Source organism: Electrophorus electricus, chromosome 10 (assembly GCF_013358815.1).
Source record: "Electrophorus electricus isolate fEleEle1 chromosome 10, fEleEle1.pri, whole genome shotgun sequence".
Lineage (NCBI taxonomy): Eukaryota > Metazoa > Chordata > Actinopteri > Gymnotiformes > Gymnotidae > Electrophorus > Electrophorus electricus.
The window spans coordinates 15,067,691-15,211,869 of NC_049544.1; the positions used below are offsets into that span (position 1 = coordinate 15,067,691).

The 144,179-nt window shown below is 39.7% G+C and overlaps 3 protein-coding genes across 10 annotated transcripts in view; 1 reads left to right on the forward strand and 2 right to left on the reverse strand.

The window, feature by feature from the left end:
* Nucleotides 1–5,912, forward strand: part of LOC113572973 (myosin-7-like) — a 10,852-nt gene extending 4,940 nt beyond the window's left edge. For both annotated transcript variants that reach the window (XM_035530606.1, XM_035530605.1), the window contains exons 21-37: nucleotides 40–216; nucleotides 314–459; nucleotides 548–638; nucleotides 723–1,112; nucleotides 1,195–1,321; nucleotides 2,329–2,447; nucleotides 2,555–2,751; nucleotides 2,934–3,117; nucleotides 3,447–3,612; nucleotides 3,696–3,820; nucleotides 3,978–4,286; nucleotides 4,388–4,591; nucleotides 4,683–4,979; nucleotides 5,102–5,206; nucleotides 5,439–5,534; nucleotides 5,632–5,766; nucleotides 5,892–5,912. In XM_035530606.1, coding sequence (XP_035386499.1) covers nucleotides 40–216; nucleotides 314–459; nucleotides 548–638; nucleotides 723–1,112; nucleotides 1,195–1,321; nucleotides 2,329–2,447; nucleotides 2,555–2,751; nucleotides 2,934–3,117; nucleotides 3,447–3,612; nucleotides 3,696–3,820; nucleotides 3,978–4,286; nucleotides 4,388–4,591; nucleotides 4,683–4,979; nucleotides 5,102–5,206; nucleotides 5,439–5,534; nucleotides 5,632–5,766; nucleotides 5,892–5,912 — 2,889 coding nt within the window. The remainder of the gene's footprint in view (nucleotides 1–39; nucleotides 217–313; nucleotides 460–547; nucleotides 639–722; nucleotides 1,113–1,194; nucleotides 1,322–2,328; nucleotides 2,448–2,554; nucleotides 2,752–2,933; nucleotides 3,118–3,446; nucleotides 3,613–3,695; nucleotides 3,821–3,977; nucleotides 4,287–4,387; nucleotides 4,592–4,682; nucleotides 4,980–5,101; nucleotides 5,207–5,438; nucleotides 5,535–5,631; nucleotides 5,767–5,891) is intronic.
* A 9,985-nt stretch (nucleotides 5,913–15,897) lies between these two features.
* On the reverse strand, nucleotides 15,898–81,103 carry LOC113572988 (microtubule-associated protein 4). 7 transcript variants are annotated; one of them, XM_027002981.2, is made up of 19 exons: nucleotides 81,018–81,103; nucleotides 80,508–80,685; nucleotides 66,232–66,427; nucleotides 64,376–64,432; nucleotides 52,875–52,994; nucleotides 52,264–52,356; nucleotides 50,701–50,859; nucleotides 47,815–49,167; nucleotides 30,881–31,716; nucleotides 30,170–30,418; nucleotides 28,684–28,756; nucleotides 27,955–28,008; nucleotides 27,456–27,748; nucleotides 26,171–26,242; nucleotides 21,304–21,396; nucleotides 20,595–20,676; nucleotides 20,337–20,449; nucleotides 17,301–17,472; nucleotides 15,898–16,018 (listed from the first exon to the last, which is right to left on the reverse strand). In XM_027002981.2, the coding sequence occupies exons 3-19, from the start codon at nucleotides 66,404–66,406 to the stop codon at nucleotides 16,014–16,016; spliced, it is 3,999 nt and encodes a 1,332-aa protein (XP_026858782.2). In that variant the 5' UTR covers nucleotides 66,407–66,427; nucleotides 80,508–80,685; nucleotides 81,018–81,103; the 3' UTR covers nucleotides 15,898–16,013. The 7 variants fall into 7 exon arrangements, with proteins under 7 accessions (XP_026858782.2, XP_026858777.2, XP_026858778.2 ...); XM_027002976.2 differs by having other exon boundaries at nucleotides 28,582–28,756; XM_027002977.2 differs by lacking the exon at nucleotides 64,376–64,432 and having other exon boundaries at nucleotides 28,582–28,756.
* A 4,055-nt stretch (nucleotides 81,104–85,158) lies between these two features.
* The window catches only part of kcnh2b (potassium voltage-gated channel, subfamily H (eag-related), member 2b), a 146,200-nt gene continuing 87,179 nt past the window's right edge, over nucleotides 85,159–144,179 (reverse strand). Inside the window, exons 6-15 of the mRNA XM_027002951.2 lie at nucleotides 98,568–98,975; nucleotides 95,548–95,938; nucleotides 94,138–94,337; nucleotides 92,097–92,349; nucleotides 91,385–91,578; nucleotides 91,166–91,268; nucleotides 90,668–90,958; nucleotides 89,699–89,888; nucleotides 88,701–88,902; nucleotides 85,159–88,417 (exon numbers count right to left, since the gene is read on the reverse strand). Of these exons, the coding sequence (XP_026858752.1) occupies nucleotides 88,166–88,417; nucleotides 88,701–88,902; nucleotides 89,699–89,888; nucleotides 90,668–90,958; nucleotides 91,166–91,268; nucleotides 91,385–91,578; nucleotides 92,097–92,349; nucleotides 94,138–94,337; nucleotides 95,548–95,938; nucleotides 98,568–98,975 (2,484 nt within the window). The 3' untranslated portion in view covers nucleotides 85,159–88,165. The remainder of the gene's footprint in view (nucleotides 88,418–88,700; nucleotides 88,903–89,698; nucleotides 89,889–90,667; nucleotides 90,959–91,165; nucleotides 91,269–91,384; nucleotides 91,579–92,096; nucleotides 92,350–94,137; nucleotides 94,338–95,547; nucleotides 95,939–98,567; nucleotides 98,976–144,179) is intronic.

A 144,179-nucleotide genomic window follows, 5' to 3' on the forward strand; every position in this document is an offset into this window, starting at 1 on the left:
TATTTTGTCAAAGTTTCTAAACAGTGGTATCATTCCCAGGTTAAAAACCTGACAGAGGAGATGGCAGCCCTGGATGAAATAATTGCTAAGCTGACCAAAGAGAAAAAAGCTCTGCAGGAAGCTCACCAACAAACACTTGATGACCTCCAGAGTGAAGAGGACAAAGTCAACACCCTGACCAAGGCCAAAGCTAAATTGGAGCAGCAAGTTGATGATGTGGGCACCTCAATTGGTAAAGCTAAAACAATTTTAGGTGATGAAGCAGTTTACTCAATTGTTTTGGTTTTTTTTGGGGGTTTTTTATATGCTTCAGCTTGAGGGCTCCCTTGAACAAGAGAAAAAAATACGAATGGATCTTGAGCGAGCTAAGAGAAAGCTTGAGGGTGACTTGAAGTTGACCCAAGAAAATGTCATGGACTTGGAAAATGATAAGCAGCAGCTGGAAGAGAGGCTGAAGAAGTGAGAATTCAGATAATGAATATGATTAAATAATCCCCACTCCCAATAACATAGTAATAGTAACTGGACTATATTTTTCAACTTGCAGAAAAGACTTTGAGATCAGCCAGCTTAATAGCAAGATTGAGGATGAACAAGCATTGGGAGCCCAACTTCAGAAGAAACTAAAGGAGTTGCAGGTAATTTGCTGTCTCATTTGATTTACACACATTTGAATGACTTATTTAGGCTTTCCACATTTCATTTAGTACCTTAAATTCTAGGCCCGTATTGAGGAGCTTGAGGAAGAACTGGAGGCTGAGAGAGCTGCACGTGCTAAGGTTGAAAAACAGAGGGCAGATTTGGCCAGAGAACTGGAAGAGATCAGTGAGAGACTGGAGGAGGCTGGTGGTGCCACTTCTGCACAGATAGAAATGAACAAGAAGAGAGAAGCTGAATTCCAGAAACTGCGCAGAGATCTTGAAGAGGCCACCTTGCAACATGAGGCTACTGCTGCAACTCTGAGGAAGAAACATGCTGACAGTGTGGCTGACCTTGGAGAGCAGATAGACAATCTACAGAGAGTGAAGCAAAAGCTTGAAAAAGAGAAAAGTGAATTTAGACTGGAGCTTGATGATGTGGTCTCCAACATGGAGCACATTGTCAAGGCCAAGGTAGGATAATCATGTACTATGGATACAGATCTCGACATCACATCTTAAAGGCCAATACGTAATGATGCATTAAATCTTTTAGGCAAATTTGGAAAAAATGTGTAGAACCCTGGAGGATCAGATGAGTGAATTCAGAACCAAAGCTGAAGAAGGACAACGCACAATCAATGATTTTTCAATGCAGAAAGCCAAGCTTCAGACTGAAAATGGTAAGTCTATTGCCAACCTATAAATATGTGATTTCTTTGAATGATGGTATTTCTGGCTAGACTGGCATAGTCTGTGTTTTTCTTTGGCTTTACCAATTGTCTTTTGCCAAACAACTTTGTAAAACATCAACTCCACACAGTACCTGGGAGAAGGGGAAGAAATTCAGTTAGAAACTGAGGCAATTAAAGGAGTGATTATAATAGCGCATATATATATATATATATATATATATATATATATATATATATATATATATATATATATATATATATATATATATATATATATATATATATCTGCAGTGTACTGTAGTAAGAGATGTAGATATTTAAAATTGTAGTGAAGTACACAAGGTTTCCAGAGAAACATGATGCTGTTTCGGACAGAGGTCCTTCATCAAAGTGCTTCTGAATTAGTAGTAGGAGTATCCAGTTTATATATGAAAAAGTGGAACAGACCTCTTCTGCTCTTTGTCCATCATGACCATGACCAATTGGTTAGCCGTTACCATCTTATCAGTATGGATCTGGAATTCTCATAAGATCTTGGCTCAGTCACTCTTCACCACATTCTGGGGTGTGTCTCACTTTGACCTTAGAACTTCCAGCCCATACTTGGCACAGATGATTCTGTATACTATGCCACCCACCTGGTTATAGCATTCCATGTATGCGCTGGCTGCTAGCATTTTGCATCCTGCTGTTATGTGTTGGATTGTCTCAGGGGCATCTTTGCACAGAAATATTTTTTACCTTAATTATCTTTTTTTCTTAATTTATTTCATAATTTTTTTCATATGTCTACTCTAAAAGCACTTTGTAAACCTATTTTCAAAAAGTGTTATAGAAATATAAGTAAAGCTGATGTTTTTTCACCAAAACACATTAACAATAAATAAGATCACTTTATGTTGTCGACCATCTGCAACCACAGTTTGACTATACACAATGTTTGATGTTCAGTATAGCTTTTCTGCTAGTTGTTGATTACCCCGTAACACTTTTAGGTGAGCTTGCCAGGCAGCTAGAAGAGAAAGATTCATTGGTCTCTCAGCTAACTAGAGGGAAGCAGTCCTATACTCAGCAGATTGAAGACCTTAAGAGGCAACTGGAGGAGGAAGTCAAGGTGTTTCTCAAAGCAAACTCATCAATACTTTTATAAGTATTTGACAAATATGTGTTAAAAATACTTTATCAGTTATTTTATTAATAGGTAACCAACTTTTCTTCCAGGCTAAAAATGCCTTAGCCCACGCAGTGCAGTCTGCTCGCCATGATGCTGACCTGCTAAGAGAGCAGTTTGAGGAGGAGCAGGAAGCCAAGGCTGAGCTACAGCGCAGTCTGTCCAAGGCGAATTCTGAGGTGGCTCAGTGGAGGACCAAGTATGAAACTGATGCCATCCAGAGGACAGAAGAACTGGAGGATGCAAAGTAAGGACCATGAATAATAAATACATTTCATGACTGCTTGAAAAAGTTATTTACATTTTCAGAAAATACAGTTCTGATAGATAAGCTTTCTTCTTACAGGCCAACGTATGCATTGCTAGTCTATAAATAAATAAAAAGTAATATTCATTCTTTATATGTCTTGTATGTTTCCTTCTATGCAGGAAGAAACTTGCTCAGCGACTGCAAGATGCAGAGGAAGCTGTGGAAGCCGTCAATGCCAAATGCTCTTCCCTGGAGAAAACCAAGCACAGACTCCAGAATGAGATTGAAGATCTTATGGTTGATGTGGAAAGATCCAATGCTGCTGCTGCTGCTCTGGACAAGAAACAAAAAAACTTTGACAAGGTAGATATTAAAGGGCTACATACTAATTTAAACACTTGTTACATTGTTAGTTTATTGTTTTTAAAGCAAGATAATTAATTAGGTCATTTTTCAACCACAAATTCAAATGACCATTTTTATATTCTGTAAGGCAGTAAACACTGTATATCTGCATGTAATATAACATCATGTGGATCTGAAATAATAAGCCTACATGTTCTACTGTAAATGAAGCTTTGTCTACTTAGCAAAAAGCATGCGAGATTTATATTGTACCAGTATTACTCGTCCAAAAAAATGTTGCTTTACAAAAATGTACCAAGAACCTTTTGTTATAAAAAAATCAACAGGTTTTAGCTGAGTGGAAACAAAAGTATGAGGAGTCCCAAACTGAGCTAGAAGGCTCCCAGAAAGAAGCAAGATGTCAAAGCACTGAACTTTTTAAACTGAAGAACTCCTATGAAGAATCTCTAGACCATTTGGAGACCATGAAAAGGGAGAACAAAAACCTCCAAGGTTGCTAAAATTCATTATAATATTAGAATATACAATTACATTCTGTGACCTTTGTTCCTCAACATTTTCTTTCTATTAAACAGAGGAAATTTCTGACCTCACTGAACAGCTTGGTGAGAGTAGGAAGAGCATTCATGAGCTGGAAAAAGCAAGAAAACAACTGGACCAGGAGAAGGCTGAGATCCAAGCTGCTCTAGAGGAAGCTGAGGTAAGACTTTTAAACACAGTTTAAAGATTTTGTAAATAATGCATAGCTTTCAACATAACCAGTCTGTGATAATTATTTTTTATATTACTACTACTACCATCGCTCCCCATGAATCTGTATGTACTACATATTTTTGTTTAATCTTTAATTATTTAAGGGTTCTCTTGAGCATGAAGAAGGCAAAATCCTTAGAGCTCAGCTTGAGTTCAATCAAGTGAAGGCTGATATAGAGCGTAAACTGGCTGAGAAGGATGAGGAAATGGAGCAGGCCAAGAGAAACCAACAAAGAGTGGTGGACACCCTGCAAAGCTCTCTAGAGTCTGAGACTCGCAGCAGAAATGAAGCCCTTAGACTGAAAAAGAAGATGGAAGGAGACCTAAATGAGATGGAGATCCAACTCAGCCAGGCTAACAGGCAGGCTGCAGAGGCCCAGAAGCAACTCAAGAGTCTCCATGGACATATGAAAGTATGCTCAAGAAGTCTTTGTCCATTGCAATCTAGGTTTAGTACCTGTTTTTAAGGAAAACCATTTTACAAACATTTAATTGTAAAATCTGTACTTTGTAGGATTCTCAGCTGCAGCTGGATGATGCTCTCCGTGGTAATGATGACCTTAAAGAGAACATTGCCATTGTGGAGAGACGCAACAATCTTCTGCAGGCTGAACTGGATGAACTGAGGTCCCTGGTGGAGCAGACAGAGAGAGGCCGGAAACTGGCTGAGCAAGAACTGCTGGATGTGACTGAAAGGGTTCAGCTATTGCACTCTCAGGTAATATATAAATGTATCCTGTTGTGAACATGAAACAATTCTGAATTTATTATAAACATGGCATAATATATTAAATCTCCACTATTTATAGAACACCAGCCTGTTAAACCAGAAGAAGAAACTAGAGGGAGACACTTCCCAGCTTCAGACAGAGGTTGAGGAGGCTCTTCAAGAGTGCAGAAATGCTGAAGAAAAAGCCAAAAAAGCCATCACTGATGCTGCTATGATGGCAGAAGAGCTGAAGAAGGAGCAAGACACTAGTGCTCACCTGGAACGCATGAAGAAGAACATGGAGCAGACTATAAAGGATCTGCAGCACCGTCTGGATGAGGCTGAGCAAATTGCCATGAAGGGTGGCAAGAAGCAGGTCCAGAAACTAGAGGCCAGGGTAACTACAATAGTTTTACAAATATGATAACACTTTAAAATAGTTCAGAAATACATCATCTAAAATGCTATCATAGGTTGGACTTGAGTAAGTCCAGCATAGTAATTTTTTTTTTCTTCCAGGTGAGAGAGCTTGAAAATGAGGTGGAGCTGGAGCAGAGAAAGGCCAGTGACTCTGTGAAGGGTATTCGTAAATATGAGAGACGCATCAAGGAACTCACTTACCAGGTAGGCCAATCTTTTCATGGTTAAAAACAGACAATAAAATCACTAAGCCACTAAGCTGCAATTAAATATTTTTGTTGAAAATATGTACAGATTGTTGAGTTTGTGTCTATTAGAGAGAAAAAAAATTCAGAAATAATTTAGATTGCTAAGCAAAAAAAGTGACTATAAATAAAAGAACAAAAAAAACAAAGTTAATTGCTTTATATGTTAACTTAAATTTTGTCTCTCATAGACTGAGGAGGACCGTAAGAATCTCACACGTCTGCAAGACTTGGTAGACAAATTGCAGCTGAAAGTCAAATCTTACAAGAGATCTGCAGAGGAAGCTGTAAGTAACAATTTAATCATTCTATAACCCTGTTAGACTTTTCCTTGATTTTTTGCTGTCCTCCTGCTTTCTCAAATATTCATTCTTTATTTTTCAGGAGGAGCAGTCCAATGCCAATCTGGGCAAGTTCCGCAAGCTGCAGCATGAGCTGGATGAGGCAGAGGAGAGGGCTGATATTGCTGAGTCTCAAGTCAACAAACTGAGGGCCAAGAGTCGTGACACTGGCTCCAAGGTGAGTATCATAAGCAACAAAAATTCATGTTCAAGAGAATGGGCTTCCGCAAAACTGAAAGATTTCCTAACCATCATTTACTGACTATTGTGATGAAGGTGGATATTTTTTCTTCTTTGTTACAGAAAGGACATGATGAAGAGTAAGGTTTCCTGCTGAAGTCTCTGAAACCTTCTTGATCACCTTTTACTGCCTATCTTTGAAGTCAAATAAATAATAATATGAAAGTGAAAAATGCAGCCACATTCCTTTAAATATAATAACAATCGTGCTATCACACACACACACACACACACACACACACACACATATATATATATATATATATATATGTAAACATATTTAGATTCTATCTACATTATCCAACTTTGTTAAATTACTAATGCTAAAAAGCACGAGAGCATGCTGAGAGCACTTAACCACACTGGTTTACACTAGCCCAACTCTTCATTTCCCTAGCAAGTCAAATGCAGTAGTACCAATTTCAAGGCATTAGAGTCCTGTGGTCGTGCTGCCACAGCACAGGGGCATTAGATGCAGGAGAAAATCACATTGAGCTCGGGGCGTAAGACAGTTAACTTCAAAAAAGTTCCAAAAACAAAAGGAGGAGAGTACATGAGTTCAGAGAGTATGTCACCCTATTAATATAATTTGAAATTGACCTTATTATGTGAGAGCAATTAGGTTAAAAATAATGTTACTGAATGTTACTGTATTTTGCCCAAATTATTTCATTTGTTATATTTGTAAGTAATTCATTTTATATTTCCCAAGTTTTTCATTGTTTCAGTAAATTCACTGTCAGCTTATGAGGGGTAAAATAAAAATCAACTGATGAAAAAGGGGTTACTAAACATGTACGTGAATTGAAATTCTGAGTGATAACTATTTAATAAAAAGCATATGAATTGAAACCTTGAGAACTAATTATTTGATTTAAAAAAACAAACAAAAAAAACAACCAAAATACATACAATAAAAGCTGCTATGATAATCTTGAACTACCTAGGAAAATATGCTTGTCTATGAGAAAGTCCTGAATGTCATGGCCCCCTCAACTCTTCCCCTCAAGCCCACAGTCTCTTGGCATGTGGCTTTCGTGTGTGTATGTGTGCGTGTCTGTGTGCCTCTCTTCTGTTAGTCTGTCACTTGTCCCTGGTTACAGTCCTTGATAATGTGTATATTTAAGTCCCTGTGTTGTAGTTGGTCTTTGTCGGTATTACAGTACAGTTGGTGCCTTGTCTGATTATGTTTTGTTGGTGTTCTTTGTGTTTTTGTTTTGTTACACGTTTTATAAGAAGTCTGAGACTCACCTCAGCATCCTGCCTCCTTACTGCATCACACAATATATAATGGACAGTAACAGACATAATGACAAACCATTGTGTTTTAATCCGATTTAATTGGACAGTTCTATGGTCATTTCTATTTTGTCCCCAACTACACTATAGGTTATGCTGTTATTAACACCAATTCCAAACAATGCCTATAACGTAACTTCTCTTTTTCCTTCTTTCTGTAGAATTCATTGGGACACAGAGTTCATTTTGTGTGTATTTGTCAATTTGTGTGTATGGGTGCAGAAGTATCTGAGTAGTATGTTGTGTATTCATAGTATTTCTTCTTTGTACCAACATACTAGCTATACTAGCTAGTACATGAGGGAAACAAATCTATTACCACTATACAACATTGCATATCTAGGCCTGAGCCAATTTTGACAGTGAAGACAAAAGATGAGACGGCCTTAAATCAGCCAGACTGCAAGTAAGTCATTTTGTCCTCAGAAGACAATAGAAACAGGTAACAGCTGAATTGGAGCAATGCTTGGCACTAGACATGCTGAATAATTAAAGAGCGTATTGGTAAGACTGTGTATGGGGATCATGTCATATGTCACCTTTAGCTTTAGATCTACTGCATTATGTTTGTGGACACACACACACATTCAATTTGACCATCATAGGTAATGGTGAGATAGAACTTTACAAACAGAAAATAAAAAACTAAAATAAAAAAAGAGCAAAACTGTAATGGTGTGTATGCGTGGCAGCCACAACGTTTTTTATAACAGAATATAATAGAAAACTATTTTATAACAGAAAGAATGTTTTATTCCCACGTGTACAGCTCTCCCAGCTATATATATATATATATATATATATATATATATATATATATATATATATATATATATATATATATATATATATATAAAAGGGGGAAAAAGTCTTTAAAACGTTTAAAAAAGAAGAAGACAAAAACAGCAAGACAGACCAGAGTAATTCTGTGGGTTACTCCACTTCTAACACGACCTGACGCTGCAGTCTCTGTTTTGGTTCCTCACACCAGTATCCGTGTTAAAGTGTCCGTTTTCCTTTTTCTAAGTCCGAACCCTTTTTAAGCGGCGCCGTGCACTCTCTTGCTGGTCATCTCTACCGTTCAAATTAGCCACCTCGCAGAATTTATTGTCCTCACCACCGTCATGTTGGTATTCCTTGTTTTTGTTTTGTCCTGGCTGGCTAGTTGCCTGGCTTTTATATGTTGGTTCTCTGGTTGATTGTTGTCTGGTTGAACCAATAACAATTGTACATACATTAGAAACTCTCCGTCATAATGATACATTTAAACGGTATTCTGCAACATAGGTGATACACCGCAATATAAAATCGCGTAATATTAAGCACGTAACAGTTTTCCCGGTTTTAGTTTCATTTTCTATTCGGTGTTTTTGTGTCCACGTCTAATGCCTCTTCCCCTCCTTTGTAGTAAGAGAGGGTTCGATTAGAGAGCTGACGTGGGCGCGCTACTGTTTTGGAGCCCCTTCTCTGTCGGTCGTTGTCATATGTGGTGTCGTGTTATGTCACGTCCCGGGACATCGTGAGGTAGGTATATTTTCTTTTCTTTGTTTCGTGTCGCTATATAAGTTAGGGTGAGGTGCAGGTGATGGCGACTTGATCAGGGTCGTCATCACAAAAACCCTAAAGGCTTTTAATGCTGTAAACCTTTTTTAAATATGAAAATGGAAAAGGCTGATACCTTAGTAAAATTTAGGTGTATGTCTAAGTAGTATGTACACAAAGCATCAGTGACATGTCTAAGAGATTCTACAGAAACCTTCTTTGATTTTAGGAACAGATCAGGACTTTACATTGAACCAACAGAGCGCTGAGGTACGAGGCATTCAGTCTGGATTTCCAGGTGACTACATCAGCTCAGCAGGCAGTGATACTGCAATAGAATTTGGGGAACAACAAAATCAAATATTCAGAGTGACATGATGATTTAGCAACTTCTCCCTTAACATGTTTGCATGTGACTAATGACAATCTGCTTTGTTTCACAGTAAACCTTTTTTTTTTTTTTAAACACCATATCCAGTCATCACTGCAAAACTTGGAACATATGGGGTTTTGAACAGGTTGCAGTGCTTACAGTACAGACCAGTAATTTCCTAAAAGTGAAATAGGAGTGTTCTTCTTTAAGAATTCCCTGCAAACAATAGTGTGTTTTGTTTGTATGTTCTATAGATTAAGCCCAGTCAAGCATTTAAATCAGACCTTTCCAAATAAAACCAAAATTTGACCAAATAAGTGTACAATAGGATATATTCCGATCTTTTCAAATGTAATAGGAGCCTCATATATACTGATGCATTAATTCTACCAATTTATATAAGTTGGTTTCAAAGACAAGCAGATAAGGAACAGGGGGGGAAAGGTTGTGAGCTTGGTACCTCAGTTTCCCAAAATCACATAGCTTGGTACCTCAGTTTCCCAAAATCAGACTCTAAAAGGGTAGGAATGGATGTTCAAGTAACCTGTAAAGAACTTTCAGCATGTTATGCCATATAAATATGAGCAATTTTGAGGCACCAACTCAGGTCCCTTCCAATATGTTTATTCTCTTTGTTGGCCCGCTACATTGCCATGATGTGAGGTGTCAAACCTTTGAACATATAGCTAGCAAGGTAGCAAACGTTGGCACTGTAAAAGAGACTAAGACCAATTTAATTGTTGGGATAAGTAGCTAGCTAGGTTAACATAGTTTTATTAACTATAAATAGCCAGGTAACCTACATGTATAAAATGCTGTTTGTTTGGCAAATATCTGGCTTTGTCTATTTATTTATTTATCTATTTAATTATTTAATTATTTATTCCTCCCTCCCCCCTGATTTACATGGTTTATTTGGAGATTTGCTTGCCATACTGATCTTGTAAAGCTTTAAATGCAACTAGGAAGATAGTTATATATGTAACTAGGAAGATATATATAGTTCAGCTTGAAGTTCTAAGTTATTGGTTTTATAATTTTGTTTAGATATATGCTCTTAAGACAACTATGAAACTATAGAAATAGTGAGTCATGTTATTTTAGAGGGAATGTAAAGCAAGTTTTAATGTAAGCCCAAATAATTAGTGCTTTTCATATGTGTCTATAGTACCAAACAAGCCACAATAACATCTCAAACCTTCGCCGGTATGACAGTCTATTCAGGCACTGGCCTACCTTTGTTTCTATTGTGATTCTGGCTCCAGGCCTGCAGTGGACTATAGCAGGGTCAGGATATAGAAACATAAGAGACAGTAGGCAGGGGTACCCTCTGTCTCCAAGAAGGAAACCATCTGTTTTAATCACTTTTTGGAATATATAGACATGCCAGAAAAAAACGTTGTCCAATGTACTGTAGACTCAAATAAAATATTTAGATATCCAATATCCTTATGATATTTTCATGCATGTTTGTATGAAAAGGATGCATGAAAAGCAGTAATTATTTGGTCTTACATTAAAACTTGCTTTACATGCCCTCTAAAATAGCATGAGTCGCTATTTCTATGCGAGGCATCCAGTGCATCTAGTGAGAATTTCTTCATAGTCGTCTTAAGAGCATATCTCTAAACAAAATTATAAAACACAGAACTTAAAACATCAAGCTGAACTATATGGTCATTATCTCTTCCTAGTTGCATTTAAAGCTTTACAAGATCAGGCTGGCAAGCAAATCTCCAAATAAACCATGTAAATCTTCAACAACAAAAAAATCAATTAATCAAATAAATAAATAGATAAATAAACAAATAGACAAAGCCAGAAATTTACCTTTAAAAGAAAAAGACAAGGCTAGAAATTTGCAAAAGTTTTACAAGATCAGCATGGCAAGCACATTTCCAGATAAACCACATTGATCTTCAAAAGAACAAGCCAAAGCTAGATGTTTTCAAAAGGTCTACAAACCTAAACAAACAAACAAAAACATGTTATATATAATATTTCAAAAATAAATGTGGAAGTATATACATTTCCTAATAAAATTTGCATTTCCTTAAGATGCATAATATTTCATAACATTTTTACATGTGCCTAAATGTGCCTAAATCTGTAAGTGCATGCAAGTCATCAGGTTATTGTATAAAAAAGGAGCCACAGCTATGTTGCATAATTATGTTTCATGATGACATCATTGTGATCAGATTTTTATACCTTTTGCAAACTGGTATGGCATTTTAATATACACATGAAATGAAACAACTCTGAAAAACCTTAGTAAAGCTTTTACTGCCTTTTTGAAACATACATGCAGAGAGAGGGAGAGGTTTTAGTGAGAAGTCTTTTTATGCTAGTGGGAGGGAGAGGTTTTAGTGAGAAGTCTTTTTATGCTAGTGGTGTCTCTTAAGGATTCCATCTTCACCATCTTTACCATCTCTGTGATGGTTGTATTTCTTCATATGCATTACTGTGTGCTATGGCAGGGTGTCTGTAGTACCAAGCAAGCCACAATAACATCTCAAACCTTCTCAGGTATGATGTAGTCCATTCAAACACTGGCCTGACCTTTGTGTCTATCTTAATCCTGGCTCCAGGCCTGCAGTGGACCAGACTGTAGCAGGGACAGTGACAGAAGAGACAGTAGGCAGGGGTACCCTCTGTGTCCAAGAAGGAAACCATCCATTTTTATCACTTTTTGGAATATATAGATCTGCCAAAAAGGAACACCACACAGTATGACATTATAGGGTTAGGTGCTGATCCCTGCTTTGAAAACAAATTATAAACTCCATTTTTAGTAAGATCAAATCCTTAATAGAAATAACAGGTTTTAATTTGGTAATAGTATGGAGTTGGAAGTAACTAGCTGTCACAATAGTTTTTCAATGTCAAATTTTAAAGTGGACTCAAAGATAAAACCTAGGTTTTTTTTATGTGTTTGTAATTTATTTTCCAATTTTTTTATGTAGCCAGGAGGGCCAAACACTCAATTTTGTTATTTCATTGAAAGAAATGTTTTGCAAAAAGCATCCCTCAGAGAGCAGCCATGCTATCATCATAGCAATGGTCTGGAGATTTTGGAATTCTGGAAAATAGACCTAGAATGGAACCTTGGGGTACCCCACAGTCAATAGATCACAAAATCCAAGGGATTTATATGGATTTGGACAATAGTGCATTAATGTTTCAGAAGGGCTCAAGCCCACTAAATATGGTTTATAATCAGGTCAAGACTGAATATATCTTAAGAGTACTGGATTGCCAGTACATTGTTTAAACCTAAGGTATATTTAAGTTATTTAGTGTTCAAGCTCTCTCTCATTTCCTCACAGTGAGTGGTTGTAATAATTAGCTATAAGTACATTTACATTTTTATTCATTGCTGCATCATTTTTTTGATTCAAGGATGCTGTTGGTATAGACAAATTCACTTAAAATTCTACATAAAGACCCTGATCATTCCTACTAAATACTTGAGATTACATTGAGCCAGTCCTGAACATTTGCAGGGTTACTCTGCTCTTTCTCCTATGTCCAAAATGGTTCAAAGGTTTTTAGTCCTGAAAACAATCAAAAAGTGTGTCTTATGCTGTTGCAGTTATCTGTCAAAATACACTTAAAACATATTTCACAATGCTTTTATACATATTTTATTTAATGTTTAATAATCACATCACTAACAATTGACCACAATAAACACTTCTTTCAAACCAGAAAATAAATTTAAAAATGAATGAAAAGAAATTTGCAAAGGACAATGCCTGCAAATGACAACTCTATTAAACACATCTTACTTGTTCTGCGTGCTTTTAGTATGCTTTATTAGTATGCTCATATTAGCAGAAGCATGCCCATGGGGCTTCTCACTGTATTATATGGGCAAGCTAAAAATATATTTTGTGCATGAGTGTAAATAATCTTCTTAAGCCTCAATATGACTCAATTAAGGATGTTAAGCTTTATATTTGTCTCTGTGATAAGCACTTAACTGTCCCATAGTGGCATGACCAATTGCACACAGTGGACCTCTCTTCTCAGTCCTTGCCTCAGCAGGCAACCTGGTCCTTCATAGCAGAATAAAAACAGTGCAAATCAAAGACATTTAATTCGATATTCACCGTAATATCTGGACAGTTTCATTATGGACATCCTACCTGCATACTTGACAGTGTGATTTTAAGACTAGCAGTAGAAAATGGGCAAGGAGCTATGGGAGACTCATTGAGATTTGTACATATTTTGTAGATGTAAGTTGCATGCTTATAAGCCCCTCAGCATAAGCTGGACTTTCTCCACATGGCATTTTGTTTGCAGGAGTCCTCACTACTACCCACAGCCACAACCAGCACACCAAAGCAATGGCAATACAGAACAGAAACATGTGTCTTGCATGTTAAGTATATTATGTTTCAAAAACATTCTTTTCACAACTTGCCCTTATTTCAGGACAAAAACGGCAGACAAATAATAATAATAATAATAATAATAATAATTTTGATAACAGTAATGTTGACAAGCGCACTCCCTAAAAACCTTTAAAGGTACATCAAAGCTGCACTTAACACCCTTTTAAAACATGATTATTTTTTAATTATTTCCATCTTTTTTCCTTTCAGCTGCAATATTGAATGTATAAACCGCAAATATATATTTACATAAAACCAAGTGCTAGTAACTGAGAAGGACTAAAAGCTGTTAAATGGGGATAAAAGCAGAATATGCTGCATTTGACAGTAATATGGCTGCAGTTGGACAAAGGGAATTGAGTTTAAAAATGACCACAACTCCACTCGCAAAAGCATGAGGTTTGTAAATAAAGCCAGACCTCAAAGAAAAATATGCCTAAAGCATTTCAAAGCTGAACAACCCAGCTCAAAAATCAAATATCTACAAACCTTTCATTTTTCAAAAATACTCCTACATAACATTTATTTAGGCAGGATACAAAATAAAATTTAGGATAAATGTATCCTCCTTAGTTCAATACTGAGTAAATTATTTCTCATTAGTACCAGTTTCCTTAAACAAGCATTAGAGATATAGCTGATTAGAGATTTGAATGATAATTTGTTATGCTTATTTAAAATTCAATCAATTTTTAAAACTTTCAAAAATAATTAATAGCAGATGGGTAGGTGATTAATAATTGGATTTCTTTGATTTCAATTAATTTATAAGTTAATCTTTATTGCAAAAAGATGAGTTTAAAAAGCCAAGACTGCAAAAGCATTTCTAACCAAAGAACTATTCATTTTTAATGCTGTCTTAATGCAAAATTATATTTTCTTGTTATCCCTAGCTTTTCTGGCATCGTTAATCTCCCTTCTCCACTGTAGAATCGAAGCTGAACTATGTCACATGCACAGTTTGCTGAACAATGCATTGACAGCAGAAGGCTATTTAAATGTGACAAAGACCAAATGCTACAAGAGAAATAAGCTACAATGTAATGGTCTGCTGCTGTTCATATCCTGTTGGAACATATACATGACCGTCAAATCACTGATCCTTCAATAAAGGCAATGCCAATTATACTTTCACTCTCCAAAAACACCTTCAATAGATCAACAAGCACATCTAGGTATAGGTACATGTGCAATCGAAATAATTCTTTGAAATGCAACAACCAATCAAGCTAAAGTAAAGGTTTTCCCCCCAGATGGTGTCATTCAGTGTCTCTGAATCTTCCAAAGGCAAAAGCTTATGCATGCTACTTCCAGTTTCAGGTAATTATGGTAAGAGGCACAAAACTTGAATGACAAGGCTTCATTTTCCCTTCCATGTCAAACATGCTTAAGCCATTACACCAAGTCCACCCAACCGGGGTGAACAGCATGAACAGCATGTCATCAACAGGTTCATGATGTGGATCAACTCACCTTCAATCAAAATCCTTCATCTAGTGTTCAATTACATCCCAACACTTTTCTTCCCATGTTCACTGTTCTAACAAGTCTGCATAACCTTTAACAAATCTCACCCACCGTCTGAAGACCATGCACACTTTCAGAGACCAATGTGGAACTGTATCCAAGAGTGACAGCTTCACTTTCTGTGTGTTTTAAGTACTTAATGTCCTGTAGGCAGAGACCACTGTATTGCTTTACAAGAAGGAAACCAATATAAGTATCAAACATTCGAGCATAACTGAAAATTAAATGTCAAATGAACGCAACACAGCTCATAGTCACAGAGTTCACGCAAACACACCATCACAAAAACACAGAATTTCAAGATACTGCTGAAACAGACTACTTGTTTTAACTATGGGTTCACATGGAGGCCAAGGAAGGGAATGAGAGTGAGCTTGGAGGATACTGAAGCAGGGCAGTCAATGAAGCAGTGTCATGACAACCCCACATGCTGATAAAGAAGTGCAACAAAAAACAATGGTCTGACGTGCCTATGATGAGCGTTTGCGTCAACTTGACAAACACAGGAGTACAGGTCATGTTGTACAGGTCATATCCAGTTGATTACACCATGAGAAATCATAACAGATTTTCTAAGACTGCAGTACTGAATAAGACGAAACTTGCCAGAATACAACCAGAAAACCTGGCCTATATCATGCTCTAAGGGAAGGCGCTCTGACTGAATAACATGATCTGTATAGCTGAGGAAGGGCAGGGGAAGAGATTCTGCTAAATTAATTTCACCTATTCATCACCAGATTAAATACTCAGATGTAAATACCCAGGGAACAAGGTTTCAAGAGTATGAGTAGAGAAAGTCATGTCCAGAGCATGGTGAGTGAGCCAGGGTTGCAGCCCTGCCCCTGAGATTCTAAGAAGAGGGCAGGGGTTGTGGATGAGCGAGGGAAGCCGGCAGTCGCCAAGGAGTCGTTGAATGAGACGCTGCTGCGGAGTGGATGTGGGTGAGCAGGGCTGTCACCCAGGGTGGGCCAGGTTATGATGTCGGCTCCGTGGTCCGTGCGAGAGCGGGCGTTCTCGCGGAAGTTTAACTTGAAAGACTCAATCTGCAGCGAAAGGGTATTGGAAAACAGAAAAAATAGAACAGGAAACAGGACAGAGGGAGAAAAAAGGGAGAGGACAGGGGGTGTAAGGGTAATTGAAATGAAAAGGGTAAAGTGACAGCAAAAAGAAGAATTAGATGCCTGAAAAATAAGAAGTCAAGATGATATGGTCATCAAGGGAAAAGAACATCAAGTCTTCTTTTTTTTTTTTGCTGTTGTTTCAAAGAACAGAAAAACTACAATGAATAAACACAAAATATGTTTGTAAAAATGTATATAATCATGGATATTATGAAATGAATACACATGTATAATAGTAAAAACTAAAATGTTTATGAGTATTATAGATCGAATTTTGATATGAAGTACTCTTCTTCTTTATTACATTTATATTTATGGCATATAGCAGATGGTCTTCTCCAGTACAAATACGTCTATTCCAAATTTTGGTGAGACTGGTTTACACCACAGTAAGTCAAACTAAGCTTTTTTTCTGTTCTGAACTGAAGAAAGTTTAATTCCTAACAAAACATCCATGAAGATAATTTATTTTACATTGTGAAGAATTTAAGCTTACACATTGCAATGAGTCCAATGAAAACTTTTGCTATCCTCATCTATTATTAATCACTGACAATAAAGGTCCTTACTATCTATGAATGGATGGTCACCAATGACAAACAATCTACCTGAAAACAATAATTCACATGAATAAGCAAGTTTTAGAAAATGCCCCCTTTATCAGATCACTTAAAAACTACAAAAGCAAATATAGAAGTTCCAATCAAGAACCACTTCCAGTTCTTCATACAATAATAAAACTGCTTTTCAACCATGGCCATTCTAATATACCACATGTACTCTATATATATATATATATATATATATATATGTATGTACTCTCTCTCTCTCTCTCTCTCTCTCTCTCTCTCTCTCTCTCTCTCTATATATATATATATATATATGTACTCTATATATCTATATATCTATCTATATATATATATCTATATATATATATATATCTATATATATATATATATATATATATATATATATATATACACACACACACACACACACACACACACACACACACACACACACACACACACACACTCCAAACACTCCAGAAGTAAAATCATATCTAGCCCTGAGACAGGGCACAGCTCCTAATTAAAGATAATTGATTCAGTGGGAACTGTGCTAATCTAATACATAACGGGGAATCCGAGAGAGGGGTTTGGAGTAGGTCTTGGCACTGGAGCAGGGTGCAACACAAACTTACTTGTCTCAGGGATGAGCGAGTCCAGACCCTGGGGGTCCCGGAGAGCCTCGCCCCCACACGGAGTGCCCTCCTTCAGCCCATTCTCCTGGGCAGGGCCAGCTGCCGGCTGGGCTGCCAAGGAACCACTAGAGGGAGCCCCACTCCCCTCAACTGTCTCCTGTTCCCCCTCAGCCTAGAAACACATAGCAGTGTGTCAATACAAAAGATGCCGATGAAATGGCAATGGATATGCCCTGGCAGTGGTGGGATGGGTTGAGGTAATGGTTGAGCATAAATGTTTGAAGTGCTGTTCATGGCTAATGCCATGCCTCAATGATGATGCACATGAGAAAAAAAAGGAAAACCCCCAAAACAAATAAAGCAAAATAAATAAAAATTTATATTATATATATATATATATATATATATATATAAATAAAACCAAATATAACCCACAATATTTAAATGAGAAAACTTAACATGCACATGGAATCAGCCAGTTCTGAATGAAATTAAGTGTTTTTGTGATTACCCTCCATTTGTGAGTGCAGACCACGTCAATTAAAGGTATGAGACACAATCTCAATGTGCAATGCAACAATTCGATAACTGAACTTTACCGGAGTTTTTAAATGGTGTTATGATACGATGCGGGAAAAATTCCTCTCATTGATATACAATCACAATGTGCTTAGAGATATACCAAACATATTTTAATTTTAGGTCAGCAGCAAACAAACATTAAGCTCTGCTTGAATGCAAATCACAACATGGTTAATATGGAGATACCATTTGAATAATTCTCAGTACTTTTATTATATGGATAGATGTACACTGGATATACCCCATTGAGATTTGATGTGATTGTGGAACTGGAGGAAGTGAAGAACCCAAAATGAGGCTGACATACTGGGCAGTTAAATCTTTCAGAAGAACTCTCATATCATACCTTACATTTGGAAAAAAAAAAGGTTTAACTTGTTTTACAGTAAATTATGGAAGTGACATCAAATGTAAAATATGCCACTAATCTTATCCCCATTATTATTATATTACTATTGTTAATAGTTATTATTCATTTCTACTATGATATACAATACCTGGAATTATAAAATAAATAAATAATGCTTCATGCAACATTCCAACATTTTGCCACCTCAGGCTACAAGTAACATATGAAACAAATCATTAGATTTTATCATTATGATGCCCTGGTCAATGGGCATCTGTTTTGTTCTGTTTTAAGGACTGAAAGTACAATATGATGTTTAAAGGTGATTGTGTGGATGAATATGTGCAGATGGACAGCACAGCCATGGAAATTTTCATGCAGAAATGAATGGCTATAGGCTGAGGGGAAAGGTGACATCACAACCAATAAAATAGGCTGACAGGTTCTTTCTGAATGCACCCAAGAGATTAAAGTCTTGCTCCTGAATTTCAGTCCTGGAAGGCCACAACCTCACACATTTAGAGTTTTCCCTACTTTAAGACACTTGATTAATCACGTTAAGGCTTTTATCATCAGAATCAGCGAATATATTAACCTGTGCAGCATAGTGAGCCAGCTGGACTACACCTGGATAAATGAAATGAAATGGTAAGGAAAGATGAGTGCTTTAAGACACTCCTTCTTTGATCTCAAGTGAACAGAGTTTCCCTTAATTTTCCACCCTAGACTTTTCCTTTCAAAAACTACAAAAAACCACTACGAGCTATCTTTGGTTCTCAGCTGCTATACAACAACCACCCGGAAGATGCCCATGTCAATCTTTGTGGGCAAATCCTAAAGACAGTTAGAGAGATTAAAGGTCATCAGATTCAGTAAATAGACAACTTAAAAAAAACAGCAGCAAACAAACAAACAAAAAATACCAGAATGAAGAACTTAAAGTGGATCTTGAATTATAAGGGTATCAAAACATGAAAACAGAACCAGGAAATAAATGATGAAACAATACAATTTTCATATTCACATGTTTTAAAGATGACTTCATAGAACAGACAGAAATTGTGTATGGCCTTTTAACAGGAAAGGGACGTGATAAATGATGCACTGTTCAATAATATTGCAAGACAATACAACACTTTACCTCATAATTACCACTGAGTTTATTTACCTAGTTACTGTTCTTTTAATTTTCTTTTTCTCCATTTTTGGTTTTGCAGAACATCTCATAATAATACAACAGTGCTTAGAACTGGTGACTGGGGCCCCAAGGAATTTTTATCACTTCATCCAGGTGTTCATGGAACAATCCTTGAACTTATTTAGCAATGTGTATCTTTATCATCTTAGGATATTCCAAATATTCTGTATCCACATAACATGACAACAGACATTCAACTACTGGGAAGACATCTTTTGGCATTCTCCACACAGTGTGATGTAGGGAAAAACACAAAAGACAACACATAAGACTAATACTTTTTCCATTGTGCAGGGGTCCAGGTTGCAGGTTCTTTACACCAGGTTGCTAGCACTAGATACAAGCAATTTCCCAGCAATAAATAAATTCCAGTAAATTCCAGTTTGTATACAGTTTGACACCAAAATGTTGATTCAGTGCTATGTTTTTTGAGGCTGGATTTTTGTTCTGTTTAGCGTCTTGCTGTTTCAGATTTCTTTAAAAATTGTCACTTTGATATTTGAGTTATCTGACCCCCTTTATAATTGACATATACTGTTAATTTTCATTTAAATTAATTTGTATAAGTGTAATTGTAAATTAGTTACTTCAAAGTACTTTTTGATGTGGGGCTATCATTATTTTATGCACCCTCTGAGTGTAGAGGACCTTAAAACTTCATATTTAATTTGCATATAGTATAGTTTCAGCAAGATATTCAATTAAAAAAAAAGATCTAGCTACAGTTACAGGGATTATTAATAAGTTAACAGCCAAAATGTACATACTTTCATTTAGTTATAACACAGACTTATGAAGTATAAAAAGGGATCTGAAAGATTAGGAATCTAATAAAAGTAATTGTGTAAATGAAACTGTAGGGAAAATGGTTATGAAAAGTACAATGTTTTCTTTCCCCCAAACTCACCTTAACATTCCCCCCACCAGGTGCATGGCTGACGTTGTCCAAAGAACCCACCTTGGGCTGGGCTTTCTCTTTGAAGTTCACCTTATGAGACTCAATCTTTATATCTCCACCTCCTACAAGAAACATTAAAACCACAGTAACATCCAACAGTTCCTGCATTCTTCTGCTTTCATCTAACCCAAAGTGCAACTTGGTAAGGCATGTGAGGTATAGAACCTGAGGTGTGAGGTACAGGACCTAAGCCATCTTTGGCCTTACCTGGTTTGTGCTTAATGTTGATCTTTGAGCCACATTTTGAGGTCACTTTACTGACGTCAACCTTCTTACTGTGAATGTGGACCTGTGAACATATCAAATAGGCTCCTATAAAAATGTTAAAAGTGTTTTACTGTTTTATACTAGTGATGCAGGAGCTCATCGAACATCTGTTGCTTTGTTTGTACCAAAAAAATCCACAGGCAGTGCAGGAAATTCAACGCATGCCACTCAATGGAATACACATAAGATTCAAAAGATACAAAAGGGAAGCTGAATAATTGATATAGCTTAGACAAATTATTTAGTATGAATATGTTAACTACTGGCAGTACTATTTAACAGTGGTCACTGGTACACTGGAAGGGAATTACCGTCTAAAAAGGAGGGCTCAAGAGAATAAAGTAGTAGCGGTAGCCATGAAGAGAAATTAAAATTCAAACTGCTGTTAGTGAATAGTAAAGGTTTGATCTTCAGCAAATCTGATCTGAGAAGGTTTGATCTTCAGCAAAATGAAGTTTAATAAAAGCAAGGCTTCGCCCACTAATAGCACTATTACACCCTATGCTTCACTCTAAATGAATTTATTCACAAATAAAACTGGAATTTAATGCTGCTTCACCCTGTTCTGAAAAGAAGCACCGAGGTCTTTGATAAAAAGACTGCTCTGGCCTGATTTTGCTGATAGCGGTTTTTCACATGCAGTACTTACGTTCCCTCCACCAGGGACATGCTTCATATTGTCCTTAGAACCCAAGCGAGATGTAACATGGCTGTAGTCCACCTTTTTGGAGACTATCTGAACCTATAACACAGCATGGCAGGCAGAGAGCAGAAGGACACCAGGGATCACCAGGTCAGAGGAAGACAGGACAAAGAGGGAAAGCTGAAGCATCTAGAAGCTCAAGCAGACTCCTTGATAGGTACTACTCTGTTTACAACTGGTTAGGCACTTTAATGGACTAGAAACTACAGTTAACTGGCATGTATGTGCCATGCTATGTTTAAAATAGCATTTCTAGTTAGGAACAACAAAATGACATCAGTAAATAAAAGCCCTTTTCCACTGTAAAGAGAAGCCTTTGTGGTATTAATATCATGGGGAAATGAGGCTAAATGCTCGAGTATGTCCAGAAAAGTGAATCTGAATGCACAGTTATATATTTATTGCCAGTAAGCAAAGGATATAAAATCAATATAAACGACATCATAAATAGATATATTGTCATACACTGGACATAAAACAGAACATTTGGACTCATTATTGTTGAAAAGAACAAAATAAATTGGTTTCACATGCATCAAAGTTAGATTAAACTATTGTGGTTCAAAGCCCCAATCATTAATTCCTGAAAGAGCACTAGTGCACCCCAGTGACTGAGATATAGGAACAGATCATGTGGCCAAATCCTGGTCCACAGAGTACAAGGTTTTGTAGGAAATCTTTGTGTATGAATGATTTTATTGCCAGCTATGTTCCGTTTTAGTATTTTGATTACTGATTATATTGCCAGATATGTTCTCTTTTAGTATTTTGATTGCAGTGAAGCATGGCCTTCAGATGACAAATCATATCTACTGAACAGTGATCACATATATTCAGCCATACTGATTTCTGGGCAAAACTTGAAAGGGTAATCAAAAGAAAAATAAATGCACGCAGGTGCCGAGCAGGTCTTGCCATGCATCTTTAATATTTCTAGAAATGATGATCCAAACACTAGAAATTCCTGGGACATGCCAGTCTCATGAATGGGCAGGTGCCCAGTCCAGATAAAGCTACCCCCAGAAGCTGGCAACTACTGCCTTTTTTCTCCCTCCATATTTATTGTTTTGGCATAAGCAACTAAACAGAGCATATGACGATGCAATGCAGTTTCACCCTAGAGCTGAATATTTGTGCAAGTTAATTCTAAAGACAAATGACAAGCCAACTACTTCCTGTAATTCAAGACACTTGCATTTATATATGCAGTTTCTGTACATTAAATCACACAAGGTTTTGAATGGACGTTTTTAGCATAATGATCTGCATTTTCGGTGTGCACAATACACATTTCATACCTGTCAAAAGAACTAAATGCTGCAATGCCTACAAATAAACTAGCTTCAAAAGCACCCTAGCTGTTTTTACCATATCTGGTAATGTTACATTTTAGCACCATAAGGAAGAAAGATGAGTAATGTTGTGTAATGTTTTGCAACTATGGTCAAAATAATAAATCCCCACATTACATAAATTAGTCAGAATTTAAAAATAATATATTCTTCCTATGTGATTGCACCTGTTTGGCTGTTTGGTTCAAAAATAAATGAAAAAAAGGGTCAGGATTCACAAAACAAGAATTCATACACATCATTATTTCAATTCAGTCCTGCCCAGAAGAAGCATCAGGATTCACTTACAGATGATTTTGAGCTCCTCAGATCCATGAAAATTCTGACTGGGGCGTCAGCATACGAGAGATGCTTACCAAACTGACATTTTGATTTAGTTTCTAGGCTAAACTATAAAATAGGGAGAATACACTTGTGAACATGCACATTCACAGAAGTATGCCCACCCAACACACACGCACACACATGCCTAGAGTGTCAGCATGTCAGTCAAGTGTAAGTGCCAAGTTTCTGTGGGATTATTATATCATTACAACATTGAAATTATCTTGAGTGATAGGCAAATAAGATGCAAGAAGAGTGAAACATGACAGGGACATACAGAGACAGTAGTTCAGTTAGTGTAAGCTCCAGGACAAAGCTCAGCATTGTCATTCTACAGTTTAGCCACGACATCCAGTGTCATAATAATTCATAATGCATAATGATTCTGTGCTCAGCCAATAATATGTATACAATCATTTCCCAACTTTTTAAAAAAACCTACCTAGCAGCTACAATCTGTGTCCACTTTACTAGATGCAACAACTTCACTATATAGGTGACATTTCCTTTAGAATCAACTATAAACATTTTACTATACTCGTAGCCAAAAGTTTTGCGACTGACAAATTTTGGTTTTCACAAAGTTTACTGCCTCGGTATTTTTTTTAGATCCTTTTGTCAGATATTAATAGCATATAGTGAAGTACAATTCTAAGCATTTTATAAGTTGTTTTTTTTTTTTAAACCTTTTTATTGACAAATACCTCCAGTTTAAGCAAAGCCTTAATATTTGCAGTGTTGACCCTTCTTTTTAAGACTTATGCAATTTGCCTTGGCATGCTGGATATCAGCTTCTGGGCAAAATCTTGACTGATGGCAACCCATTCTTGCCTAATCAGTGCTTGGAATTGATCACAGTTTCTGTGTTTTTGTTTGTCCACCCTCTTTTTGAGGATTGACCACAGGTTCTCAGTGGGATTGAGATCTGGGAAGTTTCCTGTCCATGGACCAAACCTTTCAATGTTTTGTTCACCGAGCCACTTGGTTATCACTTTTGCCTTGTGACATGGTGCTCCGTCATGCTAGAAAAAGCATTGTTCATCACCAAATTGCTCCTGGATTGTTGGAAGAAGTTGCTCTTGGAGGATGTTTTGATACTATTCCTTATTCATGGAAGTGTTATGCAAAATATTGAGCAAACCCACTCCCTTGGATGTGAAGCAACCCTATATATGAACGGTTTCAGGATACCTCACTGTTGGCATGACAGGACTCATGGTAGTGTTCATCTTTTCTTCTCCGGACAATCATTTGTCCAGATGTCCCAAACAGCCTGAAGGGGGCTTCATCAGAGTAAATAACTTTACCCCAGTCCTCTGCAGTCCAATCCTATACTTCCTATAGAATGTCAGTCTGCCCTTGATGTTTTTCTTGGAGAGAAGTGGCTTCTTTGCTGCCCTTATTGACACCAAGTCATCCTGTAAAATTCTTTGCCTCACTGTGTGTACAGATGCACTGACACCTGCCTTCTGCCATTCCTGAGCAAGTTCTGCACTGGTGGTGTCCTGATCCCATAGCTGCATCCTCTTTAGGAGATGGACCTGGTGCTTGCTTGACTTTCTTGGGTGCTTGACTTTCTTGGGTACTTTCAAGCACCACCACCCTTTTAAAGCAACCAGACTGCTCTTATAATCAGCATGACAGAGAGATATCAGATGCCTTGTCTTCGTTAACATGAGCTAACGAGACGATCACTGAAATGATGTTAGCAGGCCATTTTGTGGCAGGGCTGGAATGCAGTGGCTGGAATGCAGTAATTTTTGTGAGTGAGTTAATTTTCTTGGCAAGGAATCACTTTGCAATTAATTGCAATTCATCTGATCACTCTGCACAATCTAGAGTTAATGCAAATTGGCCCCATAAAAACTGAAGCAGCAAAATTTTTGAAAACCAAATTTTGTGCTAGTCTCAAAACTTTTAAAAATTTAGTTTTCAAATCTCTTGAAAGATTAATACATCTCAGAGTCCCTAGATTATAATGTCATTATAATGTTAAAGTGTCAATGTCATCTAGTGCTAGCTGTCTCGATAATCTACATTTGAAACTTAAGAAGAGTAGGAGGCTGCATTTTGTTTTTAGGTACCAAAGATATGGAACACATTACCAATAAACATTCATCAATCAAGAAAAAAACACCTAAAAAGATTATATTACTTTGATATTAATTTTTGTTATGTTTTTGTTTTATATATATATATATATATATATATTTGTGTGTGTGTGTGTGTGTGTATATTGCACATTAGAACTATTATTATATTCACATTTTTTATATTTGTCTTCCTTATTTCTTGATTACCTTTCTCTTCATGCTTGTTTATATTTTGTACTGTAAAGTTTATTATTATTATTATTGTTTCAGCCACATTCCATCGTCATCATCATCATCACTCCACCATTCATCATTGGTCAGTCTTTGTCTACAGTATCAATGCTGTTTGAACATTATTTGGGTCTTGCAGTGACAATGACCGGGTGGTGTACGTTTGCAAAGCGTTTATGGGTGAAAATGCATAAGGCATAACAAAATTTTCATGTTTGTGGGCAATGTTTCTTTAGCAGACAAGCTTTCAGACAGGCCTCATATAGAGAATTTCTCGTAGCCATAACTAAACAAAGATAGGGGTTAAACCTAAAAAGTGTTAAAATCATCCTATATTTCTGTATATTAGATTATTAACAGACAGATCCAGTTAACAAATACAAAAAGAACATTGTCTTACATGTTTTATGAATGCAAAGGATTTGTTTTATAAAAAAAGACTAAAGTATGATTCATTTATGGTGGTATTAAAGACTAAAAAAATTTATTTGAATCATTTGAAATCAAAGGAAAGAGTCCAACAACTTCCGTACCACATTTTAACTGTGGATAGAGTATGTGTGTGCAGAAGGCATGAAAAACAGTACTAAGGAAACCAAGCAGGAGCAGAGAAAAGCAGGAGGAGAGGAAAAGGAAGAGAGGACAGAGAGAGAGAGAGAGGTAGACTGACTGAAAGACAGATAGAGAGAGAGAGAGAGAGAGAGAGAGAGAAATAAGAAAAGTCACAGGCAGAAACAAGTAGAGACCAAAGAGACTAAGGAGAAGATAAGAGCAGACAGCTGGAATGGGGTGTAGGTGATGGGATGAACTCACTTTGCCCTGGCTGGTCTCCTTGGAGACGGAGCCCTGAGCCAGAGTGTCTGTCCTGCTTTGAGAAAGAGTGACCTAGAGAGACAACCCCAAATCCCCCTGGGTCAGACAGCCACACCAGAACATTTATTCCTTTAACACTAGTCTACCAAATGGTAAAAATGGGAAAAGAATAAAACAACCATCATAGAGAGCATGTAAGAGAAATGTGGTTTGCTCTCATGTTGCTTAGTAGAATTCAGCAGATCTCTCCTCCATCCTAATCACAAAGCCATGCACCTTACTGCTTCATATGACATGCTGTGAAGTAAGAGATTAATTATACAGCTGTACTGTATGAATCAAAATGAATCATGCCCTCATAGAACACTGTGTTGGTATTACCAATGACAGAAGACATTTCTTTGGCAAACGGTAAAGGTGGCAAACAATGTCTAGTTAGGTCCAAGGAGGAAATTCAGCCAGGAAAAAGATTAATGGGAAGAAAGATAAGAATATGAAATGGTAGAATGGCATTCCAGGTGGAAAAAGGTGATATTAGGGTACAAACACTGATTATTTTCAGGTTAAACGTGCGCTTATAGTGAGAACAATCTATTAGACTTAATGAGAAGTGCAACAAGAAAGTAAAGGTACAGATTAATGTTTTACAATGACTAGGTAAGGATAGTTGGAGGAACAGCCACAATTGGGCCATGCATTACAACAAATCACTGTTTTGCTTTTTACAAAAACAAGATTTGTCATTAGGAGAAGAAAGATTTGCATGACTAGAAGTTTATTTTTTGGAACTCTACAGAACATATGAAAAAAAAAGACTGATGTAAGAAAACAATTATTTTGTGTATCACAGCACTTATGAATATGTATTATGGGTGTGTACTGTCACATTTATATTTTTTTACTTGTATAAGTCTGCTAATATGTTCCAGTGCCATCCTGTTGCCAAAAGCATCATAACATGGATCATTATAAAATGGAAGCAAAAGTATCTCTTGGAACTCAAATTCAAATTTGGAGACAGTCTTAACTTTTCAAATGTTTTAGGAAACTGGGTGCTGTTTAGGTTTTAATAAATCATCTGGCATCAGACAGAAACAACTTGACATTTCAAAATCAATTAGTATTTGTGATTATCTTGTTTTGCCTGACTCACCTGGTTTTCTAACTATAAAAAAGCAAGTGCCTCCATATAATAAAAAGCATGTAATTCTTAAAAGGACAAGAACCAGGCCGAATACTACCATGTGTGATGCTGACATCAAATCTACGAGCTGCATCCTCCTACCTTGCCTCCTCCAGGCTGGTGTTTGATGTTGTCTGTGGATCCAATCTTGGAGCGCACATTTTTAATATCAGGGCCTGTGGCAGTTGCAGGCCGAGGGTTGGTCCGGGTGGTGGTGCTGGTTGTAGTAGCGGTGGAACTAGCTCTGGGGGCACGTGGCACAGGGGGCTTTCTCTCTGGCACCATGGTGGTTGAGGTGCTAGTGGAGGTGACAGACTTAGTGGTACGGGGGCGAGGTGTGGTGTTGCCAGTAAAGGCGGAGGGTTTTGGAGTTGTAGTTTTGGACCTGGTTAACTCTGTATTAGAGGTGAAAGAAAAGATAGAAAGTAAGTGAAGATGAGTAACCGTGAAGATTTACATTAGTTATAATGCAGTGTAGGCTGAGGAGAATATACTATTGTTCAGTAGCATATCAATATTTTATTATGATTTATCTAATACAGAGCCCCCAACCTTTTTTTTCCCTAAATGCCTGAGCCACTATACCTTGGCCACATCATACCTGCAGTTTTCGGCTTCTTCTCTTCACCCACTTTGTTCTCAGTTTTTGTTGTTGCTAGATATAGAAAAATAGATATTTCAGTTATAACTCTTTGAATAATATGAAGTTCAAGTTTTATTGTCAGTTTTTAAGGATGCACAACTCAATATTTACAAGTGCCAGCATCATGAACAATTATCAATATGCTACATGATATTCATGATCAATGTGCCAAATGTAGCAATGTTGATTTGGGTACACCTAGTTTATCCATCTTATTTATAATGGCCTCTTTTATTGGCACTATTTTAGTCCTCATTTTGAAAGACAACAGCCCCAGACAAGTATATACCAAATCAGAATGAGATGTAACCTTTTGTTATCTTTGTAGATGGATGATTCCAAGATCAAGAATATATCTACACCTTTAATGTCTGAATCTATGAAACACTGTATAGTCATTAGAGCAATCTGTTAATAAATAATCTACTTGTGGACCATGTGGAGTCTACCTGGCTCTTCAAGCCCTGAACACTACTTCCCTGATTTACATTTACAAGTCCACCCTGTTAGCTGTTTACTAGACAAAATCTGAAGGCAGGCACTCCCTGTGAGTGATAAGGGAGTGCATGTGTGTGGCAAACTCACCAAGAGAGCGGCGTGCGTTGGGGACAGGGGCGCTGGCTGTGGTGCGGGAGGTGAGTGATGTACGGCTGGTTGTGGCGGGTTTGCTTGACGTAGCAGACGTACCGTTTTTAGGGGTCGCGGACCGGGCCAGAGCAGTGGTGGCCCTTGGCACTGGGGGGCGACTCTCTGCAGTCATCTGAAAGAGATGTAAACACAACACAGCTATGCTGGAGGAACTTAGGACAAGTGAGGAGGCACATTTAACCCATATTGTAAACAACAATGAGGAACCGCAAGTGCTCCTCTATGTCATCTGTAAGAGCAGGCACAGCATCGTGTTAGTGCCACCAGAGTCATGGGCTCCATTCCCAGGGAGCACACGTACAGTCATACTGATAAATATGTAAGTTGCTCTGATTTAAAATATCTGCCGAATGTTGAAAATATAAGTGTACTAAACTATGAATCCAGACATCAATAATGCTCAATTTTTCATCAGCAATTGTTGTTCCATAGATGATGACCACAGTTTTGAAAAGGGTTCCAATGACACTATAGAGGTTGCTAGAGGTGACATTTGCTTCATTACACCAAATGTATAATAATAGGTAATAATAATTTTGTATTTATTAACGATAGAAAAGGTGTCCATATCACCTTTAAGCCAAAAGTCTATTTCCATTAACTCTGTTTATTATATATTACTGGTGTACCACAGTGGTATATAATGACCAGAAATTGCCTTGTTGGAAAATGGGCCCCCTTGCCTTATTTGTTTATCCTAGTCTTGGCTTTTTTCTAGATATGTTCTAGATAAATCAACACCAACACTCAGTAAATGCTCTGCCTGCACCCTATGATTTAATTCCCAGCCATCAAAACTGCATGGGAAGACCCATCAGAGAAATAAGTATACTACAACACCCAAACAGCTATCAGACTTGACAAGAGAATACTCAATGTAACTGGAGATTTTATCTCTAGTTACTCTGTTTAAATCTACTCTTTTACTAACCCTTCCTATGGGAGATGGAGGCCATCCATTCAGAAAGAATAATACACTAAGGAGAGTCACGATTTAGCAAGTCCCTGTGGCTAAATATTCTTGTTTAAATAAAAACAAACAAAAACTCTTGCAGCCTTGGAGTTTGAGGGTCCTGCATAGTATCTTAGCTACTTTCCATGACTGCACACTTCTTGATGGAGACCTTGGATGTGTGTGTGTGTGTGTGTGTGTGTGTGTGTGTGTGTGTGTGTGTGTGTGTGTGTGTGTGTGTGTCTTTTTTATTTATATTTATATATATATATATATATATATATATATATATATATATATATATATATATATATATATATATATATATATATAAATAAAAAAAACACAGACACACACACACACACACACACACACACCAAGTGCACAGCATAAATACAATGTGGTGTAGCAGGCGTTCGATGTGGTCGAGCATTGACACCATCACAGATGGATCACAGAGACGGCATCCATGTAAGCAGGTTTTGCATTATGTCTGGACCAAAAGTTCAGGGTTGTTTCTGGGTTTCAGAAGTGGGAAGCTTCCCATCCCCATAGCAGGGCAAAGGGACTCACCTTAGGCTTAACCTCGTTGGGTGCTGAGGTTGTGGTAGAGGGCCGGCTGGCAGCCGAAGCAGGCCGCTTAGTGCCAGCCGGGGGTGCAGATGCCTTGTGCATGGGTGCTTTTTTGCTGAGTGTGGCAGAGGAGGTGGTTGTGGAGGTAGGGGTTGGGGTCGGGGTTGGACGCTTGGGAGCAGCTGCAGCATTAGATACCGTGCTTGGCCGGGGCTTGGCCAAGCTAGGTTTGGTTGCCCCGGCAACAGGCTGCATGGATGGATGGACAGACCCAACAAATGGAGAGCAAACGAGTAACGAAAGAATAAAAGGACAAATGATAACAGGGCAGGATACCAGCAGAAGAAGCAGCACTAAATATGAAACACATACTCAATCATTAGATTGACTAGCACTATAATATTTAATATTCAGGCTGTTTTGTAACACAAGTAAGCAAAGAAGAAGGACATAGGACAAGAGAAGACAGACAGAGCTTCTGTTTACTTGATGCATGAAATGAAATATATAATGTATGCATAATAAAGCTGATGTCATTTCCTATTGATTTCTGTGTGAGTTGTGTGTATACATGCTCATGCGCTTCTCTCTGTATGTGTGTGTGTGTGTGTGTGTGTGTGTGTGTGTGTGTGTGTGTAATAACATACAAAAAACCCCTACATTGGCATTACCAGCAGAGAAAGAGAATAAGGATAAAAGTATCTAACTTACCTTGGTTTTCTTCTCTGGACTGGGCAGGTCTTTCCCTGGTGTAGCGCAGACACCATTGGTTGTCACAGGCCTAGCTGCTGTTTTTTTGGCCTTCTCAGTTTTGTCCTCCTTCTGCCCTTTGGTAGTTGTGTCTTTTTTCTCCTGCTTGTCTGGTTCCTTGCATGTCTTTACATCCATTTTTAGGGTCTCATCTAGGCCTAACTCCATTTGATTCTTGACTGTGTTCTGTTCTACTGTCTCTTGTTCAACTTTGCCAGTTTCTTGTTTCTGATCAAGCTTATCTTTCTCAGGTTTTTCTTTCTCTGCTTTGTCATCTGCCTCCTGATCAAGTTTTTCTTTTTCACCTTTGTCCTTGCCTGGTTTGCAATCTAACTCCTCTTTCTCAGGTTTGATGGTTTCTGCCTTCTGCTCTACCTTCTCCACCTTCTCTTCTTTGTCCATCTTTGAAGGCTGATCCATTTCAACTCCAATAGCCTTTAGTTCTGGCATCTTCTCAACCTTTTCAGATCTTTCAACCTTTTCACTGAAAGCTGTTTGTTCTGGTTTATCCTTGCTTTCTATTTTTTCAAGTTGCTCAGCTGTGGCTGCTTTATCTGACTTTTGAACTATGTCTGTCTTTTCAAATTGGCTCACCTTGTCAAATGCATTAATATCTATTTTTTCTTTTTTGTCTAATATGATAGTCTTTTCTTCTTTGCCCAGTTTGGTTGTCTGATCAATCTTCTCAGTCTTCTCAATCTTGTCCATCTTCTGTACTTCACCTATCTGGTCAAACACGTCAGATTTCTGGATGTTCTCAATTTTTTCCAGCTCTGGCTTGTTTTGCTCCATTTTAACTGCGTGGAAGAGGGAACAAACTTAAAAATTCTATTTTCTAGAATATGAGTAAGCTCCTGCCTCATTCAATTTTCCAATTAGCAATTTTTAAAATGATATTAACATAAAAGCCAAAACTGTTTATTCCATATCCTTCAAGTACAACAACTTGCAAAATGATACAGCAAACCTTGCTGAGAGTGAATAACCTTTTATAATAGATGTACTAGATAAGAAAATTAAACAGATAATCAGGTTATAAAACACTTGTCACTTATCAACTACATGTACAAGTAGATTTTTCTTTCCTAAATGAACAAAAATCTCCAATGATGTAAATGATCTTTGATGTCAGAACAACTCCATACACTTTGCCTGTTGCTTAACTAATGAATATAATTGAGTAGTAACAGGAAGCCAAAAAGTTTCATAATGTTGCAATACATGCTGTATTTCATAAATCAAAGCAACAATTGAAAAATGCTGATGGATAAAAAAAGTTTAAAACCTAAAATAAACACATACAAAGTTAAAGTAAGTAAATACTGGATTCCTTTAATAATACGAAAGCTCAATCAGTGTGCAAAAGCAATGAGTTTACGCCAGATTAGGCCACATTGCAGAGAATAGGATGGTTTGGTCAAAGTCTTAAAAACAAACAAGCTGTCTTTGGCCAAGGTCTCGGTGAAGAACAACATTTTTGTGTTGATCCAGGACAAATGTTCTCATTCATATCAGACTTTAATTTCATTTACAAAACACACCAAAACTGACTTCCAGTCAGCACAAATGGGAAACATCACTGACTGTTTCAGTTTCATATGCTACAGTACTTAACCTGCCAGAAAAATATTATGAAGCATATTATATGAAGTACTGCCATGAACAAGGACTGCTAGAGACTGCTCTAAGTATGATATACAGCCACTAATGTTATGTCTCAAGCTCTGACCCCCAAAGCTTAATCTATAAACCACGACAGTAATACCTGAAACACACACGAACACAAATCGACAGCTCCATGAAGCCATTCTTTATGGCTCACATGCTGCTGATGATAATACTACATAATTGAGATAAGTGAACATTCAATAAAAATGCAAGCTGAATATATATATATATATATATATATATATATATATATATATATATATAAATAAAAATACAGACAAAAATGATCTGACCTATAATGCCCAGAATCCTGATGCAGTAGGCATTGTGGTAAACAATGACTCTGCATTTTGCAAATCCTTTTTAGGGAATCTGGTTAGAAACAAGATTCACTGCCTGTCTGTCTTTTACTTAACAAAGTACTTTACTCTCTTTTTGTGAACAGAGAAATTAAAGACTAATTTCTTTGTTTAATAACGACAAGGCTGCTGTATAATTGTGTATAATTTTCAAATTAGGGATGTGAATGCAGTTAAAAATAAAGCGCAGGAAACAGTTGCAGTTTCTCGAAGGTATCGTTAACAAGTATTAAAACATGAAAGCAAAAAACGGGAGTTGTGGAAACAATGGAATCTACATGAAACGTTGAATGTAACTGCCATCTCAGTAGATCACACTGATGGAACTGTTGTGAGAAAGAGCAATGTAGGTGCCTTTAACACTGAAAGTGGTTAGTAATCGCATATAAGGATTGCACTGTTAAACCACAGATGTTATTAGATTTAAAAATCACAGGTATGCTGTTCATGGTCACATGAGACATTCAATAAAGAGGTCCAAAAAGATTCAGCTACGTTTCTGAGGTACTGACATTTGCTCAACAGCAAGCAGCTCTAAATCAAAAGCCTAGTTTACGTGTAAAGAATAAAATGAACTACACGTTTTTTCTTCCAAAAAAGAGAACCTGACTTCTTTGAAGGTTTGTATAGATATGGATTTATGTCCAAAATACTAACACTTTACTCATCTACATGCTCAGTTAAAATCTTTAGTAGAAAGTAATTCTTCAAAGCCATGACATCTAGACTATGCTCGGTATGATTCAGTAATTGAAATACATCTTAAAATCTTATAAAGAACATTAGATTTTCTTATTATGCTGTGACTCAAACCAGATGGAGTAAATCAAAAAGGCCTGGCAAATATATATATATATATATATATATATATATATATATATATATATATATATATATATATATATATATATATATATATATCAATCATCTTTCACCATCTGGAAAAAAGCTCTTTTAAGAAAATGTATTTATTTCTTAAGACACATGCATGTTTCATCCCAGAACCTTTATGCAACATTCAAATTGAGAACTATTAAACTGTTAAAGTTCTAGGCCCATAGTTTGCTGACAAGAACTGCTTTTTAAAATGGGCTGCTTCCTGGTACATGTCAATAAAAGTGCTTCCCTATTTTAGAAGGCTTCCCACAAATGTAGCCTCTGTTATCTTTCACATGATTAGCTCATTCAATGAACTGATACTGCTAGATATGCAGCAACTAATTGATGAAAACATTTGGCAACACTTGGTTACTACTGGTGTTGTCAATGTCTTCACCTAGATATTGCAGCCCAACAATGAAACATGTAAGGAAGACAGTTGGCAGCTGAAGTTGATTGATTCTATTTTCTATCTTAACAAGACCAATCAAGAATTGACAACTGTTTGACCAGAATTCACTATGGTAACAATAAAGGTTTTCAAATATCAACACTAATACTGTATGTCCTGATATATGTACAACTACAAATCTCCCTCAGCTTAGTGCCTGTCCAACAGCATCTGTGCCACTGCTCTAGAAATTTCTGATTGGGGCTTTACGCATAAGGTGTCAGATAATTACTATACCATCTATCCCAGCTCAGTGCTTTTGTGCTGTCCATTGTTCTTCACCTGTTTAATTGACAGCATATGATGTACAAAAGAAGTACAAAAGAAGCAGCACATTTTTTATTAGTTTTCGGTAAATTCAACATCAGCTAAACCACATCTTTTAGAGGGCAAGATTCAGTGTTAGCTAAGCAGAGATAGCAATATATAACTGTGTCGTCGCTAGAGTATGATGGGTGTTTCATTGTTGTGCTTACATAGTAAAGAAAAATACATACTGATTAACTGTGGAACAAATGTTGGCTTCACTCCAGACAACAAAGAGTTTTGTACATGTGCATTCACAGAATTTAGTCTAGCTTATAGCACAATGGCAACCACTGAAGCAGTGCCATAGACAAGCAGTGCCTCTAGACAAGCCAAGCTCTGGGAATTGTGGTTTTGGTTTAATTTTTTAATAGCAGGCATGATGAGAATAGTAATTGCATGCTCTTCTAGAACTCCTGCTGTTGTCATCGTTATTTTTGCTAATATGTGAACGACTGTGTTGCAATAGAGAAAAAAAAAAAAACCCTGCCAGATTCAAGTCCAAATTGAGACTTGAAACACAAATCAATAAAGTAAGTTGGAGTTGCTTTCTGAAATCTTGATTCACTGAAAGAAAATATAAAAGTATAAAAAAGTAAAAAAATTATGCAGGCTCTTCCAAAATAATCTGTCTCTTTCAACTGCACCCATTTGTAGCCAAGTATTTCAGACATGCTCTATAAGAGCTAAAACTGGCTAGGAATGGCAAACATAAAATTAACACTTCAGTATTATACTACAAATAATATTTAGTGTATTCCTTCTTTTTTAAAACAAATCCCCCTTTTCAGTATCAGCCAAGCTGGCAACAATGAATGAAGAGCCAAATCTGACAGGTATACACCGATAGTGATGATTCATATTCACACATGCTGCAGTTAGAGTGCTCAGTCCTCACTCACTGACCTTGCAGAACAGGAGGAAAAAAACAAGCTGCTGCAAATAAGCTCTCCAGTACATTTGCTACTATTCCACTGCACATGATACAAAGGGACTGTCCTGAACATGGTGATATCACATCATGACAAGAGGTGGGGACATTTATAAGGCAAACAAACAGAATCTGAGAAATGTGCAGACAGAGTGCAGAGGCGGAGGTGGGGGGGATGGGGGGGGGGGTGATGGAAAAGGATTTGGCAGAGTGGCGTGATGCCGCTGTGCCGTAAGCTCGGCTGAAGCACGCAGAGAGACGCCATGAGACCGTCTGGCTCGAGACTCTAAACTGCTGTTAGGCCAACCTATTAGCATAATCTAGCAGTGTGACTCATGTTCTATAACCCCAGTGTCATTCACCAGTTGCTAATGTGCAATGAAACTTTTGCTCATATGCAACGATACATGTATTCACACACACACATGCAGACATATGTGCACCTGCAGACATGTGCACACACACACCAACACAGGCGCACAGACAAACACACAAGCACATACAAACGCCAAGGTACGCTCACAGACTGCCAGGTATATATTAGGCAATAAGAAAAAATTCTAAATATTCATTTCAAAAAGCCAACAATCCTTTTGTTTGCTGCTGTTAAACTCAATGTTTACCTAAACCTGGATTAGGTATTGCTACTTAAAATGCCATCATCCACTATCAATACATGCCCTAAAAATATGTAAAAAAAAGATAACATGTTTATCATTATCCCTTCATGCAGTGCATTTCATTTACAGCCTAAACAATAAGATGGTGTAAGCTTGTGATACTGGTAACATCACCTACCCTCAGGTACAATGAATGAATCAGTGGTGCGATCAGTACCACCAGGGGAGCCATTCAAAGCTCGAAGAGCAAGGTCTGGCACCGGCAACAGCACACCTTGGTCCTTGTCTACAATTGAACCTTCCGGAACATTCTCCATGGGTGAGCGTGGGAAGCCTCCATTGCGCTTAAGCGGTGGGAAGGGGGAGAGGTGAAGGGGGCCATCAGAGTCAGGCTGCAGGTCAGTGCGTGTGGCCCCGTAGCCATATAGGCTTGGTGGAGGAGTCGGGGGCTGATCGTCAGCCACGGTGAGGGAGCGCTTCATGGCAGCAGAGTGAGGCCGGCGTGGCCCACCTCCCGAGGAGGTGAACTCGTCCAGCACACCACCGCCGGGGTACTTGTCCGGGAGCTCTAGACTGGCTGGCACAGAGAGGTGTGAACACTCGGACATGGCTCTCCTCATGGCCTTGCGCTGCTGCTCAGCCCGGCCCATGAAGCACGGCGCCAGGTCCTCCGCTTCTCCCTCGCTGTCCTCGGATGAGCCCTCGGCCCTCTGTCTGCTGCCAGGACCTCCGCCCTCGAGGTAACTGTCATTAATGATGCCTATGACACAGTAGTTAGGGGGTGTCTGAGGGGGGTTCGCTTTGGGTTCAGTCTCTGGCCTGAGGGAAGAGGTCCATCCTCCTCCACTGTCTGGATTCGTAGACTCTAGAGAAGAAGAGACATCTGTATGCTGGGCAGGTGATCCTGTTACTCCCACTACTGAAGGAAGAGTCATTCCACTGTTACCTGTACATCCCAAAGGTGCTGTGTATTTCCCAGGGGATGCAGGTGAGGGAGATGAAGACAGAGGGCTGTCTGGGCTATCACCTGCACTGCCTAGTGACATGCTTCCAGGAATCACCCCTCTTCCAGGCACCTTCAGCTCATACTCCACGCCTGCCCCTGCTGGAGGGTCAAAGAAACACAACTTGTCTTCATCTGTCAGTCCTGGAGCTCTCGGAGCACCTGCGAAGCTCCTTGGCGTTGCCATGTCACCATGCTGCCAATCCCATCCCTGGGGTTCAGGGGGTGTGGACATGGAAGGAACCTTGCACAGTTCACTGTACTCCGGGAATGGAGATGCAGGCTGCTGGTTGGAGAGAGAGGACATTCTTTTCCTCCTCTCAGTGTCACTATCTGCTCCTTATCTGATCTTCTTTGTCTTCTCTTATTGTTTCCTTTTCTTCCTCTTTATTACAAAAAAAAAAAAAAATGTGGAATTCTCTCTTCTGGTTGCGATTTGGCCGGCAGTGGTTGGCAGTGTGTGACGCTATTGCTCTCCCTGTCTCTGCACTCCACAATTGAGCAAGAAGCTGTGAGACTGAGACTGAGCTTAACGCGCTGCTCTCTCTTCCTCACTCTGACACACATTCACTCACCCTCCCTCCCTGCCTCCTCATCTGACAGCCATTTCCTTGGCTCAGGCCATGTGAGTCCTTCTGTGAGAGCTTATTTGCTGCTAGAGAAAAATGACTCCCTCCCGTTCAGATGAGCCCGCCCCCTTTGCCTCACTGGTTTCCTCCACGTTGTCCACTTTACACCCCTCCCCAACCCCCCGCATCTTTCTTCCCTCTTCTCTTCCACTCCCTCCAAATTCTGAAAAACCACCACCTTTCCTTAAGCATCCTGCTTTGGGTGTAATCAGAGAGTACATGTAGCTAATGACTTTTGCCCAAGGGAGACTTACGTGACATATAACCAGAGCAAGTGCTCACAGGCTCACAACATGGAAATTGCTGCACCAGTCTACTCACACTGCCTGATTTTAGACCAAATATTCACAGCTTCGCATTCATGTCAGTGTAATATCATTCTCTGTTTCAACGCATTGTAATGTCCTACTTTAGACATCCAGTATATTTTCACTCTCATTCTGTTCCACCTTCATCTATCCACTACACGTTCTCAGGCTACCTGCTGGGGGCTCCCTCCATCACTACCCTGAAGTCCCACCACAACCCTAAATATGATAATGCTATTTTAATGCTATATATTGCTCCCTTAACAGTGATGTGTGTGTGTGTGTATGTGTGTGTGTGTGTGTGTGTAAGCAAGCATGCCTAAGCTAAAGCAACTCTCAGTGGAATGGCACACTACTGTCATGCTAGACAGGGGGAAAACTAGAAGATGAACAGGGAGGGAGAAAAACAAAACTGGAAGCATGCCAGATTTGGTGGAAAATGGTGCCCCTTGACAAAGCTGAACTGTAGCCTATAGTCTATGATCTCAACACATAGGTGGCCTGTGTCTAAACTCACAGTGGGTAACTTGGTGGACAGCACAGCAGATGCCTAACCACCATAAACTCTGACAAAACACAACAGTGAAATAATCTTGAAAAACAACAAGAACTTTACCCCGTGTGTACTACATTCTCAAAAAATGGGAACATTGGGACCAAAAAAATCTTTCTTTTTTTTTTAAGTCTAACCCAATCCTTGTATTTTATGTTTATGTTTAACATGATAATATATAAGTATTCATGTAAAATGTGTTTTCAGAACAAAGTAACCAAAACAACAGAAAAAAAAGACACATAAATCCTATATTGTAAAAACACATTCTGACAAGAGACTGAGGCTGACTGTAAAAAAAAACATTTCAAGACTCTCATTCATGAAGACACCTTTGGCACCAAGTACCAATCACCTGCATGCTGACAGACTGACAAAGACACAGAGCAGCACAAAGAATGAAAGCAAATCAAAAAGATGAGATTTTACTTGCTGTCTCAAGGTCAATTCAAGAGCAAACACCCACTGTCTGTAGGCATTCAGCTAGCATATCCTCTTAATCTAGCTCACAAAAGGTTGACAGTCACATTCACAACTTGTGGTTGTTTTTTCCCCCCAAATCCACTTTTTCCTCACCATTTTTTTTATTTAGCAAGTTGAAACTATTAAAAAAAAATCATTCATTTTTCCATTCATGATGAGTATTATAAAATTATTACTGCATTAAATCTGACTTCTTCATGCACATGTCTACATTACCTTCAGCATTTGCACAACATGAACAGCAAGCCAATGAGTGGCTGGCATACTTGTGGCTGCAGTACTATTAAGCCTGGCACCACAGGGCCAGTGTTCCAGGGGCATCAGATGTGTGTCGCTTATTCTAAAGAGTGCTGCCTTAGGCCCTTAGAGACATCTAATGTCATTCTCCAGCAATGACCCCACTCACCTGGCAATTAAAATTATTAGGGCTTACTGCATAAGCACAATAAATAAATAAAAATAAATAAACACACACACAGGAAAATAAAATGGCTGCCTGTGTCTGTATTTTGTCTGTGAGCCCAAAATGTGGAACACTGTACTCTAGCCAGTCTATAGATTGTCCAGAATTAAAAAAAAAAAGAAAAAAAAAAGAAAAGTTGTAGCTCATATTGAAAAATTAAGTTACAAGTCAGTGGCAATTAAAAACACTAAGCTTACCTGGATATGTCTACTATATGTATGTGGTTCAATTCACTGCAGTAAACTATTAATAGGATATACTATATTTAGGTGAATTCAGAAGAGAGGATGTCTTAACTGAAGAGCAAAAGAAATCTCATTCCCTGATCCTCAAAGCTGTGTGGAGTCGTTGGCATAGCTACGGCATTAATCATAGTGACGGTAGCAGCACAGGTGACTACATGGAAAAATGAGTTGGAACGCTAATACAGAGAAGACAAAGCAGTTGAGGGCAGGAGGGACTTAAACTGGCTGCCGCGTTTCTATGTTTAGCTCAATAACCCACCTCCCCCAGGCCCTCTAGTGAACAGCAATTGTTTCCTTGGTAGCCCCGTTTCCTTAAGTCTCCAAAGCAACTGCCTCCCATTACCATGGCAACAGGAGCCTTGTCACCGTGACGGCTGCTGGTGGGGGAGTGGGTGCATGGGGCCATTTGCACTCACAGACATATTGATCTCAGGAACAGGGTGGATGAGTAAGGGGATGACGACTGTGCAAGAGGAAGGAGTGGTAGAAGACAGGAAACAGACGCAAACAACTGAACTGAACAGATAAAATTAGACTTCTGTCATTTAGAATCTTTTTATTTGCATTTATATTTAACAGAACGGCCAAATGTCTGAAACTCATGCCTGGTGAATTCTAAAAGGAGAAAGAATGAGCGCAGATAAGCAAGTGCTGGCAGTGGGCACTTAAGGTGCAAACTGAGGCAGAAACAGATTTCTGAAGTGGAAATATGGAGCCATGGGCTCTTCTGTTAAATCAGACTGGACATACATCCAGTGAAATCAATTTTGTTTCTAAACTTTACAATTAGAGACCTATGTGACTTGACACAGTCATGATTATTGCTACCTTTGAATGTTCATATACTTTATATATGTGCTAAAATACAAGAGATTCACCTCTACAGTCAACCTCCTGTAATTATGATTTAAAAGTGGCACAGAAATGTTTAAAACAGTAAAAGAGCCCCATCAGTATATTATTATTGTCATACATGGTGATCAACAGAAATGTTTTAATAGCCTGGAGCAAACCACCAACCTCAGCTGACCTGGCAACAACATAACCCAGGGCAAAAACTGGCAATGACAGGGCTGTACTGACAGATTTTAGAGCAATTGCAATTAAATATGTATGAGCTACAAGTGTGTAGAACAGTCAGTTAAAAATAAGATTTATTTCCATTTGGGACATGCACACCCCATGTGCAACAGCCCTGCCTGTTGCACCCAATGCCTAAAATGGTTTTAAAGGAACATTCTACCCAGTGTCCCAAATCCAAATTAATTTCTCACTAAAATGATGATTTGGAAAAATCAAGTTCACAGTAGTATGATTCAACAAAGCTCCCAGCATGGGCATTTCCTTATCCTGTACTTGGAAAATTGAGTGGATTTTTCTGAATGTATAAGTGCATACTCAGAAATGCAGACTGATGTATATACACTATTAAGCCTTCATAGTAGAATGAGAACCTTCCCGGGTGCAGTTAGGTTCCTCATGCCAGTGGCTTGCTCACAAAGGTTATGCAACATTGTCGGAGATCCTGGGTGTCTCGGATTAGCATTCATATGACGCAGTGATTTGTGTTATTACAATTATGGATTCAATTTATTCATTTTGAGGGGAATGCTTCTTTGGTTAGACATTTAGGTTAAACGGGATTATTTGGGCAGAATATCAAATGTGAGTAAATAATCCCAGAATAAAACCTGTACTTTCCCTGGAATAAAGATGATTGTTCAACTAATGTAACTTAGTTAAAGAGTTTGAATAAACTGTGGAATTCATTGTGATTTAATTGTCCATACTACATGCCTTTTGACTGCACTGCTTAGAGAATTATCTTAAGCATCAGTACAGAGTGAATGTTTCTGAAAAATAATCCCATCATACAGACTAGACTATGCCACCTGTGTCAAAAAAGCCAGACATTATATAAGTACTGCCCATTCCAGTTTCCTGCATCTTGAAGCAACCCGTGATTATTCTTTGAACGCAGTCTGTTCTCTCGCTTATTCCACCCACCTTTTTTGGAAGCCAATGAGTTCCAGAGCCTGTTATAGAACCAAGCCTAAGGCTGCCTGATTTCCATATCTCAATAATTAACATACTGTTACAAAGTGCTGCTAAACATTTGTTTAATGTATCCATCATCAATATTTTTGGCAGGGCTGTAAAACTACAGTATCTGGTATATTTGTAAAACATGTATATAAAAAAGCATTATTATGTTTCTTTTACATTAAAAAATACAATGGATTAATTCAGAACAGAATTATTATTATTTCTAGGCAAAAGGGTACACTGATATGTGTGTTTTATGACATCTTATCATAAAATATTTTGTATCTTTTCATTTGTTATCTGCACAAGGATGAACTAGAGCCATGCTTAGCTTTCCCTAAGCCTACTTAAGCATCTGTCCCCATTACCATGGAAACATCAGCTGTCCTTTAGTCACCATAGCAACTGGTTGGTCCCACCCCTTTCTGTCTGCCAATGGGTAACACAGAAAAAGTCAATGGGCTGACCTTTTTGGCTATTTTTTCTAAATGCATTTTTTCCCTCTAATTTACATAGCTTTTCGCTTACTCACCACCAATTCAATGTCTCACAATAGCTAAATAAATAACAAACCACTTAAATAACCTACATTCACAGATCTTGCAATGATGCCCCAGTTTATTATGAATACAAAAATATGCTCAAAAGTGTTGAAGCATTCTTACAAAAACAACCATTTGCATATGAAATTGATATAAACTCTTGTGTACAGCATAGCTGCTGTGGAGAAGGTGTTTCTGTACTGACCTATTCGGTATGTGGGTAAAAATAGCTTTGCTGAGACACACCTGAGAATCTTTGCACAACAGGGGGCTTGAAAAAACTCACTGACATTCGCACAGCCAGTCCTAATTAGGTTCTTCAAGCCAATAACCCTACCTTATTACATTAGTCAAAGTGATACTAAGCCATCCAAAAAGGGAGAAAAAAAAAAACAAAAAACAAAACAAAAAAAAACTTTCAATGACATAAAAGCACATTACCAGAGAGTACATTTGAAAAAGTAGAACCAAATTGAAAATGTGTACTTTATTCTTCAAAGTTAAAAGAAAAAGATAAATAATTTTCATTCAGAAATACAGAGGAGGATAAATTATATAAAAATTAATATTACAACTGAAATGTTATTAAAAAAAGTCCTTAATCTGTGACTAAATCTAAAATGGTATTATACTACCAGGACTCTGGAAGAGTGTTGGGGGGGGGGGGGGGGGTGCCCATCATTCCAGACAGTCTGACATCACAGCTCTGCATGATCAGAAAATGTTTAGAAAATCTGCAAAGAGAGGTTCGTGGGCTCCAGGCCCTTTCCTCCCTGCCACCTCTCTGACAGCCAGTGACCTTACTGGCTTGGCATTACGTAAGTTGTATGACATGGCTCCTGAGATTGGAAGAGTAACTCGCCGGCCTTCTACTCAACAACCCTTGTACAGATGACCTCATTAAACCCATGGCTTCTAAAATTAAAGCCTCTGTCCTCATAACAGCATGTTAGCCAAACAGCTGTGCTCAGTGGCACTGCAACATTTCTTGTCTTGCTGCTGAAAGCTCAAGTACTTTGGCTAGTCTTAGTAATGTACATCAGTGAATTTGTTTACTGTCTTAACCTTTGAAAAAGGATTGAAATTAAAAATTGCTTGTGCTTAAGACAAGAAGTAGACGAGAGTCTACTAGGCATGGGAATTTCTGTTCTCTACTTGAACATAGACATTTTTATGAATTATATTTAAATATGCAATTGAGGAATTAATCCTGGTAAAGGAATAAAAATATAACTAATTTCTTCAATTAAAAAAAAAAACGTGTCAACTGTCATGGGCTGTAAACTGCAAATTAAGAGCTACAATTTGCCTAGAGAGGCAGTTAGAAGTGCCAATCACAGGATCGCATGACAGCAAACATTATTCATGCTGTTTCAAGCTGTCTCCTATATATAAATAAAGGACATGGTGCAATAAATTAAAACACCATGTGCATGGGGCCATAAGCTCAAGTCTTTAAAAACATCTTTCTATCTATAATCATACAAGATATATAAATGCACTGGCTTCCCAGAAAGTTTGACACTATTCAATATTGCATTCACAATTTAAACTTAAAATATGTCCATTAATTGAAAGATGATAATCAAACATGCAAACACAGACCAGACCTATTCACAGATGCATACAAAAACACCATACAAAGTATATATACCGTCAGTTTGAGAAGTCTGACACCACACCCTGGTGTCTTCCCTCCCACTTTGAATTAAATAGTAGCCTCAGTGACAGAGACCCACCCCACTGAAAAGAGAACTGAAAATTACCGAACCACCCGAGACAGCTGTGTCATACTGCCGCATGCGCATGCGCGCTTACGCGCGCACACACGCACGCACGCAGCGAGCGAGCGAGATGCCGACAGGAATATACACACTCTGACCCCAAATAACTCTAAACCTCAATTTCGTCGTTAGTGTTGTCAAAATTGGCCAAAATTATGTCGTATTTCGTTAAAAAAAAGAATGAACCATTTGAATTTCTTTTTAATTATGTGCATAACAGTGCAAACTAGTACAGCAAGAGACTACTTGTAGAAATATTTTTGTCAACATAAACATGAGTTTATCTCTTACGTGTCAGGAAACGGAATAAAAAACCACTGAGGACTTTCAGTGCATGATGCTTCTGTCTCTAGGCTTCGATATCTATTGAGTCAGTACAGTACCCTACACATTTGTATTTTTGTTTAAATAAATTTAAGGCACATAATTCCAAGAAATGTGACAACAAAGATGTTTTACCCCGATGGATAATTTAAAATAAAGTACTATTAAAACTGAAAGTAGGCTACTTACATTATTAACACTAGAACTTCCCAAACCCTAGCAAGCTAGCTAGCATAAAAAAGGCTAACAAACATTAGGCCATACTAACAAACATTAGTCATTTTTTAGATGCTGCCTCGGATTGCTAGTGGATGGTAGGCTAACTGTAGGCAAGGTTTCAGTTTCACCATCTGCTAACCCAAATTGCAAATCACTCTTCGAGTTGTGAACTATCTACCACAGTTACCACATGGTTACCACATCTACCACAGTTACCACATGGTTGTTGTGGATTTATTCGCTAATTTCTGCGTTACCTGCTGAGCACTGCAAGTGGTGTGACTCCTGTCAGTCATGCAGCGCATTCAGTGCAGCGGCCGAGGCCTACACAAGAAGTCGCGAGGCAGACAGCCACTGTAATGCTGCTTTTCCCCCACAATTTAATATTTTCACAGTCAGATTTCTGGGTGTGTAAACAATTCAATGATATAATTAATTTAGAATATTCATTGATATCAGTAACTAGCAGTGGTAGCTCAGTGGTTAAAATATTTGTCTTGTAATCAGAAGAGTGCCAGTTCAAGACCTGTTGCCACTGTTGAGTGCCTAAGCAAGGCCCTTAACCCCCAATTGCTCATATTGTATTTAGTCATAATTGTAAGCTGGTTTGTATAAAAAGTGTCAGATAAATGTGTCTGCATATTTCATAATCAAACCAATGAGCATTAGTTGATGAACCATATCAAAGTTGTCATCTTACATTTACTCTTGTATTTGTATTTGACTTGTAATCAGAAGGTTGCTGGTTCAAGCCCCACCACTGCCAAGCTGCCACTGTTGGGCCCCTGAGCAAGGCCCTTAACGCTCAATTGCTCAAGCTGTACTCAGTCATAATTGTAAGTCGCTTTGGATAAAAGTGTCAGCTAAATACTGTAAATGTAAACTAGACATGTACCCACTCATCATGCAGTCTGCCTTTTCAGCATCATATCAATCCCCATAATTAACTACTCTAAACAAACAAGAGAACACACCACTTTTTTATTTTCAACATTTAAAAATAAAGGAATAATAATAATAATAATAATAATAATAATAATAATAATAATAATAATAATAAATACATAAAATAAGATTGGTCAAATAGTTTCAGACCAGTAATGTAGTTATTTCTTTTATGACATGGACTACAAAATATGTGACTGTATAATTTATGACATATTGCCTTTTAGGAGTCACACCATTTCATGTGTGTGTGTCATAAGCAGCCTGAAACAAACAAACAAAAAACCTCTATAAACCACTTAAATCAATAAATATTAAGAGTCACTTGTTTCCTGTTTAAGAGTCTACTGTTTACTAAAGAGAACCATACAGTTCATGACCCATGTCGATGTAAATTTGCAGAATGGAAAGGAAATGTAGGAAGATATTCAGAGTGATTATAAACTGTCTTCCTCTTCTCTATTCATTAATCATAACGCCATGCCTACTGGGTGGGAGTGTGTCACTGTACTATTTATAGGAGCTACTTGTTCACCCAATGTGGCCTAGATGTAAATATGGATAATTTCCCCCCGCCTCATTACAGTCAATAGCTCACAGCCTCATGTACCAGCAGATGGACATCAACGTACCTTATCATTCAGAAATATTATGTAACCCGAATGTCCCACATATCCTAATGTCACTGTCATGTCAGCATATAAGGTGTTGTTAATTTCAGTTATGAGTTACTTATTCATGCTATGTATATACATGCTTGTTACATGTGTTGAATTATTCACTTATACATACATTTGTATAGGGCTTCCTATATAAATGTCTCAAATAGATTTTCAATCAGACTTGATTTTGTTTGCTCATTGGAACTGTACCAGAAATTGTATAACACTGCTGAATGCAAGACCTGGTCCCTCTGCCCTATAGCACTGCATAAAGTAGTAATATGGCTATACAGCTGAAAATATGAGGTCTAATTATAGAAATCTTCCATATTTCATGTGAAAGCATACATAATGATTGAAATAAGTTTACCAAAAGTGTTTGGTTCACAAAAGGAGTGAAATATATTAATAAAATAGTAAAGAAATGGGTAATAAATGTCTAAAATGACAGTTTGTACAATTGTTTACTGAGTAAAAATGTGGGAGGTGTCTGGAAAAAAAAGTGTCTGGAGGTAAATCTACAAAATTATTAAACAAACGCACTAAAAATCTCAACCTTCATAGAAAAGAGCATTCTTAGTATCATTAGCCTGTATAATAACACATGTGATGTTGCTGTTGATATGTGACAGCAATCAAACCTTCATGCCCTTTGTCTTGTGTCATGGCACATTTTAACTTATGAAATGATTTGATATGCCCATCAGTATGTTTCAAAAGCACTGCTCCTTTCACCTTGTCACTCAGCCCATTTAAATGGGTCCCATTTAAATCACAACAGAGTTAACTTTAACACTACTGCAACATAAATCAAACAAAAATCCAATTAGCCAAATGTTAACTTACCTACAGACACACGTCAGTCAGCAAAAAGGATGACATGAACAGGACATGGAAGGAGAAAAGAGAGAGAGAAAGAGAATATGACATTTTACTAATCAAAAGTTCAAAGAGCTTAAACTGACATTTTGCTGGCCATGTAAGTGGTCAGACTGTATTCTTTCTGTGCAGCACAGCGAATGGGTTCTACAAGAGAAATACAGACGTTATGAAGACTCAAAGTTCAGAGTAAAAGGAAACCATGTTAAGCATGTCCAGTGCACCCTGGCAGCAAGAAAATTAAGCAGCAGAGTGGATTGTGGTGAGTGAACAAGGATGCAGCCCTGAAACACTGCAAACCAAGAGTTAGTAGTATACACACTGGATCACACATGGTTAATGGGGAGAGTCCTTCCCTATGCATAGCCACAGTGCTCCGTTTGGTAGTGATGCCCCATTTGAAACACCCAAGCCAGCCAGCTTTGAATGGACCCTGATAATGGGACATCAATTTGAGGAATAAACATGTTAGTGATTGGAGGTAAAGAGTCTAGTCACCCAAGCCCAGTGCAACAATTCCCTAGCAGGGGATCCACACAGTCATGCAATGAGTGGATCAATATCCCACACTCCCAAAAAAAACCAAACAAACAAACCTTCCCGCATGACAGGCAGAGCTGCGACATGCTCCTGGGGTTCAGCAAAACTAGGGAAGAATGGCGGGGCGGCAGGGTTCAGCACAGAACTTTGAGGAGAAGGTAGCTTCTCTTCAGGTAACGTGGGGCTCTTTGATGAGGATGAACAGAATTTCTTGCCCTGTTTTGATTTGGACTCTTTTGGACTTTTGCCTCTTGGTGACGATAAAGGAGCCGGTACAGAAGTCTCACAGGCAACACCCTCCATGCCTGTTATGCCAATGGGATCTTTGCTATTGTTCAGGTGTGAGTCGTTGAGAGACCAGGCTGTTCCAGATGGTGAGAATGGTGGAGCTGAGATCAAAGCTTCCATAGAGGATCCAAAAGCACCACTACCAGGAGTGGACATCAAAGGGTCAACCACATGGGTATCAGCCAAAACATGGGCATCAAGAGCAGAGCCAATGAAAGAGGGTTGTTGCTCAAACATGGCCTCCTCAATGGGTCCCCCCCCAGACACAAAGCCTGGGGCATCATTCAAAGTGGAAGTGAGAGGGTCGTTTTTACCTTTCATTGCAGGAAGTTTAAAGCCATCTTTGGTTTTATCTTTGTTAACACTTTCTGTTTCCATAAACACATCTGTGAAGCCTGAGGAGACTGACAAGGAACCTGTGGGTGAAATGCATGATTCCTGACTAGGAGACAATGCTGTGTGAGCTGCAGGCTCATGCTCCACTGGTGGAGAAGTTGCTGTTAGCGACAGCAGATCCTGGGTGAGCGACGATGGCATAAGGACCTCATCAGCATAATCCTTGGCAAGTGAGACCATGCCCTGATTACAGGCTCGTATGTCTCCAACCAGTGGTGAAGTTGTTAGCTTTTCCCCAAAGCCCTCAGACAATGAGACTGAGGCAGGGACAAATGGCTCTGCATGGATTGCCCACTCTTCTGGAATCTTCTTGCGGCTTTTTCCCTTCTTGATCCTTCCACCACCCCGGCTGAGATCCTCGCGTTCCCAGCTCTCATTTCTGTCCCGGTCCTTGCGTGGTGATGCCTGACGTTGTTGGTTCTCAGGGAGAGAGATGCTCTCGCTCTGAGTTTCTAAGTGCCTCTTATTCTCCAGCAGGTCCCAGACCTCTTCCCTTGGCCTCCGTTTCTTCTTCTTCTTCTCTTTTTTGCGATCAAAACCCTCATGTTCTCTTTCTTCTCTATCCCCTGCGCCATCATCTCTGACAGCCCACTGGTGGTCAGGGGCTTCCTGTGGGCTGTCTGCCAAATGGCTTCCATGGAGACTGACCACCGTGGAAACACTGGGCGTGAAGGGCAGGTCAGAGGGAAGGCCAGCATCATGTGGCCAGTGGTCAGCAAAGACACCTCATATGCAAAGAGGGAACAAAAGTTAGCAGCACATAATCTCCTTTTTCTGTTTTCTCTAATGAGTAATGCTCTATGTTTTAAAGTAATCACAAGTGTCATATATGGTCAGTGAGATCAAATATATTGATCAAATACCTTTAAGTGAAAAAAAATCTGAATGATGTCCAAACAACTTAATTGCAACATAGCAAAAAAAAGGTACCCACTGACAGAGTAATAGAATAGTAATGTTCAACAAAAACATCACCTCAGTCAAGTTCAACCATAGCTCATTTGTGCAGTACTCTTTGACAGCTGTCTTGTACTCAGTCTCTTTAATGTGTATTTTTAGTATTTTATTCTGCAATATAGACATAGAAGAAGCAACTCCATATTACAGACATAATGCAGTGGTTTTGCAGTGCTCTGTGCACTAAATAACACTAGCCACTGGATGCCATGCTAAAATGACCTAGTTATTTTCATCCTGAAAATGTCAAATGCTTTCCAAAATTCAAACATATGTGGAGAGAACATGTTTTCCTGCGGGAAGGTCTTTTTGATGAATGATGCTCAGAAAAATTATATTTCTGCTTTAATACCAGTGAATAAGGGAGAGAAGACATCAGCTTGTTGGAATGACAATGTGGGATATACCGATACATGACCAATTAATGATCATGGTTCTGAATTACAGTAACTAAAACACTACAACTGTTTGATACTGGCTTGTGTGCTTACTTCTTCTGTGCATGTTAACAAACATCATTGAAAACCGAACAAACTGCTTTAGGTCTTATTAAACCAAATGAGAGTTTCAGTTATGTCAAACTGAATTATGCTGTGCAAATTCAGGAGGTAATTTTGAGCTTTTCAGCATCTATAAACCAATCCTTATTTGTAGACCTGTGTTTATCAGGCATACAATCTCTATTTAGACCTCAGCACCCCCACCCCCACCATCCCAAGTAGGTTGGTTCACTTGTACTGGCTGGCAGGCCAAGTTTGTGTTATTCATGCCATCCGTCATGGCAGAACACTGGGTCCAAGCTGTATTGTACCACTCCATACACCTGCAGCCATTAATGACCCTTAGGGGTTTAAGATGGAAGATATGTTAGAACAGCTCTGACATTGAAAATTCATACATGTATGAAGCATGAAGCTTGACTCTTTGTATCTGGTTATAACACCCCATGGTGGCAAAAGGAGGGACTTTAGGTGGACTTTGATATAGCTGGGTTTGTTGAAATGATAAGTCTCAGCAGTGCTCTCCAGCTGTATCCCATAATCCTCTGTAAAACCCAAACCTCACCAGTGCAGCTGGGGAGTGTTGGAAGGCAATTACTGAACATTGGGCCTAGAGAATCTGCCATAAACCTTATTTGGCAGATGGTGTGGATATAATATTGACTTGCCATATTAGCACAACAACATTGGGATGAAATTCTTTGCATCAGTAAAACAAGAGACTTGGCTGTGATTGTGCAGCAGATGAAAGTAAGCAATGTTTTGTGGGGTGTGTGTGTGTCTGAATTTTTCATCCTCTACCTGCAGACAAGTCTCCAAGGTTCTTAGTGGTGGTAGGTGCCTCTGTGGCCAGCAATGTTGGTTTCTGGGTGTCTGCAATGCTTGGAGGCTTTTCTGTCTGGAGTGGTACAACCCCAACATCAATATTCATACCCAAACCCATCATAGGCTGAGAGAAACCTGGGGATACACAAAAGGTTCAGTGCTATTCCAACAATTGGTAATTTGGAGCATCTATAACTCACTGAGAAAACAGCAACAATTTACTTACAAGATTTCTTCTGAATTTGGCTGATAACTTTAGTTCCTAGCTACCAATCATGCAATTTGCCATCTGACACAGATTTAACATTTAAATCTAATTTCAGGTCACACTGTGTGGACATCCAATTATGAGAACAGATTTCTGACAAATGTATAAATGTTTCTAAGTACATAATTTAGTGGACAAGAATATGCTAACATTTATGACAAAAACACTACTGGTAAATTACACATCATATTACAAAGAATTTATTCTGGGAATTTATCATTAGTATACAATGCTTTATTGTATTATTGATCAATCAATCAATCAGCCAGCCAATCAGTAATTACCAGCACTCGCCTCAAATAGCAGAGGATAACTTTGCAGATAGCAGATTGGGATTCTATTCTTGCCAATGCATCAGGAGTCACATTTGAGGTGAGATTTAGCAACAGACAGCCTCTCTCAGAGCAGCATGTGGAGATACAGAGTCATTTAAAGGTGCACTCATTAGACTTAGGCACACTAATGGCCTTCCTTAATGTGCGAGTGAACTAGTTTCAGGGAAAAGTGCTTTTCTAAATGTCAAGATAAAATCAACATGCTCTCTCTGTTCTATCACTGAAGGAATATCTCAGGTAGGCCTAAATCTACAAGAACAATGATAATAAAAATTGCGTGTGTGAGATTTCAGACGTTTATTTCAGTTTCCTATCCAATCAATTCTGTTTTATCTCTATAGAAACACTACAAAAACTGGTTGAACGGTATATTCAGATGCAGGCTTGTATTTTTGTGTCTTTAAAATTCCACATTTGCTTTTCTTTCACTCAGTGGATCCAAATGGCAAACTTGACTAGTCCCCTGATTGGTAAATCTACAGATAATGACAGTGGTCTCATGCAACAAGATAATTACTGTTTCTGCTTGTACCCAACACCCGATCCAACCAGTGACTGTTTTGGGAAGGTGCTGTTTAAGAGGATCACACAAGTTAGATAGGACATATCTGGTGTTGGGATATCTAGTAGTGAGCCTGGAAGTCTAGAGTACTGTCCTAGAGTAATATATAGATACAGCATATAGATACAGCAAATTCACCTAACCCAGCAAAAACAGCATTCAGACAGTACACACACTAACCAATTAAAGACATCCTAATGCTAAAAATGTTAGGAGTCACACACGGTGCTCAGGATATGACAGCATTTTTGTTAGACTGACTTACACTAACTTTAAGACTAATATCTTGGGTCACTGTAGTACAAGTACTAACCAAAGTTTGTTTAACAAGTCTGATAGCAAGAACGTGCCATTAGTTGGGTAAAGACATTAACCTGAAAAAGGTCCCATCAAGTCAGTGTCCATCATCTGGGAGGGGTGGGACGAAGCAACCCACTGATCAGAAAAAGCAGCTACAGAGCCTAGGGCTGGCAGGAGGCAGAGCCAGGGAGAGACAGGCGAAAACAGAGACAGTGTCACAAAGAGAAAGATTGTTTTTGCACTTCAGAGATGCTGAGGAAAAGATGTCGGGGGGTGGGGGTGGGGGTGGGGGGGTTGGAAAACAGAGAGAGAGAGAGAGAAAGACAAAGACAAGAACAGAGATAGAAACAGAGATGGCACAAGCAGCCACAAGCATCAACCACACCCAAAATCAAAACATGAAGGACAATTTAGCAATCAGTTTTATTTATTTAATTATTTGGAGGACACTGATATGTGAAATGTGATTTCAAACATAATTAATAATAATATTTAATATTAATAATGATTCATAAGAATACATTTTAATCAGCCTGTGAGATACATTATGTCTAAAAATATTTTTAACTCATCATCACTCAGCAACAACACAGATTAACGTACCATTTATATAATTCATACAGCCTGCCATTAGTTAGCATGACTTAATTACACAGCACACTTTTTAGCAAAGATTAACTCTCACCTGGTAGTATGTCCGATGCTAAGGCGTGCTGACCTATTAGATGTGGCCGCACCTCCCCTCGTGTCTCTGCAGGCGATGCTAAAATCTGTCCTCCTGGTGTTACTGACGAACCTAAAATGCCTGCAAAAAAGAAGAAAGATCAGTTCCTATCTCTGCTTAGGAGGCAAAAACACATTTAGACAGGTATTTGCATTTTCCACTGCAACAGCCATTCCCCCAAACTCACCTTCATGCCAGTCACAGAGAGCAGTATAATCCCTTGCACATATCAGTTTAAAAACCTCATGAGGGTCGATAAGCTCTGGTGATAAGACGTCTGATGAGCTCTGTTTAGCACTCCCGAGCCCATGCACAGCCTGAGCAGCAGAAAAGGCCTGAGATGTGGCCCTGTGTGTGTGTGTGACTGGCAGTGTGCACCCTTGCCCTCCTGTCTCAAAGAACTACCATCCAATGTGGAGTGGCTCTTGTAGCCCCAGCAGGGAGAAGACATGCCCACCCACTGACCCAACACCACCACCACCACCATCCCCCACACTAGCCCTCCCCCTCCCTCGAGTTCTTGGGGCTTATAAGGGTGATGTTGAGAGGGGTTCACAGGGCGGCATCCAGAATCACTGGAGCACCACGGGAACTGAAAAAGGCAGACAGTGCTCCCAGGACCTCTGCTCAGGCTTGCTGCTGGTGATCACATGGATCTGCTTTTAATTTGAGTACGATGGTCATTGCATATACAGCACACCTAGCGGGAGTGGCCTGTGTCTTGGAAATTGATAGAAACGTAAAGTTCTCTTTTATTTAAGGGTGTCAGTTGTTTAAGAACATCTATTCATTTTACACTCGTATATAGAAAAACAGCTGCAGTCCCAACACTACTTAACAAAGAACATGAAACAGGAGAACCTGGCACGTGCGGCACATCGAAAGAGGAAAAAAATCTCAGAATTTCATGTCTTAGACAGAGAATCCAATCAGTGTGTGAGGCATATGAAGAAGGCAGAAAGATGACAGGGGGTAATGTGATGGTGACATGAATTACGGTGATACACACAAGTGCATTAAAGTCTGCAAGGCTGGACATAAAAGGAAGTGAGACAGCTGGTCCATGTAGAGACAAGGACACCAGATAGGTCAGTCTGAGGATTATGACACCTGCAGCACCAACTACACTCAGCCTTGGTAATAGAGTGCTGTAATCTGCTAGTCTGGGAGCAACAACAACAACAACAAAAAAGAAAAAAAAAACACAGAGGAGCTAAATTTCCACAGATGTCAGGTAGAGGCAAGCAGCCCAGTCGGATTTATTTTCCATATCTGATCCTTAGTTAACCTTGTACAATTAACTGGATAATAATCTATAACACATTCGTGGGCTTCTATGAGAAGCTGCCTGCAGTACACCAGATGAAATGCTCTGCAAGTATTTGGAAGCTTCACAGAGGTTCATACAGCATGGAAATTAAATGTTTTTCTGAAAAGTGCACTGAACAAACAACTGTGTAGTCAAATCAAGGTTAATCACATTATCTCATGAGACACAATCATCCAGATTTATGAGAAATGGCACATTATCAAATTATGGAATTGGAACCCTATTCTATCTCATCTGATCAAGGATAAAGGACAATTTCACCAGCATTAAATGTAACTCCTGTAGTGGTTATGCAAGTGGAAGTTAATTCAACTCAACAGGCACTGTAAGTTATTTCAGTTGTGAAAGTCCTGTGAAAGGGACCTGAGGAAAAACAGCACCCCAGTGAACAAGTGGCAGACACAAAAACTGTAAGAGGAACAGAACTAAAGAACAGAATCCATGGTTAATAAGGGGGTGGAAAGGCATAAGACTCTGAGCTCTGCAGACAGTGTAAATAGAGAAATTGAATGTTTTATTAAAAACTGAAGACAAAGTGAGAGAGAGTGCATGGGACAGATAAGTAAACTATGTGTAAAATATGTAGCATTAAAAATAGACAAATCTATGCTACTGTGCCAGGATTTGTAGTGGCTCCAAGAGTGAAATCTCAGAAAACCTGGGTAACCTCCCCAAGGTTGATCAACTGTCAAACCATAAAATTGTCAATCCATTTGGGGGGGTTTGGGGGTGAATGAAGGGCAACTAGTGGTGCAGGGCCAGGAGTGATGTTGGTGAGGACAGGGAGTGCTGGGGAAAGCCCTTTGGGGGTTTCAAGTTTGGCTGTTCGGCTGAGCTTTGCTTGCAGGAACTTTGAGTGTCCGGGAGGCAGATGGGAGATTTCTCATGGAGTCGGAGCAATACCCTTCTGCCCCAGCCTCCCTCTGTTCATCACTACTTGTCTATATACCACCCCCCTATTGGCTTTGTCTGACCTAGTTTCTTTGTACTGCTGCTAGACGTTTGCCAACAGTGATTCTCCCCCTTTCCCGCTAAACTCCAGTTATTTTTACCTCAGTCACTTTGTTGTTGAGGACATGCGCCACACTGCAAAGCTTGCCTGACATATTTGGGTGGTGAGCTGCCGGCACACTGCCAACATGACTGGCCGTCTGTCTCTGCTTTTCCACTGCCTTGTTATATAATCAAGACCAACAGGACAATGCCATAACCAGATTAATGCAGAAACCACTCCATCACATGGCTCTTCTCCGCAACACAGACAGTTACGCAAGGAACTCTACTAGACTGAACGATAACATAATTGAGGACAAATCATAATGGAGGAGAGGGAGAGTAAATCACTGCTGGACGCAGGGAGAGGAGGAGGAAGAGTCGTCCTCTGTCTGACCCCATACCCACCCTGGACACTCATAGGCAGGCCAAGCTCGATATCAGGCCATGAACACACAGCATGCAGAACGTTCTAGGAGTTTAAATAAAGGCTACATGTGAAACAGCCTCTTGGGCTCAACATACCATGAGATAAACATCATCTTCATGAGTAAACTGTTACTTTAACAGGATGCTAATTCAGGACAGGAAAACCTTTTATATTGTGTTATTCCAGTTTTAGCAGCAAAAGTGCCACTGGGGAAATCTAGCTATAATGCATTGCACTTCATGAAAAAGGTGAACTGAGAGTATTAACTTGCAAAGCAGAGGTTTCACAGCACTAAAAGTAAATAAAATGGAATGGTAATGACTGAATTACTCTTTAGAAGTAAGAGTTTATGTGATAAGGACATAAACGTTAGCCTGCCATGATAAAATAATATGGTCTCCAATTTTATAACTGCGCTGGAGCGTTAAAACCTATCACCATATAAATTTTTTTTTTTAGGTCATTACGTATAGAAAATTATATAAATTAAATCATTCGTCACATAACAGTTATGTAAATATTAATTTTATTCTCATCGAAGGAAAAATAATAATAATAATGCTTTGAGTGGCATATATTTTGGTATGGCGACTGATGACCATGTACTTCCCTGACAAGTTTACTCATCCATAAATCTTTGTTAACACCTGCTGATCAGGTGCTCAGTTTAACCCAACTTCTTTATGTAATTGCATCGCACAGCGCCAGATTTGTCTGCACCAGTCATAAAAATAGCAAACACACCCACACGCTCCTGCACCATGGTATTATGTCTTATTTCTGTGCTTGTGCAGCATACAAAAATAGAGCCCTACAACATATATAATATAATGTATTATAGAATGTATATCAAAATAAAACTTGATGGGTATAATTCACATCTACCCACCAACAGGCCATACTCATTTCCCTGGCGCTTTAGACAAAGAAAATTTCCCTGACTGAAAAGCTCTGTGATGACACTAGGCAAATAAAGTTAACCTATGAACAAATTAAACAAGTTGATGAGAGAAAAGGACAGATGCAATGAATGAATATCATTCAGTATTCATACATTGTGCCACCCCTGTGGAATTACATATATTTGCACATATTCCTCCACATAAAAAACATGTTGTTGAAGTGAGAGCTCTATATAATTTACAATGGCAATATTGTTATACCACAAAAAAGCTTATTTTGCAACAATCAATCAATTATAAATTAACACCTTTCACTACAAACATGTTTAGTTTTATTTATATTTATTCTTCACAAAGAGACTGAGCAGCAGTTTCCATCAGATGATTCAGCTTCTAGAACAGAGCTTTATTTGTTCAAAACTAAATGGAAATTCGTCTTTTGCATATTCCAGTTACCCTTGTGACACAAGCACTCCCCCCGCACCCCTCAGATACAATTATCGCAAACATTTCTTACAGGTTACGTCTGCACAATAGATTACTTGTTAATCATTATAGCAATATTCACTTTTTAAAACCCGATACTGCAGAAACCTGCAGAAATATGCATATGCCCATTCAGCGTTACCATGTCATGTCTTTGTCCAGATGGCTAGATGATTAGTGTGCAGTTATCCTAAATTAGTGAGAATTTCCAGGACTGGAAAAAGGAGATCACTAAATATAGTGAAATGAAAAACAAACAAAAGAACTTCAAAGCTGCTTGTTTAACACAAAAAGTTAAATAGCCAAACTGTGCTAATATATAGCAATAAGATTTTTATTGTATAAGCTTGAGTTGAATTTTATACCTTTCTGATCTTACATCATGCTTTAAAATTACCCCTCATTTTCTCAAACACAACAACGGTGCCCTTTACACAAATCCAGTTGGCCTGCTGCTGAACCAATATCAACCTCCTTCTTCATTGCCTGAGCTGCCTCATACCCCAGATTCAGAGCAGGAGCGGACACACGCATACACGTGCCTGTGCGTGTGCGCACGCACGCACGCGCACACACACACACACACACACAAAAACATGCACACAAGTCAATATAAGGAACAAGCAAGACTATTACTGCTCCTGCACTACATTTCTAAACATTTTCAAGAGGAGCTTATGCATTTGAACTGTTTTTGTCTAATTTCAGGAAAACCTCATGGTCTTAAGAGTTGTGGAATGTCTTTAAAGACTTTTATCAAAATCTATTACTTTTCTAGGAATGCTAGATTTGCTGCAGATTTTTATGTTTTGACAAGGGTCAGGTGCATTATGTATATGTATTATGAATTACACTGTGAACAGTTTACAGAACAAATCGAGCTGATTGAGAACTAAATGACATTCACTGAGCAACATCAACCTGTGCAATCGACCCACTGTCAGAAAATGGATTATAGATGTCAATCAGCGCTTTGAAAAAATAATGACAGTGTAGAAATGAGTTCCTCATTCACTGGGTACTTTACCTAAATGCCCTCCAGCATTCCATTCTGCACAACACACGGCACGCAGCTCCTATGTGTGTGTTCCTTGTGAAACAGACAGCCGTCGGCCAGGTGGCAAATGCAGCTGGTGGGAGGGCGGGACCTAGTGAAAGGGCGTGGCCTGGCATGGCTCCTTGCCAATAAAGGAACTGTATGTGCAGGAGGAGAAGCAGGCAAACAGACACACACGATTATAGGGGGGTTGTAAGTAGGCCGGCCTGACACCCCCGCCCCTCCCCCTCGATCCCCTGAGACAGCACAGCAGAGAAGTGTGGTCCTGCCCCGCCCAGCGCTGCACTTCCCTACTGGAGCACACGCTCACCCCATCGCCGTGACGAGAATGAGACATTGTTAAGGGCAGCAGCAGTAATGATGGGTGTGCCAAGTGTCACAAGTGGAACATGAAAGTCTGCAGAATCGATGTCAGGAAAAGCATTTTCATAAGAGAATGCTGGATTCTAAATTTGTGATACTGCAGTGATAACAGAATTTGTAAGTTCACTGAAACTGAAAATGTGTCAGTATATAAGGGCTTGAACAGCAGCATGAAGGGGATCTCTCTGAGGCTCTGGCACACCACCACTACTACTGGTGTGCATGCAGAAAATCTGGGCTACATTTTACAACAAGGTGAAAGGCATGGCAGCTGTGTTAATCCCCTAGATGGTTCTGAGCACCATGGAAATTTCCACAGAGCTTTTAAATAAATAGAAAAATGGCTCTACAACATTACACAAAGAGTAAATGTTTTCAAAGAGAAGTCAAGCCAGAACAATCTAGTAACCTGTTTCCTATTTCCAATACAATATTTATTTGTAACCTACAATATTTATTTAATAAATATTTCACATAAATATTTAAAGAAGCCAAGAACAGAATAGCAAGTCTTAGACATAGCCAGTTACAATTAGGCAAAGACTTTATTGGTGATATGCAGAACAGAAGAACAAAGAGCATTGTGTAGTCTATGCAGTCTTACTATAAAACAGCAGCAGATCTGCGTGTTGCACTGTAAAATCCAAATAAAGGTACTCAAATGTGTTAAAAGCTGCCTTGTTTCAATTAATAATGTAATGCTACTAAATATATATTACACTAATAATAATAAAAAAACATTATTAAGCATATAACAACAATAACACAAATAAAGTCTGTGTAACTCAAATGGTTGCAGGAATTTTCTGTGTGTGGACCAAGTGTCAAGAACCACAACTACCAATGTAACATAGAGAGTGTATAAGACAGGCTTCCCAGAGTCCAGTCCAGAAAACCCCTCTGCACTCCACAGCTTTGGGTTATCCTCATTCTAAAACAGCCATATCATATTATTAACTACTCATTAAGCCATGTGTGTGTCAGGAGCTTTCAAGAAGGAAATACATGAAACTGCACACGGATCACCTCGACTAGAGGTAGGAAACACAGATGAAAAGTAAAAAGAAAAAGTACACATGCATCAAATTCAAAACACAAATTCAAACAAATTCAAAAAGTGAAAATACAAATTAGGCTATTAGATGGCAAGCATTGCTTAGAGAACAGTAAATCACACTTTACTTCACACAGTGTCTTCTCAAGGATAACACCAGGATATGTGTAACAGAAAAAAATGTGTCAATCAAGAGAATAATTAGGAGTTAAGCTTCTCAAACCACACAACCAGTTGTGAACAGGAATAGGAAACAATAGAAACTACATATAAAGCATATAACTAGAAAACACTGCTGTACATCTAAAATCAATCTACTTTGTTAGACAAAAAGCCTAAAAGCAGTGGTTATGTAAAAGCTGAGACGGAGCAGATTAGGAGCAGGGCTGAAAGTATTACTAAGGTGCGGGTATGTGTCCCCAATAAGAATAGCCGAAGACTCTGCAGCCTAGTGAGTCTTGACATAGTTAGACATTATAATGGAGGGATGCAGGACAATAACTAAATTTAACAGCCCATTGTTTATATGGTTTTTCACTGTGCATTTGTGTTAAATAGAATAAAATACCATTTTCCAAGCCAACATGCAAAGCCTCTCCTGATAATGTGCTATATCTTGGTTTGCCAATTACTTGAGAAACTAAGATGCTGTGTGGGGGGGGGAGGGGGGGTGCGCTTATGGGAGAAGTGAAGAAGTGAAGAAGCTAAATTTGTGGCCAGAGTGAGGTTATGAGAAAACAGAAGCAGCAGCAGTGGTGCAGATGCATGAGCATACTCAAGTCACACACCACCATGTGTATGTGTGGGTTTGTGATGAGGATGTACACGGGGACAGTCGTGTGTCACACTAGTATGTCACTAGAAGACATATCTCAGCTGCCCATGAGCTATGAAACCCTGGAAGAATCCTGTGTTCTGTGTGCCCTACATACTGCTCCATCCCAAAGGGACATGGTAGCAAGGAACTGATCGAATAGTTCTATCTGCAGTCACTATGCTTATTTTTTTTTTAAATTGGTTTTGTGGGTTTTTCATTCGTTAATCTGTGGTAAGTACTATGAAGAGGTTAGCATTATACATTTCTGAGGACCAAAGTATGTGTATGTGTATGTGTGTGCATCTTTGAGATTTGCGATATCCATGTTGTAACTTGATATGCATGTTGCTTGTCTCTTCCCCCAGCAAGCAAGACCCTGGGGCAGACACTGCCCAGCCCAGAAGGCTGGGTAGAGGGGAGTGGTAGTGCTTATCCCCACAGGGCTCCGACAAGTCCTTTGGTATGGTGCAGCTGCAGATTGGTGGCCTGGTGAGACGGCTGTGTGTGCTGAAGACAGGGAAGGAGGCGCTGGGAGGCAGACGCAGGTCTAAGCCATGGACAGCAGCGGCAAAGCTAGACCTCTGCAGCACAGAAGAGGGCAGGAGGGTGGAGCAGGATGGAGAGGTGGTGTTGGAAGACAGTGACAAGCCAGAAAATGAAGCAAAAGAGGAGAGGAGTGATGGTGATGTGTGGGTCATGGGTGTGGAGAACAGTGAATAAAATAAATTGGCAAAATGAGGATGAAAAACAGAAGGAAGGTTTGAGAATGGCATTGTGGGGCAGTAGGTCCAGTGAGGGGGGCAGTTGGGAGAGAATAAAAGTGCTGGTTAGTACTTGATCATAACAGGATCAGGTGTGTCAAGCAATCCAACCAATCAGTCCCTCTCGCCCTTCCCCTCCATTTGCTTTTCATGCGCATGCACAGAAAACCTCCCCACGATAACATGCACAGAAGCCCACCCGTGATGGCATGCACAGCAAAGCTCTAATCCAGCACTAAGGAAATGTTGTGCTACCAATGATTAACCAAACATTTCTAGCACTTATTGTTTGGTAATGTTTGGTATTGAACTGTTATTGTTGTTTGATATGGTACTTATACTCATTTCTTCAGGGTATCAGCACTGACTCCTGTATTTAGCAGTATTCTAGTTCAACAGTATCATTGACCCTAACCTACTGTACTGGCTAGAATACATTCTATGAGTAGATGGCAAAACACTTTTATAAGTCGCTCTGGATAAGAGTGTCTGCTAAATACTGAAAATGTAAATGTTCAATATGGAGTCGCTTATAGAGTGCTCTAAATTCCCTGTCCTAGATATGGAATGCCTAGCAAAATGCAAGTTCTCATAATGATAAATGGAGTCTTTACTCAAAAAATAAGATATCGCATCTGGGGTCAGTGTGGTGAAAGTGAAATGGTGCAAGAGCGGCACCACCAGGACACAGAGTGTAAAACCTAGAGTGACCTCTCCATCAGCACAGCCGACCAACGCTGAGGTCGATTTGACTTGACTGTCTTCTGCACATCCAGAAGCAGATGCTGGCCTGAAGGCTGCAGAGAGGGCAAGGTCACACGGCGTGCCTGGTGAACCCAGAGAATGGCAGACTGGCACCAAGCCATCCCATGTACCATCATCCTCATAATAGGCCACTAGCAGGGAAAGGGCATGCTGGCAGAGGGACTCCCAGAATGCTCCATTCACCCTGCCCCCTACCCTGTGCAAAGCTTTTTGCTCCAGCATGTCAAGCTGGACCACATTTACATTTATGGCATTTAGCTGACACTCTTATCCAAAGCGACTTATAATTATGACTTTTCACAATTTTTTTGACTGAGTACAAGTTGAGCAATTGAGGGTTGAGGGCCTTGTTCAGGGGCCCAACAGTGGCAATTTGGCAGTGGTAGGGCTTGAACCAGCAACCTTCCAATTACAAGTCAAGTACCTTAAGCACTGAGCTAGCATCAGACTGGGCTTAGAGAGGACATGAGCTATTGTTGTATCGGTCAGAGAATAGAAGTATTACAGTACCCTTTAAGCCCACTTTAATACTACTACTACTATTACAGACAACACTCATATATATACATAGACTGAAAAACAAACAAACAAAAACATTCTCAATACATGGTTAATTGTATTGTACACTGAATTGCAGACAAAGTTTAAGATCTTTATTTATTAATTTTTCTCAGAAATGAAAGTAGGCCTATAATGCATAATGGGCTTAAAGAGTACACTTATCCAAGGACTTCAACAAAAAGCTTTAAAAGGGCAGAGCTTGAAAGCTGAACTCACAAACAATTACACATAGTTACACACTGCACAGCATGCAACAACTTATGTTTCAGCATGACAAAACTAAATGGGAAAAAAATCAAATAAGAATGTCAACATGGATAAAATTTTGACCCTAGACTTCATTAAGATGAAGTAAACTTCTCTCTCACAAAGACTGACCTGCATAACAAAAAACCTGCAACAAACTACACTGCTGAGTCCAATGAGGTGTTGGAACAAACCAAAAAACTATTGTCAACTAGTAATACACAGGAATGAGACTAATTTGAAATGTCTAAAATATTAAGCCACTTTAGAGTGCTTGAAATGAGGGCAATTTTTTTTCTCTCACCCACTATTGTAGCGGAAATGAAAACAGTAAGTGTCTGGGAGCAATTACCCATGGAAGATCTAGGCACAGTGAAAGATGTGGAGATAAAATTTCAAATTTAAAATCACCTCAGTACTCATGCTTTTAATGCAGTATTGTGAGAGGCTCACATCTAAGTGAATCAGTCTAATTTTCATCTACATCACAACCTAGACCAGTAATCACACAATAAATGTGGGCCATGTGAGAAGGAGCCCAGAGCATGAAACACAAAGCATGTCAGACAACTGAGAAAACAGAGGGTTATCTCCTCATCCAGAAGGTAAGCAGGAACGGAAAAACTTAAACTATGCCAGACTACACTTCAGCTCATAAGATTTTGTAAACAATGCACATGAACTGAAATTAGTGCCAAGTGATACAAATAACTGGGCTTTTACTTCGTTGTTGATATTCTGAGTTACTTACTCGGGTTATATGAGCTGTTAAGACACTCCAAGAGGATTGCATGGATTATTAGAAGCAATATAATCTGTTTGAAACTATGTGTATCTTCCATAAATGTAGACAGCTGATGCCAGTTCAGTGGTGGGTTCAGTGACTGTGCAGGAACAGACAGTGCTGGGCCAACACCCTGACCAAAGAACTGCTCAGCACATAACTGTTAAAGCATTTGGTCATTTTATTTAGTCATAGAAAATTAAGACTGATGTACCCAAAGAGACATACTAAAATGGAAATCAGACACAGTAGCCCCCTCAATCACAGCAATAAATGTGATGAGTGAAATGAAAAATATTTAAACCCTTTCAGTACTGGTAATACAAGTTATTTCTGATGCCTTTAATCCTAGCAGATTACCAGCCACGTGGATGATAGGTCATCATACATGTTTACATGTTTTGAGCGCAGAGTTACCTCCTCTAAAACCATAATCTCAACCAAGACCATGATTTTTAATCTCTAATCATAATTAGTCTATTTTTCAATATGATGATCATCTCTTACATTCAATAAATAAATAAATAAATATATAGAAATAAAAATATTGTTTACTAAATTTCAACAAATGAACAACAATGACTACACATTGCTGCAAATACAATGGGAATAAGTCCAAGGCGACAATAAGTACATATGACGGACGCTAACATTAGCATAAATACAACAGAAAGAGACAAAACACAAACCAGTGGAGCTGGGCACACATCCCACCACTATTTGTTTGTCATCATATTTTTAACTCTGGATTGCAATGCTTGCTCCTAAAACTTGGGGGAATGACAAAAGGAAGAAAAATGATAATGGGGGAAAAAAAAAAAAATAAAAAAAAAAAAAAAAAAAAAGAATCAAGGTAAAAAGAAATAAAAATGGTGTGTGACCAGGAGTCCAAGGATATTACGGTACATCTTACCAGGTTTCTGTGCCCCTTGGGCATCCTTATCTCCATTCTCCAACACTGCATCTGTTTCTGCACACACACACACACACACACACACACACACACACGCACGCACGCACGCACACGCACATCACTGCAGGACTGAATGGAATGCCCTTAAATGTACTAAGTGAACACATTCCCATCAAACCAATGCCCTGCCCAGTACTCACAAAAGGTCTGCCACAGCCGATTCAAAATGCACAGCAACATAGCCAAAGAAGCATGGTGCTAGATGAATCACTTTGGTATAGCAAGTTAGGCAGTTTCACAGAGATATACCACATCTGTGTTGTAAGCCATTGCTACTATGCCCCTCACTGCTATGCCAATACTGCTAAAGTGAATGGGGCTCATTTTCAGACATGAGCAAACTCTGGGGCCATCCAGATAGCATTCATTCAGACAGAGACCAGTATTGTTTTGATGGATATACCCCTCTCCTCTGTTTTTGATGTACAACAAACTAATTTAAAACCAGTAAATCCCTCTGGCATTTCAAGCTACTGGTTCAATGCTTCATAAAAAAAAATGAAATCTGATAACAGACAACGTATCTAAAAACTGGAAAAGCTGAAAATAAGTATACAATATAGGCTCAGTACACAACTAGCAGTTAGGCCTATTTATACCTACTCAGTTTTGAAATGAATAAGTAAGCCTCGGTTCAGTTACACAGAGGCCTTGTTTCGACTCATTGCCCTGTAGGTGCGTCTACTGCTAACAACATCAAAGCCATATTATTTTTCCAAATAAAGGAGGACAAAACAAAACCAATAAATACACAGGAAAAGGGTGAAATATGCCAGCTTCATATTTTTCACTGCCAGTCTGACAGAACTGTATTCTCAGATACACATATCTTCTCATGCTAAAACGAGATGAAGAAGTCACGCAGAAGGAGAAATCCGCATATGAATCACACGCACCATGTGAACACAGACGCCGAGCGAGTGCCACAAGCATCAGGCCGAGATTATATCTGTAACAAGGTCACACAGGTCTCCTTGAGAAGAAAAGATTACTTTAATTTAACTCTTTTTGATAGGCAGAAATGTGAATTCTGTGGTAAATGTGATTCTCCTCATATAAAATTTTCATTCTTTGGTGAGACTATCAACAGAGTTCAGTGCATGTCTAGTGAGAGAGAGATCTAAATGGGTAAATTCATTTTCATTTTAAAACATCTGCCAAGCACTGTGAGTAATGTATGGACTTGCCCTCTGGACACATATGTTCTGAAACATAAGAGTGAGCTGCCATTTGCATCCTTACTGAAGGTTTCTGAAGAGAAACACTGTATACCTAATTTACATTGAAACAACTTTATTTTACTCAGATTGCTATCCACTTTCTCCACTAAAAAGGAAGCTTTGTGAAGACATCCCAGCTCCCACCTACCAACAGCATGGACCTATGTACAAGAAAAAAAAATAAAAATAAAAATTTAGATCAACTCCAACATATCCAAGCATGCCTTTGCCACGCATTCCAAAATACTCAAGCAAGGTTCTGCCATTAGCTCCAACCAGAGGGTTGGGGGAATACTCTGCCCTCCCTCACTCCTGAAAGAGCACCTTTATTCATGTCAACCCAGACAAAAACCTGAAGCATTCTCTTTTAAAGAGTAATAGTCTTCTGTAGGACATATTTAAAGTCCCAATCAACTATTTTAACAAGGCTGGCAAAGTGTGGACAAGATGTGATTATGCTGCCATAACAATGTTATGATAAAACATGTCCAGGAACATCTAACATTTCCATGTGATCAAAAACACCTGCTTTGTTTTGTTGTTTTCTTGCAATATATTACAAAGATCTGGACTCACCCTTGTCATCGTTGTCCAACAGTGGGATGTAGTCGGTCTTGCCCACTGTCTCGCCAACCTTGTCCTCAAAGGTCTCGGCCTCCAGCGATGCTATAAAATCCTTCTGCACCATGTTCTCCTTCACATCCGGTGCCACACTGTCACTCAGAGCATCACTCAGCCTCAGGTCTGCCATCACTCCGCTGCCACACACAGGCTACAATATAAGTGAATACATTAGCAAAAGGGAATAATTGGAAGTTTAAAATCCTTGAAGCAATAGGTATAATGACTTGAACTGTCAATACAGCATTGTGTTATATTATGGATTTTTAAAACTCTTCTAGAACTTACAACCACTAGAGGACAGTGTAGGAGGGCTGAAATGGATGAAATTAACTGCAACCATAAAAAAATACAATATAATAATCAATAGTAGTTTTTTGTGCCATTTATCACCATTGTCTTTCAATTTATTAAAATGTATATTCTCAATCTTTATGTCAATATCTTTTCTTCACCATCTCAGTCAGAGAGGTAAAAGTTTACACAGTTGAGCACACAAACCAGTTTTATAAAGCTCACACATCATGCCCATCCCAGAATCTGTCTGTCGCTCACTCACTCTCTCCTCTCTACTGAGCAGGAATAGAAACAAGGCTAACATTTTATTCTGATATTTTTATCTGATGCATTATTAAGACTTCACAAAACAGAGGACTGAATTAATTACTGAAGAGTTCCACTCTTCTCTCCAAAGAGCAAATTAGACTACCATTTCTGAACCCTCACTGGCAGATGATACTATTCGGTCCTATATCTGCAGAAATGTTCTACAACTGAACATTTATCAACATGACAAAAAAAACCTGATGAATCACAGAACTGGGTAGCTCAGCAGTCTTACTCTGCAGACTAGCTCATTGTTCATGTCAGAAAGGCTCTATTACCCATTAGCCTCTCCATGCACCTCAGCTAAAATAAATCACTTTGGAAAAAAGTTTTCCTGAAGCTTTCCTGGTAGAGCAGGTAGAGTAGATTCCTAACAACAAGAATGTGTGTTTGATTCCCCTGGAGCACATATACTAATAAAAATATAAGTTGACTGGATAAGAGTGTCTGCCAAATACCATAACATGTTTTAAAAAGCCTCAGATATATGGCAAATAATAATCTAAAGTTACAGAAAACCAAAAAAAAAATTCAGAAAACAATAATTGTCGGTTGCATGTACATGTACAGTTACATGTAAAGACTTGCTGCATGTATGCCATGACAGGTTCCCTTATCTAGTCCTCTCTTGATGATGGGGAACTGGCTGATTGGAGGCTCGCCCATGACAAATTCGGCTGGTTTGAGATCTGGTATGTGAGTGGGCAAATGGTTTATACCATTTTCATGGCAAGCAAAACATGCATTTCCCATTCATACCAAGCTACAGAGGAGAGGCAATGGTTGCTATTCTAGAAAACAGCCTTTCATAAGAACAGAGGGAAGAAAGGACACAGAACACTAAACCGCATGGCACACTAATCAGGTGTTTAGTTCAACCCTAAAGTAGTAAATCTTTGGGTATCTTCTGTGGTAGATAAAAAAAAAAGCCTTTATGACTTTTTATTGCGATTCAGCAAAACTGTTTCAGATCGTCTTCTAAAAGCCTATGACAAAACGCCAAGCAGGCAAAGTTATGAAAAGCAATATAAAGTGAGTTAGGCCACAGGTGACAATATATCACCTAGTGCCATACCCACTTCTAAATTAAGATTTAATCTCACCAGTTAATCTTTGATTAAATACCTGGCACTATTTCTAAAGAGCAGTAAGTTGATGCACTGAATGGGCAAATATCAATAAAAGTAATATTTTTTTGTCTACATCATAGCCAGCCTTGCTTAGGAAATGCCCTGGTCTCTAGATGTAAGGGCCGGATAACCACTGCATCTGAAACCTTACTGCATAGCTGTTTTTGTCACTGTCTTGTGAGGTGTTTACTACAACTGATGCCAAGAGATGAATACCCAAAAGAGCCACCCTTATGAGGTTATAAGTGCTCACAGTTTTTAAAAACATCTGTAGCTAGCCCCATAACAGTCAGGTGTGTGGTATGTGATGACAGATCTAGTCTTTTCTCTGGTAATAATTAGCCTGTTCCAAATCCAAGACCTGCACTGGTGAGATTCAGGATCTAGCGGTTAAGTTAAATAATAAGTACATTTAATTAATGGACTGCCTTCCAGGGATTCTGTTTTAAGCCATGAGCAGTCCTAGTTATCTTGAATGGCTGTTTTACCCTAATAAAATGTGGTGGGGGTATACTGGAAGCCATTATGTTTTAACAAAGGAAGGATGCTGGGGAAAATCATGGATTTCCACAGCATGGTTTGATTTGACATGACTTACAGCTAGCACTATAGACTAAAACTTGTAGCTAGTTCTGTAGACATTATTCATTGTGTCTTTTGACAGTGACAAGGCCATTAATGGAGCTAACCCTAGTAAATGTTTTTATAAACAGGCTTGCATGTGTGCATACACACACCATCCACAAACATACCTAGGTAACACTCACTATAATCTTCTGTACATAAGATGTGTTTGATTTCCACACATACTGGAAGCTGAAGTCTGATGGGTGTGTCAGGAAAAGCTAAGTAGTTAGTGTACAAATTTGGACAGGACAGCCAGCAGTGGTATTTCCGAGTTGTCTTTCAATCTAAATGCAGTTCATTAGCGATTCGTCTGATGATGCACCTGAGTTGCAGATTAAGACCTGCCCATGGATCAGTCAGAAGAGAGGAAACAGGCACTGCATGGCATCTCACAGCTGCAGACTTGTCTGCCAAGGCCTGCATGTGTTCACTTCAAACAGAAGAAGCCCTACTCCTAACACCATCGGCACAGGCAGTCCACTCAGACTCTTCTAGGGAACATTTCCCATACCTTTTGCCTTGCCTGTACTGTAATAAGACAGGAGATGTTCAACAGAATGGTTTAAATTCTCTCTGATGTTAAACTAGTGGTTAGACAAATAAAACAGTCATCAGGTTAAGGTTGGTTACCCCAGCATTTCATCCATCATCTGAAAACAAATTTAAAGAAACAATAATTAACTCAAATAAAAATAACTGTCATATTTGCTAAAACATTCACTATGTCCTGACAGTATGTGAGAGAAAATCTGGATACATTTAAAAAAAAAACAACTTTTATTTTTAAATCAAGCTCTTCTAATGCAAGAATACACCATTCCTGAATCAAAACCATCAATCACAGCCAGGAGGAGTGGCTGACTCAGTGTCAATCACTGCTAGTGCACACCCATGCTCTTGTTCAGTCAATTGCAATCAGTGAGCAGCTTCAGAACCTTTTCAAAAGCAATGGTGGATAAACAACCATTGGTGAAAAACTGCCCATAACTCCTTTACCAACAACAGTTACATGACAAAGACAAGTAAACAAAAGATGACAAATGAAGAAAACCAAGCACAAAAACCCCCAAACAAACAAAAAAAACCCCCCAAAGACTGAGCCCAAAATAAAACAAGGATAAACAGATTGGAGAAGCTGATCAGAGGTGAAAAAAGCCAACATTCGCTAGCTATGAGACCTGAAAGGATATAAAACTGATACATTTCTGCTTAACATGTAGCAAATAACATTGCTGGATTTATTTTTTTATTTGATTTTCGAAAAACATTAAGCACAAATCTATGATAATAATCATTACAGTAACACTCGTACTACTCAATTTACTGTGATGTTGCAGTCAGGATAATGTTGTTGATAATTGTTTTATTTGGATGTCCCTAAAAACTCTCACATCGGTTTGGTGTTTCCACGTGTGTGTGTGTGTGTGTGTGTGTGTGTGTGTGTGTGTGTGTGTGTGTGTGTGCCTCTGCCCTTGCACTTAATGCCCTCATAAGTGGTTTACTGCTTATTCAGCAATACTGATGGCAGTTCCTTTATCAGTCATCAAAGCAGTGAAATATGAGTGCTAGTTCTTTTACTGAATAGATATTGCTGTAGATTACTTTTCAGGTCTAAAATATTTATTTCCTTTTTTTTTTTGCCCAGCAATGTTGACATTTCACAAAGTGAAAGCAGCAGAGGGGCTTTAAAGGCAGGGCTAAAACACAGCATCAGAGAGGAGCCTTAAGACAAGGCCTGTGTCAGATGCATGAAGTCACTCCTCCTTCATCTACTATGCTAATAGATAATGCCACTTTCAAAAAAGAAAAAAAAAAAAAGCTCACCCAATAAACAATCTTTAAATGCCAGACAACTGTGGAGCAGACTTGGAGCATGACACCTTGACAAACTACGCATCCAAAAGGTCCAGGCCCATTTTCTCTTATAGTGCTTAGCTGCTCTTGTTGCTGCCGATTTCAGCATTGCACTTTGGAGAAAGCCGCCCTGTCAGCCGTACGGTGGCGATAAAAGTGAAGTGCTGGTGGCCAGCTCCCTAGCATTTATTTTAGCATAAGTAACCTATAATTTAGCAAGCTCAGTGTTTGGAGGCTCTGAGCAACTCCCCCCACAGTTCCCAGTGACACCACTAGCTGGTTTAGGATCTGAAATGAACATGGCAAAAATAGGGTGCAAAATGAGACCTCAAATGCTAAGTTAGACACAAGACACTTCAACAGTATGAAGTCACGTCTGTATTCCTAGGGGTTTAACAACTAATAATTTACACCGTGACCATTTACAGTGGTCAATGAATATAACATTTTATCAAACGCACTAGTAAATTAGCAACTTCCTCATTTCGGCTGTTTCCTAACCACAGACACAATGCTGATGCCATCCTCTCCTCTTTTCGTCGTTATTCTCTGTCTCACTTCTGTTTCCATGTATGCCAAAATGCTCTGATAACACTTGTTCTTACACACACAAACAAACTTTTCAAAGGCTTGTCCACTCAAACAGAAAGAAAATAATGACTTCCTACTGGAGCTTATCCATAAGCAAATAATTAGGCACAAGATGCAAGAACATAAGTGGATGGCTTGCTAGTCTACTGCATTGGCCACATTCCAGAAAATCACCGAAGTCAGTTGATTCAGTAGAATCTAGATTCTGATAACTTGAATTCTGGGTTTTTCCCAGCCACTTCATGTCCACTGAGTAGGGCTGGGGTTTTCGAAGCTTTTTGAAGTGTGCATGTGAACCCATGGCCGAGATGCCTGGGATTCCCTGCACTCCCAGCTTTGGGGTGATGACTCAGACATGACTCACTGTCACACTGTTACAAAGAGCACACCACTACACTCTTCCCTCACTGCATACACTGCAGTGTCCTCTCAGTTCATAGCTTCATGAAACTGACATGGCTTAAAAGAAAAGTGCCACTTTGAGGTTTTTGACTAGAGACTACAATTCATGAAGCAGAATCAATACTGTCAATACTAATTACAGACCTATTAGTGACTACAATGGACCCTCTTTTCACTTTATAATATGTATGCTTCAATAGAGAACAGAACTTAAGTTAAATAAAACTCAAAAGAACTCAGAATATTTGCTGATTTTTATATAACTACAGAATTAAGCATTTTATATAATAAAATCTCAGAATTTTGCACCTCAGAATTTTGTGGCAAAGATAATGGAAACACTATTATAGCTAAATGCATTGCAGTATGAAACAATGCACACCTTATAAAAAAATATATATATTTTTACTGTGGTAAACACTACTAAGGACAGAAGAAAGTTCTGGCCCCTGTTACGTAAGGCTGTAAGGTATGTGTCCAATCAGGCCCTGGGGCACAGTAGGCACTTGGTCAAGCTTTCGGTTAATGAGTAAGAGTAATTACCCTCAGTAGGGGCTGGTGAGCCTTCCTTGTGAGCTTTCACACAACAGGCTACTATCTGGCCCAAGAGAGCTGAGGCATGTTGAATAAATCAATTTTTTTTCACCTCACTCATTAAATCACAACAGGAGTGTCAAAGTGGTGTATTATACTGTTTTCTTTATTTGTATACAGTGGACACAACTAGTCACTACTCAGTTGTACAATCAAACAACAAGCCCTCCAGTTACTGCTGTTAATGCTGAACTTTGTAGACTTGTCTATTCTGGTAATAGCAAATATGGTGGGGAAAGAGCTTTAACTTACTTACTTATATGAAACTAGAACTACTGGCCTAGTACTTTTTTTTCCTCAAATCATTTAGTTACATGCTGAACAGTTAGATACTTGAAAACTGTGGTTTATATGTTGCTATTTCTAAGATCTTACATTTCAAAATGACTGTATGGATATTTATTAAAAACATTTTTAGCTAACTGAGCCCTTTATAAAATATTGTTTCAGAAATGCTGGTACCTCTCTAGATTTGTTTTGGGTATGGGTATAATGATTTTAAAATATAAATAAATAAAATACAATCCCCCGCCCCCAACACACACAGACACGCACGCACCTTCTTCAGGTTCCACTACTACCAAGGAGCCAAGCAACAACACTTCACCATATTTTCGATCACTTTGGTAAAATTTAGTATAAACTTATCCAGACATGACAAGGCAACAACAAATAGCAACAACTGCCAAGGGAGAAATGGCCAGTAACATTTTTAAGACCAGGGTTTGCAAAAGGTTCATGGCTAGGGTTTGTGAGAAAGACCCAATCCAACAACTGAGAATGAAAATTTTAAATTAACCTAATATCAGTGGGAGCTTTCAGCACAACGAAAGGATTCACTAGAGCTCAGACACCATAAGAGACACTTCATTGGCACACAAGTGACAACCAAGTACACCAGGCTGAATGTGGGAACATTAATTATGTAAATGAAGTGGAGGCATTCAAATTAAATGTTACATAAAACGTGGCCTCCTTGATGAGAAAGAAAGGTTGATTTAATGACAGAATGCTGGCTCAACCACAACAGATGAAAGCAAATGAAAGACTTTTGTAGTGAGAAGTGAAATCATTAAGCCAAAAGTAAAATGCTATATTATAGTCGTCAATATGGATATGGTGGTGTAATTAATCAGTGAAGCACCTATTGAGAAAAACATGACCAAACCCGACCCAAAAAATGTTTTTGGTAGGACTTGCCTGAATAATTTAAACATTTTACAATTTTTAACATTTTACTCATTACGTCAGTTTTCGAATTGCAATTGAGTAATCTGCAGTGTCTTAATCCCTTATTCTTTCCACTTTGTGACTGTATTTTGTTAAAGAAAATGCTTAGTGCAAAATATGACATGGCCAAATGACAAGCGATGCAAGTATAAGAACAGTGATCCTTATATGACTATTGCTCATTCCCGACATGTTTTCAAACATGGCACAGTTAAGATACCAGTAATATTAACCATCTGTTACATACTTATGGGGGGGGTGTAAGGTTTTTTGAGGGGTTGATCTCCTGAGAGAACACTGTGCTAACAAAATGATGTGGGTTTTCTGAAAATATTTTTGACCATACAAAATATGCTGAATCACATATAATTGGACAAAAGTATATGGACACCCCCATAACTATTCAGTTCAGGTGTTTCAGCAATGCTAACAGGTGTAAAATTGAGTATATAGCCAAATATTCTCCATAGACAAAAAGAGGTAGTAAATGGTTTACAATAAAGAGATCAATTACTGTAATTACTCCTTTGCTACAAATCAATTCATGAAGTTTTTTGCTGTGCTAGATGTGACTCAGTCAACTGTGCTCTTAGTGTGAAAGGAAAGTCTCTTGGAGCAACAACAGCTCAGCCACAAAGCGATACACACCACACAAACTTACAAGGCGGAGCAGCTGAGGGATCAAGGCCATAGAGTGCAAAAAGTGCCTACTGTTTGCTGCATCACTCACTACAGAGTTCCATGATGCCTCCAGAAGCAACATCAACAGAAGAACTGTGCATCAGGGGCTTGATGAAATGGGTTTCTATGGCTGAGCAGCTGCGCACAAGATCACTATTTGAAATGGTAAGAATCTGCAGCAGTGGTGTAATGCACACTGCCACCAGACTCTTGAGCAGTGTAAATGTGTTCTGTTGAGTGATGAATCACACTTCACTATCTGACAATGTGATGGCCAAATCTGCATTTGCTGGAGGCCAGGAAAATGATACCTACTGGAATGCACAATGCCAGTTAAGTTTGGTGGAAAAGTTCTTGTTCCATTATGACTGTGTTCTTGTTCACAAAGTGAGGGCCATAAAGACAATGGCTTGGCAAATTTGATATTGAGGAGCTCCAATGACCTGCAAAGACCTCAACATTGCTGAACACCTTTAGGATGAATTGGAACATTGCTTGTTGGCCTTTTCATCCAACATCAGTGTCTGACCTCACAATTTCTTTTTTGACTGAGAGGACATAAATTCCCAAAGAGAGACTTCAGAATTTTATCGAAATTACTTTTAGAAGAATGATGGTTGTTACAGTTGCAAAGAGTGGGTCAACTCCATATTAATGCCCATGGTTTTGGAATGTGATGTTCAGCAAGCTAATAAAGGTTTGATGGATGAATGTCCCTTAGCTCTTTTCACCTCAGTCAGCTGCTTTTGACAGCCATCTCCAAGTTTCTTACACTCTTTGGTCATTATACTTGGTAGAATTATGAGAGTTCATCCAAATCTGGTGGTTTTCTCGCATATTGTCAACAGGGATAAGGTCAGGACTTGGGAAATTTAAAGGTTTCATTTTAACCTAATTTATCCAGACCAAAAACAGATTTCACATGTTTTGTTTTAGGTCATTGTCCTGCTGGAACACCCAATGGTAAGAGACAAATATCTGGCTAATAGTTTGAGGTTGTGCTGAATAATTAAGATAGGCCTACTCTTCCTTCATTATTTCAATGACTTTCTGCAGTGCACTAGTTCCACTGGCAGAAAAAGAGCTTCAGATCATCACACCTCCACCACAATATTTAACAGTAGGTGCAGTGTTGTTGGTTTTGTCACCGAGGTCAAAAAGTGTCCTCCAGCAGCAAATTTCAGTCAAATTTTAAGATGCTGAGTTTAGAGCAGGGGAATAATGACAACATAGTGGCCCAACACTTGAAATTTGGCGGCTACAGCAAAAGAGCGTCCAAATCAAGTTGACTGTGTGTAGTCTGAGCCCAGTATAAGAAACAGATGCATCCTCAGGACTGCAGGGTAGCAATATGGCTGACTATGACAGGTCATCACTAATTAGTAAATGTGTGTATTTGTTCACTGCAACACAAAGTCTGCGCACACGTCTCCATTTAAAGAAGCAGCCGCATGCTGGGGTGACACATGTCTTTGATGTGAAAGTACCTATTCACAGAGAAATACTTAGGTTAATGAGTGTTCCAGTTCATTCTTACATCCACTTCAGACTCCATGTTTACTAGTTAACAGGACACTGCCACCGTGTGTGTGTGTGTGTATACTTATGTGCGTGTTTGTGTCTATTACTGTGATCAAATTACTCTTCTAGGCAACATGTTTCTCAGTAATTCAGCCCTTGATGCTGGTCATTAGGCTAAACTGTGTGCAAGCTTCTACGGACACCACTGGCCCTTTTGCATTTACTAACATCTCCCTCTCCTCACTCATCCTGCACTAGGTGCTCTTCTATAATGATCTGAGATCAGTTTTGTTGATTTTCTCATAGCAGTTAAGCTTTAAAAACTGATTATATCACTAACATATCAAACATCTGTCAGTCATCACACTTGTTCAGCAGGTTTCACAGGTCTTTGCAGGGCATGGCTGTGAGAAGGGGAAAATTGTCAAAATTTGAATTTAAGTACCTCCTTATTGCATATACATAGTATTTGGCATCTACATCTGACAAACATGCAAAGACATGCATGCAAAGAATCTCAATATGTGTGGCACCAACAAGAGCATCCCCACGAACGCACCCATTACTAGCTGGCACACAGTGCATTTTTGTTAACATTTGGAGATAAAGCTTGCTCCCTGTTTGACTGCCAGCATGCTGAACTGAGCTCCATTGTTGGAGCGTAAAGCTTAACACATCGCTATGGAACGCATGCTGAATAGCCCACGAAGAATCAAAGAATTTACTTGATTGAACCATCTCACAAGATCCGGTCACAGGTATCACTTTGAAATATAAGGCTCTCTGACCAAACCTAATTTTTATGATATGTAATTGTATGTGATATCATGTCATAGCATATGACATCACCTCTTTTAAAAAGAGTGACTTGCTGTTTTTTTGATGAAGCATGGCATTCACAATTAACAAATGTCAGTAATTTCTGACATGATAATACAGGCTACTCTTTGCCCATCTCACCATAAGGGATCATCAATGTGTTTTAATATAGGCATATCGCAATTGCAACATGTGACAGTATAAGATAATTACATTTTTTTTGTACTGTTCATCCCAAGCTTCCATGCCACTGTCCACTCAGCACTTTGATTAGTCTTAGCCATTGTGCAGGGGATGCAGAACAGTATGTTGAAGCTCACAATTTTTATATCACATGAAACAATGAATGGAAATACTGCTACGTAAAAAGGACTCCTGGTAATAGTCTTTGATGGCCATTCAGCTACTTCAACCATGCATTGTACTCAAGCGAAACCAGAAAACTACTTTTGATTTTGGACAATGAGGCTACCATCCACTGTTGGCCTATGTCATTCAGTACAATACTATGGTCTAGAATAATCCCTATTTAGATCAAGATGAATATGCATATTTTACATGTAAAAAAACAACAACAAAAAGTGTGAGAGGTGGCATCACTGAATACTTCTTAAATGAAGTAAAAACAGACCTTGGTTCTCTTATCTAATGGTTTCCACTGTCCACATAACTTGTGTCTGGTGAACAACACTACAAATAGTAAGAGTATTTAAATATAACTGCTCAGTAGGTTGAGCAAAACTGGGTCACTTCAACTAAAAAGGCAAGGAACACTTTACCAAATTAATTTTCTAGAGATAACCCTGAACCATGCAGATTCATGGCAAACAAAAGAAAACCAAATAATTCACAGGCTAGATATTGGCCAAATCCTCAATATTTCAGTATCATTAGTCAAGATTGCTAATGCAGACTCCTGGCTCCCCTTCATTATGCTATAAGAGCAAATCTATTATTCATTTTCCAACTCTCAGTCATCCTCATGATGCCATGGCAACAAAAAGGATCTAATCAGCAAATGAGTACCTGAGAAAGGTCCAAAAAGACACATATCTTTAGCTTCAAAAACAATAGAAAACCTTCTAAAAAATCTGCCTAAATTTTGGTTTTCTGCAAATTATACTCAGCACTGATGGTGACAATACTTTTGTCTCTCACCAGGACACATCAAATATATTTCAAAGGATTGTGAAGTCAGTTATGGTTCTTTTATAGAAGCTGCTGGACTGAGGGGCTACTCTATTCACACATAAGGGGTAGGCTGTTTAGTAGTGCTTTTTTTTTTTTGCATGCTACACTTCTACTGACTGAGCCTGGCCTAAGATTCATTTTTTTTTCAATTCCACATTCTTTAAGGGGGCAAATCACTCTAAACCACAAGTGAAGGCTTTCTGGGACTTGTCATTTTACAGGTTCCAGGCTATAATGCCACATGAGTTTATGGATAAAGCAGATAATAAATGTTTTTTGCTTAAAACAACACTCCTTTAAGCATGGATGATTTAGAGGTAGTTCTTGTAAGAGATAGTCATAGTCTATGCAGTGTTACTTGAGCTGAAACATGGAGGCAACCACCTTAGCATATAACAGTTGAGCCTTCTGTGAGACTGTGATCCCATTCTAAAGTTGGCTTTCATTTCCTTCAACCCTTCAAGCTGGTCATTCATCAGATCCTATGTGTGGGTGTTTGTTACTGTGACTGTGTCCAGTGACAGTTAACTCTGGTGTGTAGTGTTTTGCTGTCAAGGTAAAGGTGCAGACCAAGCACAGAAACACCTTGGCACTGCATGTTGTCCAGGTGACACAGTGTGATGGTGCAGTAGAGTTCTCCAAGACATCTCACAGACATGCAAAGTCAAGTAGACCAAATGGAAAGAAAGTCTGTCTCTTTGATCCCTGAAGGAGAGAAATAAGTCATGTCACCAGCCAACCATTTCATCCACTTTGGCTGTTTAGTGAGGTATAATATATATTCCTGTAGAGTCACCTGATATATGTAAAGTGCATCTGGGAGTTGCATGCTTTGCTGACTGGTATCTGATACAGCATGGTTTGCCCTTACATGAATGTCTTCACTAATGTGTGATGTTTCCTCTATGTATAAACACCAAGAAAAAAAAAGAAAATCTCGATATTATATATCCCTGACATGTTTAAAATGCCAAAACCCACTAAATCAACATTAGTTACTTACGTTTTACAATTTTCTCATGAAATCAAATACATTAATGTCATAGATATAAAAAACACACAATTAGATAGAAAATAATGTAATTGCTTTACTTCCATTAGCTAGCATTAGCCAAGGTTTCTCTGACATTAGTTACCAGGACTGGTAAGGCATGGTTGGTACACATGAAATTTGGGTGCAAAAATCCCCCATACAAAACATTTTAAAAATTTTAAATTTGCAGCTGCTGGACAGAAAAACATGTTCTATGCACTGATGCTCATCGGCTCATGAGAGATAAAAGCTGATGCAGGCCAGGTACTGTATAACGTAATACTAGGTAATCAATACTATCAATTACATAAAGGCAGTAGCAATTTACTGTGACCCTGTTCTCGGGTGGCCATTTGGCCTTAGGGAGATGGCTGCACTGTGAGTCAGCAATATAAGCAGCCAGGCCAAAGGAGTGTCGTTCCCCTCCTCCACCTGCTATGTGCATCTTCTTCTCTTCCATGTGCATACACACATACACACACACGCAGTCTCTTATTACTATACCGACACCCTGCCACGACTGAGTTTCTCATTGGAGCATAATCATACAGACCTGTTCATTGCACCAAGATCTTTTACCAAGAATGCATAAGTTGAGAGGGCTGGGGTAGACATGAATGAGTGCGCACACACTATAGTTTGGGACAATACACAGTGGATATATTGTGGATATGGATGTATTGTTTAGACATTGTTCTATGTATAGGTTCTACATACATAGAACCACTTCTGTAGGTTAAGCCACACAGTGACCCAAAAAAAGAGGCAGAAAAAAAATCTCACACATTCACATACATTTTCAATCCTCAGAATTTATTCTAAAGAGTAAATGATTAGATAGGTAACACTGCAGATGTAAGGGTTAGGTGAAACTTTGGGTTAACAGTCAATCAAACTTACCTAACCAGCATTTGTAAATGTATTTAAAAATGGCAGACATTTTCACTCAGTCAAGGTCACTAAACTATTCCACAAATCCATTATTTACCTCATACTTTGGTTAAATTGCTTAACTCCTTGCACTTTGGGCCCTAAATTTCTGAATTTTGCAACTTACTTTTTTTTTTCCCTACAAACTGTCCAGCACGTACAATTCTCACTTTTAGAATCATTGTAATTAATCACTTCAGTTATATTGCTTGCTTACCGTTGTGGCCATGAATCTTTGCATATTAAAATTCAAACATCACGCTTACATTTCTGGACATGGTAAATTTTAAACCATCAAAACTTATAACCAAACTAAGCAGTGATCTATAAGATCTATAGCAGCTAGGATTAAATGAGAATAGACTGATGCAAGAAAGTGCTTGTATGTGTTTTAAAGGTTACTAGCGCGTGTAAACTGTAAGGATAAAGACACTGCTCATGACATGCACTTTGAAACCTAGAAATAAACAGATGTTCCTGTACGCCTTTAAAATGAATTTGTGGCCCTTTGAGTGACAGCCATGCAGGCAATGCTACATGCACAGAGCCCCCGAGCAGAATTCCTTTGACTGCCTTATCACTAGAAGTCAAACAGGTTGGCGTTAACTTTAATCAACTTTAAGTCGTAAAAACATATGTAAAGATACAAAGCTCTAAACACCTGATCAGAAAATGGGAAAGAATTTACGAAAGGACTGTCGCCATGTTATTGTCCCATCTGAACGTCATTAAAATCACAGCCGTGAAAACCCGCTTGCATAACTTCACAGACAGCCATATCTTCTGGGCCGTGTCACACACTGGCTCATTGGGAGCGGTGCGAATATGCGATTAAGCTAACAGGGTAGCTAACCTAGCCACGCTCCAGTACTGCGAGCTGTACACACACACGTCCCATCCAAACTCAACATCCCATCACAGATATGTGAACGTCAGTAATCCGCGAAACTGCCAGCGTAGGGCACGCACTGCACATGTTAACTCATCTCTGTACTAACATAGAATAAGTGGGTAACACTCACCGTTTGTACACTATTTTTGACAGTTTCTCGGGCGTCTGTGGTATGGTTAGCCTGACGATGATCCGCCCTCCGGTTGAGCACTCGTCATGGACCCAAACGTAACGTTTCCGCCCTCTAAAACATTCATCCAATGAAGAGTCAGAGACTCCATCTGACAGTCGTGTCGTCCACTCGCAATCTGGAAGAAGTGAGTTTGACAGCTAGTACTTCCTATCTGAATGCTGCCTAGTTCAAATGCATTGTTTCTGGCCGTTTCGAAAGGAAAGCGATATGCCTCGTACTAAATGGATATTGTCTGGGTTGCTCCCTTTCCCTCTTTTTTCTTATTTGCCTAATAATTTACGCCTTTGTCTTAGAATCATTTGATCTAGTGAGTAAACAGTGTCGCTTAATTTTAATTTTCATCTAAATGCCGTGATTTAGAAGTACTTCAGAGCAATTCTCTGTTAACTCAGGAATTAAAATTGGTAACCGTCTACAGAAATCTACAGTGATTAAAAAGCACACTACCTTTAGAGGCTTTGTGACACTGCCTAATGTTCCTATAATTCAAAAGACGGTGTTGAACCCTTTAACGTACTGAACTTCAACGCTTGGGCCTCAATAGGCTGATCGAGCGGTTAAACTTATATAGTGTCAAGTGATATACAACTATATCGAACAATGAAGAAGAAAAGCTCCTTTTACGGGCGAGTTGATACCCAATCCTTGTTGGGGACGCTCACTGAATGGTCAACACTTTGGCATATGCTTACATTACGAAATCTCGTTGGCCGTTAAAGAATGACGGCAAAGAAAGTAGACCAGCAGAATGGTGGCGATGGCGGCTGGCTTTAAAACAAGTTTTCCTGTGCTGAGGTGGGGGATAAGCGGTGCTTTGCGGTCTTTTTACCCATAACGCCGAACGATTACTATCTAAACAAGTAGTCATTTCGAGATGTCATCACGACTGCATAATTTCGTGCTTTATGTGAGCATTATATTTACATACGTCTCAATTAATTTGGAGCTTTTCTCCATGGACTTATTCATTCTGACTAAATAATAATTTTAGACAGAATAATTCAATCATGGGTGCTTACATTGCTTATATTTTGATATTTTTTCCAGGATTAAAAACAATCTATGACCATTACAATACGTATCCATCACGAAGGAGGAAAGTACCGTGGTTTTTGTTCCAACTTTAAAGTACTAACTATTGTTTAATGTCTCCATCTGGTGGCCATAGTGTAGTCCCTAATGGTTAAGAGTTAAACGCTAGCAGGGTGGGGTCAATGAGGGAGGGATGGAGGGGAATCAGGATAATATTAGTGTCCGGATATTATCATTTCTAAATAATTAGTTTGAATAATTGGAGGATAACAAGTATAAAAACCTGTATCATTAAATAGTGGTACAAGGTTTACTGATCCATTAGCATGATCCATTATCATGCTAATGGATGTCATATTTGTATAAGGCATTCTTTCAAAAACTACTAATAAACTACAGTAAACTTTATTTGTATAGCCCTGCCTATTCTGGAAGAGAATTCCAGAATTTGGGGCCATGGCAGCAAAAAGCAGCCTCTGAACATTTTAGTTGAGCAGTAGGCCCCACCAGCATGTTTTTATGAGCTGATGTGAGGGCCCTTGAGGATACAAGCCTCTTGATCATATCTGCTGAGCCATGAAAGCTACAAGTATAGAGCCAGGAAAGGCCATGTAAAGCCAGTGCAGCTCTTGGAGGATTGGGCAATATGTTCTCTCATCTTAGCGCATGCTAGTACTTTAGTCGCCTCATTCTGAACCCTTTGTAGACTTGAAATAGACCTGTAAGCAATGCATTTTTAGTCCATGCAGACATTTTTGCTGTGAATACATTTATAACCTTGCCTATATTGCAAGCATGATCAAGCATCTTGAAACATTGCTAATAAATAATACTAAGCCTAGGTTTTTGATATAATGTTGGTCCATGACTGATGGCGACTCCAGATAAGTTACTGCATCAAAACACTCATTATCATTCCTAGTGATGATGACCCAATTATGACCCATCCAGGACTTGATGTTTTCTAGACAGTTAAAAATCAAATCAGTGGAATCCTGGGGGATTAGTAAATTGAGACATCTATAATTGTGTGTTGCCTGCATAGTGGTGAAACAAGATATTATATTTACTGACATTTGTGGCAAACGGAAACATATAGAGGGGAACAGCAAAGGATAGTGCATAGCATTTAGAGCTGCTCTCACTGAGTGTGACATAGTATTCATGCCTGGTCAGACATGAATGGAATCAGCTCAGAGCAATCTGCCTGGTCAGATATGAATGGAACCAGTTCAGTTAGGCCAACTCTGTCTCTTAGATGGTTTAGCAATATACAGTGGTCTACTGTGTTGAATGCAGCATTGTCATCAAGAAGAACCTGTGTAAACATGTTACTGATATTACAGTTTAACCTAAGATTGTTAAGATAGTCTTTTGTTAGTGTGGTTAATGTGCTGTGATGAACTCTTTAACTAGCCTAAAATGTCACATAGTTCATTACTATTTAAATATTTTTTGAAGTTGAAGAGAGACCAGCATGTGAATAATCTTTCATAGAAATTGAATATTAGAGATCGGTTTGTAATCATTGAGGTCAGTGGGGTCTAATTTATTCTTTTTTATAAGAGGTTTGATAACCACTGTTTTGAGACTCTGTAGGTACATTTTATGTAACTGATTAATGTCATGTTTATGTAATGTCATTTGACAGTGCACTGAAAGCTTGTTTAAAGAATTGTGTTGGTATGCTGTCTAGAGGACAGAATTGTTAAAGAGTAAGATTACTTTGACCTCCTGCTGTTCCTAATGAAAGAGATTTTAAACAGTTGAGTGAGTGGTTAACCAGCTTATCAACTGTAGTAAAATGGTTTATTTTGGTGGTGTTCAATCAGGCTGGAAAAGTAGGTTGCCCTTGCAATGCTGATCAGCATGTTGAGTTCATTCTACAGATTTTTGGACAGTGTGCTGAGTCAATCTCCATTTTCCTTTTTGTCTTTAACCTAATTAATAAGGTAGAATTTTACATAGAACTTTATAAATGTTGTGCTTTATAAGGCATTCTTTCAAAAACTAATTATAAACTACAATTATTTTTAGAGGTTTGGATGTTTAGAGGTGCTATAGTATTTATACATTTATTCAGTCTAAATGTTTTAACTAGGCTACTTGGGATAAATATTTTATTAAATGTTAAATATTTAATTTAATTTAATATTTGAGCCTTATTAAATATCTCGAATGATGTCAGTGCTTTTTTGCAGCATTTTTTTGCAGCAAAAACAGGTTTTGATACATAAGTTTATATAATATGTCTTGTATAACTGTTGTGAACTGATTGAAACTATATGAAAGCAATTAAACTAAAAGTGCAGTTTTTTTCATTACTTTATACAATGTTTCAAAGACAATTAGCAATTAGAAAAATGCATTTGTTTAGATTAGCAGATTAGCATATACATTTTTCAAATGCAGTTAAGGATTTGATCTCATTAACTTTACTGGCCAATTAAATCTCCAGTCTAATTTAGTCAGGGTTTTTGTTGTTGTTGTTGTTATTGGGGTTTGTGTGTGTGTGTGTGTGTGTGTGTGTGTGTGTGTGTGTGTGTGTGTGTGTGTGTGTGTGTGTGTGTGTGTGTGTGTGTGTGTACAAACAAATGTGACTGAAGTTCCAAATGTCACAAGAGCTCAACTAAACTTCTGTATTATATATAAAATTGTGTCCTTTAAAGTAAAGGGCGTGTTTATTGCCTTAGTTTAACTGGCTGCTCAGTCAGTTTACCTGAAAAATGACATAATAAGAAAATATATATACCTAAAAAAAGTCCCAAGAATGATAAAAGGTGACACAGGTGGTGTGCATTCACAAAAACATATTTGACCTCACTATCCACTTCTACTTTTTATTTTAAACAATAAAGTACAAGGTTTGACATTTGCTTTTAGAAATCAACATCACCTCCTAATAAGAAAAGTAAAATACAGGCTGACACTGTTAAATTTGTTCATCCAATACATACAAGTCTATCTTAATAAGGAAAAATATGAATTGAGCTATTTTTGTTAACCATTTTCAGCTATATAAATGACCTAGAGGTAAAAGTGGAAAATATATTAATTAAACACATTCATACAAGCAAAAACACAAAGAATACTTTATGATATTTAATTTGTTTTCAAACAGGTTTATTGAAAGAAATAGTTTAAATTTTATAAAGTCAACCATTTATGATTCTATAGCACAATCAAGACCTTTATCTTAGCTTTCTGGAGTGATCTGATATGGATCAATAGATTATATCAACATCTTCCAGTTTTTTTCTGGCAATTGTTTTTATGTATGGTTTCAAAATTCATCACTCTAGCATTCGTACAGCAGTTTTTCAGTTTTACATTGTCCATTCTTCCATTACCTGGAAGTACACAAAATCACTCTCTTAAGTGACCTGGAAGTACAGTGCATCTGTCTACACATTCTAAATTCAACAGCGAATCAGCTGCTTTTACACCTTTGTCCATTCAGTGCAGCATGCAAATAAATGTGCACAAAGATTAAATTTGTCTTTGTCATTATATATTAATTATTATTAATATTAACATTATTAACATAGTTATTCACATATCTATCTGTTTAAAAATCAAACATATATTTTTCATCTACAGTTTTTTTCTGCATTTCGAAGCATGCCAAGGAAATGACAGAGTCTGCATAGTGCCGTCTATACGAGTGCCAAGAATTGATTCCTTTACAAGACTCTCTTATGTACAGTACACGAAAGGGAGAAAAAAGCAATCCGGTGAAAATGCAGTACCAAAATAAATTAAAGCCAAGACTGAAAAATATCTACATACCTCAACAGCTGTTAGACAGATAAGTAGATGTAACAGAGGGGGAACAATTTCTTTAATTTTTTACATCTTGGGAAGGAGGGGGCTCTCTAAAGTGCACATCAGTACACTAAACAAGTAACAAGACACAGATATTATGTTTACATATCACAGGAGATAAAATGATAACACACATGAAGGTTATGACAATATTACGGTGCTAAACATTCATTATGAATGCATGAACAGAATTTTTGAATATTGTGTTCCAAGATACCATAGCATTGGTAGAGAATATACATGTTGCAATGTCCACTTAGCTAATATTGTTGGAGTCATTGCACTACTCAGAGAATAGTTTGATAAACGTCATACAACCATATTTTGTCAACAAATCAAGTTGGTTTGTCCAATGTCTTACTCTAATACCACTTCTCTCTGAAACAGTCATCCAGAAACTGACAAAATCTTAAAGAAATCTCAAATGCTACTGTGGGGGAGAAAATCATTACTTATGTGGGTATGGCTTTGGTTATACTCTAAAGTGCACCAACAGGAAACATGATCAGCCAATAATGCTCTCTAACCAGTGTTGTTATTCTTTATATAGGGATATTTGCCATAACTCAACAAGACTAATTAAAAATAATAATAATTCAGAATAGGAATGCAAATCTAGGATTCATTGTTATGATTCATTGTTATATGTGCAGTACATAAAAAGATTCTATTAAAATATGAATACTTCCCATATCTTATGGATCCTAGATTTGCTATTAGGAGACTTCCTGCTGAACTAATAATAATTAAATGTACATATTCATGGTGAATGAACAATCACTAAGAGCAGATAAAGCAGGCAGAGATAATGTGTGCAACATCTTCAGTCTGTTTTTGTCACGTTGTCATCCCATAATCCTAATAAACTAGATAGAAGAAGATGGTGTGGACAACTGTTGGACAAATGGAGACAACCAGTAACCTTTATTTAAATTCCTTACCATTAATAATGTCTTGCAAAATAATATGCAATAATGTCTTGCAAAATTAAAGTAGCATTAGGTACAAACAAAACATAATTCACAAATGATATACAATATAAATAATGCCTGAATTCAAACAAATGGGAAATATGATGCATTCTGTTACAAATTCATAATCCACTCACTATAGTAACTTTGTTTATCAGAAAGTGTATATGAATGGTGCTTGTCGGTAGAGAAGTGGCATGCACCACAATAACTCCCAGAGCAAAATATACCACTGACTGGAGAACCTTCTGCTTCTTCATCTGGATGGAGTGGTGAAGCTTATTTTTAATGTGTTATCCAGTGCACATTAATATCACTGCATTGCACACACAAACACTCACTGTGTCTCCTTTCTCTCGATCTCTCTGACGTGTGTATATGCATGTGTGTGTGTGAGAGAGAGAGAGATAGAGAGAGAGCCAAAAGAGCCAAGACTGCTGGTGTTAAAAACACTATCACTGAAACATTGAAATGAAGACTGTTGACTAACATTAGTGCTTTTAACACAAGCATGTTTTGGTGTTAAGGTGAGTAATACTTTAAAAATAAAGAGAGTACCACACATATCCACTTGTTTCAGGTGCCTGATTATATTCTTGGGCCAAGTCTTGTGACTAATAGAAGAACATTAATTAGAACAATACTGGTAGTATCTGATTTCAATTTTAAATACCCCAGAAATAAAAAACAATAGAAAGCTACCAGTATTATTTTAGTTTTAATTGAAGATTAATGAAGTATTTTATCATTTATGGTGACCATTTTTTTGTGTGATTCTGGAAGAAATTGCAGTACTTATACACATTAGCAGTGTGTTTACTTAACATGTGGGGTTGTGGGTTCTGGGGATAAGTATTGCTGAGGTCATTTGATTAATCAAGACATCCTTAAAAATATCTGTGAACGTCTTTAACCACTGTGAGCTAGGACACACCCTCAAACACATTTGACATCATCCGGTGTTTAACACAAACAGTCTTATTTTGCATATTCATTTACTCCTTCATTCCCAAGCCACCCATTGTCATTGCACAGCAATTTGATATGTTCAGTAATGGAATGGCTTTAGTCTCACCCTTAATTACACATGAATGCAAACCAGACCATCCAGGACACTCTTGGGGCCTAAACCACAGATATGAATGGATAAAGAGGCAGAATGACAGGACAAAAGAAACACTTTTTTCTTTTTCTCTGTTAGGCCAGCTAACACTAAAAAGTTGTTTTCTTTTTTCTTCGGAAGCGCCGCGGACATGATATAGATAAAGATTCTGAAAAATTTCAGTGCAAGACATAATGGCTACTTATTAGTTTTCATTATTATTCATAAATGGTAATCCAATACTGGATAACAGCAGTAAAGGGACAATTTGGACATGGGAGCTGCCCTTAGGGTGATAATTCCACTTTTTAACAAAAGCCAAAAAGAGTGGACAATGTTCAACACCCTTCCACACTCTTGCTGCTCCTGGTGTCCATTTTATTGACAGTTTGGTAATGTGTCACCCCATCCTGAGGGCACTTAGACCACAGATGTCAAAAAGAGCCAATGGCCTTATTTTGAGATCAGTGGTTTATATCTTTAGGTCCTTCAGGTTGACCTGGATCAGCAACATTTTGACTCCAGCAACAGAAAAATAGAGGTCTGCCATGAGATGTGCAAGAAAGAGAAAGAGAGTAACTGAAAAAGACTGAGAGGCAGAGGCAGGAGTTTTCTGAGTGCTCTATGTTTCCTCCTCTCACCCTTTGGGTTCTTCTACTCCCTCCCTAGCTCCCAGGGTTGGAGCTATGTCTCTGCGGTGTCCTTGAGTCCAGAGGGGCCTTCGGCTCCTGGAGGGAGAACCTTCGTTGGGTGTCAGGGTCTAGTGGATTGCCACAGGGACCCAGGTTGGAGAGGCCCTGGACAGGAATGTCCCCTGGGCCGAGCAAGGGAGTCTCTGTTGGATGAAGCTCCATCATAGAGTGAGACAACTCACAAGACTTAGCCTGGAATTCCTCAAAGTCCTGTGCATCCAGGATCTGGATAGAAAAGACACAAGGCAAGCAGACATTAGCAATCTAAGGATCTTTGGGAAAATGTATTTAATTGGAAAAAAAACTGTGTTGTATATTCTTGAGTGAATTTAAGTTAATGTATATTTATTCTCAAAAAGGTAGGTTTTTGAATTTTAAAACGATTTGTTGTAAATTCTAATAGGGTGCTCAGATGGAAATCCTGGTAAATCAATACATGTGCATGGTAATCTGTGCTGTTCAACAGAATATTGCATGTCTCAGTTTTAGTGTGTGGAGATGCAGGAACCTGTGAGATTGAGGCAAGAGTCTCAGATTCCCCAGGTGTGACAGGCTGGGTGAGTCTCTCTCCGTGGCCTGCAGCAGCCTCGGGATATGAGCAGGCCTGTGGGGGGGAAGACACTGTGCTGTAGGATGGAGGTACAAGTGCCATCTGCCTCTGCAACAACTGCATGATTGTACTGATGTCTGTGGCCATACGAGTTTCCAGCCTGTAAAATACACAAGCACACACACATGAACACCAATCAATCAGTCACAAATTTCAAAGAGTATATGTAAAATATCAAGAGCAGGAGAGATGAAATAATTGCTGACAGTTAAACATGCATTATGCACTGGCATAATCATAATAGTAATTACATATGCATACAACAATAAACTCTCTAAATAAACAATAGTTGCTCTGTGCATGAACCATAAACATAGTCATAGTCATCCAAACTGATTATAGACAACAGCTATTCTGTATAAACAATATTCCAGGGTAGGAGAATATTTTAACAGCTACAAGTTTAAACAAGCATTATTTTAAGGGCAGTTTAAAGGAATTATCTGATCACTTTCAGCAGCACTGATTGACAGCACTGCCAGCAACCCTGATTAGACCCTTACAAACAGTGCATCGAATGATCTCCAGATAGTTAGGAATTGTGGCACATAGAAGTCCAGCTTTCAATGAGGGGGGATTCTGTCATCAAATGTGACTAAAGCACCTATGAATATTTCCTTTCATTTTCTTTGAGTGCCATATGGAATATACCATGCACTGATCTAGTACAGGATATCTGTGAAAGGGTCCCAAAAACATTGTGTGACACACTGCTCAATGATACAAGTTTGCTGACTTTAAGTAAAAGTCATGTACTTTAAGTTAAAAGAATAATTAAACAAACTGCTTATGTGAATAACAAGTTAGCATGACATGCACATGTCATAACAGGAAGGCAGCATCTTTGCCCAATTCTCAGATATGCTATCATCTGTGTATGGTGAGGGGTCCTTCACCTGTTAAGCTGTTTCTGCAGCAAGTCAAGCCTGCTCTCCAGCTGGCTCCGCTGCTGTCTGGAGATGCTATGCAGTGGCACATGGAGGTGCGAAGGGGGCGAGGGAAGGTTGCAGCGTGGCAGCTCCTGGTACTGGCGTCCACGGCTCTCGCCCCAGAAACTAAAGATGTTGGACACACCTGAGAGAGCACCTTGGAGAGAGAGAGAAGCAGAAGGAGAGAGGGCCAGATACAACAAACATATAACAAATATAAAAATGTAGAAGTATGTAGGAATTAAGTAACGTCTGTACATTAAGCAACTTCTTTCTTATTTCTTCAATAAAATATCTTTATTGTGCACCAAAATACTCTTTTGTACATGCTGTACAAAATACTTTGTACATATTCTTCATCTAAGCAAAATGTAATAAACCAACAAATAAATGAAGGCAAAGCTATGTATTATGTAAAAAAAAAAGTGAAAAGTAATTTGCAAGTAATTTTTCACTCTTTACTCAAGGATAGTAGCAGTGATCTTTTTCCAAATTATGTAATATAACAATGTCTCAGTTGGAACCCTAATAGATTGCAAAATTATACATTTGAAAAGCCAATTTATTTTGTTCTTACATTCAACCAGTGTGAGAGCCAGTTGAAAGAGAAGCCCTGATGAAAAGGTTTCTCTCTCATCTGAGTGCTGATTATGTCTGAGAGGCCTAATGAGAACATCTAGCCCTGGGTTGTAGAGATGGGTGAACAGAAAGGTGGCAGGCATGCAAATATCTGGCTGAAAAAAAGGGGTCTCAGGAGAAAGCTAGCTAAGAGTTGATCCTTTTCCTATTCTAATCCTGCATTAAGCGTGTCTTAGTCATGACAGGGGTTTGTTAATAGAGACAAACATTACCTCACTTAATACAAAATTGGCTTTTATAAAACCAGACAGTGTTTAGTTTAGTTATAGTTTAGTTCCAAGCTTAGTCATAGCTTACCTGACAGAGCGTTGCAGGTGTTGCTTGTCTTAGGATCCCCCTCCACTTCGATGTTGTCACTGAAGCTCATAGAAGTGCCTTGTGCTTGAGAAAGCTCCAGCAGTGTAGTTGGAGGGGCAGGGCATGCGTGAACAGGTTCCTCCCCTTCATCATCACTGGAGTGGGAGGAGACAGAACTGTGAGGCCCTACCCAGTCTGGTTTTAGTCCCTGATTTTGATTACTTCTGGTTTGTTTCCTGTTACGCCGCACAGGCTTCTGGTTCTTTTTGATCTCTCCAGCATCGGCATCATCTGATGAAGGACAAAGAAAGTATGTTCGTATCAAGGTTATTATGTCAGCAAACTTAACAGTTACATATGTTGCAGTTGAGCAAGATTAGTGGAATTATTCATGCATCATGTTTTTCTTTCATGTATTGTGATATCTCTGATATCTTCCAGTGGGAAAAAAAATTGGTTCAAGAGACTGGAGAGAGTTCAGGTAGAGAGAAACAGTACCTTTTTCTGTTCGACGCCGGAATGAAAGCTTTCTCTTACGTAGTTTGTTGAAGCCAATACAGTCAGAATCTTCGCTGCTCGGAGACCCAGGAATCATGTTGGTCTGAAGTGACAAGATAAATGTAGTAATAGTAACATTTTACCACAACCTGTCATATGTGTTGCATACTGCCAGGAAGAGTAGGAGTTCAGCTTTCTGGCTTGGTGGCAGTGACTCACATCTCTCAGGTTGAAGGTGATCTCTAGGTTGCTCCAGAAGTGATCAGAGAACTCTGGGTACATGTCCAGCACTTCCAAAACATCCTCTCTGTGGATCTTGTGCAAGTCACAGTAAGTCAGAGCTCTCACATCAGCATTTGACTTCCCTGGCCGAGCATACAGGTTGATGGGCTCACCAAATATATCATTCTTTCCTGTGGAAAAAAAGTGCAATATGAAACAATATCAAACTAGATAGATGTATATCTTATTAGGTAAATATAATGAAATTTCTCTGTATTTACTTGAAAAATAAATGTATTTCTGCTACCATGAGCATAAAATGTGACTGTTATATAAAAATGTAGTTTTACAGCCAGCAGATGGCACTAGAGTAGGCACAATCTCTCTCTCTCTCTCTCTCTCTCTCGATCTCTCTCTCTCTCTCTCACGTATAAAATACAATGTACATCTCAGGCAAAATCTCTCTCTCACACACACACAAACACTAAACACACATATATAAAACACAGTGTATTTCATTGTTTGAACACAGGTGAGGAAGAGAAGACAAAAGCATTTCTCTCAATACCTAACACTTTAAAACCACAATCCCTGAAGGACATCGAGTGCACAATGTCACAGTGATATTAAATTACAAAGGAAATTAGCAAGTTAGTACTCAGAATGCTACAAATACTTAGAGTAGTTTTTGAGTCCAAGCAAAACATACCCAAAATGGCCACTACCACATCTCCGCGTAAGATCTCGATGGATCCACGGGAGATGAAGTAGAGCGCAGTGAGCACATCGCCCTGGTGTACCAGAGTGTCGCCTGGTGGGGCATGGGTGGTCTTAAATTTCATGGCCAGGGCTCGCAGGCAGCCTTTTGTGGAGCCCTTAAAAGCTTTGCAGTTCTGGAGCAGTGTGCGGTTCAGGTGCAAACAGATATCTGCCTGTAGACACTCGGGAAAGCCTTTCAACACCTGGAAAGGAGGGGAGAGAAAGAAAGAAAGAGAGGGAGAGATAGAAAGAAATACTGCCATGAACACAGAGGAAATTGAAATGACAGCAATGGACACATCTAAAGACCTAACCTGGAAATTAAGACCTGATGAAATGTTGACTTGCACAGGGATCGTAACAGTAGAATTCAGATCTGGATGTAAACGCAGCTAATTAACATTCTGAAAAGAGTCTTTTTCTTCTTATATATGCCACATTACTTTAACTGATTTTAAACTAATGAGTAACCTTGCCAGCATCCTACATTCCCTTCTCAGATGAGCAGTCACAGCAACCTATTTCCATTTAATGTCTCCCTCCTCATCTTTTTTACTTCTTCATAATGTGTGTCTTTCTTCCCAGGCATAAGCATTAAGCCATATTTCCTCGTCATTACTAATGAAACACGGAACGAGATGGGTGGAAGAGGACTTAATTTCACCCAGAGCCATTCCAAAACATTATCGTGCTCATTTTCTAATCCAAAACATTATAGTACGCACTTTTTAATCTAAAACATTATAGTGCTCATTTTCTAATCCAAAACATTATACCACTCACTTTCTAATCCAAAACATTACTGTATTCACTTTCTAATCCAAAATGCCCTACTAGCCCATTACCATTACATAATGAGAAATATAATGAGTGAAAAGCACAGAACAGAACAGACACCAGCTTTACCATTTCTTTTCTTTACCCATGTAAAATGTCATTAAAGTGCCAAATTTGGAAAAGGAAATAGTAAAACCATCACAGTAGGAGCAAGGAGAATTGTAGCTTCTAAATTTAGCTCAGTTTGTTTAACCCATGTTTAAAGGAAATATACTTAAATATATTTTGATAAATATATTTGTGTTTTGATATATTTTATCCAAATCTATTAAATCTATTTATTTAAATATATCGATCATTAATTTTAAGTATATTTAAATATTAAAATTGATAATAAAATTAGTATTTGCATATATTAACCTACATGTGTATATATATTTCAATATATATGAACATGTGTTGGAGGTGATTTTCATATGAAAGGGGCATCTTCTCTATAGGTTAGAATACTGATGTATACAGTTGACCTTTTGTATTCTGCAGGAAGTTTTTCCTTGTTCCCTCTGTAAAAGACATGACAGAAGATAAAGACAAAACATTTTAAAGAACATCATTACTAAACTTCAGATGCTCAGAGGTTTCACAACAAAGCAACACTTCTCCCTATTAAAAGGATACAATGCCACATTTAAGCAAAGATCCAATTATGTAGACTCTTCAGTACTGTTACTTATAGAGAGGATGCCCCTTTCACATGAAAACCACTTCTCACACATGCTTACATACTGTAAATATGCCTATGTGGGTTACATAAAACTACCAATTTTTAATATTTAAATATATTTCTAATATAGGAATATTTAAATATATTTCAAATTTACTCTCAATATAATTAAAATAAAGCAAAATATATTTAATATATCCTTTGATTTTCAAGAGCATGAGATACTGAAAGATGAAAAATGAATTGCTGTAATGTCGAGTACAAGCTGTAAAATTGGAGAGGAGAGTTATTCTGACGTGCAGAATTACTTATTTGCCGCAGAACAACTGAATTCATTAACTTACCCTAAAAACCATGAATTAGCAAGTGTTTGTGGTTATACACACCCAAAAACATAACGTGTGTGTCTGTGTGTGTGTGTGTGTGTGTGTGTGTGTGTGTGTGTGTGTGTGTGTGTGTGTGTGTGCGCATGTCTGTGTGTATGACTTACGGCGTTCATGTCGATGCCATTAGTATAGGACCAAGCATGTTGGAAGTACTCCTCCAGCCTCTGTCTCAGCGGGTTGGGAATCTGATGGAAGCGGATGAACTCTCTCACGCGCAGCATCTGTGTGTGGTAGCGAGCCGTACCGGAGTATAACCTTTGGATAATGGCTGACACATTCCCAAAGATACTAGCATACATGAGGGCTGAAAAGAGAGATAACTGAATATTAGGCTTGTCTGCTTCCACACTGAATATATAAATATGTTACAGACATAATGCTTCACAACTTCTGATGCAGCTTTAGGGGAATTCACTGCTGTCCCAGATAAAAATTAATAAAGGACAAACGCATCATACCACAAACAGCAACAGCTAAACCACTTTCTAATCAAACTATTTGATCTTGTAAAATTTTAAATAGATTGTTGTTGGAACATTGGTCATTTTAGGTTACACATAAGGTGAAATTCAAATTTGATAACCTTCACCAGTATTTGAATCATTTTTCATATTTGACTGACTGCATTAGTTTTGAGAATATCATAATTTGTTTTGGGCAAATACCACCAGCTGAAGAAGTCCTGGGATCATCACTAATGGTAGAAAATGCACTGCAGGAGTTCTGATAAACGTAGGGGTCAGCAGTGAGATGATATCACATGAGCTAATAAATGTACTCATTACTATGCAGAAAGGGGTTTCCCCCTTTGGACACTTTAACATTTTAGCATGAATAAATGCAAATTTTAAAGAAGTAACAAAACACTTTTTAACTCCAAGATTCTATCTCAACAAAGCACCAAAGTCTTTGACAGTAACTAATATACATGCAAAACAATGCATTGAAAAACAATGCATCTCTAGTACTGTCCTTTGGTTCTTTTTTATTATTAATGGCAAGAGTGAGTCTTTAAGGCAAAGGAATGCATGGCTGCATATTCTGAGGGAAATACAATGGCATGCCCTGCATTCATATGTTTCACTTGTTTCACTTGTACAGTAAATTGTGTTAATATATTTGGGTTTCATTTATGAAATGCAATGCTACAGTGTTGTATTTGAATGCAAAAATGGAAAGCAAAACAGTCATGCCTAAGTCAACAGAAAATCAACAGGAAATGTGCACTGCATTTCAAATTTACTTTTATGTTGTTGTTTGTGTGGGTTTTTTTACATTTACATTACATTATCTTCTGTGAAATTTGTAAGGGTTTGGGTTAACATTTTTGTTTTAAATATGTGCAGAAAGACATTTGTGAACACGCTTCAAGTTTTAAGAAGGTCTCATGCATGCAGACACATTATCTATCATCTTGGCTGAGCATTATGGATAAGGCATCTAGGACCACATTCTTGCAAATCATGGCTTAAAGAAATAGTTAAGTGAAAATATTTCATATTCCTATTACTCACATCCAATAAGCATGACGCAGATGGAGAAGATCTTCTCTGAGTTGGTGTTGGGTGAGACATTGCCAAATCCTACACTCGTCAAGCTACTGAAGGTGAAATAGAGGGCCGTCACGTATTTGTCCTTGATGGAGGGGCCCGAATTTGAGATTGTGTCATTGTAGGGTTTCCCGAGCTGATCCGCCAGCGTGTTGAGCCAGCCAATGGAACCATTGCGTTCTACACTGCCAATGGCGTACCAGATGCAGGCCAGCCAATGGGCAATGAGGGCAAAGGTGCACATGAGGAGGAAGAGCACAGCAGCACCATATTCTGAATAGCGGTCCAGCTTTCGTGCCACACGGACCAGACGTAAAAGCCGCGCTGTCTTGAGGAGGCCTATTAGAGTGGTTGTCTTGAACAAAAGAAAAGAGAAAAAAATCCAACATAAATAAAGTTGCCTGGATCACAAATGTCTTATTTAAAATTCTCAGGCAACAAACAATTATGAAATTAATGCAAGACTTTATAAATTTGATTTGACTCAGGTATGTGCAGTGATAGACATCCCAAAGCAGAAAGTTAGAGTCATTTCTAAAGTAACCTTAAACTGAAAACAATGGTATGGTTGGGTTTGTAAGTAAACTCTGCAGGGCAGTACATCTATAAAGTTGGGCATCTCATGAAGCAATGGGATAAAGCTCCAGGTTCCATTAAATGTATTGGTATTAATTCTGGATGGTTTTTGATTCCTAGAATTGACCCCTAACATCCCATCTTGGTCATTATCCATTAGAAGATGATACTGTATTGTATATATAGTGTATACATAGACTGATCAGGCTGACATCAATTAGTTTACATTGATTTAGCTTCTCACTGGGCCTGTAACATCCGGATTTGTGCAGGGGACCTATTCATACATAAAATAGACTTCTTAGTGGAGTCGCTATTGGCTTGGTATCAGGTTTAGTCATGATAAACTGAGGACATACTATTGCGGATGAACTGCTAATGGTGCATATCTCTGCATATTGTGTGCATACACATTTTTTTAGATTGCATCAAAATGTTGCTAAAATTCCTGTTGTGTACTCTCAGCATTGTTTTGTGTTAACATACCACTGCTCTTCAAGCCTTAGTGTCATGGAACGCTCACCTCCCGCGAGTCACGTGGTTTGGCCCGCCACGTGCAGTGGGAGGATCTTTGTTTGTGGCACCTCGTTTTGTCGGTGTGTTTAAACCCGCGTCAGTGTGTGCAGCGTCGTCATTGTTAGATGTATTCGTGTTTATCGGTTTTGTTCCATGTTCATTTCTTGTGTTATAGGTGAGTGCCGCTGTCTTCATGTAAAAATAAACGTTCGTCCATGTCGCTGGAGCCTGTGCGTCCTGCCCCCCTCACCCTTGGGCACTTGGGCAAACGTCACAGAATGACCAACCACCACAGGACGCCTACTCCATCGTCGAAAGTTGGACTTCCTAACGGGAGCTGCGTAGGCACTTAGGCACCCCCGCCCTGCCGCCTGGATCCCAGGAGGTTGGGGAGAGGACCGGGACTGGTGTCCGTATCCACTCCGGAAGTGCAGGGGAACACCCCCAGGAATTTATTGGGGTGGGCCGAAGGCTATCGGTCCTGGGCTGAGGAGGACCGATGTGCCCCACAACAACCAGAAAGAGGGTGGTTGAGTGGATCCATCGGGATCTCCAGTGGGTAGAGTGGAAGCTCGAATTCCTTCCCTTCAGCGGACTCGCCAGCAAGACTGGAGGGATCTGCCCAAAGCCCCGGAGGCAAACTGCCTCTGGGACGCTCCTAGAGCGGTGGGAGAGAGGAGGACGGTGGTGGGAGGTAGCACGTCTGGAAGCGGGGGCGGACGTGCACCCCTGCGTGTCTGTTGAGGCCACGAACACGTTTGAGGTGCCTGCGACAAATGCAGGCGCCATGTCACAGCGCCTTATGTTTGTGTGTGGGCGCTATTGTGTGTTTGCGCCTTTTGTCTTTACAGACGCAACGTCGTTGGGAGCGTACCAGACCGCCCTGAGAGAGGCATGGAAGCTGCCTGTCTCCCTTACTGGCGGCACCTGGCCCGCCTAGTACTGGGTGGGCGCCGGGCACTGCTGTGCTGTGTTTGTGTGTACGTGTACACTGCTCCCGGAGGCTCGCGTTCACTGGACGGACGCATCGGGACTGCGCCCCTTGGGAGGGGGTTTTGTCACTGAACGCTCGCCTCCACCGAGTCACGTGGTTTGGGCCGCCACGTGCAGTTGGAGGATCTTCGTTTGAGGCCACGCCTGCACAACTGCACCTCGTTTTGTCTGTATTTAACCCCGCGTCAGTGTGTGCAGTGTCGTTGGTCATTGTTGATGTTAAATCTTATCGTTTTTGTTGTATGCTTGTTCCACACATCGTTGTTGCATGTATTCGTGTTTATCGTTTTTGTTCCATGTTAACGGTTTCGTGTTCATTTATTATGTGAGTGCCGCTGTCTTCATGTAACAATAAATGTTCGTCCACGGTGCTGGAGCCTATGCATCCTGCCCCTCACCCTTAGGCACTCGGGCCCTAACCATTACACCTAGCAATAATCCCCATTTTTAATTTTGATTATAATTAAAATAAAGATGTCACTTTTATTTAAAAAATTTAAATACATTTAGAACATTTAAGTGCTTTATTAACATACCATTTTGTTAATGGAGTGAGAATACAGTCTTCCAAGATAAACTTTCTCCCTAAACTAAATAGTAAATTGATCATTGCAGAATAAGGTAAGGGGAATTTTTACCCTACTATTCATCCTTCTACACATTCCTAGAGAACATGTTTTGGTTAGTTTTAATAAAACCTTAATAGGTTTCTGCACTTGATTAAAAATGTCTTACATTTATTTGAATTTATTTATTTCTCAGTTCATTGGGCTTTTTATTGTGTTGTATCTTAATTTCTTTCTTTTTTTTTGTTAAACATGCATTTGTACAACATTTTGGAGAAAATGGCAAAAATCCATTGTGGGTGGAATTCCCATCACAGCCCCTGCCCTTCTCACCTCCTCGCCATTGTTGTATATGAGTAAGTCGAAGGGGATGGCTGCCACCATGTCGATGAGGAACCAGCCTTTAAAGTAGTGAACAGCAATGCGCAGCGGGTGGCTCACCACCTCGTCATTGGCATTGACGTACGTCGTGCGGAAGTTGATGAGGATGTCGATGATGAACATGATGTCCACGATGAGGTCGACAACGCAGAGCGGGCAGCAGTAGCTGCAGCTCGGCATTCCACTATCCTCCAGGAAGGCAGCGGAGTAGGGCGTGACGATGGCTGTGTAGATGACCAGCAGCAGGATGAGCCAGTCCCACACAGCCTTGAAGGGGCTGTAGTGCAGCACGGTCCACTTGTGGATGCGTGGTGCCTGCAGCTTATATTCAGGCAGGACGTCGGCACCTAGCGACAGCACCTGTGGTGATGAGAGAGGGTCATGTGTTTGACCATGGCTGACAACTCAGTATTTATGTGGAAGGCTTCCAGATCAGGCCTGGCCTAATTATTTGGCCATAACCTTTGTTGATTTGGAAAGTGTTTTATTTTTAAACGAACTTTGCATATGACTTCTTTTATAATTCCAATATCCATAATACAGAAATCCACATAGTTCGAAATATACACAGTCTGCTGGTCTAAATCTTTGTGCACAGTTGCCTGAGGACAGAAATGTTACATTCCCTGTTACATGTATTATCTAAGAATACAGAATGGAAAATTGGTGATACACAAAAAGGAGTAGGATGGGTAGTGTAAAAAAAAAAATGACAGATCTGATCCTGTTTTCATCAACAAACTCTTGAATGTGCTGGTATGATTATTTCCAAACACTGACCACACTGTCTATAGTGCAGAGAAAAGAAAATTAGGTTTTGGAAGTAAAGTCCATTAATGCAGCTTTTTCACTGGATGCCCTACTCAAAATAATGTCTCCACTTTAGGCACAGACCCCAAAGTAGCAACAGATTTACAATGTTTTTTTTTCTCCATCAGAACAAGCACATCAGCATACTGACACACAAATATTCTCAGCTATATGTATGTTCACACAACAAATGTACACACACATGCATGTTAAAATATTTGTGCAGACCATTTGAAACATAATTTCACACTTTTATACGCTCATTCAGAAATCCTCACGAATCTCATGCAGCATGAGGCATTATTATACTTATTATATGAACAGCAGATATCAGTACTTAAATTATTTCTGACACACTAAAGCCAGTGGGATCAGTGTACATCACATGACCCAATGCCAGGGACTAAGGAGCATAATACACTCAACTAACTGTAAGCCCACATATTAAGTTGTACTCACTCATAATTGTAAGTCACTTTGGATAAAAGCGTCAGCTACATGCCATAAATGTAAATGTAAATTAACATTTTAAAACACTTTTGGTAATGTGCACTCTATGAATTCCTGTAGTGATGTGGCAGAGAGAGACATTGAGGAGAGCAGAGTGGTTGAGCAGAAGCCAGGGCTCCAGAGACTACACCACCTCTGTATCCATTACCCTTTCTTCACCACCATGCACCTCCACAGCAGCTCTCTATACTAACCATGACTTCACATGTTCACGGTGATCTCCATACACAGTCCCTCTCTCCACACTCTGCCCTGTCCTGTATGTTATACAACTCCCTGGCCTCCACACTGCAGAAAACTCTCCCCCACAACAGCCCCTCCCACTCTCAACACCATGGTAATCTGGCAACTTGCTAGAGTTTAACAAATGTGAACAGACATATCTTATGCAAGATAATTGCACAGCAATTTAGCATCAAAAACATTAGAGCAAATATCTATATTCAATGACGCCTTGAAGTTTATTTATTACAAGTATTCCCCTGGCTGTTTTCCAGAACAGGACCCATCAAAACTCTACCATTGGCACTTGCTCAGAAGTGTCTCGTAGTTTAAAATTCCACCAATGTCTGCAACATCTTCAGTCAAGTCAGTTCTATCCCCAGTTACATCCACCAATCCACAAAGAAGGACTCAACTGCCATCATCTTTAATCTTCACAGTTAAGTATGCATGTTTAGGATCCCTGCAGTGTCTTAGCAAATTGACTGAAAGATGCCCAGCTCATTGCACACAGAACTTTTATATATCCAGCACTTCAAAGACAAAAGAAAATATCCATGGCACTCCCACATAAAAAGGTGAAAGGTCATTCTTATCAGGGCAGTTGCATGGTTTTAAAACTCAAAAACAGAATGATGAAAGACTGAGACAGATTCCAATGTCTCTCTTGTAGAAATGTTTGGATTCACAAAATTTCTCTATAAAGGCTGAGATTGGCATAGACTACTGCAGCCATATCATTATTCTGTTATTAACATCATGCTCACCCATATGAGCTATTCTAGGTTTAAAGATTTTTTTGTTGTTTTTGTCAATGAGTTTTTGAAAGTCACCTCTGCTGTGACTTGTGGGGAACAAAAATGTTCCAAACCAATGAATTTTGTCCCATGCATGTTTCACTATAATATTATGCACTCATTTGATTTATGAGTTTGTTAGAGTCAAAAAACTAAATTTGCTACACATATGCTATAATGCACTGAACTGACATTAAAAAAATAGCAAACTCTTGCTGTTGTAGATTTCTTTTTCAAACTTCAATTTTGTCAAGCCAGCTTCTATTTAGTGTGCAATTGTCAGTTAACTGTCTGTGAGCTAGCACTGCTTTATAAGTTATATAGCTAGACTATGATTCAGTTAGCAAACTTTGATATTTGATAGACCTTTCATTTCATTTTTTATCATTGAAGTCTCCATTGTAGCCACTTTCACAATATAAAACAAAATTCTAACATAAAAAACAACATACATAAAAAACACATAAAAACAGCATAAGAAACAACATGCATAAAACCCAAAGCCATTATCTATTGAATAATCTAATAAAATGGACTGAATATTTGTATCTACTTGTCTTCATTAAATGAGTTATATAGTGAGTGCCAGATGGGAGAAGAGGAAAATCAAAGTGTAGTGGATGCTGGCAGTCCAAGAGGATAGCCCGGACCTTACTCACAGTCCTTCTGTCACACAGCTCAGCTAACGCTACACTTCTCTGTTGTACTTGGCTAGCTTGGCTGAGAATACTACTTAGATTCTCACTAGTTGATAATATTAGACTTTTTTATGTTTCACTTTAAAGTTATAAAACCAACAGATCACTGAAAAACTGTCATGGTTGGTCAGCCGGATAGCAGAAGGGAAACACTCCCTCCTGCTAGGGATCACACCCCTTATTTGCCCCGTTCACAATCACCAGAGTACTGATGGAAATCACCTGTTCGTAATCAGTATCTGCTTATTTAAACCCACAGAGTCCAAGAGTTGGGGTTATACATTAGAGCACCCAAAATGCCACTCTCGTCCACTAACTGTGCCCCTCAAAGAGAGCCACTGTTAGTATTGTCTAAGTGTTAGTGTTGCTCAACACTGATGGATAATAAAAAGCACTTTGCTGCAACCCTGCCTCTTGCTTCTTCAGTGCTGGTTCTCAGTCTAGGGTAGCATGTTAATTGCCTGGCCACAAGACCAGAGCAGCAATCCACCTATTTCAGAAGGGATGTATTGCCTCATCGCTACCCCCAAGATGTATGGAGGAGACACAGCGGGATGTTAGGGCTTCATCGTTCAGTGTAGTCTTTTTTTTTTTTTTTTTTTTTTTTGCATACCCACCCCAACTGCTTGACCATGCCAAAGTGTCTTATGTCCAGAATCACTTGGAAAGTCCATACCTGAGGAGCTGCTCTTGTGACTAATGCCTCCCTGCTAATGAATGATTATGCCACTTTCATGCAGGAGCCGGCCTTATTAGACGCTTTTATCTGCAGACTTGCAGGCAGAATTCATGTGTAAACAGGGGGCTTCATCACTGAACGAGGTAGTGCACCTAGTGATCACGTATGACTGCCTTTTGCAGGAGTGACACCAGTAGCTTCATCGTGGGCTACCACAGCGGGAGAATGGCTCCACTATTGGGCAGGTGAAGGCCCCAGTGGAGCCTATGCAGCTAGGTGTGGCAAGGATGCGAGGCAAGCCAAAGGACCGAGGGAGAAGACAAAATTCAGTGAGTCATTCCTTGATCCTTTCTATGTGTAAACTGCCAGTAAGTCAGGGTCGCCAGCTCTCTGCTTTGGCACAGTTGATTCAGGGGCTGCAGGCAACATAATGGACTGGGGCTTTGCCAGGAGGTTAGGGATAAGCGCCATCCCCCTTCCCACTTAGTTAAGCGTGAGAGCACTTGACAGAGGACCCGTGGGATTGGGTTCCATAACTCGTTACCCCTTGTGTTCTCCTCGAGACTGGAGGGGAGCATGTGGAGCAAGTTGCCTTTTACCCTTTTCCTTTCTCATCCAGTCACATTAGGGCTCCCATGGCTAAGGGTGCACAATCCCCCTTTGCAATAGACAGAGAACCGTGTCCTCGAGTGGGCTGCCACCTGCCAGAGCAAATGCCTGTCCTACTAGCAGACGTCACTGCAGTCCACATCTATCTAGAGTCCCAAAGCCGAGAACATCACCATGCCCCAGGAATACAGCGACCTGGTGCAGGTATTTAGCCCCACGAGAGCCACAGTTGCCTCCACATCAGGACTGGGACTACGCCATCACGCTGAAGGAGGGCACGGTTTCTCCCCGATGTAGGCTATATCCTCTATCCCAAGAGGAGGAAGGAGCAATGGGGCAATGCATCAAGGAGGCCCTCCACCTCTTCAGCATCCACAAGTGTCTTAAGAGTGACAGAGGGTTGAGGCCTTGTGTGGACTATCGGGGACTCAATGAACTGTTGGTACAATATCCATACCAGCTTTCCCTTGTCCCCGCAGCACTCACGCAATTAAGGGGAGCCCGGATATTCACAAAACTGAACCGCTGCAGTGTGTACAACCTCATCCAAATCAAGGAGGGTGAAGAGTGGAAGACCATCTTCAGCACAGCTTTGGGACATTACAAGAACTTGGTGCTTCTGTATGGCCTAGCCACTGCCCCTTCTGTCTTCCAGGCCTATATCAGTGAGGTCCTATGGGAACACCTGGGTAGATCTGTTGCATATATAGATGACATTTTGATCTATTCCTCCTCCTGGGATCAACATGTGCATGACATATGGGATGTCCTCTGCACCCTCCTGCTAAACCACCTCTGTTGCAAACTGGAGAAATGCGAGTTCCATCAGAAAGAGGCAAGTTTCTTGGGGTATATCATGAGGGCAGGGTACACATGCAACCATGCAAGGTAGAAGCAGTAAGGGGCTGGCCTAGATCTCAGACTCGCAGGGAACTACAGCGCTTCCTGGCATTTGCTCATTTTTATCACTGTTGTTAATCCTTCAATATGGTGGCTAGACCTCTTACCAACATACTCCACAGGACAGCCAAGAGGCTAAGACGGGGACCCGAGGCAGAGAACTTCTTCTTTGAGCTAAAGGAATCCCTCACCACTGGCCCGGTACTACAGGAACTGGACCTGGAGAGGCCGTTTGTGGTAGAGGTAGTTCCATTGCATGGGGGGGGGGGGGGGGCTATACTCTCAACACAAAGGCAAAGCAGGACAGTTGAAACTGATTGCCTATTTTTCAAGGAAACCTCTCCACAGAGAGGAACTATGGCGTGGGGGATCGGGAACTCCTCTCTATGAAACTAGCATTTGAGGAGTGGAGGCACTGGTTAGAGGGAGCACGACACCCCTTTTTGGTCATCACTGACCACAAACCTGGAGTACCTCAAATGCAAGGAGGCTCAATTTCAGGCAAGCCTGGTGGTTGCTTTTTTCACCAGGTTTAGCTTCCGCATCACGTATAGGACAGGAGAGAGGAACATTAAGGTGGATGCTGTCTCGGCAACACTACGCAGAGGCCCAGTCTACCAGCAAGGAGCCAGTACTTTCACCCACTTGCTTCCTGGAAGCTCTGAGCTGGGACCTGGATCGTCAGATAAAGGAAGCAAATCCACATCTGCACTGCCTGCCAAACCGCCTCTGTCCCACTCTGCCTTTGTCAAGCCCTTCACGTGGGGACAGGCCATCTGGGAACAACCCACACATTGCAGCTACTGAATGCTTGCTATTGGTGGCCAGCCATGCACAAAGACATAGTGAGGTATGTGGCATCTTGTGCCGATTGTGCCTGCAGCAAGATCCTTTGCACACTACCTGCAGGTAAGCTGCTGCTGCTGCCCACACCTATAAGACCCTGGTCTCACCTGGCTATTGATTGTCACTGACTTGCGTGTCTGAGGGCAACACAGTGGTCTTGGTCATAGTGGACCGATTTTCCAAGATGGTAAGGTTCCTCCCCTTAAGGGTCTACCTACTGCCTGGGAGACGGCAGACCAGCTCTTCTGGCACATCTTTCAGCAAATCGGGCTACCAGAGGACATCATCTGGGACCAGGGCCCACAATTCACCTCCAGAGTGTGGAAGGAACTGCTGGGTAAGATGAATATCACAGTAAAGCCCAGTTCTTGTGTGGTTAGAAACAGTCAAATCTGATTGGTTTTGTTCAATCCAAGAAATTCCTTGTGCTTGGCTCAGGTTCCTTCAATTAATGTGCCCATAATCTAGATCCATTTTGTTGTAGCCTGTGTCAATGGGACACTTGTATGACTGCTGATTGTGTTCTAACTCCTGGAGTATGTGTTTGACGTCAGGCTTTAGGAGGCTGATTTTCATGTCATAGTATGTCATCTGAGTAGCCCCTGTACTGGGCTTGAATATTCCGTGTGTTGGTGTGTAACAGTAGTCCAACAGAACCAAAGTTGCAAGACAGGATCAATAATTGTCATTGTTTTTGGTTGTCTTCACAGCTGATTCAGCTTTGCTGTTACTCTGTGGATGGCCTGGTGAAGAGGTTCTATAATCAAAGCCCCACAGTTGGCTGAATCTCCAATAGTTCTGATATATGAATTGTGGACCCCTGTCCAAGGTAAAAGTAACTGGAATACCCTGATGGGCAAAATTGACCTTCAATTTATTAATAACTATACTGCCCTTTGTGTATACGCTCAGATCTCCCAGAAGTCAATCTCCCAAACATTTGAGAAATAGCCCACTGTGATAAGGTAGTCCTTACCATCATAGGTGAATAAATCGGTTCCAATTTTCCCCCATTTCATGTGGGCGAAATGTTTTCTTCGGCTGCTTATTGTCCACTGCATGACTTCACGATTTCACATCTGAATATGAATGACTCTTTGGTCATTTATAGCCTGATGGTACACACTCTCTGGGTCTCCTGACATGGCCCTCAACCCCCAAATGAGGAGAGGAGCACTCTCTTCTGAGAGCATGGGGAATAACTGCATATTCTCCCTTAAGAATTAAGCTCAATTCCTCCTGAAGTGAAAAGTAATGCATTATTTCACTCAGGAAAGCAGTTCTGTGACTTGGCCATCCTTGCAGATTGGTTTTGATGAATGTTTGTAGTGACACATCTCCTTTTGCAGTAGCACAAATCCTACGGCGCCTGTCCCCTGAAATAGATAGGTGTTCTACTATAGTGACTGTCTCTATTTCAGCAGCTACCAGCTTTGCTGATGGGCACTCTGGCAGGTATGCCCTGCTCAATGTGTCAGTGAGTAACATGTCTCTTCCAGGAACATAAACTACATCCACATCATGGTTCTGGATACAAAGCATCATTCACTGCATCCTTAACAGTATGCACTATATTCTCCAAGTGACTGATCACTTTGCATCCATGCATGTATTTATTAAATGTTTCCATACTAAATACCATGGCCAAGAATTCCTTCTCCATTTGAACATAACCAGGTTCTGTCTAAGTGCTCTGTTCTCAAATGTGATCAGTGTGCCCCCTTGTATGAGTACAGCACCTAGACCTGTATATTAAGCATCAAATTGGAGTCAGGTCTTCCTCCAGATTGGAGTACTTTAGGACTGGTGTATCTGATATGGTTTATTTCAGTCTGAGAACTGCATCCTCATGCTAAACTGTCCATTCTGATGAAAATATTCTCAGGCTTGCACAGTTGTCAGGCAGATAGAACAGAACTTGGAGAGGTGATTTACCATCCCCAACAACTGCTGAACAGCTATGACATCTGTCTGTCCAGGCATATGTGTAATAGCCCAACCTTCTCTGGGTCAATTTTCAGTCCAGTAGAACTCAGCAGGTGCCCTATGTATGGAACTTCCAACTGCTGTAGTTTAAATTGAATTGGCAATGAGTCAAACAGCCTCAGTTTTTCATTGTTTTAACTGGCTACTTCCTTGTCCTTTGCTCATATCGTTTATAATGCATACATGCCTTCAGTGCATTTCAGAATTTTCTCTGAAAGACCTCTGGAATTGGACATGGGCAATATCCCCATGGGCATCCTGAGTCATCTGTTATCTAAATGGTGAAATTGGTCAGGGTTCTTCTAATCTGACATGCTAGAAGCCACATTTAACATCACATAAAGTAAGTTTTTGCTTTAGAGCTGTGTGGTAGTGTGTGGTCTATGGTTGGCAGAGAAAAAAGACTACAAGTCAATGCCTTATTCAGCAGCCTTGGATCAATGCACACTCTATGTTTGCTGCTAGGTTTCTGTACAAACACCAATCTGTGCTTCTCTCCTTAGACGATCTTGTAACCCTTCCTTTAATGTTTTCATCATGGCAACTGGGTTTCTTCTTTGGAAGTTTGATCATGTAGTAAAACCTGTAAATCTCAGGTTTTTAACTCCTTTTGCCATCACCAGCAAAGACATCTCTGTACTGTATTTTGTTCCATTATCCTCCAACTATCTGCTTGCTTTTCCAATGTGACAATGCAGTCTGTTGCTGCTGTTCACACATGTTCATATAATGCTCCTTAATCAACTAAATTTTTCATCTATTCCTTAATTTAACATGGCATTTTCCCATTGGTTTCAGTTTGCTATTATACATTAGCAACAGGCTTTATTTTCTCAATTTGTGTCAAGATTTAGGAGACTTACTAAAATGATGCAGCTTGCACCATAATCAATCTGGAATTTCACAAGATCTTGGCCTAAGAGCATGCCAACAAACAGGTGCAAATTTCCTTTTTTTCCCTGTTTCCACTGTATTTACAATGTCAACAAATGCAGTGGTAATGTTGAGGTTGTCCATCACTCTACAGTTTTCCTATGGCTTTGATCAGTCTTAGACTTGCACTTCATTGTAAAGTGGTTTTCCACATTTCTTTCCTAAGGCTGTACATTTGTTTATCTTGTGTAATATTTTCCACATAACCTGCCCCATCCACAACCCACAGACTGTATCTTTGGGATGTTTTTGGTGCACTGTCCCTTTCATTCTATGTACTTTCTTCACTACTACTCCTGAAATACTTGTCTTGTTTTGCATTCCTCGGGACAATTTTGCAGCACTCAGTATGTGTAGACAGTTATCCAGTGTCGGGTTTTTCTCACAGAGCAGTCTCTCAAAGTTGAGTTGAATATCCTGCACACAAACTTGTCTGATGTGATTTATATCTCTAATTACCAAAATTGCATATTCTGGTTAACCCTTGGAGATCTGTGCTGTCACATATCCAGCCATGCCCTATAGTGTACTCTGCCCCTCTTTCACCTATTAATTAGCCCTAGGCCACCTCCAGCCCCTTACACACCTGAGGATTACCAAAAACCCATAAGGCTTCCTGAGGATTTAAAAAAAAATTTTTTTAGATAAACTCATCATGGAGTCTCTTGCACCTATGCGAAGTAAACGAGCTGTTTCTTGTATCCTTCTCTTTACCCCACCCCCCTTTTATCCTGGACTGTTTTTAGCTTTGCCCTTTTTCTGTCTGATTCCTGTCTCCCCGATCTGAATTTTGGACAGTTTGACATCTATTGCCTTTGGTTTATTGGAGCATAAACAGAACATCTGCACTTGAGCTTGCTGACAACAGGAAGCAAGGACATACAGATGTAGCAGTTTTCACCTGTATGCAGTAATATTTTAACTTTACCATGACTAAATGTAACATGACTGTATTTAACTATTTATTACTGAACAACTCCTGTCCCCCCCCCCCCCCCCCTTTTTTTCCTGACCAATCATGAAATCGAGCATACTGAATGTGAATGACACAAATTTATATCACATATTTATGGGATCATACACTAACAATGATTTAGCAGAAACTGTTAGTAATAAGTTAGCTTTGATTTTAAATAGGCCACATGACAATGCATAGTAACGTTAGCTTCATATAGGTTATTAACCGCACAGAGCGTCTGATAAAACAAATTGTGTCTTAAGGGGTAGTAGTAATTTAAGCTCTGTATCTTCATAAACTAAGCTCATATTTTGGAGAAGATAACAGGATCCACAGCTGACTTTAGCTTCTGCGCTAAAGTAACTTGCCATACCACTCACTTACAGAAATACTGAGCTAGCTACAATAGACAGTCCTTAGCTAGCTAACATAATTCAAACGAATTTAGCAGCTCTATCATTCGGTAGTCGCAGATTTTGGTGTAACACCGCCACACCAGACAGCACCCACAAAGTATAGTACACGTAGCACACACATGCATGCACACGGAACGAAACAAGTTGAAAACAAAGTGTGCGCTTGCATCGATTGCTGTGCTTGCTTCGTGCTTCCTTTTGCTTTGGCCTGTTCCGTTTTAATGTACACAAGCCAAAACGAACGGGAGATTTCACAATCTAGTGGCCTAGTAAGAAATATGGATAGATATTTGACTTTAAAATGTAGTGGAGTTAAAGTAAAAAGTCGCCCAAAATGGAAATACTTAAGTAAAGATATACGTAAAAGCTACTTGGGTACACTAACGAATTACATTACTTCGTTACTGGCCACCGCTGGTTACAAATTTTATAACGAATAGAGGCAACTTTCAAGAAGAGTTTTAAATGTTTTGGGAAAAACCTTTTAGAGCCAGAGTTCCTAATACAGGAACACCAACTATGACGACACATGACTTCAGCGTTCTGACACAGCATAATTATAGTGTAAGATTTTTAGGCAATATTTATTTTTATTTTGATGTCACTTGACTCTTGTTTGCTTCCAAAAAAACACTTGGGATGACAGCGGTTTGACGGTTTGTAAAATAAATCTGCAAGTACAAATACAGAAGTGTAGTTCCTAGCATGATTTGCAGTAAAAAAAAAAAAAAAAAGCAATTCTCCCCATGTTCTTCCATTTGCTATCACAAAGCAAAAATCAGTAGCAGGACATTTAATGTGCAATTTTTACATAGATTCAGGGTTAACTGGGATCAAGTGGAGCAAAGTGGACCCATAAATTGACAGATTTAACTAATGTCTAACTGAGCAGGATGATGCAGTACGCTTGATGCAGAGCAGGGGACAGGGCTTTAACCTCAAGACTCTAATTCACAGTGACTCACCCACTGCTTGCCACCTTTTATCCTCAGCTGAACGCTTTAATGCCAAATCACAATCATATTAAACTGTGATCACAAGTAATACGGAAATAGCTTTTCTTACTTTTGGACGGATAAGTCAGGATTTTTCTAGCTATATTGCTTTAGATATAGTAAAGTTATAAACCACATGCTAACAGAGATCTCAGCAGAAAACATGGTGAACAGTAAGGGAATAATTCTTGTCCCCCCATTCCAAGCAGAGCAGGTGGAAGAAAAGGGTGGATGACTTGATCTTGTGACAAGATCAAAACCTTTCATTTTACTCAGGCAAGATGAACAAGGGAGCTTGTTCAGGCTTCAGCCAACAAAATATTCTCCAGTTCCTGACATGGAAGCATTGACCTGATGTGGCCTCTTGCAGCATGAGCCGGCATACTTCTTTCAACCCTCGCTGTTCATCACAGCCCATTTCCCACAAGTCCTGACAGGCATGGCATATGGGCACTGAACCTCTTCTGGGGTTATCCTCTTATCCTGAGGCACTGTGGGCTTATTTTAGCTATTCGTGTGAATTAGAATGAAAAATAAGGGCAACAACAGCTGTAATAATAAAATAATTATTGTAAACATCATAAAGGACTATGGAGAACATTAGGAAAAAAGCTAGTACACCCAAATAGCATATGGCTGTCTATCATAAATAATGTTGATTGTATTATTGGTTATGAAAAACAAGATTTTGCTATTTTATACCTGAAATAACCATCATTAGCAAAATGCCATTATTTTGCCCTCTGAAAATCATGGTCCAACTTAAGAATTTAAGTGATTAGAATATTTGAAGCTTCCCCTGTAAATCTCAAAGGGAGAAATCTCAATGGATTTCTGTTGAAACTCCATATTTGGTCTCATCTGATCTGTTGGCTTAAAATGACTAAAACTAGACTAGGTTGGATACAAAAGTACTGTATACCGATCACAGGCAAAACTGGGTCTGTGAGGTTTTTTGTCAATCATCTGTTGACTATTTCTTCTGAATCTTCTGAACTTTTTGTTTGTGGTGCATTGCATGGTATGGCTGATAATAAGTAATGGAATGATTTCTGGTAGCTTTAACCTGGATAAACCTTTGATTTGACTGGGATTGAGCCTGTGTGTGTGTGTATATATATGTGTGTGTGTATATATGTGTGTGTGTGTGTGTGTGTGTGTGTGTGTGTGTGTGTGTGTATATATATATATATATATATATATATATATATATATATATATATATATATATATATATAATGCTGCACTGTGCTATGTATCAGACGGAAGGTAAATGAGACAGGAAAGCAAAGGGCCTGCCCCCACTGACAGAAACGGTGGAGGAAAGCCGTAATTAATTATGGCAAACACCTTCATCTTAGAGCAATAACGCAGTGACTAAACAGGCATTAAGACAGGGAAACCTATGAGAGGCATCTTGCGGTGAAATACTGCTCCTCAGGTGTCAGATGTCCTATCACACTGCTATCCTTCTCAGGACTCAGGACTGGCTCTCAGGGCTACTGAGTGAAGCATAGGTTAATCTTCTTTTAGTTAGTGTTTCTGTAAGAGTCTTCTATAATCTTCAGTGTTCATAAAAACCAATCTTCACAAAGAACCAACCTGCTGTATGTCAAGAGGTGTTCTTACCATTCTTTTGTCTTTTGCTTTAAAAACTATTAATGCTTTAAAAAAAATCCTCTTTTAAAAAGGTTGCACTTGCTTTTTCTGCTTTAAATTGAATCAATGAAAAATGAGGTAGAAATTTGGTAGACATTCCTTTCATCCTGCTACATGGTTGTTAATTATCTTTAGAGAGAGTCTATTCAGTCCATCTGTTGATTAGCTCTCTTCGCCTGGGCCAGTTACATTTCACATGTTCTGATTGATCTGGCACCAATGATTAAAAAACAAATTAATCAATAAATCATGAAGAGCATTAAAGACAACTTAGTTTGGAAAGCCCATATGTGGTATTCTGTTTTTAAAAAAGTGGTGTGTGTGTGTGTGTGTGTGTGTGTGTGTGTTGCACCCTTTGGAAAGACCTTCAACCTATGGTTATCAAAGAAGCCAAAAAGCAGTTTAAGTCCACGTTCCATCTGGTTTCTAAAAAAAAAAAAACTCATCTAAAAGAATACATTAAAGATCAGAGCCAGTACTCAGGTAATATTTTACCTCGGGTATCTCTACTTTAACACATTAAAGGTCTGATCCACTGGTCTATTCTACTGCTCAACTCAAACACTACCCCACACAAGACATGCTGCAAACAAAGTTTTTTTCAAAGCACCTGTAGCTACTCTGTAATCTTGCCACCAGAAGAATGGGGAACAGAAAGACTGCTAGAGGGATTAAACCCATGGCACAGCAATACATTCATGCATACTACTGTAATGTGACAAGACTCAACCCACTTTCACAGGATCTTTATATGTGCAGTGTGGTACACACAGACAGACAGATACTCTGCTTGGAGCCTTAGGGTCTCTGTGGCCATACGTTCGCAGTGTCACCCACAAATGTTTAAGTTCTCAGTTCTGAGTTCTGTCAGAAACTGTTAGGTGAGCTCGAGCTGTACGAGCCCACCAAGTGGTAATGCTGACAGTCTAGAATCTGCCATATGCCCCTTTGATTAACTGCTCTATATATACCATTTGGTGACCATGTTGGGCCATGAACTTGGATGAGAAAAACATTCCTGGATTTAATGTAATAAATCTTGCAAGTGTTGGCTTCCAGTACAGTACTTGTGATAATACTGCCGTCTGTGATCACATCGTTTCATGTGTTACAGCAGCACGACATGTTAGCCTTTATCATCCCCCAATAAACAGTTAATGAGCTGTTGGAAATTCAGCTGCAACACTAGAATGTTCCAGCTGTTTGCATTAGACAACAGTTTCAAGCATAAACATGCCAAGGCTCAAATGCTTTAGAGTTGCCTGGAAATCTCCTGTGAGATGAGGTTTTGCCTGGTGAAACTGCAATTATACAATGGCCAAGGCATGCCTTTTCAGGAGAACCTACTAAATACAGAACCATGTCTGCTAAGAAGTAGTTCTTAAAGAGAAAATGACATGAAAACTGACATGAATGACGTAAACTACTACAGTGTTATTTGAAATAGAGAATCATTGTCACTTCTGCAAGAGGACCATTCACAGAACCAGCAATTGTGCTCTCCTACCAGGATATTGGTAATTCACTGCAAGCGAATTAATTAAACATACTCTGTGCCAATACAGGTACACCCCAAGAGTGCTTTTTGATATATTTATGTCATGTCCTCTCTCCTGATGCTCCAGTTCATAAGGCTTGCCCCAATTCCAGATTCAACTGTGTGGAATAACCACTTGTGAAGTTAATGTGCTCTCCGTGGAAAAGATTCACTTTGACAGGTAGAGCTATTGCTTGTTCCACATTAATGTCTGTGTGAGTAGGTAGCTAAAAGCTCAAATAAAACAGGGCACCATTAAGTTAATAGCTAGCAGTTACACTGATTTATATTTGCTGAACTAAAGTTATTTTCTCTGTCTTAATAAATATTGGTGTATTGGTGTATTTGTTTTCTAGAGAAAGTACACAGTGATGCATGTGGTTTATAGCAGGCAAATACAATAAAGCCTGCAGTGGTTTCAGTAATTCTGGGGACACAAAATTAATGATGGCCCACAAGCCCCTCCTGAGTACATAATGACAGGAACCCCCCCCCCCCCTCCCCAATCCCCCGGGCGCATGATGTGTCCAGTGTGCCCAATTCTTTAATTCATATTTTCAAATAAAAGAGTCACCGCCAGTAACTCAACGGTCTCACTATTTTATAGATCCTGGGTGCACAGATAGATGTACACCCTGTGCAAGGGAATATAGGTTGCCACTAGAGATCCATTTCACAGTAATGGGACACACAATTTTCAGAGACTTCTTTTTCAACTGTAAACAATGGCTGAGACTGAAGCCTAGGTCTGTCCATATTAACAAGATCTGAATAACTAGTTATCTTAGCAACACCAGCTTTGATACAGCAATAAATAATTCAGCCATGGGACACAATTCAGAAATCAATATATGAAACTCTTTCATGACAAAATGCCATCCCTGCATCACCATACTATGCCTTTGACTGCTTTCAATCAGTAATCCCATAATTTTGTCTCCATAGCATTTATCACTTTAACACTAGTGATTCTGTATAACAACAATGATTCTATTAACTTGGTTATGTTTTTATACTTGCTGAAACAATTTCATCTTGGCCAATAAAAACAGAGCACCTAATATTGAAGGAGAGTGAGTAAAAATATTCCACAGCCATATTTGGTGTTGTAACTGATAGGCAGATGTACTGGTTTGAGCAGCCCTATACACTGAGAGACCTTTTCCTTTATGGTACAGATGCCTCTAATTAAAACACAGCAGAAGACTCCTACATTAATTTCCTCCAGCTCATGTTCAACTCTCTAATGCTGTGCCTGGATACAACCTTCTCCTTCCCTTTATATCAGTGCAATAGCTCTGCTTCAGTCATTCTCTCTCCCTGTCTCTCTCTCTTTATTGCTCCCTCTCTTTCCCTTGTAACTTTCCAGCTGCTCTCTCAATTAACGATTGCACATGCACCAGTAAAGAGATGAGAATAAAGTTTGAATAAAGTTAGTGACGCAAGTTTGCAGATGATTCTGAGAAATTAATTTACAAAAGACAGGGGGTAGGGGGTTGAGCAGTCAATGACACCTTATCGCTTTAGTGACAAATTTCCTCTTGAGCTCATAATCTCTGCTTTTCCTCCTCCTGATGGAATCGTCTTAATAAAACAAATTTACATAACAGGCAAAGGATCAGCATTCCAGGGTACTGTAAATGTAAAGATCAAGTGTATAAACAGTCATGAATAAAATGTAGAAAAAAAACAACATTAAAAACCCACACACTTAATCAATTTTCTTGACTTTTTTTCCACTGCATTTGGCCCTGAGGTTAGACAATCTGACTAGCTGAGTCATACTTTCAATGTCAGTTAAATGTACTTCATGCAGCACACAGTGCATAGTCATGCTACTGCAGTTTAAATCAGGATTTTATAACATTCCCAGATTTTATACATATTTGTTTGCCAAGAGAAAATTGTTGCACATGCTGCATACATAAAAATGAATTAAACTAGAATGACTGAATAAATTCAGGTGGAATTAATGAATTAATTCAGCTTGGCATAGTGAGCCACACTAAATACATGAGAAGCAAAATCAAACTGAAAAAGAAGAAAAAACCTGGAGAGGAGCCTTTCTTCCCAAAAAAAAACATCTACAAAGGTCAGAATTATCCAAGCTGAAGTACGATACATTACCAGCTTTGCTGAAACACAAAATGTACACTGTGCCTAGTAAAGATATGACAAAGGCAGCAAGGAACAGGACTAAATGTTATTTGAATCACAATCAAATTCACCTATGTAATTAACATGGCTGCCCATTCTGTCTGCTCTTTTCTTTACTGCTTTAAAATAAAGCAATGGTAATCGGTTCACATATTGTAATAGAAATCCTAACCCTTTTCTCTGACAAATAATGGAACCCGGGACTGATCTGGTTTGGGAATTGGCCCATTTCATTTTTCATAAGTTGGGATACTCTTAAAAGCAGTACAAGGCACTCTGAAAAGATCAATATAAATATGCTCCATTGATGTATCTTTTATTCATAGACATGCGCACACAAAAACCTGACTGATGTGATTAATTTTCCACTTCACTGCTCCATGGTCATAGTGGCAGGTCCCAGGTAGAAGGAAATGGAGTCAGTCTTTTACTGTAAATCAGCAAAAACACTTGGCATTGTGGGAAGCCACGATAACGCATCATTCATGGCATCATTTATCTCTCGTCTCTTTGCTAGCCAAGTACCTCATTAGTCACCTCAGAGAACTGTGCTTGTAGGTTTGGCTAACAGCCCATCATCAGACAGGTTATTTGGGCTGGTTAGGCGCTCTGTGGGCTTGGGACACCTTGGCAGCTTCTGCCTCTGGAGACGCTTTACAGTATGTGAGAGAAATAAAGAAGGAAAGAAAGAAAAGGAAATAGAGAGGAACGTCCTACATCCTCAAGAGAAATTAATGCTGTTTGTGTGCACATCACTGTGTGAGTATGTGTGTGTGTGTGTGTGTGTGTGTGTGTGTGTGTGTGTGTGTGTGTGCGTGTGCACGTCATTGTTTGAGTATATGTGTGTGTGTGTGTGTGTGTGCACGTCATTGTGTGAGTAGATGTGTGTGTGTGTGTGTGTGCGTGTGCACGTCATTGTGTGAGTATATGTGGGTGTGTGCATGTCATTGTGTGAGTATATGTGTGTGTGTGGGTATGTGTGTGTGTGTGCATGTCATTATGTGAGTATGTGTGTGTGTGTGTGTGTGTGTGTGTGTGTGTGTGTGTACGTCCTTGTGTGAGTATGTGTGTGTGCAAGTCATTGTGTGAGTAGATATGTGTGTGTGTGTGTGTGTGTGTGTGTGTGTGTGTGCACGTCATTGTGTGAGTATATGTGGGTGTGTGCACGTCATTGTGTGAGTATATGTGTGTGTGTGTGGGTATGTGTGTGTGTGTGCACTTCATTATGTGAGTATGTGTGTGTGTGTGTGTGTGTGTGTGTGTGTACATCATTGTGTGAGTATATGTTTGTGTGTGTGCACATCATTGTGTGAGTATGTGTGTGTGTGTGTGTGTGTGTGTGTGTGTGCACATCATTGTGTGAGTATGTGTGTGTGTGTGTGTGTGTGTGTGTGTGCACGTCATTGTGTGAGTATGTGTGTGTGTGTGTGTGTGTGTGTGTGTGTGTGTGTGTGTACACGTCGTTGTGTGAGTATGTGTTTGTGTGTGTGTCTGTGTGAGCATACGTGTCAGTACGTATCTTTCTCTGTTTATGCATACGCATATGTGTGTGTGTATGTGGTTGTGTGAGTATGTGTCTGTGTGTGTTTGTTTGTGTACAGTCTCCCAAGGGCAGAGGCAGTAACCACTGCAGCAAGAGACTGTTCAGACTGGAGTCTCATCAGCATGTGCCCCCAGAGCACATGGATCCCCTTCCACTGAGGCCAGCCATGTAGAATGTTCCAAAACAGAATCAGGTCAGCATCAGCAGATGTCCACTTTAATACAAGAGCATAATTCCCTTTGCCCTCGTGTACCATCAATCCACGCTTATTCAAAGCGAAGACTTCTCACAGCCCAGTATCAAAAAGCATGAACAAGATGAAACCTTAAGCTTCATTTTAGGTGAGAAACTTATAATTTAACACAAAATTACTTTCTCCAAAACCATGTTAAATAATCATCAAATAATAATGAAAGCTTTTCCCTCTGATCAGTCATTGACACCAAATCTCTAATGCAGGTAATTTTTTTCTATGATTTAATGGTTTGTCTCCTGACATTGAGAAACAAACAAATAAAAGAATTCAATTTCTCTTCCCATCATTCCTGCAGCTCAGTTTAACTCCCATCCAGGATTAAGTCACGATGAAGAGATCTTAATCCTGAAGGTGTCAGACAAAATTATGCATTTCATTTCTCCTTCTAATTCACTCAACTGCCATAATAGCCCAAACAATTACATTCTTTCTCCTTGGTTAACTAATCTAGGTCTAAATGCATTTGTAAACCTGAACCACCTGACAGAGAATCAGGCTGACTGTGATAAACCCTCAGCACAGAGGGCTCCAGGTGTAAAGGGAGTCAGATGTGTGTCTGAGTCACAGAGATACAGAGTCTCACTGAGTGGCAGCCAGGCCTTGTTCAGAGCACTGGGGATGAGCGGAGCGAACGTCCTGTGGATGCTTAATGCAAAACATATACAAAACACAGCCCGTGCTATTTTCAGCAGGACACAGTGAGCGGATGGGACGTCTTCCCACATCTCCTTTACTCCCTCAAGTCTGCTGCAGGCTGTGTGCTGCTTCCTCTCTATCTTTTCGCTGTCTGCTCAGAGCCTGAGCCAGGGGTGGAGAAGCTCTCCCTTGGCCCACACTGTGTGTGTGGGTAGAGTGGGAGGATGAAGAATCTGGAAACATCTCTAAAGAGTAAGAGCTCTGACACAGCCAGGACAAACAGTTAATCTCTCCCACACAGTAAAGTCTAAATATGAGGATATCAAATAATCTGAATTGAATCCACACACAAGTGGCAGTGCCAGCAGGGCACTAGAACAGAAACATAGAAAAGTGCAAGAAAATCTTATCTACTGAATTAAATTAAATAAATGAATACTTGGCGAATGATATAAGGTTAATGTATAAATCCTCTAAATGTCTGAATTCTAAATCCATTTTTCTTTTCACTAGCATTACACTCGTCCTCTTTCACTAAGTCTAATTTGAAATCAAGTCATCCCTCCTAAACAAGCATACTCCTTATCAGCCCAACACAGGGAGTCCCCGCTCACCTCTCTCCGCTCGGAGGTCAGGTGTGCCGCGTTGCTGTTGTCCCAGCCCTGGCAGCTGGTGGAGCCGGCCTCACAGAGTTGCATGGGAGCGGGGCACTGGAGCAGCTCGGTCACAAGCTTTAGTGCCAAAGAAACGACCATGATCCTCAGTGCTGCATCAGGCTGCCGCCGCCACCGGCCCCTGCCGTCACCACCGGCAACGGGCTGGTGCACCTCCGCAGGGGCACCTCCAGCACCACTGCCCGCCAGCCGAACATGCCTCAGACTCGTCCAGCGGGCATCAACCCATACCCTGGCTGACCGAGTTTCTCTAATGTCCCTGAGTCTGAGACAGTGAGCGTATCAGGGGTAAAGGGGGTGCTATTCCCAGTTTAGGGGCTCTCTGTCATGTCACCGAGGCTGATCCCTCTCCTGTCAGCTGCTCCCGGGCTACAGCCGCCGATTCTCTCAATGAGTTCCTCCGAGTGGTTTTCGGAGCACCAGTTCCACTGAGCTGCCCATGAATTATTCAACAAGCGGAGAAGAGGCGAGCGGAGGAAAGCAGAGCGCACGCTTGTGAAGCACCACAGATACACGACTGGATAGCAACAGGAGCCTCGTCACTGTAGTTGTGCATGAAAGAGTGATGCTGGTAGAATCTTCACAAGTGCTCTGGCTTGTGCCAGAGTGAACGAGAGAGAGAGAGAGAGAGAGAGAGAGAGAGAGAGAGAGAGAGAGAGAGAGAGAGAGAGATAGAGCAAGGGAGAGGGAGAGAAGAGTGTGTTCTGGGAAGTGATTGCTAAGACTGAAAAAAGCCCTTTGCAAGCGAGACATGCTCTGCTGAGGATAATCAGAGAGGAACAGAGGGAGTCAGAGTGAGCACTGAGAGAAAATAAAGAGATAAAGAGAGAAAAGAGATCTTCGGAGATCTAAAACAACCAAAAGGAAGCATATCAAAATGATGTGATGAAAAGAGAGTATGTGAGAGTACAATGAGTGAAAATATCTGTCAAATGTTACTGGAGGAAGAAATCTTTTCACACTGATTTTATTCAGTCCCCTTTCACCGACAGGTCTGCAGAGGCCCTACAGATGGTACACTGGTTCTGGTGGATTACCACATTAGCTGGTTGCACAAAGCACTCATTGACTGAACACAGGGTTCCTGAGCTGAGGAATAACATGACTAATAAATACTAATGACCAAAAATGTATGTGTGCTTGTGTGTATATGTGTTTGTGCATGCGTGTATATGTGTGTGTGCAAATCAAGCAAGAGGCAAATTTCAGTGACAGTTGCCTATAAGTGTTAGTATGGGTATATGTGTGTATGCAAATGTGTATTTGATGTGTGTCTCTTTGGTGATAGAAACACAGGTTAAGGTCTTGGAAATGCTGCTCTGACCACCCTTTGGGCTCAAACACACACACATGCACACGCACGCACCTAGACAATACTGTGACACCACAGAGCATGAACAATCCTATTGTACAGGTAAGTGACAATAGACCATTACAGAGCAGGGTCTAATTGCACATATTGGCCAGGCACCTGTAGCACACTAAACATCCCATGCTAGGCTAACCAGCTGTGCTAAATTCTCTAATGCTGATCACCAAGCCATATACAACTGCATGCTCATTGTGCTATGTTAATACGGAAAGTCATCATACTTCAGTAGCATAAATCATACTTTTACATACACACTGAGTACAAAATATTAAATATGCCCTCTTGATATTGTAGTGCAGCCGGTTTTACCCTCAGAACAGCAACAACAAATTGAAACAACATGCTGCCCATCACATACCATGCAAACAAATCCCCCCACATCACCACCATCAATGTGTAGAGTTGACACACAGTACGATGGATGCAAGAGCTCACTTTTTTTTTTCTGGTTTAAGTTTGAAACAGTGTTCAGTCTTCCCATCCATTAGCCCACTGTAACACATTTCCGTTTAGCTGAACAAGCTGGACTTATCTGTTATTTTGCTGCGATATCCCATTCAATCCAAAGATTAGGGAACTGTTTAGTTTTTCTAGAACTCTCAGTATTATTGTTGAAAGTACCTCAGAATAGTGGTTAAATATGGCTAGATTGTCTGTGCATCTGTACAGTTTGTTTTAGCCTCTTTGTGCCTCTTTCAGGTCATCTCCGTCTGTTATTGGTTTGGATGTTTTTGGCTGATGAACCATTTCAGAAACATGGGACAGTGCTGATCTTAAAAGCCCAGCAACGGTGCAGCTCTTACAAAGTTACTTATTTACTTTGTAAAGTTATTTATTTATTTTGCCCTCAAATGCACAATCTGTGTCTTAAATGTTTTAAAGATCTTAAAAATCCATTTAGGCCTCCCCCCCTTCATCTACATTGATTGATTACATTGATTACTTTTACCAGGTGAAATAACTTGGATGTCAGATTTCAGATGTCATAGTGATCAATTTGTATCAAGGAAAGAGCCTGGGCCCATAATGTATAGAACACTCACATTCCATACAAATTATGACAAACCATTGTGATAACTACTTTGTACTGTGCTGATAATTAGCAAAGTGGTTACGGAAATGTTAATAATAACGAAGGCAGCCTGCCACATGATCTGCATATTGTATGATGAATCACTTCACTGCAATGCAGTTAGCATGCATTTTTAATATATGCGGCAAAACAGGCTCCTAAATCATAGAACACAGTGAAGGTGTTTTATTATATTTCTTTATATATTATACTGCCCAACATTAGCAAATGCCACGGCTTTAAATGGAGCTGCTCCCAACATTAGTATGTGTGTGTGTGTGTCTACGTGTGTGTGTGTGTGTATGCATGTATGTATGTATGTATGTGTGTGTGTGTGTGTGCTCTGAATCAGGACACAGTGGTTGTGCTTTGCTAGTCTCTTAGTTTAACACTTTATCTGGGAGATGGCTGTGCTTCTCTTTTCGACCATCCATGATGAAGAGCAACCTGCTCTCTCTCTCTCTCTGTCTCTCTCTCTCCCTACCGCTCTCTCTCTCTCCCCCTCTCTCTTTCTCTCTCTCTCTCTCTCTCTCTCTCTCTCTCACACACGCACACAGCTTACAGACTTGCACAGGCAGATAATCTATCAAAGAAAAGAAATGTATCATTTTGGTTCAATTTTGCTGATTATATTCAGGTTTAACTTCAGTTGTTCAGCCTCTTTGATTCCATTCTGATGTCTGTCACAGCAAGTATATTGCAGGGCTTGATTATCCCAGAGTCCACTGCACAGACAGTCCAGTAAAGAAACAATAGTTGAGAATAGACTGGTCTCAGTGGTAGTCCTGGGAACCCTATGCACCGTTTCCATAGCTTCTCTGTTAATTTGTTTGTTTGAGCTCATCAGGTAATCAGACAATAATTGATCCTTTCACAATCTGAGTCAGACACATTAGAGGAGGGATGGAGAACATCTAACTCATCGTTTGCCATCTCTCCCCCTCACCACCTCTAAGTCATTGCATCTTTCTGTCTCCCATCTTTTCTGTCTTCCATCATTTCTCTCTCTTTTTAAGGTGGCTAAGGCATCACTCATGCTCAATAGTTGTTCAATTCAGATGAGCATGATGCACGGCCTGTCTCCTGTTACCATGTCACAGGTCATCTCTAAAGATGCTATATTCAGAGCAGTAAGGACTATAGGGCTAAATATGACTGTGTGTGTGTGTGTGTGTGTGTGTTTGCTTGCGCTGATTGCAGACTAACATGTCTGTGATAGATTGTTCATTGTTTTATGTTTTTTTTATTTTTTACACTTTTTGTGTCGCTATTTATCTACTGTGGAACGCTGTATAGAATTCTGACTTCACTTTAGACATGAGCATAAGAGCGTTGGAGCCAGTTCCAAGCACTTACACAATAGCCTGGTCTGTGTTGCCTAGCTACCAGATAGAGAGAGAGAGAGAGAGAGAGAGAGAGAGAGAGAGAGAGAGAGAGAGAGTGAGTGAGTGAGTAGCCTCTGTGGTCTAAATTTAACGCCTGAGACTGAGAAAAGGAGATTGCAGGAACGCATCAAGTTTAATATTCAATAAAATTCTCATTTGTGTTTTGTTTGGTTTTGATTTGTTCTTTTTTATGAGGAACATTAGAAGCTATTATTAATTCTGAAGACTTTGACACCTAAGATGAAACCTAAAATGAAATTATTTTCAGTAAATTCTAAAGACTGCTTGTCACTTGCAGTGAGAATGATCAGATACAGCCCTCGCTAGCAGGTGCAACCAAGGATTATAACCCCTGGGATTATAACTCCTGAGTTTAGCATCAGAAGGAAGCTCCTAGATTCTCCTAAAGAATTCCACACTACTCAGAGATTTCAGAACATTTCAGCTCAGGAATGTGAAATTCGATCTTTTAGCATACGTTATTGTATGTATCATTATGCATTGCATATATTGTATCATTATAGCTACTCCATTAATCTGTGCAGGTGTTAAATCTATATCCTGGGTGATTCCTCTCCATGGTGCTAGAGGAGAAAATAAAGTCTTATTCACCATCTTCACCATCTAAGAGATCCACTTACAGTCAGATACTAATAATGGAAATCTACCTTTGGATCCAGAGATCAGGGATGGACACCTAACAGGATACAGAGCATTGTGTCACTTTTATGCTCTTGTTGGCATAAATAGATCTAGAGGATGTTGCACCGAGGCTGTTCTGAGCAGCTTTGCTTGTGTTTCAGTCATGCAGTATGATCCCTGCAGCACGATGGTGGAACACAGGCGTGAGCAAGCTTCTCCCTGGCACTCTTAATCTTTCCAATCTCATTATGTAATCAGTGATATTTACCGGACAATCCTAATTAATTACATAACTGTATTGAATGTTTCTACCCTATAACTAGTTTCATCTTTCCAAGGATTGAGGCCTCCCAGGGACTGGCTGGCCCTGGACTGTACACTTATCACCTTGGAATATTGTATCAGTCCTTTTGCCTAAAGGTGACTTTCTGGTGCAGACCTTCTGGTGTAAAATAGTGATAATATCTTGTATGTTATTGTGTCCTCATAAACATTTTAACACTCCATTTTATATATATATTTTATTGAATATAATTATTATTACTGTCATTACATTGTAGAGGACGTTAATCATCTTTAATATAGTTACACTTTACATTAAAAATATGCTTCTAATTGAAAGCATACCTTACTAATAAATAATTGAGATATGAATGAGCTTGAACATGACAATCTGATGACAATCAAGCACAAGAGGACAGTGTCATTTCATAAGGGGAAAGGTTTAGCTTCTTCTACGGGTATGATAAGTAAGTACCTTTAAAGGCAAGAAAATACGCAAAAACTGAGAAAATGCCCTGAGACTAAATATAGGGTTAAACAGCACAATGCTTACGCCAGCTGACGGCCAGCCCCAGAATGCCTGGGGCAAGGGTGCATGGCTGAGCAGGGCTAGAGCAGAACTTCCCACTGAGGGGCCAGACAGCACTGACTGATTATGCTGCTGCCATTTTACCGCAAAAGACAAACTGATGGATGGAATCAGTGAAGATGAGAAGAAGAGGGGTGGTTACTGGATATAGAAAAAAACAAGGAACCTGCTCATCTCTCTCTCTCTCTCTCTCTCTCTCTCTCTCTTTCTCTCTCTCTCTCTCTCATTATGTATGTCTATACACCAGTTTGTAAGAAAAAGAGAGAAAGAAAGAGAGAGACACTGAACACTAAATGAGAGATGGAATGACACAACGAGAGTGAATGAGGTGTAAAAATGAAGGGAAAAAGTACCAGAGAGAAGGAACAGGAGTTATACTGTGTCACACTCCATTAGGGCACCAGTCTCCATGTTTGTTTAAAATGCCAATTTTATTTTAAATACACACACACACACACACACACACGGGCAGAGACCAGGTATCAACTGTAGTGGGATATTGTCCCATCAACTGTCCTAGAAGAAACAGTGCCTCCAGTGTTGGAAGAGAGGTATAGGTCCTCATACTGCACTCTGACAACTGTAGTTTTTCTTAATGTAAAAAGACACTTTAAAATGCACTTATGCAATACCTTATATAAGGGGAATCAATAAACATGCCAACATGTCCTGAATGATAGAATTACAATTTGTGCAAGATATTCACCATGAGTTAAATGGTGAAACTCAATATAGGATTGAGTTGTTCAAAACCAAAACATTTTTTACAGTTTTGGTCATATATTTTCAAAATTAATTCATGGAAAATTTATTAATTCAGAAAGATATGACTGTTTCAAATGAAACGTGTAGAAAATGTTGACTGTGTTTACGAGAAGCTTGATAGTGGGATTGGTCTGCACCTCAGCTGTAGCTCAGATGCAAAGAATCCTTGACTCTTAAAGGTTTGAGACATAAGATGATAGCACACAGTGACACAGGAACTCCCAATGGGTTATAAACAGGGGTTATTGTCAGGTTGTAATAAAGAGTTATTACAGAGTACAGCGATCACAGCAAAATACATGTTTTATGCATAACATTTCATTAGAAGTCTGTGGAGTGTGAACACAACAGAACATTAAGCAGAGGAGATAACTGCTGTTTTATTTCACATTCAGCCAGAGATTTCTGAGGCATGCTGGAATAAAAATATCCCATCTCAGGAATAAAAGTCATCTGGCAACACACTGAATCTATTGTCAGTGGCGCGAAAAGGAATACAAATAAACAGGAGGGAAAGGATGGGCATGTGGGGTTTGTGTCCCCCACACCATGCTGATCAAACTAATCTCTCTCTCTCTCTCTTACACACACACACAGATTAAACTCACCATTACATTGCACAGACATGATGTACAATCAATATCTGTTAAATCAAATGCCTGCCTCCGTGCTGTGTTTCAACACAACTGAAAATGGAAAATGTGCTTCAACTCTTACAGCTAACAAATGGCTGTAATTTCATCATCAGAGTGTATGTATGATGTGCATGTGTATGTGTGTGTGTGCCTGGAACAGCGTGTACTTCAGGAACAGTACACGCATGAAATTGAAGTTTCAGCAGGTCTCTGTTGGTCTGCCTTGAAGAGGTGTATGTTTGTGGAGAGAGACACCTGCAGGTTGAAAATATACAGACATTCACTCTGCACCAATTAGGGAACATATATATGCTTACACACACACACACCTCCAAAACACTCAACTAGATCCTACATCACAGTGAGGTAGTAAATCAGTATTGTCTCTATTTTCAAAAGGGTAGATTTGAGAGAAAACACAACTTTAAATGCAATATTTGCTTACAAATCTGTGTGTTCTATTTAAAAATGTGAACCTCACAGGGTAATTCGGTTTACAACTCCATAATTTTCATGTTGTCTTTTAAATCCTCTCACTGATGATAAACTGAAAGATTCACTTTATTCCCATTCTCTCTTGATAGTGATTCTCCTGAGGGAGTCCAGTAGGCCTGGGTTCACTGTGATTCACTGTGATTCAGCCACTACAGATGTCCTTGGGAAGAGTTAATAGAAATAAAGCACAGCTGTGGTTTTAAATGCTCCGCGTGTCAGCAGAAGTGCTCACCAGTAGTCAGGAATAGCTACAACTGGTAGGCCAGGTTACGGGAGAACTACTAACAAGAAAGAAAAATATTACAGAGTTCAAGGTAAAATATATTTCCAAAAAGATTATGGCAGGTAGCAAAAAGGTATCATGCCACCAGAAAAATGAAACAACAGCATAGAAGACTTAAACTGAGACTCGGGTCAACGACCTGGCACCTGGATGCTTACTCAGGCATTGGGACACTTTTCATTCCCCCAGCAGCTGTTGGAGAATATGACAGATAACTGAGTTTTAGCATGAGCTACTGCGCTGCTGTCCTCTGCACTAGCAAGACCACATGTGGCTGACGTATGGCATATGTTGATGGATGGCCCCGCCCTCCTGATTGTCATTTGTTGCTCTGATGGATGGGCTGGCCACTGGTGGCCTCAGAAGCCAATCTGATCTTTGTCTCTGAGCATGACAACACAGAGGCGTGATGCCACAGTCCTACATTTGGCCAGACGGCGGGTCTACACAGACCCCTGAGCACTCTGTGCAAGTAGTGGGGATCTGAAAGGAGCATAGCGAGAATAACAACTGTACTTATCTACTCCCACTACCTTACAGGTGGACCATCAATAAAAGAAAAATTCTCAATCGGGGCTTTGTAGTAATTGCATGCTGGAATTATTGCTGAAAACAAGTGGGAGATGCAAAATCATGGCAGGAGCTTTCCTTTAAAACTTGAACATGTACACTTCTGCACTAGCCTACTGTTAACTTCAATCACCCACTTACCTAAAGGCAAGTACTCTCTAGTGACTGCAGATTCAAGCACAACTCATGCCAGCACCAGAACATTACACAGTATGCAGAACTACAACAAAGATCACAGCTAATCTTTTACATTTCCACAACAAATGATTGCCCTGATGCATTATCTTCACATACGTAAAATGATCTAATTAGCTAAAGTTAGAACTTGCCCAGAAGAACTTTTTCATGGTAAGATCAGGTGAGGGGCTATGAGAGCTAACAGTCAGAATCCAGTCAGATTGCAGTAGTAGTTTTGCTCTGACAGGCATCTGTTTAGAAAGAAATATGATACCGCCCTGGCAGACACACGAGTAGGAGCCAAAGGATCTTCCACAATACACGGCTGTGCTCCCTATGAAAATTAGCTTCACCTTTTGTGTGAAAATTGATTGTGTTTGGGTCTCCATTTATCATCTTTGTGCTTGGGAGAGCATGCAGGAAGAAGGAGGACATGGACCCCCATCGAATGCATAGAGCAAGCGGCAGAAGAGGAAAAACATGAAGGGAGGACATGAAAGCAACTCCATGCTGAAACTGAATCCATGCAAACAAACTTAACAAAACAAAACTAAACTAAACAAAACAACTAGAAAAGCATAACAGAAACATAACAATGCAAAAGAAGCACATTCACTCAAAGATATCACTGATTTAAACCCTGAAGATGCCAAAGTCATCTGGAGCCTGGAGTCTACATGAGCAAAATTGGTGTTGCTCTCTGGGTGGGAGGGATGACGTTACTCAGTCCACTGCCAATCACAGCAATCCTAGCCAATCCTGAATATATGTGTGCTTATGTTTGCTGACAAGAGCAGTTGTTGCTTTCCTCTGAGTGAGTTCAGTTAGATATGCATGGAAAAATGTATGCAAGAATATCTGACTACAGTCTACTCATTTTAGTGTCCCACCCCTAGATTGCTGTTCTCTAGATATCACTAATCACAAAGTGAATCAATATAGATGTTCATGGTTAGTTCTGGAGATTATATGCTGTTCCTTGTGCAGAGTTTCTAAACTCAGTCTGTAGGTGGGAAAGAATCTATTTATTAAAGTGTAAGAAACAGCGCAGCAAGTATGTGAGAGAACAGTAATTAATATTATTAGTAATATATAATTAAAATTAATATTGCACCTTGGCAAAGAACACTGTATGTAAATGAATTCTTGAAAACAAGACTAGGTAAATGTAGTTCAACAGGACTCCAAACAGAGAAAAAAGTGTTTGTTAGAATTTAAATGTTTATCTACAAACAAGGCTAGCTTGTTAGAGAAAAATGTCATTGGTGGATGTGATCTATCCATAGACAGTAAGTGTCTATCTATGATTCAGTGAGGAGTGCCATACAACAGTGGTCCTTCCTTTTGGGAGTAGGTTGTTAATTGCTGTGTTCAGGTTTGAAATATGAGTCCACTTTTGCAGCTGTTGTAGCCACAGCAGGCGAATGGCATTGTTGATGTTGTCGATACCAAACACAGCGTCGCTTACAATGACGTTCCTTTCCACTCTTAACAGACGTTTTAAACAATGGGGAGACTGCAGAGTGGCTGGTGAGAAAAAATTGAGTATACTGCTGCAAATTTGCCTTGACAGCCTTGTGTTCTCAGCCTGCTGCATACAGCACAACAAGACGCCATGGTGTCTTTCCCTTCATACTGGTTTCCCCACATGACTTATTATGGGGGAGTTCTGTAACGGAGCGTCCTTTTGTGCTGTCTCTAGCAGGCAGGGAGCCCCACTATGCAGTGTCCTATCAGTGCTGGGTCTCCCAGGGGACAAGAGCTTAAGAAAACACTATTACTGTCAGACCAAAGCACGCAGTTTGTGCTGCAAAAGCAAACTGTCTGTACAACCATCTCTCCGTGTGTCATGGAGCTGTTACTGGATGCATGACACACTGAGCAGAGAAGCTGGAGCAATATACTAACACACAAACTTGTACATACATTCGCAACCGCATGTTTACACATACGGATACATATCCAGAAGTGTACATCCACAATCACATAAAACGGAGTGAAGCTCTAAGCTACATATGGTACCACTAGTATATATCTTGACTTGAAATTATCAATGTCAATCTGCAGTATGGAATTAAACAATATTCATATTTATATTGATATATTTATATTCAAATGCATATTTAATGTGGGTATGCTAGCCTTGAATATTGAGGGTTTTGCCTTTAATTAACAATGATATGATGTTCCAGGTTTTAACTGACAAATTTACAATGTAAACTGATATTATCATTAAAAGGTTTTTAAAAATTCCAACTTTATCAATTCAATCTCCTATTTTTCTTAATACAGATTTCCCTTCTTAAATCAGGAACATCAGGTTTCTGAACTGGATGCTGACTGGAATAAATCTCATACCTGTTTGATCACTGTACTTTTACAACTTTAAGCAAATAAACACTTTCCACAGATTCTGTAATTGTGAAATGTAACCAGTTTTCAAGATAAAAATGAACATTATGCTGGGAAACATCAGACACAGAGAATTTCTTTAATATGGGATAAGAGGAATCACTTCCAGTATTTGCTGGATCATTTTCTAATTCTTTGAAGAAAACCAAGGCTTAGGACTTACAACTTGTCATGCCCTGGCCGGTAGCAAGATAGACCACATCCACCAATCATGGCATGCGTTCACTTCCCTGATCCCAGTCACCTGTTTATTGAATGATGACCTACACCTGTCCCTCATTTATCTCTAATCTGTTTAACTCCCACAGGTGCCAGAGTTCATTGTTCCTGGTCACTCATCAGTTTAAAAACATTGCTAGTCCTGCAGCCTACTTTGAAAGCTTACCCTTCCCTTCTGGCTTTTGCAAATAAAATGCCTTGTCTATTCTATGGATAATTTTTGCTTCAACATGGTACAGTAATTGTACAAGTAATTTTGATTTACTGTACATTTTATTAGTTTATATATATGTATACAGTCAGCTGATGTGTTAATGTGTGCTTATGCTTTTACATATAAACATATGTTTTTCCTCATCTTAGGACACTTGTAGTATCCCTTGGTTGCATGCGACAGTTCAGTTTATGATAGCTTTAGGTTAGGCACAGTGGAATAGTGATATACTGTATGTGATTGGTTTAAGCAATTGGAGATAAAGATAAAAAGGTACATAGCCTCAAAGCACACTTTTAACAGTTTTAATGGTAGTAGGCCTATTAGCACCCTTAAGCGCAGGGTCCTAGTAATATTTCTACCCACTCTACTCAGTGCTTTTTCACTGAGCAGTGTGCTGCATGATAGGATATCAGGGTAGGATCCTGATGTTCTTGTCCAGTTGCTCTTTTGACCAGCTTTAATATTTTGGAGTCATTTGCATGTACGATTCTCCCTCTGACTGAAGTGAAAAACCTCACCACAATGCTCCAGAGACTTCTGTATTGCTCTTGGTCAATCACCATGATTAATCGACGATTAACAAACAAATTGCTTTTGCTCATATCAGACTTTCTACATACATATGCTGCTCTCATATCCAATATTTTATTTATGTTCAATCTAATCAGTACTCCACCAGATCTTTGATTGACTTATAACAGACTTGCAGTAACACACCTTCATCCGTACAATCCCAGTGCCTGTTTATTCCCTTGTAAATTTCACACTTCTGCTGTCTTGAAAAGGATGAAGTCACCTTCTCAGACTAGGCTCCTCTCATGGTTTCTTCATAAACAACTCTGAAGGAGTATTCCTTTGCCACTGTTCACATTGTGGGGCTGGATATGTATTTCATTAAAGATTCTTTGTCATTATGTTGATTGTTTATAGGGTTATATACATAATATTGAACTAAATATTTGGGATTTTACAATTCTTTGACTTTGACAGTACTCTGTGAAAATGGTATGTGGTCCTGGAGAAGGTCATCTTAAAACAGTTCTACTATCAGTTTCATTATAGTGGACCCTTTTCATCCTACTTTTACATTATCTCTGATCTTTTTAATCTCTGATCTTAAATCACTCAAGCAATATAATCTTGCACTCTCTTTTTCACTTCCCCAGCAAAATTTGATCTAGCATCAGCTTTGCTTTATTTTGCTTCACAGGACTGGACTGCAAAATCTATTTTTTATTAGGTGCTTTTATAGTAGGGAACTAATCACCCTCTTGTCCATTAGAGCACTATGGGCTCACCAAAGAGAATGATTACACAAACTACACCTAGTGAGACACAGAGTGTCAAGGAGAGCCAAATCCTTCCATTCCAACCAGGTGTGTGTGTGTGTGTGTGTGTGTGTGTGTGTGTGTGTGTGTGTGTGTGTGTGTGTGTTAGAGAGTGAAAGTGTGAATGTGTGTGAATAAGTGTGCATGTATGCAAGTCCATCAGTGTATGAATAACACTGGAAATACACAGCTGTGAGTGTATGCATATGTTACCTGTGCTGTACCATGTTCCTCAAAGTTCTACCCAAATGTGCAACACTGGACTTTGTTTCTGATTATAATCTCATGTGCCATGGTGGCGCCCTACACCATCAACCCACAGCAAGGCCACAGGGAGAAGGAGGTGGCTGTTAGGGTTGTAGGGGATACAATTTAAAACGTTGGAGGGAACACTGTCTTGATTTATTTGTCCACAGTCACTGATTGCTGTGTTCAAGGGCATTGTTTATAAAAGTGATGGATGAAGGCTGTTCACTCTCTCTCTCTCTCTCTCTCTCTCTCTCTCTCTATTTCTCTTTCTTTCTTTCTTTCTTTCTTTCTTTCTTTCTTTCTTTCTTTCTTTCTTTCTGTCTCTCTCTCTGTCTAACCAGAACTCACTCACTCACTCACTCTCCCTCTTTCTTTCTCTCTCTCTTTCTTTCTTCTCTCTCTCTCTCTCTCTCTCTCTCTGTTCCAGTATCCTTTTCCCCATCCTTCTGTCACTTGTGCATGGCAAGGCCAACTATCTCTCTGGAAATTGTCAACATAACTTTTCCTTGAGGGAAAAAGGGCAGCCATAAAAAAGGGAATTTGTCTTGCTGCTGATAATGATAATAATAATTCATTTAGGCCCAGAATATTCCCCATTATGGTCAATGTTTAGTCGGGCCTGACTGCTGACCCGGCCAGATGGGGGCTTGTAATACAAGCTAAATTTACATAGACACAAGAGTCACAAAAGAACGAGAGGAATGAAAGATATTATACACATGTGCATGCAAAGAAGTAGTACAATGTGTCATTGGTCACAAACATTTCTAAGCAGAGACAGAATCTGCAGCACAAAAACTATAAAGCTGTCCATTAGCAGATATACAAGGCAAGCCCATGCCCAGGCCTTTGCACAACTGTATGAAGACATAAATCAGATCACAACCATTTACAGCAAGAAACTATGTTCACAGCTCTACATTTGGTAAAAATTACAGCCACCCTAAATAATATAAAATGTTTCTATGCTGAACAAATATTACTTGGTGAGTATTTATGTTGAATAAACCATGCCACATAATTAAAAAAATATTTTTACTAGCAGTGTAACACCATGTTTGAATATGATTCATAGCTGCTGGTTACACAGTAAAGAAGCTCAGCTGCCTCCTCCAGAACCCAGAGAACCATTCCAAGCATGCAAGGTATTAGATCTTAGTAGATTTTAAAATCCCAGTCCTTTCATTTCAGTAGAGCCCCACAGTATCTGCAGCTTTGGACTCCTCATAAACATCAGTTTATGCTGAATCACAGTGGTGAATTGTATCTGGCAAAATTGATAGATGTGTATTCTGGGTGATTAGAGTCACCCTCCAAACTACACAGCCCCCCCCCCCCCCCACACACACACACACACAAATGATAAATGATGTATACTAAGCATCATGAAAATGCATTTGTCCTATAAATGTCAAGGCAGCAAATAAAGTAGCACTCGAGTTACCATATACACACAAATGTACACACACACGCACACACACACAAACAAACAATATATCCACCCAATCAGATAGAACAGGGCTCTTATATAAAGCAGTTTGTTCAATTACTATTGATGCCACTGCTAATGGTGAGGTGGGTCACATTTCAGCTCCAAACACATATTTTCCATCTGCAAATATTCTCATCTGAGAAAAGAAATACGTGCCCGTGCACCTTCTTCTTGTACAATATCTCGTGTTCTCTTTTTCAAACATAGACACACACAAAGCACCTGGCCTCCCATATCATCTTTCGTTTCCATAACCCTCTGTTTTAGGTCAGGAGCAGCACTTGAGAGGCTCTGAGAAACGTTTGCAATTTTGAAGCCCATCACCCACTGTAATTTGATTGAACAGTAGGAAATGGAGGGCTAATGCATTTTATAGCCTGGCTGCTGGAATGGGCAAAGGCAAACCTCTCAGAAGAAACACTTTTGGAAAAATCACTCGCCCAATCAACATGTTGGTCCCTGAGGCACTCCACTTGGGAAATCAAACTCTTTTATGAAAAGCTTTTGGGAGAAATGTTCAGAGCTCAGAGCAAATAATAAGAAAGAAAAAAAAGTTTAGTACAAGAAATGCAAGTGTTCTAACTAAAAGTGCACCAAGATGTGGTGTTGAAGTCATTACATGCAAAGCAAACACTAATCCATCCACATGAATAAACCAGTAAACAGTGCAAAGATTATTAGTTCACTTGTATCCATAAAATTCACACCAACACCAAACACAAAATGCCTCACCAGCTCCATGCTTGTGTTTTCAGATATACCTGCTAGCACCCATCTGTTAGGTGATGGGTGTGTGGGATGTGTCCGGAGCACTCACCTCCTGGGCCACAATGCTGGAGATTCGCACAGCCCTCTTCACGCGGGCGTTTCTGCCGCCCGGCGCCCCCTCCTGGGGGATGCTGTCACGACCACTGAGCGACATCTCGCTCATCATCTGATCGCTCCCGGCCGAGCTGCGGGCATCCCGCCATTCACCCGCTGCCTGCCCATCTGCGCCGCGCGCCAGTACGACCCCGGCCCCAACCCCGCTGCCCCCAACCTGTGACCCCCGTCTGGCCAGCGCCAGGAGTAGATGCACACCCTCCTCGTCCCCCTGCACTGCTGCCTCTTTGGGCTCTGTGCACGTGGTGCTGGCCCCGTGTCTGGGGCGGAGCTGCCTGACAGCCTCACTGCTTCCCTCAGTGATGCAGCTGTTGTGGGAGTCACTGCGCACTGGCTTCCCTGTCCACCTCACTGACTGTGTGTGAACTCTCAAATGCCGCGCTATCTGCGCTCCTGCTCGATCACACTCCCCTCCCCTCCTCCCCTCACACTTTTCCCCTCCTTCGTTGTCTTATCAGAAGGGGAGTCAAAGTGTGGGGGAGCATTTCTGTTCCCTCCCTCTAAGCCCCCTTTCACTAGCAGTAGTCTCTTCTCTCCCTCTCAGTACCATTGCTACTCTGCTCCTCTCTGATGATTCACTCCTCTTGATCAGGTCTAATTGCTGCTGCCTGTCTGATCCTCTTCTCTGCTCGTCTTTCCTCACCTCCTCATCCTTGCTTTTCCACCAGCTGTGGTACTTGATTAATTTTTTGTAATTCTTGTAGATACTTGTATGATGAAACCTCACTATCTGGTGGTTGTGTCACATACATTGTCCAGATTTCCACACACACACACACACACACACACACACACACACACACACAAACAAACAGTACATCAATCCAATCAGATAGGACAGGGCTATTATATAAAGCAGTTTGTTCAATTACTATTGATACTACTGCTAATGTTGTGGGGGTCACATTTCAGCTGCAAAGTAAGGTTATAGTATTCCTGTTTAATATGTTAGTGAAAGATAAGTTAGCAAAGATACTTGCCAAGTTTGCTCTCTGTTACATTCAGAATATTTGCTTAAATAAACCAAGTCTGTGGAAAAAGACTTGAGTGCTGCATCAGACTGCTTTCACTGCCATTATGTCCAGAGAGTACTACAGAAGGAAAGCATGCCACAACCCACATGCATGTGGTCTGTTTTGCTTTACAAACTAAAAAGAACTGCAGCATGGCTGACAGCATGTATTGTGTTGAAAATAGCCACCAGTATACTACGAGCATCTGTTAAGGAAACTAAAGCATGCTTATACCACAAAAGGACTGCAGATCCACATTATGCATCATTATTGATGTTTTCTCCCTCTTTGCCTAATGCAATAGTGCAATTGTGTGAGCCGTCTGAGATTATGTAGACATGGCTGACTAGTGGTACTGTGGTATGTTTTTAAGAGACAGTCATGCTACAACAGCCGGTGGTCCCAGTTTAACCAAAACTAATCTACAGTGGAAACTGTTTCATACAAGACCACAGACACAGAAGCAATGCCACATCTTCTTGAAAAACACAGAGCAACGGAAAACACACCCAGTGAGGAAACAAGACAAGAACTTGTAAACATTAGGATTTGAGGGATTTAGCAAAAATCACAGAATATAAGGAAATAATACAATAAAACTAATGAGGCAAATTTTGGCCATGTTTTATGCTCTCACAAACATATCAAAGTTAGTACAAGGGCTTTCAAGCCACTAAGATCAGAGATTTGCTCACTTCCAAACATTCAAAGGTATTGCATTGAATCCCTGATCAAATTCCTGCCTTTAAATTCTATATGCAGTTTACTTGTTAATAAATATTTCCTTTTCATGCCTCATTTCCAATAAACATGTTTTTGTGTGTGTGTGTGTGTGTGTGTGTGTGTGTGTGTGTGTGTGTGTGTGTGTGTATTCCTGTCTCCCTCTTTTGTCCTCACATTTGCATGAGAGATGGTTTGCAGTATTTTCACTCTTCCTAGGATTGCTGTTTTTGTTCTGGACTGAGATTGATGTTAACAATGCTGGGATCTGTTGGAGCCACTCCTCAAGTTTAAGTCCCAAGCCGCAAGTGCCCCATCACCACTTGGACAAGCTTGGTGTGTTAACCTTCCACATGTTCTCTGTTTCCTCTCTGAGGCACTGGTATTTCACAAGCTTTTGTATTCCTTCCTTCAGATGGCAATATCACTTGGTATTGCCATATCTATTTTCCACTGATGTTTTCTGTTTTTTTCTTCTTTTTCTATTTTCTGTTATATACTACTAATAATAATACAAATAGATAAATCAATAAATAAGATGCTAAATTCTGAATCTTAAATTATGGCTGTAAATGTCACATATGCATTATCAGTCAACTGCAAAAAAAGGTTTTCTGAAACTCTGTCTAAACATTATGAATCAGAAAAGTTGCTCAAATTGGAGCCTAATTACTGTGCATGGGACTTCATTCTGCTGTCTGTGGAGTACCAGTTAGGTCCAGGAGCCAGAGGTACAAGAGGCAGGCAGCATCTGTTTTCAGACCCCCGTATACATAATTCATACACGTTGAACAGAGCGGCAGGCATAGAGCTGTGTGGTGCTCTGGCTGTGTCAAGTCTTCTCTATTACCTTGCTTTGAGAGCCTGAGATAGTGAGCAGTGTTGGCACACAGGGCACCCTGGCACCACCCACAAACCCAAGTGTCCAGCTTCAGCTTTAAAAGACTGAACATTTTCAGATGCAGAGGCCAGTGATCTCAGAAGGGTATAATTGCAGCATCTATTCATCTTAAGTCAGAAAGATGTGCCTTTAAAGTGCTGCGACATGCCCTTCAGAAATCTGGTGAGCAAGCGAGTGATTTCTGAGTCCTTGTTAAAGCTAGGTGAGAGAGGGTTTGTCCCACAGGGCTTCATTCTTTGAGACATAACCCCAACACCTACTTGCACTATACCTTTAGACACAGCAGCAATTACTGCAGGGTTATCATCAATAAACCACCTCCAACAGCAATATAACGCACTGATGCATATGCCATGTATCTCTATCTATCTCTCTCTCTCTCTCTCTGTCTCTCTCTCTGTGTCTTTCTCTCACCCACACACACACACACGCACACACACACGCACACACACACACACACACACACACACACACACACACACACACACACACACACACACACACACACTCTTCTATACAGTCTGTAACTCTGAGGTGCTCATTACTGTAATGATGAAGCCTGGGACAACATGTAAATCATCACTAATTAAAAATCAGTGCACTGCTTTCATAACCAAGATATAGTGGTCCGGGATCACTGAACCCAGGACGTAATTTAGTCATAGCTGCTTAGAGACGACGACAGTGCAACGACCCCCCCGAAGAGTTAGAAGTATTATTATAAAGGCAACTTTAAAAGAACTGCAGAACAGGCCTGACTGTTGATCATGATACTTCTCTTAAAAAGAGTTTTTGGTAGCATTCCTGCTGCATCTCAAAGCTGTGTAAATATTAGCAGGCAAGTAATAATTAATATGTAAAATGTGGTGTTATGTCTGAAAGAAAAATGCTTAGTTCCACAGTTTATACATAAAAGCTAGGCGGTCCTGATGTTTTTTGATGCTATTACACCAAAGGCAAACACACAATTATTGTTTAATCTAATAAGTACATTAACAAAATGGACTCCTTCTTTATATGGTCAAAGAGCCTGCTCTGTTCAAAGAGGAATTTAGAGCTACATAAGATTATTTTCTCAAAAAACAGAAGAAAAAAAATCATTCTAAAAAAATAAACTTATTACAAACATATTTAGCCTATGACTCCAAAAAAAATTCTGAACATTTACTGAAACATTCTTGCAGTACACACTAGTTTATATTGTCTTTCTCCAAATCCTACATTCTCTCCAAAGAACAACATGACTCTTAACACAGTGTGATAGTTTGGAAGCAGCTACAAGTCAGTCACATGTGCTTTTAAACACTCCTGCCTGAGTCATGCTCCTCCTTTAATCAAGCAGCCTTTTCAAGACCGGCATGTTTCTATTAATCACAGCTGAAAACGAATGCCTGATATCTAAACTGTTTTCAGGTCAAGATAATTTTCAAAGAGGATTAAGAAAAAACAAACTATCAAACTAAAAGGGAAATGATGTGATTGCAACACCTCCTGCCTGGCTTGTCAATGTCTACAGCATCAAAGATTCCTTTGTTTATAAGAATGAAGTGCTGGGCTCATGGCCAGAAATAATCAGATAGGGGATTTTAATTCGTCTGCTGAAGCAATTATACCTGCAAAGAAGGATCCTTGACTGTCATTGATTTTATTGATTTGTTCAGTTCAAACTCAGAACTTTATTCTGGGAGTGGTCTTTGTGGTGTTCTCTAAGTCATTTACAAAGGCAATAAATCACCTAAAGATATTCCAGTCTCTGCATAGTTGATAAAGAACAAATCTAAACAAAAAAATAGTGAAGAAAAACTGAAGAGGGCTGAACAAAGGTTAATAGGTGGGCAACTCTGAGAGAACATGATGAACATCCACTGTATGAAGAAGAGTGATTTGCTGCTTTCTCTGCTCTGTCTACATATGTACACACATGCACACACTCAAACAGGCATGCAAACACATGCTCAGCAAAGACAAGGTCACTGTGCTTAGATTGAACAGCAGGTTGGAACTAATGATATCCTGCAATACCGCATGGCAAAAATGTCCTTACACAAGACCCCAGTTAAAGAGTGTGCAGCAGATAAGAATAATTTACACCTCTACTCTCTCACTGCATGATATATTTTAATTAGGAACAGGTTCTAAAACCCATTATGTATACTGGCATGCAATGAATATTGTGACTCATATATGCATGTAATCAAGATATGAGTGGTGTCACTGAGACGTAAGGAGAGTGGGAATTCCTAATTAGACTTGATAATAGCCACAGGGTCTAGGTTGTGGGTTAAACTGCCACTGAACCATCATGCTGCTTTCTGAATCTAATCAAAGTTTTACTACACAGTTTCCTTTATGGCACCTAGAGGTGCCTTTTTATTGATTAAAATGATATCATGTCCTCAAATTGCTTTGCACTTCATTTATATTTTTAATTGGAGTTCAGTTAGAGATCAGTATAACTTCATTAGATTTGTAATGTGATTGGGACACCTGAATATGAAGGATCCTTTCACATGTGATGTATGAGCGTCCATCTACACATCTACATCATGAATGACTGCTCGCTGGGTTCTGTAAAAAATAAATCACGGGTTTTCCTAGCAAGTTAGGAGCTTGGGAGTTTGATACTGGAGCGAAGTAGAGTCACTGTTCCAGCTGCTGCTTCCGTTTGGTCTCCGCTGTGCACTGAAAACAGATGGCCCCTCTACTCCCTACATGACTCTGCCCCACTTACAGCTCAAAGGGCTGAGGTAGGCAGCTTTGTGCCGCGATCTTGTAATGCCAAAGACTTCGCCAATGTATCTTCATGAGTATACACACACACACACACACACACACACACACACACACACACACACGCTTCACAATGTACTGACAATGTTCTGCTTTCTATGGCATTAATGCAAGTAATAGTATTTCAGACTTCATATCCTTAGAGATTCGTCTTCCACACAGTTCTGTCAGCCTTCCTTTTGAAAGGATTCTGTGTGTATAACTTCTGGGCTCAGGATGTGAGATGCACACCTGCCATTACAGCTCCGATTAGCATGGAGTAAAGCTGTTGAAGTGAGTGATGGAGACTTTTGATATCCCTAGCATCTGTTTAAGCACCTCTTGTTCTGACAAAAGCAAAACCATCTTGGTGAGAAAGGGAGGAGACACAGGCAGTGAGAAAATGAGGCATAGTAGCGCCGTTTAAAATCACTCCACACTTCCACTCACAGGTCTTATCTTGCACAAAAGAAAAGTCATAACAGCTTGGTTGCTGAGCACCTGCATCAGACTGCCACACCATTTGACTCTACGTACCCAAATCAATCTTGGAGATGCCAAAAGAGGGGTCAAGTGTGTCTGACAACCCACCATCGAGCCCCACACAAACGATGCTACAGCAGCTCAAGGTGAGGGAAAGGACAGTTCTGTCATTCTTCACCCCACTTCTGCTCCCTAGAGCCACAATGCTGTAGCTGGAAATGAGGACCCCGATAAGACACTCCTCTGAGACGGATGACTCCCATCTCCTCTACGAGCTGATGGATAAGGGCACGGGAACGGAAGCGTGCTTGCCTCCTGACGGGCCACTGGAAAGGTCAGAGCTGCCGGGAGGGGATTAGAGAGGGAAGCCAGTTTTGTTTAATGTACAGTAACATCCTTTATGTGTCAATGGCTCATTGCGGGTCCTGACTGCAGGCAGTGCTAACACGGGGTCACCTCACCGCAGTGGCTGCTCAGGTAATCCTAACGGCTGATTTGCATTCGGCCAACTCAGCAGAAGTATTCTGTGGAGAGCATGGCAGGCTGAGAGCATCACTGGAAGAGGCCCTGTGCAGAAGGCACTCATGACAATCACTCATCCCGCAGCCGGCTGTGGGATGACTCACCATCATCATTAGTGCCAAAGAGTGTCCCCGAGGATGGCGGAGGTAATCTAGTTAGCGGCAGTACGACAATGCATCACATGGCAGCTCACGCTGGCACCCTTAATTAATAAGCACCCAGGCATTCATCACACAACCCAAATTAGCCCCCGTAGTTGGGACCACAGGCTCTAAAGATTGGACTAAAACAAACGTCCAGTAAAAATGCAGTGTGGGTTTATGTGCCTGTTGGCAAGCATGTAGTAATGTAACATGAAGCCATAAACCACGATCGACAAGGATAATGCTTTGGCTCCCAGGAACATGTCCTTAGTGGCTCTCCCTAAGGAAAGACTGCTGTACATGAGAAGTGAGTCTTTCGGACAGCACTTCTCCACAGAGCACCGCTGCCACTTCTCTGCAGCTGTAAATAACCTTTCATGACGCTTCAGAAAGGCAGAGCCAACCCACATTACGAACCCGTAAAGGTTTGAAGTGACTGCTCTTTAAACCAAAGCACTTCCCTCCGAAGCCCAGCGCAGGAGGCCATCACGTCTCCTGTAATCCCACTGGAGTGTCTGTAACAGGCGTGGAGCTATCGGTCACTTGGTGCAGGGCTGTGACAGCGGGCATGAGGCGCAGGGCCTTCTCAACCATAATTTGTGGTGGTCTGATGCAGAGCATCTCCTACGGTTATGGTGCAGTCGCCACACTTAGCTGTATCTGGAGGCTGATCACTGAAAGAGCCGGACATGATATGACTCGATAAGAGCCAGATAACATGTCATGAAAGGTGCACAAGGTAAGTGAATGAGCAAACATTCAGAAGACTGCCTTAAAGTTGAACCAGAAGGACACAGCATCTGCTTTTTGTCTGTATTCAGCTTGCGTTTAAATGAATTGCTTTTGGATATGTGAAAACTGCTGATTAGGCAGTGACAGTATGAATAACAGTGTCACTATGCAATTGTTCGTGATATATTGTGACACCCAATCACTATCAGGAAGCAATACATTCTAGAAGTCCAAATTGCAGGATGATTTCATCGCCCAGAGCAAACTGTTCACATGTAATGCATTGAAATTGGCAGGGTAGCAAAGAGATGTGACTGTAAGATCCAGTAGAGGATTCAGTGTGATGTCATTCAGGAGCACCAAGCAGTGCTCTCTTGGGCTCTAGCATGGCTATGCTAGCATGCATACCATGGCAGGCCATTAATGATTCAGTGTTTTCACCCAAATCCATTATCCTTATGGGCTCACTGAGTTGATATGGGGCTTGGGTGTCATTTGAGAGCTGGTCAGTTGAGGAAGGAAGTGAGTGCCTCAGAGGGAGGGAGAGGTAGCAATGAATTGGCAAATATTAATCACCCCCAGCTTAAACACATCTTAGTGGACATTATTACAGATGCAGCCACAGTGAAAAAATTACAGGGGCAGGGGAGACATCTAAGGGAATCACAAACACTGTTTGTGGTGGGCTATGCATTTAGTAATACAGACGCTTGATACAGCACAGGTATTTGTAATGCCATACACTCAGTCTGTGCAGATTGTTGAGACTGCAGTCATTGTTTCAGCATCACATGGACAGCTAACTGGATGTGTAAGTGGCACAGTCTTTAGAGTGCCTGCTGCAAAACCCACTGGAACTGAATTACAGATGCAAAACAAGCATGAAACCCTTTTCTGGAATTCCTATTTCTGTCCTGCAGACTCAGCGACGGGAATGCTTTACTGGGAATGCCCTGCAGGCATTTGCCATGGCAGTATACTCCGCCCACTAGTCACGGAACCATGATGTATCACTCTATCTCTAAATACATTTTGTGCATGAAGGAAAACACATTACACACCAAGGAGCTACTAATACCTTTTACAGTCAAAAAGGGGTAGGTTTTATCACAAGGATAAGCAAGCATTTTCCCATGTGGCAAATCATTCAGTTATATAATTTCATGTCATTGCAAATTTCAGTTATTCTTAAACACAGAGACTGTATGCAGCATTATGGTAAAGCTTTAATATCCATCTTTACTTTGGGTCACAGGTTTGCAACATGTTCCCCTAGGTGTAGTGAAAAATCTTCTGCAAACAGTTTCTTTCTGTTAGTGCAAAATAATGCCATTAGATCCTTAATGGTACAATTCACCATGTTAAAGTTGTTCTACGGAAAACTGACCTTTATTATTATGTGTTATCTCACTCTCCCTGCAGGTGTTAATTGGTCTCCATGAACAGGATAGATAACATGACAGCAAAATCTCATGATCATAACCCATGTGACGACAAAATCAAATTTAGCTTTTTTTTTTACACTTTTCATTTACACTTTGCTTTTAAAGCAAACCAATAAGCATAAGCTCGGGCATGTGTGTGTATGTATGTGTGTGTGTGTGTGTGTGTGTGTGTGTGTGTGTGTGTGTGTGTGTGTGTGTGTGTGTGTGTGTGTGTGATTGTATATATGCATATCTGTGCATTCCTCTAGTGTGACACATGGAGCCAAGCCTTTAGGCTCTTTTTCTCAGTCTGCTTGGCTGACATTGAGAACATATGGTCCCTGTAAAACAGGGAAGTCAGGCGTGTGGCCACGACTTGCACATACCGCCATGAAGCAGAAACAGCAAGAACGTGTCAACGGCTCTTCCTCTCTGCTCCCACCCCCCTCCCTCTCCACAACACTTGGCATGGGCAGATGGTTTGGACCACAAGCTACTAAAGAGGACAGCAGGTAGAGAGCTACTCTTCCTGTGTCTGCCACCTCATTCAGTGCAGGATTACAATTCTCCTGCCACAGAAACTCCCTTCATGCTGACTAAAGTTGCCCCTTTAAGAGAGCAGGACAGGAATCATGAGAGTATTAGAGAACAATGTTACTGAGAGCAGATGACAAAGATGCAGATCTAAGACTACATTTTCACTAGCTGCTTCGAGTTGAACTGCAGCCATTTGCTGAATATGCCTTTCCAATATGCCATAACCTCTATAATCTTTGAAATGACTTATGAACAGTCTCTCTAAGAGCAAGTGTTTCTCTCAGCATATGAAACATGATAGCAGTAGAAAATATAAAAACATAACAATATACAATGAAAAATATTAGGCTGTTTGAAGAATGTCAGTATTCTGCCAACTATAAAGGGCAGACATGCCATTCAAAGTAGAAAAGATCAGCAGAGTTCAGAGTCCCCTGGTCCTGGTCCTGTGTGGATTACTAGGCTTTGCTAAAGTCAACATCTGGGGTCCCTGAGTGAATTGCCTGTGATATTACACTGTGCTAGCTTTTGACTCTATCAAATGATGTCATTTGGAGAAACGAGTTAGGGATCATTAAAAGGTATCCACGGCATGGGAGTGGCGTGCTTGCCCTTAACTAATGTAAAGCTTAATGAAAAGTGAGTGAGAGTCTGAAATAGATATGCTAAAGTAAGAAATCATAATTAAGTAATTTGTGGAGAATGCACTCATATTAGAATGTAAATTGTTTTACAAAGGCCATGTTTTATATATAATAAAAGCAACTTCCAAAAAAGCACTGTACAAAATACAATAACAGCGGAAGCAAGAAATAATTAGGAAAAAGACAGAAAAAGAACTGTGGATGGCAGGTGGCCGTTGTGAAATGCACCATGTTTGTGCGACATTAACTTCAGTTGAGTTTCTTGATATATCTTGTGCTATTTACACTGGCAGACAGATGTTGGATGGAGTCTGAGAGAATGGAAGCCTGGGTAAATGACACCATCAATGCACACTCACCTACGGCTTGCATCCCAGAGGCGTCCACCACAAACGTATGTGTGTGTAGATATGTTCTTGTGGCTGGAGCGCACGCACTCTGGCGGGTTGGTGCGGTCTGCAAATGCTGGCACCTGGTTGCTGGGGGTCCGTGAAGGAGCACTCTCATGTGCCCACGTTCACGCCACTACCGAGATGAGCCTATCAGGCTCCCATGCCCCTAACGCTGCCGTGATGGATTAGGCCTGCTAGGCTGCTGAGCCTGAGATCATTACCAGCGGATGTCAAAACTATATGGCCAATTAATTCAGCAAAAGAAAGGCATACTTCAGCTATATCATCCACTCTGACGCTGGGAAGTGCAGGACTGATTCTAAGCTGTTTTTATGCACATTGTGGGTGACAAATTGTAGGTGCCTGGTGAAAGGCATGCAGGTGCAAAAGACACCCC

Bases quoted from the DNA above. Each gene is read 5' to 3' on its own strand.
- LOC113572988 (XM_027002976.2), bottom strand. From the start codon at position 66,406: ATGGCAGACCTGAGGCTGAGTGATGCTCTGAGTGACAGTGTGGCACCG. The intron at 31,717-47,814 runs GTTTGTTTGTTT...TCTTCCACGCAG, and splicing joins TCTGCCTGTCATGCGGGAAG to TTAAAATGGAGCAAAACAAG. The intron at 20,677-21,303 runs GTAAGTACTGCA...ATATGTTCACAG, and splicing joins ATGTCCCTGGTGGAGGGAAC to GTCCACATTCACAGTAAGAA.